We start from the raw sequence: 144,179 nt of genomic DNA, 5'->3' as shown, positions 1-144,179 counted from the left end.
CTTTGGGATCGGAAGCCAATCTTGGGTATACTTATTGAAGTTCACTGGGGATTTTAATTCTCAGCCAGGACTTGGAACCTCTGCTCTACATATATACACCCCTACCCCTCCAGATTCATCTGGCACACAGGGCCACCTCGACTCTGCACTCCGGCCACACTGCCCAGCTGTCAGTCTCTCGGCCTGGAACGTTTTTCCTTTCATCCAGCCCACCCCCTTTCACCTAGAGAGTGACAATTCATCCTTCCGATTACAGGTAACTAATTGTCACTTTCCTGCCCCCTTCCCACGTACACTTTAAATCAGATTCTTCCTAGCAGTCATCCAATCGTACATTTGCATTTATTTCAGTGGTTATTTGATTACTGTCCATATTCACCACTAAACTGTCAGCTCCGTGTCTGTCATTCACTGCTGAATCCTTACTAGCTAGCACAGTGCCCAGCACAATTTAATGGCTCAAGAAATATTTGATGATTGAATGAATGGGAGGTAAGATGAGGTATATGAAACCATATGAACTAATTATGTCCTTTGATCACAATCTGAATTCCTAATCTAGGTCATGGATGGAACCCTACAGTTGGGCCCAGTATGGAATCAATATCCTTGACTACAGCCTAAGTCCCTCTTCGCAGCTACTTCCACAAGTGGCTCTCAGTCCCGGCTGCCCAGAGAGAGGGAATAGAAAATAATGATCACATATTTAACAAATATGAAAAAATACAACAAAAAAAATCCTGGCTGCCCATTATAATCACTGGAGAAACTTAATTCAAAAAAAAAAAAAAAAGGCTGGCCTCACCCCAGACCATTTAAATCAGAATATCTAGGGGTGGGGCCTGGCCTAATTTGTTTTTTTCCCCCAGCTTTATTGAGGTATGATTGACACCTTAAAATTGTGTATAGTTTGGTTGTACAATATGATGTTTTCTTAAAGGTGTGCATCACAATGATTTGATATATGTATACATTGCAAAATGATTACACAATGGAGTTGACAAATCCATCGCTTCACATAGTTACCTTTTTTTGTGTGGCGAGAACACTTACGATTCCTCTCTTAGCAAACTTCAAGCGTTTTGGGCTCCTCAGGTGATTTTAATGTGCAGCTGCAGTTGAGAGCAATGCTGTACCCCTTGCTCCCCCCGGTGTGGTCCAGGGCAGCAGCTGCATCACCCCGGAGCTTGTTAGGAATGCAGAACCTCAGGCCCCACCCAGCTTTTCTAGATCAGAATCTGCACTTTAACGAGGACCCCAAGTGATATGTCCAAGTGATAATGTCTGAAAAGCAATGTCAAGGAGCCAGGCAGGACAGTGTGGACTTCCGGATGCCCCCAGTTTCCAGGGGAATGTGTGACTGTTTGGGTGGCAGCACATCTCCACTCCTCCACAAGTCCACTTAATGGCTGCCTGACCGTTTTGCCGGGCTGCTGGGTCGACATCCTAGTGTAATACTGTAAATAAGGTCTTAGCATGGACAAAAAACCCATCCTGGATAACGACGGCAAAGCAGAGCTCTCCATTTCGTGGGGAAAGCTGGGACTAGCAGACTACGTTTGCTAGGAGCCCTTTCTGATGAGTGGGAACAATAGAATAAAGGACCATCCCTCCCGGTCCCGTCACGTCCCTGCACCCAACTAACTGCGGGGCTGGGCCTAGCGACGACTGCTAGCGTTGCTTGCGCGGGGGAATGGCTCTCGAAGAGACAGCTGCCTGCAACTCTCCCCCAGCCCCCGCCCCGCCCCAAAGCGATCAAATGGGTTCTGAATGTCCGCTCTGTTTTGGCCAGGAGCCCCGATTCTCGGGATGGGCCGGGTGGGTGGAGCCGGGACCCCCTCGTCGCGGGGCTCCGGGCTTCGGGCGTCGGGGGCGGGACCCAGGGTTACGCTGCCCACGCCCACGCCCCCGCCCGGCGTGGGAGACTTGGGCCCGGAGCTCCGGCTGCAGCGCGGGGAACCGATCCCCGGCCCGGCGCGCCACGAGGGGAGGCTGCAGGCCCGAGGGCGCCGGCGGGCGCTGCCCTGGCCCCCGGGGACGGAGCGCGTGGCTTCCCCGGGCTGGCTGGCACTGCTTGCGCCGCCGCCACCCGCCCGCCTGTCCGGGTGCCCAGCCAGGAAATGTCTTCTTACTGGAAAGACCGCTGCTGTCTGCTGCAGCGGGTGGCAGAGTCTGCAACCAATTTACACATGCACCTGGTGACAAAAAACTTTGTGTTCGTTTTGGGGAGTGTTCCGCTAGAACCAGCGTTTAAAAAAGCCACCTGTCGGGTCCCTGTTCGTAAATGAGCCCCCCCGCAACCTCACCGGAGGAGGATGAGAGTGGAGGAAGCATGTCCACGGTGAGGCTTAAACATCACTGGAGGCGCCGAGTCTCAGCGCCCAGGACGCAGCCCCTCCAAAGCCAGCTGTTTGCTGTGTAACTCAGAGCCCGAGTCCTCTGAGTACACTGGGGCCATTGGGTAAACACTCTGCTTGTCTCTCCAGCAGCTGGGGGAAGCCAGGGCACCCAGCTCTTGCCCAGCCAAAGAGCCAAAGTGCCTCCTTCCAAAAGCCACAGGCACTGGGTCCTTTCCTGGAGGACACATAGCTTCTGAGAAAAGCAGACTGTGGCCCCTTTAGGGGGAAAACATATGGATAAAATCCTGTGCCTGGGTGCTCAACACTGGCTTTGGGGCCTGTACCCACCCGCCTCCATCTTGGCAGTGGTTCCCTGGGCACGGGCATGGTCTCCACTGAGAAACTGGCTCTCTTGTCAGCCCACTCCCACCCTCTGCCATTCATAAAAGGTCACATAGTATACGATTCCATTTATATGAAATGTATGGAAGAGGCAAATCCATAGAGATGTAAGTAGATTAGTGGTTGCCAGGGGATGGAGGCAGGGGTGAACTGACTGCTTATATTGTTTTGGGAGAAAAGTTCGTTCGCGTTTTTCTGTAACATCTTACGGAGATGTTAAGATGTTACAGAAAAACCCGAACGAACTTTTCGCCCAACCCAATAGATACGGAGTTTCTTTTTAGGGTGGTGGAAATGTTCTGGAATTAGATAGTGGTGATGGTTGCACAACTTAGTGAATGTACTAACAATCACTGAGTTGTACACTGTAAAATGGTGAATTTTACGTTATGTGAATTATATCCCAGTTTTTATTAAAAAAACTTTTTTTTAAGTTATTTTTTTGGCCAGGCCGTGCAGCTTGCAGGATCTTAATTACCCGACCAGGGATTGAACCTGGGCCCCGGCAGTGAAAGCGCAGAGTCCTAACCAATGGACCACCAGGGAATTCCCTATCCCAATTTTTAAAATGGAATAGAGTTGAATAGATATTTCTACAAAGAAGATGTATAAAAGGTCAGTCAATAAGCACATTAAAAGATGCTCATTATCAGTAGTCATTAGGGAAGTCAAATCAAAAGCACAATGAGATATCACTTTACATCGCTAGGATGGCTCAAATAAAAAACGACGTAGAATAAGATGGCAAGATGAGGAAAAGTAGGAGCGCCGTGCCCTGCTGGTGGGTTTGTACAATGGGACAGGTGCTTTGGAAAATAGTTTGGTAGTTCCTCAAAAGGTTAAATATAGTTACCGTATGAAGGTAGAAGCTCATAGGCATACCCAGAGAATTGAAGACATACATATATGCAAAAATTTGTACATGAGTGTTCATAGCAGCATTTTTCACAATAGCCAGAAAGCAGAAACAACCTACTGATACACATGACACTATTAATGCATACAACAACATAAGTGAATCTCAGAATAATTCTGCCGAGTGAAAGAAACCAGCAAAAAAAAATGCAGACTGTGTTATTCCATTTATATAAAATTCTAGAAAATGCAAACTATACGGTAACAGAAAGCAGTTCAGTGGTTGCCTGGGGACGGGGGACTGGGGAGGGGATGGAGTGAGCAGTTACAGTGGGGCAGAATGAAGTTTTAGGGAGTGATGGAAACATGAGAGTGGTGATGGTTTCATGGAGGTATATGTATGTCGAAACAGCAAATTGCACACTTTTTGTATGCATGCAAATGTGCAGGTTACTGTATGTCGATTATATCTCAAAAAAGCTATAAACAAAAAAAGAAGCAGGTTTTTGAACAGATGAACTGCAAGGTCCTTTCCAGCTCTGGTTCTGTGACACCTATTAGAGGGATTTATCCCAAAGCCTTGTACCAAAATGGTGCTTTGTAATAGGATACCCGAATCATTGAGATAAAACAGGATTTTGCCTGAATTATTGAGAGACAGGCCTTGTTCTTTACCTTTCTGGGACTGTGTAGACAGAGCCTCAAAGCCCAGCGGAACGACGGGGCAGGGAAGCGCACCATCCAGCCAGTGGGAAGACATCCAGGTCAGAGGAGGAAACTGGGGAAACGACAGCCTAATGAGCTCTGCTCTTTCCAATTTCTTTAAGTCTATGATTCAGAGGATCGGCTCGCCATGGACATTCCAGACCCGTGAGGCATCTCAGGGCCATGAATGCATAGACATCCCAGGGGAAAAAACAATGGAAGACAAGATGGAAATGAGAAATGGCCTTTTTAGGTCTCTTGACCCAAATGCAAAGAGCTGAGAGGATATGGAGGAAGAGGTGGAAGTGTCCCTTCCCTGCAGGAAAGGAGATTATGACTTGACAGGGTCTGGGGAAATCAAATGCAAGACACCGAAGAGCTGGAATGTTAGGCCTCCAGGGATGCCTTCTAGATGGACGTGCCAGAGGAGGAGGAGGAAGGAGGTGATCCCCTCCCCGCCTGTTGGCAGTGAAAGCCAAGAAGGCAAGGAAGGGAAAGAATGAAAAGCTAAGAGGCACGCTTCAAAGTCATTTGTCAGCTGGTCAGCGCCTTAAGCCAGTGCCACGGCTGATGGATCACCTCGTGGAAAGCACCTGCGGAGATGGACCCAGCCCAGAAGGCTGTCACCTTCTCCTCAGCCTGCACCTGGAGCAGATGCTTTAAAAGAAGACAAACAAAACCCTAAGTGCCCTGGGTGACTTGGGGCAATATTTATACTTGAGGAGAGTGGCATTTTCTTTTGATCCAGAGGGTGATAAGTTAGGAGCTTCAAGTCTGAAGCAGAGGAATTGAGTGTGCTTGTAATCTTATCCTACACAGCAGAGTTCCTACAGGAGTTTCTTATCCGGAGGAATGTTGACCTCAAGGATCCTTTCTCACCTCCACCCTTGCTTCTCCTGCTGCCCCAGGCCCTCGGCAGTGTACTTTCCTGGCTCTCAAAAGGCTGATGACATCGATCAGTATCATCATGATTCCTTAAATTAGTAAGCCATCTCATGGTTTATAAAGCTCCTTCCCCTCCATGATCTCATTTTGATTATTATTATTATTATTTTTTGCGGCATGCGGGCCTCTCACTGTTGTGGCCTCTCCCGTTGCGGAGCACAGGCTCCGGACGCGCAGGCTCAGCGGCCATGGCTCACGGGCCCAGCCGCTCCGCGGCATGTGGGATCTTCCCAGACCGGGGCACGAACCCGTGTCCCCTGCATCGGCAGGCGGACTCTCAACCCCTGCGCCACCAGGGAAGCCCTCATTTTGATTATTATTCAACCCTGTGAGATAGGCATTGCTTCTCTCATTTTTAGGAGAGGAACATGAGTGATCAGAACACAGATGTTTGGATTAATTAACTAATTAATTCATTCATTCATATAGTCATTCAAATAATGATTGAACACCTACTATGTGTCAGACACTGCTTAGGTGCTGAGGATACAGTGATGAAACCAGACAGCCACAGGCCTTGCCCTTCTGGAGCTTAGTCTAATGGGATTGGGGGACAGGTAGGTGGGGAGAGGCGTTAATACAATGCAAATGTAATTGCAACCTATGAGGGATGTTATTACTGGGGAATCTCAGCTGGCCTGGGGGCGAGGGAAAGCATCCCTTGAGGAAGTGTCATTTGACCTTAGAGCTGAGCTGATGTATGATGGGTGTTAGCTGAGAAGATGGAGTGGGGTAGAGAGTTCTCCAAGAGGAGGGAAGAGTATTGAGGAGGCATTGTGGCAGGAAGCGACTTGGCCTTGCAGAGAGAAAGAGGGAGAGAGGCAAGAGAGGAGACTGGCGAGGTGGGTGGGGCCTTGCGGGCCACGGCCAAGAGTTGGGTCTTGACCCTCAGAGCCGCAGGGAGCCACAGAAGGCTTGCAAGCAGAGCGGGGCCGGCCTAATCATTCTGGCTGCTTTGGAGAATGATGTGTGAGGAATGACGGGTCTTGAATGAGGATGGGGCAGCAGAAACATAGAGAAGTGTACATATTTGGGAGATATTTGGAGGCAAAATGGACAGAAAGTTCAGGCTCTTACGATTCCAGCATGCTGGGGGTGCGAATGGATGTAGTGCGGTGCAGTGGGTCGAATGGGAGTGCCCAAAAGATGTGGCTGTGTCTTAACCCCTAGAACCAGTGAATGTAACCTTATTTGGAAAAAGGTCTTTGCGGATGTAATGAAGTTACGGATCCCAAGATGAGATCATCCTGGATTATTCAGGTGATCCCTAAATCCAATGACAATTGTCCTTACAAGAGAGGGAGGCAGAGGGAGGTCACACAGACAGAAGGGAAGGCCATGTGAAAACGATGCAGCCCCAAGCCAAGGGATGCCTGCAGCCATCAGAAGCTGAAAGAGTCAAGGAAGGATTCCCCCTTACAGCCTTCTGGATTTCGGACTTCTAGCCTCCAGCGCGGTAAGAAAATACGTTTCTGTTGTTTTAAGCCAGCAAGTTTGTGGTAGTTTGTTACAGAGGCCTTGGGAAACTAATCTGTGGGATTTTGCTGTAAAGTGGCTACTTTTCTTTTACTTCTTTTTTTCTTTTTTCAAAAGTGTTACCTTTTTAAGGTTAGTACATTACTGGGCTCTCTCTTTATGTGTTCAGGAAATGTATGAAAAATGAAGAAGTGAGAAGCCAAGAAGATCTCAGTCTGTGGTCAGGGTTAAGACCCATGTGGTGATGGTGCCAATCTCTGATCAACGTAGGGGTACAAACTTGGATCTGGGATGGAGCAGAGCTGACCAAGGTGATCTCTCTGACTTAACGTCATTATCTCAGAGCTCTAAGCTCACAGCCAGACTGGCAATAGACTCAACACCTGGTCCCCGCCAGTCTTTGCTCTGTCTCAGCACACAAAGGAACCAGATTTGAGATCATATAATATCCCACCTGATGTAAGGCCAGATTAGATTCGCCAGCAAAGCAAGAAGAAAAAAGGTTCAATGGTCCACTGGACCTTGGAGATAAACCTGCTCATTAGGGAGTGGCCATCCTAGTTCACAGGGCTTTGCTGCCTGAGGAAGGAATTCACAGCCCTCTCCTGGGGGACCAGTGTATTTATAGACCCTAGAGGAGAGGAAGGATGAAGACTCCTGGGAGACGTCATAGAGGATGTTCAGAGGAAATGAAACTGCTCTGAAAGACCAACGGGAGGAACGGGGACCTGCGTGGCTCTGGGCGAGGCCAAAGGATCAGAAAGAAACGGGCAGGATGCAGGGAAAAGGGGACAACTCTGTGGGGCTGGGGTGGCGGCGGGGGCTCCGCCTTCTTGGAGGAGCCCTCTTAGGACCGATCCCTCTAGTGAACAGTCAACCCATCAAAAACATTTGAAATATGGCTGGTTATCTGAATTCCATCGCCATAATAACTTTCAGGGACGTAGTTATGTGTCAAGTGAGGTGTATCTGTGAGGGAACCCCAGATCTCTTAAATATATAAGAGAAGCTGAGACTGTATGTAGTTTGCAAAGAAGTTGGAAGAAATGTATAAGTAGAATAAACATTTCCGGGACATTTGGAACCCATTTGGGAGTGGCCGAAATATGCCCTGTGGAAGGATTTAACACGCTGGGGGACTGGGGTATGGTATTCAATGCCAGAGATGTGAATAGAAGTAGTGTGGTTATGTTGCAAAATGGCTACTTCTCTAAGTTTTGCAAAAGTGATACCTTATAATGGTTAGTATTTGACTTTGCATGCTTGGGGAAAGGGCAGGTGTGAGAGGCAAGATCTTAGTATGTGGCCAGGGTTAGGCTCCAGTTGGTGATAACGATTGGCAGGCAATGGACACCAAAGCGAGGGGAGAATCATACAGCTAGCTGAAGAAGAAACCCTAACAATGTCCCCAGATCCCGACGACCAGGTTTTTCCCTCCAAATGGTCATTAGGGTCTTTTGATTTATAGAGTAAGTTTCAGGCTAGTTTCCATGTAATTAACATCATGGTCTCACACTCAAAGTGGGGAAGTTGATCCCTGAGGATGTCTTAAGCATCTACTCTATGGCAAACATTGTGCTGGCTGCTCTGGGGCATATAGATGAGTTAGAAAGCTCAATTCTAGCCAATGGAATTAGAGAGACAAATAGTAATGAGACAGTGAAAATTCATGTTCTCTGCTCGTGCTTAGCCAACCAAAGATCATTTGTCAAGGAGCTAGTTAGTGAGGCATCAACCAGCAGCTGGCCTTTTCTGCTGTTTTTCAAGTTCCTGTTAAGTAGCTCCAGAGACAGGGCAAGCTTTGAGGCTCTTCCTAAAGACTTTTCACCAAGGTCGCTGCTACTGAACTTTTTGATCATTAATTTAGCTTATGTCTTAGGGAACAAATTGGATGAGTGATATTGGGAAGGTTCATTATTATGATGTGATCCAGCAGGCCTGATCGTGGAGAGAGTCTATGCCTAACCACAGCCATCTTGAGTGCCTTCACAGTCAGCTGGGGCACTGCTCAGCAGTGACACCTTTATGCCGAAAGGCACTGAGGGAAACACAGGAGACAGGAGTTAATGAAACCTAGCTCTCTGTCCTGACTTTGCCACTCGCTTTCTGTGTAACCTTGGGCAAGTCACTATTCCTTTCTGGGCCTCAGTTTCTCCATCTGCATAATGAGGCGGTTGGGACTCTTTCTGTTATGAGATTTCTGTCATTACCGACCAGGCTCATCATTCTCCGGATGTCCGCTCCCCATTCTACTTTTTCTTTTCTTTTTTTTTTTGCGGTACGCGGGCCTCTCACTGTTATGGCCTCCCCCCTTGTGGAGCACAGGCTCCGGACGCACAGGCTCAGTGGCCATGGCTCACGGGCCCAGCCGCTCCGCGGCATGTGGGATCCTTCCGGACCGGGGCACGAACCCGTGTCCCCTGCATCGGCAGGCGGACTCTCAACCACTGCGCCACCAGGGAAGCCCCCCATTCTACTTTTTATATTACTCCAGTCAAAACAGCCACTACCAACTGGGAGCAGGGGAGTTCCCATCTTTGTGTTATTTCTGCTAACTCTTGGTGTTGACCCATCTGAGCACCTGTTGGACAAGCTGTGATAATTTTACCCAAATAAGGATACTTGATATGTATCATAAACCCAGACTGATTATTAACATGACTATACAATTCCTTTCTGCATTCAATGAATATTTATTGAGTATTTGCTTTGGGCATTAGCACTGCTGGTGAGAACACAAAAATGAGCAAGACATAGCTTTACTATCTCATAGTATTGGTAAGACATACACAAGTACCTATGAGAATATATAACACTTATACAATGCTTGCCTTACTAGGAGAGCCAAGCACTGTACCAAGTACTTCCTAGGTATTGATTGGTTTAATCCTTCCAATAACCCAGTGAGCTAAGCCCCCTCTTTTTTTTCAGATGAGGAATCTAAGGCTCAGAAATCTTAAATAATTTGCCCATTTATCTATTTAGTAAGTGACAGAGCGGCCTTATTCCAGAACCCATGTGCTTAACCACTGTGCTTCACTGCTTCCTAATTTGATTCAAGACAGTTTGAGTTCAGTATTAGAAGTGCAAATAAAGTGGTATATGGGCTCAAACAAGTGAGAATTTGCTTCTCAAAGTTCAGTGAGGGAAGTGTGTGGGCTTTCAGGTTAGGCAGAGCTGGGAAAATTACTTAACTTCTGTTAGCCTCAGTTGCCTCATCTGTAAAATGGGGATGATAAGGAGTAGGACTACTTCATAGGTGTGAGGATTAAATGAGTTAATGCATGTGAAGCATTTAGAGCAGTGTTTGACACGCAGCACATGCTCAATAAATTTTAACGACATCCTCCTCCTCCTCCTCTGTGGGGACAGGAAGAGAGGAATGGGCTGCAACAGGATTGCACTTTGAGTCTTCAGTGGCTGAACCTGCAGGCTGAAAGTTGGGTTTTAATGAAAACACTAATTCTAAGAGTTATGTGCACCCCACTGTCCATAGCAGCACTATTTACAAATGCCAAGATATGGAAGCAACCTAAGTGTCCATCAACAGATGAACAAAGAAGCTGTGATATATATATAGACAATGGAATACTACTCAGCCATAAAAAGGAATGAAATCTTGCCATTTGCAACAACAGGGATGGTCCTGGAGGGTGTTACACTTAGTGAAATAAGACAGGGAAAGACAAATACTGTATGATATCACTTATGTGTGAAATCTAAAAAATAAATGAATATATGTAGCAAACAGAAACAGACTCACAGATATAAAGAACAAACTAGCGGTTACCAGTGGGGAGAGGGTGGGGGGAGGGGCGAGATGGGGTAGGGAATTAAGAGGCACCAACTACTGGGTATAAAATAAATAAACTACAAGGATATATTGTACAGCACAGGGAATATAGCCAATATTTTATAAGTTTAAATGGAGTATAACCTATAAAAATGTTGAATCACTATGTTGTACACCTGAAACTAATATAATATTGTAAATTAGCTATACCTCAACAAAAAAATTTTAAAAAAAGAAGTTTCAGTTGTAAATTGCCAGAGGGGATCCCTTTTCGAGTTGACTTTGAAGCAAGTTGAGCTCTATGTAGAGCAGCCAAATGAAAGTCACTAAAATATCTCCTTGCTTGAAAGGGCGGAGCTTGCTATTACTTTGGGGAATAGGACATACCTCATAGGACTACTATCATAATACCATACCTGGGAGGCAAAACCTCAAAGTACTATCATGCATTAACTCCCTGGATCAAGTGCGTTCATCAGATTAGCCCCAGCAGAGATTGGTGCTTTGGGGGAATAAGATAGTGAACAGTTCTGATGGCTACTAAGAAGACAGGTGTGGGTGGAACAGGGCAAAGACAGAGCCGTTCCTTCCTGATCAGTTCCAAGAGGTCAGAGGCCAGAGCCGAAAGGTGGGTGGGTGGGGGAACATATCAGGAAGAGGAGAAAACTAACACTGAATGAGCAACTACCGTGGGCTGGGACCTGTGCTAAGTACTTTACGTGCATTATTTTGTTTAATCTCCCAACATAATAAGGTAGGTACTATTATTACCCTCACTTAGTAACTGAAGAAACTTAGGCTCAGAGAGGTTAGATAACTTGCCCAAAGTCACACAGCTGAGGACTGAGATTGAGGGGCAGGATTTGAATTCAGTCATTTGAAATTCCAAAAGTTGAGTTCTTTCTAATACACCACACTGCTCATTCAAACCCAGAGGACAGGGAGCCAGACGAGTCAACCAAGCAGCAGTGGCTGGTGGTGATGACATACATAGGACACTAAGCAGAACTGAATAGCTTGTGCGCAGCGCAAACGAGGGCAACAAGTCACAGGCTGGCTTCACATAGGTCAGCTATCTCATCTCTGTCCCCAACAGTACACTGAATTCTACCCCTTGTCCCCAGAATTGCCCCTGAGCTTGACTGGAAACTGAGTCTTGCCCCTCACCACAGGCCTGAGCCCCAAGCGCAGCAATGCACTTTACAGACACTGCTGCCTCAGGGCAGGAAGGTGCGGATGGCTTCCTGCCCCTCCTCCCCACTCTTGGAGACCCACCTTTAAACGTTGATTCTGCTGATATTAACTCAATGGTGTCATCTTCCTGAAAAAAGCACACAGTTCTACCAGCAGTTACTCATCTCTTCAACAAGCAGTCTCCAAGTGCCAACTTTGTGCCAGGCACTGTGCGAGTTGCTATCATTCCTGTGACCTTCAAGTCTATAGCGGGTGGAGACAAGTATAAAAACCGGTCATTTGAATATGCTATTGAGATATACGGGAGCCCACAGGGATTTCAGAGTGACCAATCAGAGTTGCATCCCTTGCCTCACAGGCCTTGGTTCCGGAATGGGTACCCTGGTGGTGGACCCTCTCTACGGGCCCACAGAACATGGCGTGCAGATACACAGGTGCAGGCCAGAATCACTGCCAATGAAAGTTACAGCCATAGCTGTTATGAGGAAGACAGTCACCATGGGCAAGAGCAGCCTGAGAAAGGAGAAAGATGAGATCTTGGATCTAGGACTGGAACAATGGATGCAGTTTGGTTAAATGGAGAGAAGGATTAGATTAAAACATAATTCTCCCACATGGTCAGCTCTTTAAATCTTGTTTTAAATACATGCCTTCTGTTTACTAAGAGTTGCTTGCCTTAGGGGCTTCCCTGGTGGCGCAGTGGTTGGGAGTCCGCCTGCCGATGCAGGGGACACAGGTTCATGCCCCGGTCCGGGAGGATCCCACATGCCGCGGAGCGGCTGGGCCCGTGAGCCATGGCCACTGAGCCTGCGCGTCCGGAGCCTGTGCTCCACAACGGGAGAGGCTGCAACAGTGAGAGCCCCGCGTACCACAAAAAAACAAAAAAGAGTTGCTTGTCTTAAATTTGTATTGGGTTTGCCTTTGTATGTTGTTCCCTTGCACATTTTGAAAACTAAGCAAGGTGGGAAAAAGAATTACAGAAAAAAGAATGACTGGGGTGCTCTCCCCCAGCATTGTCCAATAGAACTTAGTGCAATAATTGAAAGGTTCTATTCTGTGCTGTCCAATTCAGTGGCCCCTAGCTGCAGGTGGCTACTGAGCAATTGATATATGGCCAGTGCAGCAGAGGAAATGAAGTTTTCATTTTATTTTAAATGTTGTTAGTATCAGTCATACTGGAAAGGGCAGCCCTTAAACCACTTAGCAAATAGCCTATACACAGCCTGGTAAAGGAGCGATTAAATATGAACGCTTCTAGGAACCTACTTATGGGGGCGCTCATTTGCAAATGTATGGGCTTGTTCAGTCAGGGAGTGGAGGATCATGGTTCCTAAAAACCACCCCTCAAGGGTTGATACCTTATTTACACAGTGCCTTCAGATACATTATCTCATTCAATCCCATAACAACCCTGGAGGGGGTAGCACAGAGATCATCATGCCCAGGAGATGCAGCAAACTTAGGTGACAACAGCAAGGCCCTGAGGCAGGTGAGGGTGGAGACTAGAGGTCCGGTGTTTCTCCTCCTGGGTGGAAGACTCCTTCCAGGGAGCAGCAGAGGGGGAATGATCTCATGCTACTAATGCCCACTGCTCACCGCCTGGGCCTCACGGATGAAGAGAGATGCTCTGCCTTCCATGCCACTGCCTTTTTCCTACTGGACTGGGGCTAATGCGGACATAGGCTATGAACAAGAACCCTATCTTATCCCCTTCCCACTACCTTGATGTAGGCAATAGGAATGGTTTTGAAAATTGCATTTATATATTCAGAATTATGTCGGGAGCACCAACCATGCCCCAGACATTCCTCTAGTTCTGGGGATACAGCTGTGAACAAAGCAGAGATCCCTGCTATGGAGACTGATAAAAAATTGTGCATATGCTGGATTGCTGTAACATTTCAAAAACATGTTAAGTCTACTGTGGGCTCTCACATCTTTAATGGTACACACACACTGTCCAATGTAAAATTTTTTGTGTAAATCTGGACTCGCACTTCAAGCAAACTGCCTGGCTGGCTGAAATGTGGAAACACCTTTCAATTCAGTCTTTTAACATGTGTTGAGTGCCACCTATGTGCAGAGCCCGATATTGGGGACTTTGGAGAGAGGCAGAAGAATGAGAGACAAGGTCCTATCTTAGGGGCTTCCCCGTGCGGTGAAAGAGGCAGCTCCTTCTCTTGGGAGCTCCCAGGCTGTAGGAGCTGACAGCCTAGTCTGGGAAGGCAAACAACTTCAGGACCCACTTTCAGAGGGGAATCCCAAGTACATGCAAAAATGAATCCAGCCTAGACTGTTTGGAGTTGGGTAAATGGTCCCTTGTCGTGATGATGGGGAACAAGAGAGGGGATGCTATAGGAGCTGCTGCATGTCCCGACAGCGAGGAGGAACCCAGGAGCAGCCTCTCCTGGATTATTGTTATCCTGGCAAGTCTTCTGGATGAGATGGGATTGGAGGTGCTGCTGTAAGAATGAAGAGGTCTGTGGAAGGATGGGGTGGGGTGGGGGCATTCCAAGTAGAGGGTGCCTCCTGGGGGATGGTAGGAGAAATGGGGGCGCTGGGCACAGTTCAAACCCAGCTGAAGATGCAGAGGAGAGAGGAGGGCCAATGTGTGAGGGTCTCGGCTAAGTCCTTGCGGCTGCGGAGTGGCGGTGGGGAAGGACCGGGTCAGACGTAGCGGGGGTGAGTGGGGGCAGCGCCCAGGTTTCTTGACAGCTGTTAAGGAAGCGTGGCGACAAAGGGTTAAGTGTGCCCCTCCACCGCCCCAAATGCTTCCTGTGTTTGAAATCCTTCAGGTCTCCAAAACCCTCTGGCCCCCGGCCAGGCGGGCATTGTCCGGGGAGCGCTTGTGGGCTGTCAGAGTGGCCTCGCAGCCTTTGTTGTGGGACCACCTCGAGGTTCCCTCTCGCGCCCTGGCTGCGGCTGCCCAGTGCGTGCCGGGAGGGGGGCGGTGCGGGAGGCTTGCTCCCTCTCCCTCTTCCCGGCCCCCCTCCAGCCCTCCCGATGACCACATGACCAAGTGGGCTCGCGGCCAAGCCACAGGCTACAAAATGCAGCCCCTGGAGTGAGCGGGGCGCATTCCCGCTGGCAGTCTGAGCCACGGGCCGTTGGAGCCGCAGCCGAGCCGCCAGCCACTTGGAACGAGCTCGCCGCCGCCCCCGGAGCCGCCGAGGCCAGCTGGGCGGCGCTGCCCCGCGGCGGGAGAGAGGAGGCTGCAGGAGAGAGGAGGCGGCGGCCGGCCAGCCCGCGGCGCGGCTCGGGGCTTACCGTCTCGCGGCCCGGGAGCCACGCGAGCTTCGCGCCCGCACGCACGAGCCGCGACTCGCGCCTCCCTCGGCCTCCGGCCTCTCCGCCCCCACCCCCGCCCCCGCCCCCTGGCCAGGGCCGCGCGGCGGCGGCGGCGGCGGCCAGAGGAGCAGCATGAATCTGCGGCTCTGCGTGCAGGCGCTCCTGCTGCTCTGGCTCTCCTTGAGCGCGGTGTGTGGAGGTGAGTGCGCGCCCTCCCGCTCGCCCGCGGCCCCCTCGCCGCTCTCCAGGGCTGCAGCCCGCGCGCTCCCCGCCCTCCGCCCCGAAGATCGCGCTCTCTCCGCCTCCCGGGAGCCGGGCGCGAGCCGTGCAGAAGCCGCCACGCGCCGGGCCGCCGACGGACAGGGCGCCCGGGGCCAGGGACCCGCCGGCCGCGGGCATCGCTCCCTGCGGGGTGCTCGGCTCGGCTCGGCCTGGGGCATCACCTTCCGGCGCCTGGCCCCTCCCGGCCGCCCCTCGCAGTCCGAGGAGCTCAGGGCCGCAGGCGTGCGCTCCGTGTCCCGCGCCCCGCTCCCCACGTGGTGGAGGGTATGGGGGGGCACGTCCCGCTCCCCTCGTGGATCCTTGGAGGGAACTGACCTGAGGCCAGTGGGTTGGGCTCCTGCGTGGAAAGTTAGGGGCCGCCGGCCGGTCCGGGGGCGCGGGCCACTGGGGGATGATGATGTGCCAAGATGCAGACGTGACACTTGTTGCATAGGCAGGAGCGCGCCGCGGGGGAGGCGGCGTGGAGCCCAGCTGTGGTTCCTTTCAGCCTGCAAGTGAGCAGAGGCAGCCTCCCCCGGGCTGGGCCGGGTAGGGCCAGGTCAGGCTGGCCTCCTCCCTCACCCCCAAGTCCTGTCTGGTCTGCTCTCCTGCTCCCACACAGAAGGCTCTCCCAGAGGCCTGCGCCCCACCCCAGGGACTTGGTTCTTTGAGATCCTGGCTCCGGTCCCCCCTCTGACCCAGGCATGGTCATGCTTCACCTCAGTCCCCTTGTCTCCAGGCATCAAACCAGGAAACAGCGCCTGACCCGATACCTCCATGCAGCTGGCCCTCACCTGCACCACACCCCCACCTGGCATACTTGGCACTGACTGGTGCTCCCTTGCCCTCCCCAAGCCTGGTCCCCACCCACATCCCAGCAGTCCCAGTCCGGGCTCCCTGTCCTCTGTGCGTCAGTGTCTCCTGTGGCTGCCAGCTCCCACCTCCAGCTGCCACAGTCCTGTGATCTGACTGTCACTGCTGCCGGCCTGGCAACACAGAATAGGAAGGCCAAGACCAGGTGGGCTAATGCCAGTGCCAGGCTTGGACTTATGGGGAGGTGGGAGCAGGGGAAAGGAGAGAGCAGGGCAGCAAGTGTCCTAGAGGAAGGGCCCAAGGCCGTACTTTGTTCCAGACCCTCCAGAACAGGATGCAGCCCGGGAGCCTCTGAGGAGCCTGGTGGGGCTTCCACCTCGCTTTGTAGGTCACCTCCTTTCTCCGCTCTTGCCTTTGGCACTGCCCTGGCCCGGGGAGCCCTGCCCGGCTTCTTGGGAAGGCGCACTGGCTGGGTCTGGCACTACCTGCCTTTAGCTAGCTGTCCAGTGATCTCTCTCTTCAGGCCCGAGTCCTGGCTCAGCCACCTCACTGGTAAGAAGCAAGCAGGCTTTTTCCTCAGAAACTCCTGTCAGGCAGGCAATGGCAGAAAGAGAGCCAAAGATAGGAATGAAGGACACCACACGGGCCTGCCCTCCTGGAGCCTGCCATCCAGGGCAGTTGGCGAGATAAGACACCCACGGGACACCACCACTGGCAAACAGTGGTGCAGAGAGGGCATCCCAGAGGAAGCTGGGCCTACCTGATCTGCGCACTTGCGGCTCCCCCAGAGCCTACGGGGAGACCTTTTCAGGGTCCAGCTGTTGGGGCATTACGGGTAAAGGGGGAGCCGGTTTCAAGGGGAGGGGACGCCGCATCTGGATCAGACCCTACCGCGCCCTGCTTCATTCACCCTTTGCATTGGGTCACCTAGCTCCACAGCCGGATCTGGGTAAATTCGTTGCCCTCACATTTATGCTTAAGCCTAGCACTGGAAACTTCCAAAGCTCCCCCTGCCTCTCCACCTCCCCCTGCCACGTCCCCCCACCCCACCCCCGTCCTGTCCTGGGGCCAAGGGGGCTACCTCTGTGGGTCTGGGGACACATGTCCTGCTCCTCCTGCCTCCTGTCCTGGCTCAGAACAAGGGACCTTTTCGGAACCACCTTGCCCTTGGCCCGGACTTGCATGCTCTCCCCAGCCAGAGTCCCCGGTCAGCTCCAGGCCTGAAATCCGTGCTTCCTCATGACGCGCCGTGTCCTGACTTGGAATGCTCTCCCGCCACCACACACAGACCCCTCCACTGCCTCCTGACCTGGGATACACTTTGCTCTTGAGTCTGAGAGCTGCTGGACCAGGGCCAAGTAGCCCTTGGTCTTTGTCTGAGCACCTCTGTGTCCTTCCTTGTCCCCCTCCTGCCCTTCCCCGGCCCCAGCTGAGGCCTGCAGCCACAATGACAGCGTGAGGACAGCTTCCTGGACCCCTCCCACTCAGGGAGGGGGCATCTCCACTCCATCCCCAATGCCTCAGAACTAAGCACCCAGGTAACCTGAGTCAGGCCTCTCAGCGGCAAAGGACTAATGCAGGTGAAGCGGATGACCAGGCTGCCAGGGCGTGATGTGTCCACAGCAGCACGGCTGGCGTGGGAAGACGGCTCAGGGCACTGGGCTGGGCAGACAAAGGAGGGGCGCTTCATCCTGGAGACACATGCAGGACCCCAGAGCAGTGGAGGGGACATGGCCAGTGCCACCAGGGCACTTGTATGGGCTTTTAAAGCAATCACAAGACAGGCCGGATGGCAAGAGGGAAGAAAAAAAGATGTTTCATTCCTAGTGAGGATGCCGTGTTCCTGAGAAGCGGCACGCACCTCTTTGTGAACGGGCAGGGCTGGCGTTTAGATTGTGTGAAAAGCAAGCCCTGTTTACCCCTGACTGCGCTTCACGGTGGAGATGCTGTGGCTTCACTGCTGATGGCGCTTCGGTCCCTCTAGGCTCGCGACTCTTTGCGGGATTGCCCCAGCCTTCCCGTAAGTAGCAGATGCGTTAGAGAAAATATTTAAGTACACTGGGGATGGCCCGTTTCTACAGGGGAATTCTTTTGTATCACTGCCGGGACCTCTGCAGTGATGAGAATCAAAAGCCTCTGATTTGTCCCTTTGGACAGGACAAAGCCAGGGTTTCAGGTGTCAGCTTATCTTAGGGTGAACCAGACTCAGAATCAAAAGTAGGAAACAGGTGGATGATGGAATCAGGGTGGGGGAGGAACTGCAGACTTCCGGCTACAAGGAGGAGAGTGAGCCCCCCCATCCAGTGGGATGCAAGGTGCCAGGGGCTTCTGGGTGACTGCTCTCCAGGGCCTGGCTGAGAGCTCGGTCAGCTTAGGTAGCTCTTCTCTGCAGCCCTAGAGTCCAGACGTCTCGCCGGCCAGAGTCTGAGCCCACCAGCCGTGTTCCTCATCCTGGCTCTGGGCCTCCCCTGTCTCTTAGGGACCCCTCCCCCCAACAGCCCGCCCTCCCTGACTGCCACCACCACTCACAGTCCTGGGTCTCAGCATTTGCAGAGGATACCCTCCCCATCTGGGCACTGTGCCTCTCTTCTCATGCCTGCTGTTACCCCTGGGGCCATAGCCTGTGCCATTGGCCATCCCTGCAACACAAGAACCAAGACCTCACTGACACCTTCAAGGCCCTTAGGGGCCTTCCTTTTGCCTGGCCACACCCGCAGCACAGTCCTTTTCGTCCTGAGAGTTTCTCTGGTACCAACTTCTCATCAGTATCATTCCTGTCCTCTTGAAAGGGCAGAACAGCCTTGAGGGGCCTCCAAAACACAAGGCAGAAGCTGAAGCAGCTGCGGTGGGGAGCTTAGTGAAGGGGCTTCCCTCCTCTCCCTCCCCGGCGCAGCCCCTTTGCAGATAGCACTCAGAGGGTAGCCCTATGACAGGCGAAAGCAGCCTCCTTGCCCCTGTCCGTACCTACTGCCCCAAAGTGCAAACACAACTCGTGTTTTAATTTACATTAGGTGATGGGTTTAGGGGAGGAACTGACACAGTAACCCACCCCCGACCAGAAGAAGCATGAAGGGTGGCTGGTAAACAGAGGGGTCCTAATGGGCCTGTGACGTTCTCTCTGGGAGGGAGGGTGGAGGGCTAGAGAGTGTGTGCGCGCGTGTCTGGGCGAGAGAGCGTGGACAGCAGCAGGCGCCAGGGGCCTGGGCAGGGAGGGCCCTAAGGACAATCCTTGCCTGAGTTTGGCCCAAGAGGAGGATAAATGCCTGGAAACTGTGTGCAAGTGGAGGAGGAATCACAAGAGTCAAACAGCCAAGGAAGGAACCGGAGCGTGGGGATGCTGGAGGCAGGGAGGAAGGAAAGGAAGAGCCGCCAGGGGTATGGTTGGGGGGCGAGCAGCCAATGGGTTGTTATATGGAAACTGTGAGCTAGTGGTGGAGACTCCTGGATGGATGGAAACAGGTTTCGAGAGACAGGGATATAGCTGGAGGCAAACCCAATGGTGTGGGGAGAGGGAGGCTGGGATTCATGATCACTGGCCTCAGAAGCTGTATTTCTGCAGACCAGCCCCATCCCGGGCATCGCACAAGCACTCTGCCTGTCTGCCTCCTGCCCAGCACCATCGCATCTCCCTGCTCTGCTTGCCTCCGGCGGCTGGCTTGTCTGTGAAGCGCCAGCTCGCCTGACCTGGCTGGACTGCAGCCTCCATGAGAGGTGGCTGAGAGCTCGGTCAGCTTAGGTAGCTCTTCTCTGCAGCCCTAGAGTCCAGACGTCTCGCCGGCCAGAGTCTGAGCCCACCAGCCGTGTTCCTCATCCTGGCTCTGGGCCTCCCCTGTCTCTTAGGGACCCCTCCCCCCAACAGCCCGCCCTCCCTGACTGCCACCACCACTCACAGTCCTGGGTCTCAGCATTTGCAGAGGATACCCTCCCCATCTGGGCACTGTGCCTCTCTTCTCATGCCTGCTGTACCGCTGGGGCCTCATCGTGTGTCTTTCCCTCATCGCACCCAGGAACACCCAGCGCCACTTGGATTCTATTGGCAGGGCCTGGTCTGGCATCAGGAGGCTTCTCCTCTAAGCCAGATGTGGACAGATGTAGAGAAGAGCCCCCTAGAGCAGAAAAGGAGCCAGCTGGGATTGGAATGGAAGGAATTTGCATGAGGCACGGGATGAGGGTATGATCTAGAGGTGAAAGGAGTAGGGCAACGGGGGGGCAATACTGGCAGCCCACCCCCTTCCCGATGCACTTGCTGCTTCAGGTGGCGCTCACTCACTTGTTTACTCATTCATTTGTGCAATATTTCTTGGCCTCTGAATCTGGTCACGGGCTGACTAGATCCCAGCATAAGGCACAGAGTCAGAGATTCGCCCCCACGCCCCGCAAACAGTCCCCCAGCCACACTCACAGGGAGGCCACAGGAACAAGTGAGCCCCAAGATGGCCAAACACTGATGAGATGCCCAGGGGTGAGCTATGAGAGCTCTAGTACTCAAAAGTGGGTCACCTGCGTATCAAAGGATGTACAATGACATCATGTTCCAGATTTGCTTTAAAATATCTCTGCAAAGAAAGAAACAGGAGAACCAAAGCATATGTAACTCCATCTGGATAACTGTCGAATCTGGGTGATAGGCACGTGACGGGGGGAGTTGTTTTCATTGAAATATTGTGTGTTTGAAATGTTTTAAGTGTATCAGTCACAAGGGTGCAGTGGGAAGTTATTGTCTGCTGTGCCCCAGCCTGAGTGCAGGCATGATACCCCAAGCTGCACCCCCCGATGATGTTCTGAGCACAGAACATGTTTGTGCCCATCAGAAACATGATAGGACTGTCAAAAGGACATCTAGTCAGGTGTATAATTTGTAAATGTGAGTAGTGGGCTCTGTTTGCCCCAGGACAGTGTAAACATTGCAAGTGGTTCATCGGTTCACTGATTGGAAGAGGAAAAACAAAAGCTCTGAGAGCGCCACCTCATGAAGAGGCTGCCCCTCCTCTGGGGCCCTGGCCCATCTGCATCAGCCTTTGGGATGACAGGCTTTCTCCTTCCTGCAGGGCCCCTGCTGCAGACTTCTGACGGGAAGGGGATGGAGGAAGGCACCATCCGCCACCTGGTGCAGCCCAGAGGGCCGAGGAGCGGCCCAGGGCCCTGGCAGGGAGGTCGGAGGAAGTTCCGCCGCCAGCGGCCGCGCCTCTCCCATAAGGGCCCCATGCCTTTCTGAAGCAGGTACTTGAGCCTCTGGTCAGTGGGCGGCACAGAAAGGGCAGGGGAGGAACAGCCTGGAAGCCGGGTGGCCCTGCTGCTTACCGCTGGCCAGACACCTGCACCAGGCAGTGCCGGCCCCATGCATAACACCGGGGCTTACAGAGCACCTTCAGTTTAGACAGGAGACCAAGGCCGGAGAGGGGCTTGACGCTCCCCAGGAGTTAGGTGCTGGCTCCCCTCCACGCTGCTGCCTAGGGTTGGGCTGGCTGGCCCAGCTGGAGTGTTCTGGAGGGCCTTGACGAGCTGGGGAGAGGTGCCCCAGGGTATCTGTGCAGGTGTGCAGTGTGGACCCTCACCGGGGCGGGAGGGAAGGCAGGGATCCTTGGGGGTAGCCGCTAGCAGAGAACGGGAAGAGAGCTGCCGGGAGATGTGGGAAGGAGAGAGCAGGGCCTGAGCCTGCCCCTGAGGCCTGGCCTGCTGTCCTTCCCCCTGTCGCCGGGACAGGGTGGCACCGACTCAGTAGCCTGGGGCTTTAGGTTCAGGCTTGTGGGGAGGGCGGGTGAAGGCCGTCTCCTCTCCTGTCCCAGGCGGTTCCTTTGACCTAGGACACGTCAATGACCCCTCTCTGGTCATTTTTCCTCTTTAGGACTGAAGGGGCCACCACGTGTCCGCCCCCCGTGATTCTCTCTACCCCTCCGTCGATCGGCCTGCTTCTCTGGAGCCCTCCCATCCGTTTGCCTCATCTGGCCCCTGTTCTAGCTGCTGACGGTCCGGCTCTTCTCCCCCACCAGCCTCCCCGAATGGATTGGCGTGCTCCTGCCCCTAGCAAGGACCCATTCAGTGCCCCCTCGTGACTTGGGAGACCCTGCACTGGAAGGCCGTCCTTCCTCTCCGCAGCCCTCCCTCTGCTCTAGTCCCTACCTCTTGTGTCCAATACCCTAACATCGAACCCTTCTCTCGGCCCTTCCTGCCTCAGGTATGCCCTGGGGGCTGGGTGGAACCCGCCCTTCTTTAATGGGCTCCAGCAGATTCCACGGTTTCGCATCAGCACTTCCCCCCCAGGCCTCCAGAGGGGCATAGAGAGCGGAGCAATGAGAGACTCCAGTGAGAGGGACGGGGTCATTGGGATGCAGACAGGGTGCCTTGGGGGCATGGGAACGGGGGATTGGCGATCTGGCGAAGGGGGAGTGAAGCAGCGGAGAAGAGGAGGAATAGCTACTGTGGCCTCTTCCTCATCCCCATGTTTGGCCCGGTTGAGGAAGAGGTGAAGGAGAGGGGCCGCGAAGTACTTTGTCACTTCTCTCGCCTCACTGTGCTGCCTAGCAGTCCCTCCCACTCACTCCCGCCCCCGCCCCCCCCCAGTTGGTTCAAGCTCCAACTCAGGAGGGGAGGGTATGCGCCTCAGGTGGCTCTGTACCCTCCCAGGAGCAAAAGCCAACTAGGATGATTGGTTTTGCCAAGAATCACAGATGATCAGAGCCAAAAGGAACTTGGAGTTCACTTAGCGCCACCTCCTTATGCAAACTCCTGCAGAAACGGAGGCTCGGAGAGGGATGGTGACCTGCCCAGTGCCACTGCAGAGCCAGCACGAGGGCCCAGGTCTCCGAACTCCCACGTGATGATGCCCTCTTCTTGACGATGTCTTCCAAACCCATTAAGTGCCTTTTCCCGGGGTTGGGGCTGGGGGTGGCCAGGAAGGGAGAGGGGGCCGGCTGTGAACTGCCCCATGGTGGGACGGAGCTGTTCCCTCCTCCCTGGCCTGCCCCTTCTGGTCCATTCCCCAACCCGGCCTGGAAAGTTCCGTGACTGGCCAGCTGCCCCAATTCCTTGCAGCACTCCCAGACCCTGGGTATTTTCATAGGGGCAGCTCGGGCACCGAGACTACCAGGAATCAGGAGGTGGCCTTAACCAATTGGACTCAATGGCTTTCCCTTCACGTTGACTGGACCTTCTTCTCCCAGTGGCCTTTCCCTGAGGAGGCAGGGAGTGGGGAGAGGAAGAAGGAAACAAAGAAGGAAGGAAGGGAGGGGGGAAGGAAGGAAGGAAAGATGGGAGGAAGTGTAGATCTCAGCAGGCTTTCTTCTCAAAGGCCTCGTGGGAGGGAGAAAAGGGAAGACAGGAGCCTGATGGCCACCTATGTACGTGTGGGGCAGGGGGAGTCACGGCCCCCGGAGTCCCAGAGCAACCCCAACGTTTGCCTACCCGCCCCTCCCCCTTCCCTCCACTGCTGCTAACGCTGCTGCTACTGCTGCTTTAAGGCCACCCTGGGGAGCCAGGCTGGGCACCTGCCACCCCCCCAAACGCCCCTCAGCCCAGAGTGGGGTCTGGCCAGTGTCCAGAAAGCCTCTTCTGCCACCGATGTCCCCACTGGGGCTGGGCCTTCTTCCCCCTCTTCCTTTCTGCATCTCCTGTCGCATCGGTTGCCCGGCCCAGGGGGAAGGGCGTGGGTGGGCTGTGGGCAGTGGGAGAAGGACGGCTGGGAAAGTCTGGAGACGCAGGGCAGTGGAGGTGCTGATGGGCCGTCTTATTTAAAGTGGTTGTGTATGATTCTTCTACTAATTTATACAAAGTTATTAAGGCGCTTTTCATTAAGAAATCGTCCCTTTCCCCTAATTGTGTTCACTGTGTTTGTAAAGATTGTTCAGTGTAAATATGTCTTTATAATAAAGAGTTAAAAGCTGACAATTCGCCCTTACTCTTGGAGGTCACGTTCAGGAAGGGCACACGTCTCTGCTGAGATCCATGGCCGGCCGCCCCCCCCCGCCCCCCCCCCGCCCCATGCCCATGAACTTCATGTGCAGGGAGGGAAGTGTCTGCCTCCTAAATCGGTTCCAGGTCCAATGGCTTCAAACTAATTTGCCGCAAACTCACAAAAGGAATCCCTGTGCTTAATGACCAGTTCACATAAAATGCAGTCCACTTTTAAGTGTTTTGGCATCTGAGTGTCCTAATTTTGGTTTTTTTTGCAGTGTCCTTTGAAGGATCTTTAAAAAAATTTATTTAAGAACATTCTGATTAAAGGTGGGATTTCTACTAAAAATTGTTTTATATCTTTGGTGTGTGTCTTCTTCTATTTTTATCTACTTTTGAACACTCTCGGGACTTTGTAGCCAGTTACCGTTCTTGAGAAATGTTCTGTTTCCTGCAATAAATACATTTGGTAATGACTTCGTATGTGTTTCACAAAGTAGAGTTGCTTGATGCATGAGATAGCCTGAGAAATAAAATGCAAGGAGTTCGATGCAGTTCTGCCCCATCTGTCTCACCTCTTCACGCTTGTCAAAATGCCAACATCTTGGAGAACAGGAAGGAATGTTGCGTACATGCTAATTTGGTTAATCAACTCATTAGGTGCACACAGGTATACACGGTTCAGAGTATAACCCAGCAGAAAGGAGACAGGAGTGATCCAAAAGGTGCATTCGCTAAGTCTTGTGGGAAATTCTACAGATCTGACGAGTATTCAGTTCTAGAAATATACGATTTGAAGACAGGGTCTTCAGACACTTGCTAAAAAGTCATGAAACTGCTCAATGAAAGATAAAATAGAAAATGCCGCCCACAAGCTACACAACAATCTTATCATTGACAAAATGTTGCAGATTGTGACATAGTGATTTAAAAATATGACATTGTGTTGGAAGTGCCTCTTAGGAAAATTGGTACAAAAATGCCTTCTTTCAAAATTACTACTTTGACTTTTAGGCAAACTGGTTGTCAGAGGAACTGGTTTTAGGCAAGGAGGTTTTGGGTGGGCTGGCTTTATGCTGATTGGTCCGTTATGGCCCTAATCACCCCCAAAGCTCTAATTTCACAAGAAACCAAGGAGAAGGGGGCGGAGGCAGGGCAGGGCAACTTAATACCGATCCGTGAGTGTGTAGCCCTTTAACAGTTTACAGAGCTCTTTTAAAAAAATATCAACTCATTTTATTATCCTAACAACTGAGCGACACAGATCCCCATTTTACAAATGAGAAAACAGGCTAAGAGAGTTGAAGCAACTTGCCCAAAGGCTCACAGCCAGTGAGTGAATCTAAAATCTGGACTTTGAATTCTAGAACGTAAACTCTTTCTATGGTACTATGGAAGGTCCCCTAATTAGAGAGAAGACTTAAATACAAAATGTACTTAAATCCCAGTAAGTGCACTGGAAATAGATGGTGTGGTGTGGACTGGTGGGATCAGAGAAAGGCTCACAGAGACACCAGCTTTACACCGGCCCCAGAAGACCCGGTTGCCTTTGGTTAAGTTGGCAGGAGGATGGTGCACAGTAGATGTGGGGACAAGGAAGGGGAGTTGCCACCAGGGTTCTCCAGGCACCTGTAGTCACGGTATGCAAGTGGGTAGAGGCAAGTCTGACCTCCTTGGGGCAGAGGATGAGGGGAAGGAAAGCTGGTGGCTTTCTGTAAAGATAATTAGACATCAAACCAAAAGAAGGCAGGACATATGGGTTGCCACCATCTGGAGATATCTTGACCAAATAAATACAATAGAATCAGAGTAGGGGGCTGTGGTTTTTTTTGTTGTTGTTTTTGTTTTGCGGTACGCGGGCCTCTCACTGTTGTGGCCTCTCCCGTTGCGGAGCACAAGCTCCGGACGTGCAGGCTCAGCGGCCATGGCTCACGGGCCCAGCCGCTCCGCGGCATGTGGGATCTTCCCGGACCGGGGCACGAACCCGTGTCCCCTGCATCGGCAGGCGGACTCTCAACCACTGCGCGACCAGGGAAGCCCCCTAGGGGGCTGTTTTTGAAAATACAGAGGGAAAAAAGAAAAAGGAGTTCACTTTTTGTTCACTGATTACTTCTGGACCAAGACCTGGAAGGGTTAGGGGGTGGGGTGGGCAGATGAACCTGAAAAACAACAGTGCTTCAAATCCACCTAGAAATTAGGCAGCCCCTGAAATGAAAGAGATAAGGGAGGCAAACAGACTCAGGCCACACACAAGGCTTTTTCAGGACCCCAGGCCTGGTATAAAATGAGCCATAGCTACTTAGATGCCTAACGTTTCAGATTCTCCCACAAGTCCTGGCTGACCCAAGCAGCCATTCTGAGGTGCTTATAGAATTCTATTTTTCAGGACTGAAGGTTATTCAGCTGAAATTTCTCAACCCCAGATTTCTGACCAGAGTGGGCCTGTACCAGCTGACTGCCAAAGGGAATGGCAGAGAAGACTTACCATCTTCTTTTCTGGTCCTAGAAGGGGCTACTGACTCAGCCAGCGTTTCTCTGGAACCCCCGCCCCCCCCACCAAATGGAAGATGTCTCCAGGGTTCCTTTGAAAAACCAGTTTTCCTACATACTGACCAGTGCTCAGAGAGGGACTCCCCTGGCTTGCTGCCTTGGACTTCAAAAGCCGGAGCTGCATCTAGGACATTTCCTTGCATGCTTCAAATCAGGGATCAGCAAGCTTTTTCTGTAAATCGACTTTGCAGGCTGTGAGGTCTCTGTCCTAAGTACTCAAGTCAGCCATTGTCTTGCAAAAGTGGCCTTAGACAAAATGTAAATGAACACTGTGGCTGTGTTTATAAAAACAGATGGCGGGCCACAGAACCCTGTCTCATGCGAAGCATCGGCAAGCCCTTCAGCTGAGTCCTTGAACCCTTGCCTGGGGCCCGAGGAGAAGACTTCCTTTCTGCAGCAAGGTCTAGAATTAAGAGAATTTAGTAAACTGCTTATGAGCTGCCTTCTATGCCATGCTATCTGACAGTAATTATACTAATAGAGGGCTTTCCGTGGAGGGGGAAGTCTGGAGTCAGATCAGGGTTCAACTCCCAGCACCACCGTTTACTTCTCTGTGAGGCCTGAAAGCCGGTGTCTCCATGAGCCCCATTTCCGCAGCGGGCAGGATACGCTGGCTGCTTCTGAGCGCTGCGGTCAGGACCAAATGCGATGATGCAGGTCAAGTGTTGGGCACGGTGCCTGGCCCATGGTGCGCGCTCCCTGGTGGGAGGTAATATTATCCCCACTAAGCCACACTCTAACCCTGAAAGGTGGACAGGGAAGTCATCATTGTTCCCAATTTATAGATGGAACGACCGGCTCAGGGAGGTCAAGTCACTTGTTCAGATTCACAGAGCCACTAACTGGCTAGCGAAGCCTCAAAGCCGGCTCCATCCTCAGCTCAGGTTAGCTGCCCCGCTCCCGCTAGGAGTCTGCTTCCCCAATCCGAGTGTGCCTGGGGCACTGGAAATTTCCAGTCTCCTAGACAGCCCACAGGGCCTCCCCAGGGACAGATGGCCCTCAGCACTCTCCCCCGTGGCAGCGTTAGCTTGGGCAGCACCCAATCCTGGATTTTGGGGCCAGGCACTTGCTCCAGGAGACCGGCCTGGCCCTCAGGTTCCTTTCCACCCGAGGCCAGGTGCCCAGAAAGCTGAGTTCAGTCCTGACTCTGCTTCTGCCCAGGGCTGGCCGTGGAGGGGCCCCTTGGCCCCTTCTGGGTCTCAACCTCCTCACCTGCCTGGCCGCCTGGAAGGAGTGGGTGGGTGGGAAGCAGCTGCTTGTGCACAGGGCTTTGCTGCGGTTCCAGCAAACAGTGAGACTGCTTCAGGCCACTCTCCAGAGGGAATCAGTGCTCTGGGAGAAGAAACAGAAGAAACGGTGGGAAACGGGACCCTTGGCCAGTGAGGAAAGCCACCACTGGGTTACGTGGGTCTGCCCAAGCTTCTCCTGGCCCCAGAGGCTGCTGGGACCTCCATTTCATACTTCCCCCATAACCAGATGCTTTCTGACCTTCCCTGGGTGTGAAAGAATTGGCAGGCTGCATAGCCCAGTGGCCTGAAGCTAGTGGCTCAGCACTCGGGATCCTAAACCCAGCTTGGCCTGTAACTGGCTGTGTGACCCTAGGCAGGTCAGTTCATCTTTTGGGGGTTCCAGTCCCCCCTCATCTATTTTCATAGGACAACAATCTCTGCTTTCCCTACCTCAGACTTACAGAATCCTAGAAGGGCAGAGCTGGCAGGCTCCTGGGAGGCCATTCAGTCTCCCGAGCCCCTTAATTTTTACAGACCTTTTACAGAAGAAAGTCGGGCTCAGAAAGGGAAAGTGACCCACTTAAAGGGACATAGCTAGACGAAACTGGCAGACACGACACGACAGGTAGGGAGCAAGTGCTTCCTGTGTGCCAAGCACTGTTCTGAGCACATCGCCTGTCCTGGCTGAATTAGTCCCCATCGCAAACCCATTTTATAGCTGAGGAAACTGAGACACAGAGAGGCTAAGTTCATCTGAGGATCTTCTGTGGAATGTAATGGAACGAGGGGACCAAGGTGACATTGCTTTAAAGCAAGGTGAAGGCAGTACTGAAGCGCCAAGCTGTCACTCAAGGGCTGCTGTCCCCTCCCCGCTACGGCAAGGGCTTCACTCTGGCGCCCTCAGTCTCAGGGCAGCAAAAATGCTTGTATCTGTGAGACCTGGGAGGCCGGCGTGGCCGGAAAGAAGCCTTCTTTCCATCTAGGCAGGGGTGTCTCTGGCTCCCTCCCCAGCAAGTGTGGGGATAGGAGCCGGTGACCCTGGCATAGTTTCATCCCCCTGTCTCTAGACCCCCAAATTTCTTCACAGCCTAGAGTCCTCTCACCTCCTTGGGAACTCCTAAGCCCTCAGGTGTGAGGGGTGTGAAAAGATAAAGGAAGGTAAAGTGGGAGGGGAGAGAGCACACAGGGATTGGGGGGAGGAGGTGTCTCAGGAGGGAGGGCTCACCTCTTGGTCCCTTCCACCTCCATCACCTCAGAGATCTCAGACGCTGCTTTTCCCAGGAGTTTCAATCTCAGTTTCCTCCTACCCCACCCCAAGGCGACTCTGGGCTAGCCCCCAGCCCAGCTCCATAGCCCTCTCCACCCCCACCCCTGCTCCCACATTGCCTGTCAAGTTTCAGATCCCATGCCTTAATGCAAGTTTCAGAAGTAGCTCCGCCTCCCCTCAACCTAGGCTAACATTTTCAGAACCCAAGCACAAGAAAAGGGCGTTCTGCCTGCACAAAGACCGATTCAAAAGAATCACTCACCTGGACCATAAGCTAAAAAAAAAAGCACCTACTTTTTGTAGGACAGTAAGTGAGAGACAGCAGAGAAGACTCGCTCCTCACCTTGCCTCTGGGAGGCTCAAGGGACGGGTGCGTGGCGAGGGTATGACAGCCCTTGCTGCCTGGTGCCCTCTATACCGGTCCTGGCTGCTGCCCTGGCCCCAGCAGGAGTGTGAGGGGTGAGCATCATACGTATCTTTCAGGAAGCAGAGGCTGGGAAAGCCTCAGCCCAAGTCACCAAAACCCCATTTCCCAGTGCACCTCTAGTATCCTCAGCCTTCCCTTCCCTGGTTCTCTGCCTCCCCTAATTCCCCCAGTCTTTCAAGTGCCAGCTAAGGCCGCCTCCGCCATGAAGCCTTACAGGATACTCCTCCAGCTCTGAAGGTCACAGGCAGGTGATGCCCAGATGGGAACCCAGGCTTGTTCCCCCACCAAAGCCAATGTCCTTGCCAAGCATACACCTTGCCAGACTGAGCATGGCCTTCACCACAATGGGGGTGACGATGCCCAAAGTGATGACTGACGGGGGAATCTAATGATCACAGCTTCCGGCCAGGGATCTGGAGGCTTAACAATCCTGGCTCCTCCAAGTACTAAGCCTGGGTCACACTTCCCCTTTCTGGGCTTCAGTTTTAGTGTTTGTAAAATGGAAATAATAATCCTTAGCTTTCTCACAGTCTGGTTGTGAGGCTGAAGTGAAGTTTCTGAAGTGAAAAGGTTTGGTACAGTAAAGAAGTGATGCAGGTGTGAACAATGTCGACCTCAGAGGGTGCCCGGTTTGCATGTGAAAGTGCTTTGTCATCTGCAAAGGGCCATAGAAATTCATTTCTCAACATTCAACAAACGCCTTTGATCACCCACTCTGTGCCACATTGCTTACAACCTGGTGAGGGAGATCCGATGTCATTGAAAAGCCACAAAGGCTGGTCTGACCAGGACTGTGGTCAGGGCTCTGGGGACAAGCACAGGACTCTAGGAAGTTTATCGCGGGGAGAGTGCAGGATCCACATGGGGAGGAGAATCAGAGAAGCTTCCCTGAGGAGGCGTGTGTGGCGGGAGATGTCAGGGTGAATAGAGGTAAAGCAGAAGAAGGGAAGTCTTAGGAGACGGAGCACATGGCTAGGGTCCAAAGGCCAAGGAGGGAGTAGTGAGCATGTGTGATTTCTTCTTCTTCTTCTTCTTCTTTTTAATGGAGATATACATATCTCCTTTGTTTTGCTTTGTTTGTTTGTTTTTTTGGCCAGATCTCAGTTCCCCTACCAGGGATTGAACCCGGGCCACGGCAGTGAAAGCACCGAGTTCTAACCATTGGACCACCAGGGAACTGCCCATGTTCTTTTTTTTAAAAAAATACATTTATTTATTTTTGGTTGCATTGGGTCTTCGTTGCGGTGTGTGGGCTTCTCACTGCGGTGGCTTCTCTTGTTGCAGAGCACGGGCTCTAGGCACGTGGGCTTCAGTAGTTGTGGCTCCCGGGCTCTAGAGCGTAGGCTCAGTAGTTGTGGCACACGGGCTTAGCTTCATTCGCGGCATGTGGGATCTTCCCAGTCCAGGGCTCAAACCCGTGTCCCCTGCATTGGCAGGCGGATTCTTAACCACTGAGCCACCAGGGAAGTCCCCCATGATTTATTCTTAAACCCATTTCACAGACAAGAAGTGGGGCCTGAGAGTGGCTATGACTCGCAAAATGAGAGATTCCATTCAACTCCTGTGTGCTGGCTGATTCCCTTCTGAGCTCTCGGCTGGGCAGAGAGACAGCCCAGCCCTGCTATGATAACTAAAACATCCTCTCCTGGTAACTTGCCCAAAGCTCTATCGATTTCATCAGCTGGGCAGGAGGGGTTGAGGCCCCACACCCACGGGACTGGGTGGCTGGGTGCGCCTGGGCCAGCTCACAGGCTGGCTGGACACTGTACAACTTCTTAGATGTTCCACTTTCCTTGGGCTCCGCCTCCCTGTCTCCAGGCCCCTTAGTCTTCCGGTGAAATTCAGTGTGGCGTGAGAGGCTTCCCCCTGCTGGCTGAGCCTGGGAATGGCAGGGACTTCTCACGGGCCACCTCAGCTGTCCTGTTCCCCAGGAGGTGTGAGGAAGGGCAAAGACCAAGGTGTGTGTGGAGGGGCAACCGACTGGAGTTAGTCAAAGCTGACTCTTTTAGTTGCTTGTGCTTCAGGACTCTGAGTCTGGGTGTGAGTGTGGATGTCCCATGACTTGAGAGGGTGTCTATAGGTCATGGGCACATGTGGGCTCTGTGTGTGAACACTGACTGGGCACGTATGTGCATTTGCTCCACGACGTGCGCTGTGTTTACAGCCTGTGTGCATGCTACCTGCTGTGCCTGGTAAGTGGCTGGGGGAGGAAGAGAAATCGCCACCCAATGTGCCGGGGTGAAATTCTCCAACTTGTGGCTGCAAAGGGCAGCAGCCAGCTCTCTGAGTCCAGGCCAGGCCCTGTTGGCATCCTTACAAGACTTTCCTAGGCTGTCTGGCTCTCAGGCTGTCCCAAAGAGCATTTCCTTCCGTTCTGCCACTTTTCCTCCTAGCAGGTACTCCCCGACACCCCCGCAGCTACTGGGGGAATCTCCTATAGCCTCTGGAGGCAACAGCAAACCTGATTTCTGCATGTGCTCCCGGGAGAGGCCCAAAGGAGCACCCCGACGCTTGCCAAGGCCCGCTCCACGGCTGCTCTTTTCCTGTGTGTGCCAGTGCAGACTTCCTGGGTGTTTCTGAACAGTCTGATCAGTTGGCGCCCATGCCATGCTGGTTATTAAAGATTTTCAATCACCCCTGTCTATTTCCTACACTCCAGGTTATATATATATATATTTTTTAACCTGGAGCTTCAGGAGACCATGAGTTAGGGTATTACTCTTGTTCTCCAGCCTAACAGAAAGGTTTTTTTTTTTTTAAACAGTCCTCTTGTTCGTCGCCTCTCCAAATGGCATGAAAACACTAGTCCACCTTACTAGTCTCAGCAAGCAAAATCCCTTGGTCAGGCCATCAGCCATCAGTGAAATACTTGTGCCATTAGGTTGAGAACAGAAATGTCAGATCAGAGTCTAATGACTCCCTTGGACTTTGCCCAAACGCCCAGCTTTCTGAGTGAGATCAAAGGGATGGGAGCTCTGGAGGAGTCAAGCTGAGGTTCCAGTAAGTACTCACGAGCAGGCCTAGCCTTGTCCTTTGCCCATGGGGAGTGAGCAGCAGCCACACCCACGGCATTTCTAGGAAACACCCTCTTCTGCTCCCTGGGCTTTGGCCTCAGCTCCTCCTGGGAGAAAGGCAAACAGTGGGGAGCTGCTCTCCACAAGTTACTGCCGGGCAGGGCTCCTCCTCTGCCCGCCCCATGACTCGCCCCTTCCAACTGCCATCCTCCCCACATGGCGGCCCTGGGGACCCCCAGGCAGTGTGATAGAGGGGAAGTTCCACCCCAGTTCCGCCACTTGGTAGCTGTGTCACTCGCCCGCTCTGAGCTTCGCCTCCCTTATCTATAGCGTGCGGAGGGTCATTGCACCTCTTGAGTTGTCTTGAGGCTCAACTGAGACACTGATTCCAAAAGCACTTTGAGACAGAAACCATTGCTAGAAGCATGTAAGGGGTGAGTGTTTCCCTCAGCCAGCTCCCCAGCCAGGCAGTCTCACCCCTGGCAGAATCCCTTTTTTATCCCCAGGGTGCTCAGGAAGATTTGTAACCAACAGTCATATAGAATCTTGGGGTTTTCAGGGACCTTATTTGAGCCATCAGTAGATAATATAAGCTACTATTTATTGAACACTTAGTATATACTAGGTACTGTTCTAAGTGCTTTACATATATTATACTCATTTAATCCCAACCACCCCACAAGGTAGAAACTCTTATCATTCCCATTTTATAGACACGGAAACCAAGGCTCAATAAGCTTAAGAAAATTGCCCAAAGTCACATAGTTAGTCAATTGGGCCAAGATTTGAAGCCTGGCAGCCAGCCTCCAGAACCTGTGCTCTTAATCATTGTGCTCTACAGTCTATATACAATCGTCACGGAGCAGTTGTTTTGCTTCTGCTTGCATACCTCCAGTGATGGGGAGCTCATTACTTCCCAAGGTAGCCTATTCTGACTTCACACGGCTGTGGCTGCTAGAATCTTCTTGCGTGTCTGGCCAAGCATTTGGTGAGCCAGTCCATACAAAGATCCCGATTTCCTGAAGACTCCAGCAGGGTGTAGGTTAAAAACAGGAGACTACAGAAAGCATATATTCTCCCTGTACCCCCGGACACACACAGACCCTCTGATTCCATTCCCTTTCGCATGCCAATACCTTCTCCTTAAATGGAGACTGAAGCAGGAAGTAGGATAGTTACCCCCATCTCATTAGTCCTCTTTCAAATGGGGTGAGCGAGTGAGCAGATGGTCCTATAGTTAGAGGCCAGGACCTACACAGAACTCATTGTATTAACAGGTAGTCAATAGATGGTGAATGAATGAATGAATGGACAAGTGAATGAGGCTCACAGCCTCCTTTCCCGCCAGCCTCAATCTCCTGGAAGAGTTAGTTTTGCATTGTGCTTTGAGATCCTTAAAAAGCACCATTTCCATGGTAACAAAGCATCTAGATCTGCCACTCTGCAGGGCCAAATTCTTTCCTGTCACACTGACTCTGCGCTTGCCCCAGAAAAGATCCTAAACTACCTTCAGTGCCCATGGAGTGGGTCACTGTCAACTGGGAGGCCTGAGGAGTGGGCCTGCCATGGGCGGATCCCCCAGCGCACATCTCCTCGGGGAAGTTCCTGGGCTGATCGACCTTGCTGGGGTTTCCATGGTAACAACACTAGGCTAATGGGTTGCCAGGGTGATGGTGCGATACTGCTAAGATTGCACGGGACCGGACCACACAGGGCCACCGAGTTGAAAAGATGCTAATAACACCTTTCTGAGTCTCCATGGCAACAACACTCAAGCACCGGGTAGGCTTTGTCCCAAATGCAGATGAGGCCCCCACCCACCACACTCCGCAAGAACACCCTGGGAGGCAGGCCACTGGCCCAGTGTCCTGGGGCTTGGCTCCTGCTGTTTCCCCCCAAGGGGAAGAGTCAGCTGGCCAGGGCTTGTTCCCCCTCAGAGGCCCCCTCTCTGCCCCAGGGCCCTTCACCATACTGCTTTGGGATGTCTGGCTGAAGCAGCCAGTATTTGGGCCATTGGGACTGTCAGGGAGAAGGGCCAGGGCAGGAAGAGGGCTTGGGCTGGTTTTGCATGGGAGAAAATGGAGTTTGGGGCACCTTTGGGGTTGGGGACATCTGCTGGTGTGGCTGCTGCCACCCTCTGGGGCTGAGGAAGCAGCCAAGGTGCCATGGCCCCCAGCAAATCCAGGAGCGTGAGCCCAGAGTTTTCAAACTACTTTTAAAGTTGTGGCACATATGAATTCCATCAAAGTAGGATTGGGGGGGGGTGTCCCCTATTCAGTCTTATCCCTCTCCTTACCACAGTGTCCCCTGAGGCACCTAAGCTTCTGTGGAACATAATCTGAAAAACCTCTGGCTTAGGCCAGCCCAGATGGAAAGACTAACTGGGGACCAGAGAGGGCAGGTGACTTGCCTGAGGCCCCGCAGGGCCTTAGGGCAGGCCCCAGTCATTAGCCGGGGCTAAAACCCAGGACTCTCCTGCCGGTAAGTCCACTCTCAATAAACCAGTGTGTTATGAACCTCTAGTGACCTCTAACTTGGGCTCTTCGAATTCTCAAGGACCGCTGGGGCTTCTGTCTTTCTACCTATTCATGGAGGTTATAATAAGGATCTGTGGGGACAGGCAAAAATGCTTAGAATGGATCCTCCAAATTTGACATTTCTGAGCACCGACTGTGTGCTAGGCATTTTGCTAGAACATGTTTTCTGTGCTAGATGTCATCTTATTTCTTTATAACAAACTATTTAGACAGGCATAATTCTCTTCGTTTAGCAGATGAGAAAACGGAAGCTTTGGGGTTAACTGAAGATTGGGTCTATTAAACCTGGAGCATCTCTTCAGCAGGGACGCCGCCTTACTAGCTCCAGCAGGGGATTCTGGGATGAATGCTGACCACAGTCTATCTCTGGTGACGTTGAGCTGAGGCAGGCGGATGCATTCAGAGCATTAGAGACCCCTTATCACCTGCCCCCCCCAACTAAAACCACATCTAACTCTGCTGCATCAGGGATGACTGGACAGCAAAACCAGTCTCAAAGGCCAGGCTGTGTTATTCTCCACAACCAGACACAGCTGCTGGCCACAACAGGCAGAACATCTTGTGAGTTGGGATGGGGGTGGTGGTGATTCCTAGTTGCTATGGAAACTCAGGGGGAGGTGTCGTGAGCACCGTGTCCATCACGTGGAAGGTCTGGGCAGCAAGCAGATGGAGTTACCTCCCCAGCTGGTGGCCAGGTGGGTGTGGCCCCCCTTTGTCTGCCCCCAGGAACTGTCTGAGTGTGCGGGCTGCAGCCAGAGGCCTTCCAGGGCTTCACTGGGGCTCAAGGGGCACTGAGCTCTCTCAGGGGACACCCGTCTCCCTGGCCATCCTTACCCTCCTTTGGACTCCGTCTCCTGGAGGATCCCTTTCCCTCCGACTCCGCCTGCCTCACACCTCTCCTCCATGGCACAACTTCCCTCCTTCACTGGAGCTTGTCTGCATTTGCTCTTGCTGCAGTGGGAGCCTGGGGGTCTGAGCCCTGACTCTGGGTCCCAGCTCTCTGACTCACCGACTGTGTGTTCCCGGGCGAGTCAGCTGACCTCTCTGGGCCTCAGTTGCCCTCTCTGTAAACCAGACTGTGGCAAGAATCAAACAAGGTCTCAGCTGAAAGAGTCAAGTTCTCGGGGAGACCTTCCCTGGCACGCTAGACCGGGGCTTGAACTAGATCTAGGTTTGGCCACTCTTTGGTGCCCCCATGGCCCCCTTACTGCTGCCCTGCTGGCCCCTGTCCCACAGTGGTGTCACTCCTGGCTAGCTGTTCTCCCTCTCTAGGCTGGGAGCTCTGTGACTGCAGGGACAGGCCTCTCTGGCCCATGGCAGTAACCCCTGCCTCATGCACAGTCACGTCGTAGGCGCTTCATAAGTGTTAAAGAAATGAAGATAATGACAAACAGCCCTGTGCATCCTACTTCCTCTCCTTTTCACACTTTCCCACCCTGGCACCATCTCCTTAGGGCGCTGCTGTACCTACAGCCAGAGGCTGTGTAGTCTAGCCCTTAGGGGTGCAGGCATTGAAACCAGATGGTCACTATCAGCTGTGAGACTCTGGGCGAGGTCCTGAACCTCTCACGGCCAGTTTCCTGATCTGTAACATGGAGGTGTTGATAGTGTGTGTGTGTGTGTGTGTGTGTGTGTGTGTGTGTTTCTAATACTGCTCGGCACCGAGCAAGTGCTCAATAAAAATTAAAGGGAAAGCAAGGAGGGAGCTCTCCGCCCCAGTTAAGGGTGGGCATCCCTCCCTGTAAACCCCCCATCCTATCGTCCCTGCCCCAGTTTCTAGTCAGAGTTGTGTCCCATGGGAAGAAAGCCCAGCCAGGCTATTCGAGTCCCACTGATGTGAACCCAGCAAGACTCAGAGCAGGGCTGAGGATTAAACCCCTATGGCCTGGTCCTTCCCCTGCCCCTGCAGCAAGAGTCACTCATTTATTTACCATGCATTTGTTTTTGTTTTTGTTTTTGTTTTTTGCGGTACGCAGGCCTCTCACTGTCGTGGCCTCTCCCGTTGCGGAGCACAGCCTCTGGACGCGCAGGCTCAGCGGCCATGGCTCACGGGCCCAGCCGCTCCGCAGCATGTGGGATCTTCCCAGACCGGGGCACGAACCCGTGTCCCCTGCATTGGCAGGCGGACTCTCAACCACTGCACCACCAGGGAAGCCCGTGGGTTTGCAATTTTAAATACAGTGAGTAGGTAAGGTTGACCAAGAAGATGACATTTGAGCAAATACTGAAGGATGTGAAGGAGTAGAACACGCTGATATCCGGAAGAACATGCTGGGACAAGGGAGGAGTGAGTGCAAAGGCCCTGTGGCAGGAATATGCCTGGAGTAAGCAAAGACTAACAAAGAAGCCAGTGTATTTGGAGTGGAGGGCTGGAAGGAGGAGCAGTAGGAGGTGAGGCTGGAGACTTAATGGAGGCCAGATCCTGAGGGCCTTATTTGCCATTGTAATGAGGTAGATGAGAGCTACTGGAGGGTTCTGAGCAGAGGCCTGGCATAATCTGATGTAGACTGTAAAAGGATTATTCCAGCTGCTGTGTTGAGAACAGAATGTAGGGGGACCAGGGCAGAGGCAGGGAGACCAGTTAGGAGCCTCTCGAAATAAGCCAGGTGAAAGGCGATGGTGTGGCCGCAGTGATAAGTGTTAAAGGGAGGCCACCGTCTCCCCAGTGAGTTTCCAAATGTAGCCAAAGTCTGGAGAGTCAGCTGCGTTGAGTGGCTGAGGGAGGAACTCACGGGGACAAGCCCTCCACAGGGAGAGTCAGCTTGGGGGTCCTTGCTTGGCCCACGTTGACTCAGCAGCTCCCCTCCACACACTGCCTCACTGGGCCTAATCAGAGGCATAGATCTCACAAGGCCACTCTGCAGGGTCTTCCCCAGTCCACACTCACACCCCCAAGGTGCCCAATTTGAGTGACAGCCCCCTTGACAGTCAAGGAATTCTTATTCCTTTCCATCTGTAGCTCATCCTGCCTTAACTGAAACTGTAGTCCTTTATTCAGTCCCCTTGGGGTGAGGAGAGCTCCTCAACTTCACAGGCACAAGGGAGCCAAGGCTGGCCCTTGAGCAGTGGAACAGCAGGCTGAGAGTGTTGGGACCCAGTGAGGAAGCAGTACCAGACTTGAAACATTCGGAGATGGTATACCTGAATTCTAGCCCTGGCTCAGACATCCCCTCTCCGCACCTGTTTCCTCATGGGTAAAATGGGGGTGATGCTATAACGTGCTCTGCCAACCTCGCTGGGTTGCTCTGAGGATCAAATAAGAACATACATGCAAAAGCACCTGTAGCCTACAGTGCGCCGTGTAAATGCTCTGTGTGCGGTGACAAGGTGCCCTTCCTCCTGTCCTAGGGGTCTGGCTCTACACTGTCCCCTTCCCCTCCACCATGTGCAACATTCACCTTTCCACGGGCTCCTTCACCTTGGCCTTCAAATGTGCTAGGAACTTCCCTGTCCCTCCGCTGACATGCACTTCACTCTCACTGCCAAATCCGAGATAAATGGTCCCTGCCAGGTGCCTTCATTGGCTCAGCCCAGAGGCCGTCCTCCAAACTCCAGCTCTCTGGCTCCGCCCCCCCCCGCCCCCCTTGGTGTCTCTGCAGGCATTTGGTCCCATTGACCCCGCTCTCACCAAAGCCCTCTGGGTTTCCGTGGTAGGCAGCCTCTCTGGTGGTCCCCAGGATCCCCGCCTCCTGAGATTCCCGCCCTTGTCTAGTCCTTCCCCTGGCATGTGGCCTGGACCTAGCGACTCAATCCTCACAAATAGAATATGGCAAAGGTGATGGACTGTCATGTCCAAGGTTAGATGATAAGACTGTGACTCCTGTCTTTCTTGCACTCTCTCATCATCTCTCACTTGCTGGAGCTGTGGAAGCCAGCTGCCATGTTGTGAGCTGCCCTATGGAGAGTTCCACATGGCAAGGAACTGAGGGTGGCAGGCAGTCAGCAAGAAACAGAGGCTCTCAATTTAAGAGCTAGTGAGTGCCTGAAGGCCCCTCCAACAGCCTCATAAGAGAGCGGGAAGTGGTCCTTCTCCAGTCGAGCCTTTAGGTCCTTGCACCTGGCCAACACCTCGACTGCAGCCTGTGAGAGACCCCAAGATGGAGGGTCCAGCTAAGCTGGACCCCATTCCTGACGCACACAAACCATGAGATAAAAATGCTTGTTGTCTGCAGCTGTGAAGTTTTGGGGTAACTTAAAAAGTTCAAATCATTGCTGTTACTTTCCAGCACTTTGTACAACACGGCTAACCAAATATCATCAGGGAGAAACCTGGCTGCGCCCAGCTTAGTGAACAGGGTGCAGTGATATGGTTTATTTCCTAATGCCTGGGAATTAATGATGCCAGACACACAGATGGAGGTAAACAGAAATAGTCAATCATTTAGTATCTGTGTGCCCAGCGCCAGAAAGCATTGCATCACACTCCGTGGAATCAGAAAAAATATCTAGAAATTCAAACAACCTAAGTCCATGAATAGGGGAATGGGTCCATAAGTTGGGGCATAACTGTACAATGAAATATTATAGAGTTAAATTGAAAGAACTGTATGTTTCAACATGGTAAATCTCAAATAGGTACATGGTGTCATTTATATAAAGTTTGAACACTCATAAAGCAATCCTAGAAGTTGTTTATACACACAATGCATCATAAAAACATAAAAAATGTGCACGGGAAAGGCATAGGTTCCTCTCCTGAGCTCCAGATTCATGTACCCAACTGCCTACACGCCCTCCCCATTTGGACGTCTAATAGACTTCTCAAACCGAATATGGCCACAGCCAAGTGCCTGATTCTCCCTCAACCCCCAAACCTGCTCCCCGTGTAGTACATGGCAACTCCAAAGTGGGTCAGGTGGAAATTTTTTGAGTCATCCTTGATTCTTTTCTTTCTTTCACCTCCCACCCCTCCCGTCTTATCCAGTGGCAAATCCTGTCGACTCTACCTTCAGGATAAATCTAGATTCTGCCACGTCGCACCCACTGTTATCACTGCGGCCACACCATCGCCTTTCACCTGGCTTATTTCAAGAGGCTCCTAACTGGTCTCCCTGCCTCTGCCCTGGTCCCCCTACATTCTGTTCTCAACACAGCAGCTGGAATAATCCTTTTACGGTCTACATCAGATTATGCCAGGCCTCTGCTCAGAACCCTCCAGTAGCTCTCATCTACCTCATTACAATGGCAAATAAGGCCCTCAGGATCTGGCCTCCATTAAGTCTCCAGCCTCACCTCCTACTGCTCCTCCTTCCAGCCCTCCACTCCAAATACACTGGCTTCTTTTTACTCCAGGCATATTCCTGCCACAGGGCCTTTGCACTCAATCCTCCCTTGTCCCAGCATGTTCTTCCGGATATCAGCGTGTTCTACTCCTTCACATCCTTCAGTATTTGCTCAAATGTCATCTTCTTGGTCAAACTTACCTACTCACTGTATTTAAAATTGCAAACCCACGGGCTTCCCTGGTGGCGCAGTGGTTGAGAGTCCGCCTGCTGATGCAGGGGACACGGGTTCGTGCCCTGGTCCAAGAAGATCCCACACGCCGCGGAGCGGCTGGGCCCGTGAGCCATGGCCGCTGAGCCTGCGCGTCCGGAGCCTGTACTCCGCAACGGGAGAGGCCAAAACAGTGAGAGGCCCACACACCGCAAAAAAAACAAAACAAACAAACAAACAAAACAACAATTGCAAACCCTCTACTAGTCACTATTCCTCTTTCTTCTTTTATTTTTTATGCAATAGCACTTAGCATCACGTGTCATATTATCCATTTTACTTGTTTGTTTGTTGTTCTCCCCCTCCTCCCACTAGAACGTAAACTCTAAAAGGGTCAGGGCTTCGTTCTGGTGTGTTCTGTACCGTATTCCCAGTGTCTATGAGCCTGGCACACGGTAGGTGGGCTTTGGGGTAGCTTGCACCCAGGAAGGTGTGCCTATCGTCCGGGAAGGCTTCCGAAAGGGCCTTGAGTCACATCCACAGCAAGAGTAGCTTCTGGCCCTGCCACACCAGACGGCTTCCTGGGAGGAATGGGTTGGGCAGGGCTGTGTGTACAAGAGTGTGTGCAGAACTGTGTGGAAATGGTAGGACTGGGAATCAGGGCCGTGGCTGTGTGTGGTAACTGTGGGGTGATTGTGTGCTGAGGGAGAGAGGGGCCTTTAGGGTCAGCCCAAGAAGCAGAGACCTAGTTAGCGCCTCAGATTCGTCCTTGGCCTCCAGCAGGTGTACTTGTGGTGCGGCCAGCCTGGCCAGACCCTCCCCGCAGTGTCCTTTGAGGGGCCGAGAATGGTAGTGACTATTTGGTCAAGCATCTCTGAGGAGGTGCAGGGGAAGCTTCAGGCATTTCCCCTTCTGAGCCAAAGGAATGCCGGAGAAGCCCCGAGAACAATGGGGAGCCGACAGCCCCTAGGCGGCCCTGTGACGTGGGCCTCGAGGGGGATGCGCAGCTGCCAGCCAGAACCTGGGGATACGGAGGAGCCTCGGAATCCGTGAAGGAGGAAGCCGGAAGCAGCTGGGGATGACACCGATAGGCATTTCCCGCCACAGGATGCCCTCCTGCTTTCTTCACTGCCGCTGCAGCTGCAAAAGCAAAGATGCAGCTTCCCTCTGGCCCCAAATGGCCGTCCTAGAGGTTGGGAGCTGTCGGGTCCCACTCCCGGCCTCCCTCCCTGTCCCTGAGGAGAGCACGCAGCTCCCTCAACCCACAGCAGGGCGCCCCGTAGACCTAAAGGAAAATTGGGCTGGTTTGAGGTGATTGTCTAGCTCTTTCCACGCCTGACCGCAGGCTTATGCTGCCTTTGCCAAAAGAGGGGCTGCTTCTGAGGGCTTTGGGGCCTCTCGTGCTTGCCCTGGGCATTGCTGGCCTCCCCGTCTTCACCTCATGTCAGTGCCTCAGTGAACAGCGCTAGGTCGCAGGCAGATGCAAGCGTCTCACTCTGGACAGCCTATCCCACCTGGGTTCCCGGTTCCAGGACTTCTCAATCTTTTTTGCACCGCAAGTCACTCTAAGCATGCTCCCATCGACATACTTGAGTTGTGATAACAACCCCCCGACACACAGAAATATGTAGTGATCATGGCCACACCTGTCCATGATCCTCAGTGGTGGCTCAAGCGCGGGAAGACAGGCTAGGGGTCATGCGCGATTCCCAGCACAGAAGTTATAACCCCATCCTTTCTCTCCCATTTAAGAAGGCCTGGGACTTCCCTGGTGGCACAGTGGTTAAGAATCCGCCTGCCAATGCAGGGGACATGGGCTCGAGCCCTGGTCCAGGAAGATCCCACATGCCGCGGAGCAGCTAAGCCCATGCGCCACAACTACTGAGCCTGCACTCTAGAGCCCGCGAGCCACAACTACTGAGCCCACGTGCCACAACTACTGAAGCCCGCACGCCTAGAGCCTGTGCTCCGCAACAAGAGAAGCCACCACAATGAGAAGCCCACGCACCACAGTGAAGAGTAGCCCCTGCTCACCACAACTAGAGAAAGCCCGCGCACAGCAAAGAAGGCCCAACGCAGCCAAAAATAAACAAATAAATAAATAAATTTATAAAGAAGGCCCGCCAGTGTGAAAGTGACCTTGTTCTAGGAGTAACTCTGACTCCATTCTTATTTTAAAAAGGATAATCCTGAATCCAATCTCGTTTATCATAAAAAGGATACTCATCTGCAAATTTTGGTGCTTTATTATTAGTCACACCTCACAGCTGACCTGCCTTAACTCCGTTATTCACGGAAATGGCCCCATCCAGAGCCTTGCTCTGGAATTTTATTGCGTAAGAGTGGGTTCGATGAGTGGCCCTCCTCTGGATGTCTCAGCCAGGGTGGGGGTGACCATGAGTCCAGATGGCGGGCTGCAGCAGGGCACCAGCGCTCGGGCTGTGCACACGGCAGCGACAGCTTGGTTCAAGCCATGTTGAACACTGGAAATAAAAAAAGAGTGAGAAAAGAAAAAAAGAGCACTGCGAAACAGCCTGCTCGCCACCTCCCAGGCAAGCGCCACAAACCTGGAGCCCATTCAGAGATGGCCAACTAAACGGTCCATCCAGGCACAGAGTGCTGTAGAACCTGAAGACCAAACATGAGGGTGTGCGTCAGGAGCTGCCTGGAAGAGATACAGACACAGGGAGCCCTTCAATGAGAGAGAGGAAAGGGTGCAGAGAGATCACATAGATCTCTGCTGTCCAAAACAGTCACCAGCAGGCACATGTCACTATGGAACACTTGAAATGTAGCTGGTGCGAAACAAGACGCCTCATCAGTGTAAAACACACTGGAATTTGGTGGGGAGGGATAAATTAGGAGTTTGGGATTAACAGATACACACTACTATACATAAAATAGATAAACAACAAGGACCTACTATATAGCACAGGGAACTCTACTCAATATCTTGTAATAACCTATAATGGAAAAGAATCTGAAAAAGGGGCTTCCCTGGTGGCACAGTGGTTGAGAGTCCGCCTGCCGATGTAGGGGACATGGGTTCGTGCTCCGGTCCGGGAAGATCCTAGATGCCGCGGAGCGGCTGGGCCCGTGAGCCATGGCTGCTGAGCCTGCGCGTCTGGAGCCTGTGCTCCGCAACGGGAGAGGCCACAACAGTGAGAGGCCCGCGTACCGAAAAAAAAAAGAATCTGAAAAAGAACATTTTATATATATATATATATATAAAATCGCATCACTTTCCTGTACACCTGAAACTAAGACAACATTCTAAATCAACTATACTTCAATTTAAAAAAAAAGAGAAAAAAACCACACTGGAATTTGAAAACTTTGTATTAAAAAAAAAAAGTCAGATACCTTATTAAAATTTTTCATATTGAATACATGTAAAAAGGACTATTTTGGGTAAATTGAGTTAAATAAATATACTATTAAACATATATAATTACAAAGGGGCACGAGGACACTTGATGGTTTCACAGGTGTACACATATGTCAAATCTTAAACCCTACACCTTAAACATGTGCAGTTTATTATATGGCAATTATACCTCAGTAATGCTGTTAAAAAATTCTTTAGTAGCTCCCCCATTGCTACCTGAGAAGATAAACAAGAACTAATTTCACCTGTTTATTTTTTTTAATGTGGCTATTTGAAATTTTAAAATTACATATAGGTCTTGCACTATACTTCTGTTGGACAGGGCTGACCTAGTGATTGTATGCCATTTCACAGATCAGGAGACTGAGGCCTAGAGAGGGAAAGAAGCTTGATCGTGTAATGAGGTGCAGCAAATTTTATTACTTAATGCCAAGAATCCACAGGGCAAGAACTACCTATGTTGGTAAAGACTTGATAAGTTCTTGCGGGTAGAAGGTGATACACTCCCTGACCTTCATTCACACCCTTAATGGGTACCAAAGGCTTCAGAATTTGGAGCAACCTTAGAAATCCTGGAGGGAAAGAGTACGGAGCAGAGAGGAAGAGGGACAGAGGAGGCAGGGAGCTGTGTGTAATGTGACTCCTTCCCCAGGATTCCATCAGCCAAAGACCTTCAGTAAATTTTACTCTCATTTTCTTGGTGGGAAGGGTCTACGTTTCCTCTCTTGGTCAATATGGTGAAAGCACAGATGATGCCCAAAGCTCCAGGAACCTGGGCGGCACACGAGACCATGAGAATATAAATCTTCCCTATTCCTCCACCCCAAGAAATTCACAAATATCTTGGACCGGGCTCTTGACTTGCCTGGGTCATGGCACAGGGGCGGGGGTGGGAGGACTCAAAGCAACGTCATTCAGATCTCAAGGACCTGATAACTCAGGGACCCACTAGTATGGTCAGAATTTTAAAAGTTAAGAAGAATATGATCAGAGTGACTGGAGCTTTATTTCCCTCCTCCCACCCCTTAATTCAGCATTTGAAGCAAAAACGGATTAAGGAAGCCTGTACTACGTGCAAGGCCAACCTTCACTCCCACCATGCTAGGTGCTGTGAAGTGTACAGAAAAGCCATGGTTGCTTGAAGGCCACAGAGAAGTCATTTCAGCAAGAGGTGGCACAGGCAATGAACAAAAGTCCGAGTAGAGTAGTTAAAGGTATATGAGGGTGCTTGAGGCCACCAAGAAAACAGCTCAGCTCCCTGGTAGGGCCCAAGTCCAGCCCCAATGGATGATGGACCTGAGTCAAGGAGGTGTAAATGTGTCCATAATTGCTGGCCAGGAGGGAAAAGAGGGAGGGAGAGTGGGTAGCATCTGGAGCCCAAGGTCAGCAGGAACTGGGTCAATCATGCAGGAAAGGGAGCAGTGGGTTGCATTTTGGGGGGAAGAAAATGTGTGGGACTTGGCTCTGAGATCCTGATCAATCTGGCTGTACTGTAGACTGAGAGTCCCAGGATTAGAGGGCGCGTAAAGCAGCCCAGATGTGGTCCAGGGTGCCTCAGCACTACTGTCAGGGCCCAGCATGGTGGAGGCTGCTGGGAGTATCCCTCCACTGTGTCTGCCGTCCACCGTGCCCCAGCCTCACCACTGCTCACCAGGAGCACCTGATCAAGGAGTAGCGGTGGATCCACGTGAGCCGGCCCCAACCATCGAACACACAACTCCCTGGTGACGGATCCTTCACCTTCCCATGGGGACGCTGGACAGGGCTGAGGAGCAGCTGTGATCTCCCCCTGGGTCCCATTATCACCCCTTCTCAACTTTATTCAATCATTCACCAAGGACCCATTGAGCACATCCTGGGTGTAAGGCCCTGTGGAAATTACAGGAGGGGTCCCAGCCCTCAGGTAACGGGGACCTGTGATACCAAGTAGTTCCCCAGGACAGATCCAGCTAAAAGGCTATGGGAAGTTAGAGGAGGGAGAGAGTATTTCCACTTGGGTGGATCAGGAAGACTTCATGGAGGAGGTGGCATTTGAGCTGAACTTTGAAAGGGAGTAGGATTTGCATATTGATTCCTAACCCTTTGTATAGTGCTTATGATATACCAAACACTCTTCTATGTGTTCTACAAAGAGTAACTCATTTAGGGCTAATCACAATCCTAGGAATAAGAGCCATTATTGACCCCATTTAATGGAGATGAAAATGGAAGCACAGAGGCCACACAGATGGTAAGCAATGGAGCCCAGAATCAAACGTAAACAGAGTCCATGCTCGTCAATACTAGGCCATAATGTCTCTTGGATGGGCAGAAGTGGGGTGGGGGCAGAGTGGTCCAAGAAACAGAATAAGCAGACAGTCAGGGATGCAAGAAAAGATGGCTCTCTCCTGGAAAAAAGAGATGAGTCTGTTATGACTGGAGTGTTTGGGGCATGAAGGGAGAAGTCCAAGATGGGACAGAAAACGAAGGTGGTTTCAAGCTAAGTGGTCAGGCATCTGAGGGCAATGGGTCTCATGGCGCTTTGAGGGATGCAGTAGCACTCATCTTAGATCCGACTCAAGAGAGGAGGCACACCCCTCTGAAGCCATGCTCAGGTGACACAGTGCTGTCCATTTCTCGGGGGGCCTTGCAGAGGGCCCCTGCCATCCACTAAGCCCTAAGGCGGGTGTTCATTCGGGGACAAGAATGGAAAATCCGTCATGCTCAAGGAAGGAAATTCCACAGTGAAGGCCCCTTGAGCTGCATCACCGCAGCAAGAGCCGTTGCTCATGCGAGGCAGATCCCGTTCCTGTTTTGTTTGTTTGGGGACTGAAGGTTGTTTTTCCCCTGCTCTGCTTGTGTTTATGTTGGGAGACATTTACCATCAAAAAGCAAAGTCCAGGCAGCGCTCCCGCCAATGCAGCGACCACAGAGCCCTTCACTCCGGCATTTCCGGCTCGCTCCCACCTGATGTATTTCTCAGTTGAACAACATCAAAGATCTCCTTTACTGGCTTCCCTCTCATATTAAAGGGACTGTTGCTGAGAGGAAGCCATTTGACTCTGGAAGAAAAGCAATTTCCAGACTTGGCATCCTCGCCCGTCTCCAGCCTGGGTGAGAAGTGAAACAGGCTTGTTCCACAGCCCGCAGCAAGGAAGCAGGAGCGGGGAACCCAAGGTCTGGGTGCTTGTGCCCCACATCCAGCCCGGGGAGCAACTGCAGCCCTAAGGCAGCAGCGCTTATTGAATCAGATTTCAGAACGGGCAGAATGGAAAGCAGCAGAGGTGACACCACGGGTCTCCGACCTCCAGCGTGAATAGCTTTATTTGGCAGATGAAATAACTGAGAAGAAAAGGACGAGGATGAGACCCAGAGGAGTGAGAGAGAGTAGGGGGGCAGGCAGAAGATAAAGGCTACAAAGAGAACAGAATGAGGGGTGGAGAGAAAGGGCGACCCCCATGGCCTCTGCAGCCATCTGGCCAAAGGTCCCTCTGCGCCTTTCTGCTGTCCCCACCTCTGGCCCCCACCTAGCTGCTCTATCCCTGGCCTGTGCCTGACCCACACCTCCTTCATTCTTCACCACCCAGCTGGTGCCTCCTACCAGCCCTCAGATAGACAACTGCATCCCAACCAGGCCTGCATTGAGCCCACCCGCCCCATCCCAATCCCTTGTCTCCTTCAAGGTCCAGCCCTAGCCCCACTCCCTGTGCGAAAGCCCCCCGTGCTCTCCCCACTTCTTCCATGGCATAAAGTACAGGCTGCAAAATTTCACACGGGGCTACGGACAGAATGCCCGTTGGGTTTCCTCCCGCCCTCCCGTGTGAGGTGACACACTCCATCATCAGCCAGGATGGAGACCAAGTCCTCTACTTTTTTCTCGCTTCCCCCTTGCCCTCCTTTTCCCTCCCCTCCCCTCCTTTCCTCTCCCTTCCCCTCCTTTCCTCTTGCCAACAGCACCCAACAACGGGCCACGCTCTGGTGCCTGGTTACACATATTGATATGATCCCATGAGCCTCCCCAGCGACAAGAGGGATCCACTGACCACTGAGCCTAGTGGTGGCTAAGCATGGGGGTTGGGGAGTGGGAGATTGGGGATGGGCAGGTGGCAAAAAGAAAAGGGCACAACAGATAACAGGAAGTCTCGGACAAGGAGAGGAAGCCATGTCCCAAGAAAAGGTAGAAAGTGATAGCATGTTGCCTGTGCCCAAGAGGCTGAGGAGAGGAACAGAGAAACGGTGACCTAGTTACATGGTCCCCGTGCTGGCGCACCACCCTGTCCCATGCACAGCTGGAAACATGTGCCGGCTCCACCTCCACGAGGGAGCAGCTCCCCGCGCCCCAGCTGCAGCTCCAGCAACGGTGGGAGGGTGGGCGATGCGGGTGTGGGTGTGCACTGATCCGGTGACTCTCTCTGGCCTGGACTCTGTGCGAGTCCAAGTGCAAGGTCTCCTGGCTGGATCTGGGGCCGGGTGAGGAATAGAGCCAGGTTGGCCCTTGTCGGACTAATCTCTGAATCCCTCCTCATCCTGTCCCCCACTCAGCACACAGCCCGGCATACTGCGCGCGCCCAGCAAGGCCTTGCCAATGAACGGTAAGAAGAGCTGCCATTTCTGGAACACCTGCTATGTACCTGGCACTGTGCCTCACAAGGCTTATCTCATTTAACCTGGACAATGCGATGAGGAAAGCGCTGTTTTTTCGCCCCATTTTACAAATGAGAAAATGCGCGCTCGGAGAGGTTACAAGCGACTTGTCTGAGGTCATAACACGAGCACACAGTTGGACTAGTATTTAAGGTCAAGTCTGTCTGATGTTAGGGTCAGGCTCATCACCCCATATTACACTGTGGAATGAAGGAAAGAAGCTGCAATCACCGCTTCGACCTCAGCAGTCCTGTGCTTGAAGCACAACACGTGGATTGATTAGGTGTGAGGGTCTGAGATACATCCCCCTTTCCAACGCACACACGTGTACACACACACACACGGGCACACACGCACACACACACACTCCAGGCTTTGGGAACTCACTTTAGTGCAAATGTTGCAATCCCCAGCAGCCAAGATCAGTTACTGCAATCGGCACTCTTTTTTTTTTTTTTTTTACATCTTTATTGGAGTATAATTGCTTTACAATGGTGTGTTAGTTTCTGCTTTATAACAAAGTGAATCATATAAGGAAGGGCCTCACTGAGGTTCAAAGCTATTCATTCACATACAAAATCAATGAGAAAATTCAGGAGCGCTCTGGGCGCACACAGGTCTCCTCCTGAATTGTTGTTTACCACAACTACCAGCACACAGGACCTAAACTGCAGTAGGAGCTGATGCAGCACTTCCTAAGCAACCTAGGTCAACAATGACCACAACAGAAACAGGGGAATTCCCTGGCTAGTAACTAATAATGGCTCATTTCATACTCACTGGCTGGGCAGCCTCAAGCAACTTACTTGACCTCTCTGAGCCTCAGTATTCTTGTTTGTAAAAATGAGAATGATAATAGTGCCTCCCTCATAGGGTCACTGTAGGGCTTAAAATGAATGAATAGATGTAAGGTGCTTGGAACAAAGCATGGTGCGTAATAAGCACAATATAAATGTCACTTATTATTTGTATAATGTTGATGATGATGTTGTGTCTTCCGTAGGAACCACAAGCTCTATGAAGGCAGGCAGGGGTCAGGACTGCCTACAGCTCTAGAACACAGTAAGCACTAAACATACACGGTAGGTGCTCCCTTGAATCTCATGTGTGACTTTCACCCAGGGCTTTGGGAACTCTCACACTATGTTAGGGCTCAGATATTCTTATACATGAGTCAGCAGTGCCCTTCCCTCCCATAGGGGACACAAAGGATAGAGACACCGCAGTCTCTGCTTTCCTGGGGAAACTCAGTCCAGTAGATCGAGCCCTGAGAAATCACTTGCAAGCCATTCAGAAGGAAGTAATCAAACAGGTAGGCACAGATTGTGATCATTGTTACCGAAGAAATAAACGGGCTGATGATGAAGAGCATCTGTCTATATGGTGACCGGGGGAGCAGGGGAGACCTCATGGCTTTATATGAGTGGTCAGACCTCTATGCGGTGGTGGCATTTGAACTTAGGCTTGAAAGATGAAAAGGAAGCAGACTGCAAAGATCTGGAAAAAGAACATTCCAGGCAGAGGGAACAGCAAACACATGTCCCAGAGCAGCCAAGGGTTTGGGGTCTCTTGGAACAGAATGGTGGCCAGTGTGCCTGGGTCGTTAGGCAGAGGGATGAGGCTGGAGAGGCAGGCGCGGGCCCTGTAAGCCTCCGTGAGGGAAGCCATGGCCGAGAGCTTCCCCTCAAACAAGCTGTCAGAACGTATTGCTCAAATATCTAGTGGTTAAAGCAGGTTCCTGAAGAGCCCTCTTTAGCAGCCCTTTGTTAGCTCTCTTCCTATTGATATGTAGTGGAAAATGAGTTATCAGAAACTAAGAAACAGCTTCGGGGAGAGAAATATGCAATATGTCAATTAAAAAATAAATGAATCCAAAGTGTGGTCTCTGCCTAATTCATCTGAATTTCCTGAGTCCCTATTGACATATCTGTGAGGAAACATTGGTGTCCACATCCTGGGCAGGAGACATAGTAAACCTCAAAATATCCCAACCACAGGGACAAGGTTCCTACCCTCCCACCCCCAATCCCAAGAATCCTATTCAGAATCAGGTTCCAGGTCTTGGCTCCTTGAACCTGCCTGGAAGACAGTCTAAGGAGTGTGTGTTTCCTACCTTATATCTCAGCGCTGTTGTTCTGACCCTCAAGACGTTTCTTCTTCAGCAGGCTCGGCCCAGAAGATCGTGTGTGGCAAAGATCACGCTCAGCAGATATCCACTTGCTCCCATACATTTCCCAGCCTCCCCTGCAGTTGTTTGGGCCACGTAACAAATTCTGACCAAGGGAGAGTGACGTGCATCATTTTGGGGGCTGAGGTGCTTAAGAGCTGTCATGTGCTGTGACTGAGTGGTGCCCGCGCCCTCTCAATTCATATTTCAAGGCCCTGACTCTCAGCGTGGCTGAACTAGGGTTAAGGAAGGATTAATTAAATGAATGAAATGAAGTCATGAGCGTGGGACCCTGATCTGATAGGATTGGTACCCTTCTAAGAGGAGACACCAGAGAGCTCGCAGTGAGAAGGCGGCCATCAGCAAACCAGGGAGAGAGCTTTCACCAGGAACCAAATCGGTTGGCACCTTGATCTTGACCTTCTCAGCCTCCAGAACTGTGAGAAATAAATTTCTGTTGTTTCAGCCACCCAGTCTGTGGTAGTTTGTCATGGCAGCGTCAGATGACTAAGACACGTGCTTCCCCATCTCTCTCCCCGTGCTGTGGAGATCTTGGAGGCCACATGTTCCAGACAGCCCAGCTACCTGTTGTCTAATCCTCATCAGACTTTGTGTGAACAAGAAATAAGCCTTTCCTGTATTAAACCACTGAGATTTCAGGGTTTCTGTGTAACTTCAGCAAACCTAGCCTACCTTGAGCAATGCACAGAGAGCAATGCAGAGCAATGCAGAGAAAAGGACACGGTACGTACCATGTTTGTCCAAACAAGAGCAGAAGCAGAGGAGCTCCACTAGCGCTTCTCCCTCTGGCCCAGCTTGCCCCCCATGACTTTGTGTGGACCCAGTGAGCCCTGGATATTCAGACAGATGCGAACTCTGCTTTCTGGGTCCTGGGATTCAGCCAACAGTGAAGATGTAAACTGCTCAAGGAATCCCACTGAGGCCTCAAGTGAGAAAACAAGAGCTCCGGCTGCTAAAAAGTTGGGAAACCCTGGGAGATAAGGCATTGTCTCCAAACAGCCCCCATTGAAATGCAGACCAGTTTCCTGGAAGGGGTCACTCATTTATCCACTGACAACCAGGAGGTACTTTCTTAGGGATCGATTTCTCAGGGGAGGGCTGGAGGGACAGGCCCAGTGTCTCAGACCCGGGGTCACAAATTACAGGCAGACCACACAGCTTGGCCCAGGGTTACACCTCCTCTACCAATGGGGAGGTTTGAATTTTCATCAGGACCATGACTGTGCCCCTGTGACTTCTCACTGGTATGCCCCTCTTGGGCCAGGTCACCTGCATGACCCTCTCTCTAAACCATCCATGAGAGAGGATGGAAGTGAACCTTGGGGCTTTGTTTTTATTCATTCATTCAAATGCTTGGCAAGACTTACCTACAAGCATCTTCTTCATCTGACCGTCCAAATTCTTCTCCTCTTTTAAAGCCAAGCTCAACCCTAATCTCCCCTAAGAAGCCTTCCCTTACTCCCCCTTCCCTTTGTAATGTCTGCTGATCTCCTAAGAACCAACATTTATCGTATACCACTATGTACCAAGCCCTCCACAAGCTCATACTTCCTGTATGCCATCTCATCTGACCCTCTGGATCCTGAGGGAGGTGTGATCACCCCTACTTTAAATCTGAGGAAACAAGTTCAGAGAGGGAAAGTGACTTATCCAAAGTCACACAGCAGGCTGTCCAGTGGTTAGGACTCTGCGCTTTTACTGCCACTACCGAGGGTGCAGTTTCAATCCCTGGTCAGGGAATTAAGATCCTGCAAGTGTTGCACGGCCAAAAAAAAAAAAAAAAAAAAAAGCCAACAAAGAAAGTCGCACAGCAAAGCCTATCAGATTCCAGGCCTATCAGATTCCAAGACCCCTACGATAACCACCACTCTGTCTTGACCCCCCAGAGCTCAGTCTCCGTTATCGTCTGTTTCGAATTGCTCCCCAATCCCTGCAAGCTCGTTGAGGGTAGGGACAGCTTCTTTTAACTGGTTAATAATTAGCCCTTCTCCTTGGAGCAAAGACCTTGTGGTCAGTGCGGGCGGCAGGTGTGGGAAAGTGTGGGTGAAAATGTGGGCGTGGGGGAGTCAGCTGGAAGAATTAATGGCCGAAGGGCTTCTCCCACCTCAGGAGCTCTGCACCCAACTGAGCTGAGACTCCACAATGAACCAGTTACACGGTGCAAAACACCGACCCCGAAAACCTGCCACCCGTCTGAGCTTTCTTCAAAGAGCTCTCGCGGCCCTGGTCTCCTCGTGGGCCCTCTGGGGTGAGGCTGAGCCAGCAGCTGGAGGGAGGGAGAACAGGGTCTGGGGCTGGCACAGCAACCGACCCTGACTCAGATGGGCAGGCCCAGAACAGACTTTCCCCAGGGGGAGTCTGGATGACGCCTGCGGCTAAGTTGCCGGGAAGAGCATCCCCCCCACCCCGACCCACCCCAAAAGAGCCAAGCAAAGTTTTGTGACTGCGACAGAGGTAAGAACGCTGGAAAGGAAGGCTGGAGACCTGTGTCCAAGTCCCAGCACTCCCACTGAGTGACCCAGCTAGATGACAACCTCTCTGGGCGTGTCCTCAGGTGTAAGATGATGGCGGAGCCTCCCTCGCAGGGCAGCAGGACAAGGCAATGGGATCCTGTCGGCTAAGCTGGGGGCTCCGGGCCTCCTTGCGCCATTCACTTGCTGTGGAACTTGGAGTAGGTCTCCTAACTTCTCTATGATTGATCTGTAAGAAACCGAAGAATGTTTTTAACTACCTGAAAGCAGGTATTATTAAATGGAAATAGAAAGAGTTTTTTAACTGAAAGCAGAGGGCTGGTCTGTATGTTCTCTCAGGGTCCCTTCCTGTTCTGTGTTTCCATGATTTAAAAACAAAACAAGGCACCAACAAAAACTTGGAACTGGAGAAGGGAGCCGAATGCCAGGGAGGCCGCTTTCTGAGCCACTCCCTCAACAAGTCAAACAAAACTGAGGTTATTCCGCCCCCTGGTGGACCCCTCTACCACTGCAGTCACTGCCAGCGCCGGCTAGGTTTCAGGAGATCTAGAATCACTTACGGCCATTCACCCATTCACTCGTGCCTCACACATGAATTGAGGGTACCGCTCTGGGCCAAGTTCTACGCTGTACACTGGGGGTACAAAGGTGAATGACACTAGGACCCCTCCTTGAAGGGGACTTGTTATGATGTGATTCCTACTCATCTTCTGTGAAACGCATAGGATCTAAGTTATGTTCAGCTATGTTAAGTAGTTTAAATGGAGTCACAGTGGCCAATGTGAACTTCTATATTAGTGGTTTTGAAACATCTGGTATAGGACTTCTAGTGTTTTAGAGTGTCTTAAATCAAAGAGTGTTACTTTAGATATGAAGTTTGTTTGGCAACGTCCACAAAAAGACTTCATTGGAACAGGAGCAACTGATAGAGACAAGACCCCCTGGTACATAACTGTCACACCCTACTGATGGACTCCTTACAAAGGGACCACTGAGCCGAGGGACTTGAAGGCTTCCTGATAGAGGACCAGCTCCACACTGCTGGGAGATGTTCAGAGGGTCGCGACCCAAGGCCCTGTTGGAGCAGAGGGTGACTCCCACTCATGCTTGTCCTGAGACCCATGTCTGGACCAGAGATTGTTGCTTGTGCAGAGATGTCTCCTTCCTGGACTCCTCTTTGGAGTGCTTCCTTACCTCCCCTTTCTATTTTCCCTACCCTGACCAACCTGTGTTGCGTGCTAACTGGGTGCAGTAAACTGAGTGATTCGTGAATTAAATATTGGCTGTGTTTCCTAGATCTCCAGTCCTGTGGTTCTTACTTGGCCTCACCGCTGGGCCTTGGTTACAGGGCTGCAGTCTAGCAGGACAGACAGACACACAGAGAGATCATTTTGATACAGCTAAATAAGGGCTCTGTTAAAGGTATGTATGGCTTGGGGAGAGGCAGGGGACATGTCAGGAAGAGCTTGGCAAGAAGAGGTGGTGGTTGAGTTTGATGACTGACTTGGCGTTCTTTAAGGGCCTTCTGGACAGAGATGGGTGTGTGAAGGCACAGGGCATATGTAAGGGACAACAGAATGTTTCATACGCTGGGGCCACAGTGTGGGTTGGGGGCACAGGGGGAGATGAATCTGAGAGCTGGCTGGTGGTCAGGGTGTAGGGGTTCTTGTGTGCCACGTGGATGGCTTGGATCCCATCCCTGGGTGATTGGGAATCCTTGAAGGGCTTTGAGCAGGGTACTGACATGGTTAGATGTGAATTTCTGTGAGTTCATTCTGGCTGCTTTGTAGAGAATGGGCTGTAGGACTGTAAGGCTGGTAAAGCTCTTGGGAGGGTTGCCAGATTTAAAAACAAATCAAAAGAAAAAAAAATAAACCAGGATGCCTGCTGAAATTGACATTTTAGATAGAGAACAATTTTTAGTATAATTCTATCCCAAATATTGTACGGGATATACAACAAATTATTGTTCGTGTATCTGAAATTCAAATTTAACTGGGCATCACATATTTTATCTGGAAGCCGTATCTCAGAGTCATCAAGGAGAGATGATGGAGGCTTGGACTAGGGTGGAGGCAGTAGAATTGGATAGAAGTGGAAAATTCAAGAAGTATTCTGAGATAGAAGTGGAAGAACTTGGGGACGACATGGATGAGGGAAAATGAGAGGGACATATCAAACATCACACCCAGTCTCAGTTTGGGCCGTTTGCTCTGTGCCGGGTCCTCTAACCGTACCCCATCCCAACCACCACACACATCGAGGTCAAGGGTCCTTGCTAAAACCTCCCTGAGAACCCCTGACCCCAGGAGCCAAGACATCCTGCAGCCCCCCGTCTGCAGCTCCTTCGCTTCCATACCTGCTTGGCTCTGCATTTTGGTCTCACCCCTTGTTCGGTCCGGCTAATCAGCCACGGGCTGATGCCTGGAGTCCAGCCAGGGCCACTTTAGGCCTCTGTTTTTTGCCTCTCTCTGCTCCACGCTTCACAACGGCTGGCATGGGGTGCCCAGCCCAGGCCTCCATGGCTGACCAGGACAGATCTTTCCTGTCAGGGAGGAAAATCCCAAACATTTCCGGAAGGCCGCACGTTTCCCTAGCGGCTTTCTCACCCGCAGAAGACTGGGACTGGAATGGTGGCCTGGCTTCTCAGAGTTTCTTGTGAGCCGACGGTGCCTCCCAGTGGCCACACAGCATAGTGCAGGCTGAGATGAGATGGGACACTGGTGTTTGGACGGGTTTCCAGGGAGATCTTTACACTCCCGACCTCTCCCCTGGCAGGGCACAGGGGTCCTGCCCCTGCTGGTGGCCACCCCTCAGCTCTCATGGATTTAAACAACGCATCTGTTTGGTGGAGCTGCTGGTAGACAGGTGGCCCAAGGTGACATCCGAAGGATTGAACAACTAGGCCCTGAGGTCTCTGTTCCTGGCAGGACTCAGGAAGACGCTCCGAGTCGAACGGGTGAGAGTCCCTTAAATCCCCAGCCTTCCATATCTGATAGAAACCACCCTACAAATCAAGGTAGCTGTGCTTCAGGATCCCCTTCCCCATACCTGCCTGTGGAGGGTAGGCAGGTCTCACAGATGGGTTCCCTACGGTGCACATGCTGCCGGCCGGACAGTGGGCCTGGCTGCCGTAGAGGGTGGCTGCCCAGCTCTCCAGCACGCCACTGCCTTCTCTGGGGTCACAGCCAGTCAGAAAGAAACTAGCAAACGTCCCACCCACTCTCTCTTCCACACCAGAGCCTGTGAGTATGTGGCTAGAGCCAAGGTTCTGGGCCCCAAGCAGAGGAGGTGAGAGACATGGGGCCTCAGATGACCTCGCGGGCTGGCGTGCAAGGCTGGTATGGAGGAATTGAAAACGTCTTCTGAGGAGCCCGGCTCCAGAAATGCAGCTCCTCCCTTGCCCTCTGTCTCCAGGCACTTGCCTGGGGGCCTGGGAACACCCCAGGCTGTGGCGCGGAGGGTGAAGTAACCACGGGCCCAGCGCTATCTGGCTGGAGATGGTGAACTACCCCCTAGGAATGGCACACCCTCTGCTTTCTAGCAGGTTTGGGCCATCAGCCTCTGCCGTGGCCTCTGGGGGCCCTGGTCTCTATTTTCCAGGGCCCAGGACTTTGGAGAAATATGCAACTTATGTGCCTCATGTGTAAAATGGGAATAACGGTAATATTCACCTCAAAGCTACATGAGTTAGTCCATGTTTCGTTGTTTTTATTAAGGTGAATACTTCTTAGAGTCTGAGATTGAGTCTCTGCAAGGATCTAGACACCAGCTCGGGTCTAAAGTGCCTCAAGGTCTCTCCCTTTCCCTTCCTCGCTGGGTCCTCCAGTTGTCCACTTGAAAAATGAAACAGGAATCGTCCCATCTTTTCCATGGGCTGTGAGTCTCTCAGAGTGAGGCTCTCTGGAGGTTCTGTGGATCGGAGCGGGTTGTGGGGGGAGACCACGGTCATGGTCATTGAGTTGTGCAGCATCCCAGTTGTCTTCCAGTAAATAATGAACAGCAGTTTGCCTGACCTCCGGGGCTGAGGGGCTGTGGTCTGCCTGCGACATCAAGATATGCTCCGGAGGCTTCACCTTATGTCAGCCACCAGCCTACTCTATCCTAGACAGTTGCTTTAGTCCCACTTCCTGGTCGGCACTGAGAGATATGAATGTGGGAGGCCCAAGGTGGCCACCTTCTCTTCAGGCAAAGGGTCCATCTGCTGCAGACTAGCTCCGTCAATGTGAATTCCTTGCCATCACTGGGTTTCACAAGGCATCAGTCACCATTCGTGTCTCTGACCTGACCACCTGGCCAATGACCTCCTCAGGCAGGGGAAGAATTTCTCAGTCTCTCATGAGAAGCATTTGTCTTGGTTCAGGTGTGAAGTATGGATCTGGCTGTATGGTGTCCCAACATGGCTGATCAAAGCCTAAACACTAGAATCGCGCTCAACATGAGGGAGATGCTCATGCAGAGGGAAGCACGTGGGCACTGAGATTGAGGGAACGGCAGACTCATGACTCCCATGTATGTCACGCTCATCCGAGCAATGTGCTCATTGAGTGGTAGGGGGTGAAATCGCTTCACAAAACAGTGATTTTCATCTCTCTTTCTGGTCTGAGCACTTTTATGTTAATTCCTGCAAGTTAAACGCCATGTGATATGTACTTACCATCAGGGCCAACCTCCAGGTTTGTGGGTGCTTTGCTAACGGGCCCCAGCCTCCAGAGGTGGTGGGCTCAGATCACCACAGTCTAGAGCACGGGTCAGCAAATTTTTTCTGTAAAGGGTCAGATTTACATATTTTAGACTTTGTGGGCCATATGGTCTCTGTTGGCAGCCACAAAGCAGCCATAGACACCACGTAAAGAAGTGAGCATAACTGTGTTCCAATAGAACTTTATTTGCAAAAACAGATGATGGGCTGGATTTGGTCCTTGGGCTATGTAGTTTGCCAACCCTGGAGCTCAAATGAGACATAATTCTATAAGACTTCTCCAGAGGTGAATTACGAATCAGTCGCACAGGAGAGTGCCCTATGAAATATAGGGTCATCGAGGGTCTTCGTGGACATCTTAAATGGGCCTGTGTAGCTGGGTAGGTGGGCAGGGCATCTGGCTTCGGTCCCTCAACGGTATGGTATGTCCTGTGCCCATCCTCACAGAGCAGGCCATCTTGGCATTCTGGGTCTCCTAGACTGTGGTTGGATTAAGTCTAAATCTCAACCAGGTATGGGGATATATGTACACATATAGCTGATTCACTTTGTTATACAGCAGAAACTAACACATCATTGTAAAGCAATTATACTCCAATAAAGATGTTAAAAAAAAATCTCAACCAGGACCATTGCACATAGGTAACTGCCCCTTGACTGTGCCAGACTGTTTGTGTTAGCTCACTGGCTGATGCTAAGCACACCACTAGCCAACCCTGGGCCACCCCTCGCCCCGCCTGTCTAAGGAGAGAAGGGACGTGAGGATTGCCAGGGTGGGACGGTGCTGCCATTCATGGAAGGCATAGGAAGAGGAGGTTTATGTGGTATGATGAGTTTGGTTTGGGGTGTATTGATTTTAAGACGGCTGTGGAACATCCCAGTGGACGTATCCAGCAGGTAGTTTCCTACAAGCATTCATATACCTAAATTCAACTCTGCTCACGCTGCTAAAGAAGAGACAAAATGACAATGGAAAGTATTCTAGGGATTCTACCTCCCCTTCGGCCAAGCAAACGTGTTCTGGAATGCATGTGAGACGAAGAGGTGGGTTTGGTGGGTCTGCTGTTTCTTCAGCGGGTCTCAGTTCTCCCATGCCTGTCATGGTAGGACCATTTCCCTGGGCTGAGGATGGGCTGTGCATTTAAAGATGCCATTGTACATGGTGTGTGTGTGTGTGTGTGTGTGTGCGGGTGTGCACGCGCGTGTGTGTACGTACACACGCATGAGCATGCCATGCTTTCTGGGAACATTATTTCACTTTGGGGGTATTTTTATGGGTATATTCAATTTTTGCCTAAAATTGACTGTAGAATGTAGACCTGAATGGACTGTGACACCACTGTAAATAGAAGTAGAAGGTGGCGGGGAACAACACTGCTTCAGAGAGTCTGGGGATTCACTGGCTCGTAGGTGGCAGATGGAGGAGTGAGTGGGGTTTGCAGAGCGAGGCTAGAGAGTAAGGATGTGCTGTCATTTATCAGCGGGGCAGGGAGGATGCCGAACCTGCAATGGAGCCTGAGACCGAGCGGTGGGTGAGTTGGAAGGGAGTATTCCAGGAGAAGGGGTGGAATGCTGCTGAGAGGTGGGAGAAGGTGAGGACTGAGAAATGACCTTCGGCTTTGGCGACACAGAGGCTGCTGGTGACCTTGGTAAGAGCAGTGTCAGAGGGAGGGGCCAGGAAGCGGGGAGGGGTGAGTGAAGGTGAGAAAGTGGGCACAGAGGGTGAAGAGGACTCTTTCAAGAAGTGTGGCTGTCGGGGGCAGGGGGACAGATTGGTAAAGCAGAAAGGTTTCCATCCTTCAGCTGCAACTCCTTTGTATCATGTCATCTAGTTGGGGTGGGTGAGATTAGGAATTCTGTCCATTTCTGCCAGCATCTCATTTGCCTCCAAGACCCTTGCTCGAAAGAGCCTAGTTTGCTAGGGCTGCCCTAAAAAAGGACCCCAGACTGGGTGGTTAATTGTCTCATAGTCCTGGAGGCTGGAAGTCTGAGATCAAGGCTCCAGCAGGGTTGCTTCCTGCCGAGGCTGTGAGGGAGCATCTATTCCAGGCTCTCCCCCAGCTTCCGGTCATCTGCTGGCCATCTTCGGCTTTCCGGGGCTTGTCGATGCATCACCTGGATCTCCACTTTCATTTTCACATGGCGTTCTCCCTGTGTGTGTGTCTCTGTGTCCAAATTTCTCCCTTTTGTAAGGACATCGTTATGTGGGAGGAAGGCCCACCCTACTCCAGTGTGACCTCATCTTACCTAATTACATTTGCAATGACCCTATTTCCAAATAAGGTCACATTCACAGGTACCTGGGATTAGGACTCTAAAATATGAATTTGTTGGGGGGAGGTGCACAATTCAACTGAAAACCAGCCTTTTGGTCTCCTTTCTTTCCACTTCCTCTCCAATTTTCTGGCCAGAGATCATCCTGTTCCTCGCCATTCATGTCTCTGCATCCCCCTCCTCCGGCTGCCTCACCACCTCCATCCCTCCTTCCCAGATGACCCCTCTGCAGATAAGATCTAACTCCTCAGCTTGCAGTGACCAATTTACCTCCCCACTCTTGGGACCTTAACACCTCACTTACACCAATGGACAGATCATCCAAACAGAAAATTAACAAGGAAACACAAGCTTTAAATGACACAATAGGCCAGATAGATTTAATTGATATTTATAGGACATTCCATCCAAAAATAGCAGATTACACTTTCTTCTCAAGTGCGCACGGAACATTCTCCAGGATAGATCACATCTTGGGTCACAAATCAAGCCTCAGTAAATTTAAGAAAACTGAAATCATATCAAGCGTCTTTTCTGACCACAATGCTATGAGATTAGAAATCACTTACGGGGAAAAAACGTAAAAAACACAAACACATGGAGGTTAAAGAATACGTTACTAAATAACCAAGAGATCACTGAAGAAATCAAAAAAAATACCTAGAGACAAGTGACGATGAAAACATGACGATCCAAAACCTATGGGATGCAGCAAAAGCAGTTCTAAGAGGGAAGATTATAGCTATACAAGTCTACCTCAAGAAAAAACAAACATCTCAAATAAACAATCTAACCTTACACCTAAAGGAACTAGAGAAAGAAGATCAAACAAAACCCAAAGTTAGCAGAAGGAAAGAAATCATAAAGATCACAGCAGAAATAAATGAAATAGAAACAAAGAAAACAATAGCAAAGATCAATAAAACTAAAAGATGGTTCTTTGAGAAGATAAGGTTGATAAACCATTAGCCAGGCTCATCAAGAAAAAAAGGGGGAAGACTCAAATCAATAAAATTAGAAATGAAAAAGGAGAAGTTACAACAGACACCGCAGAAATACAAAGCATCCTAAAAGACTACTACAAGCAACTCTATGCCAAGAAAATGGACAACCTGGAAGAAATGGACAAATTCTTAGAAAGGTATAACCTTCCAAGACTGAACCAGGAAGAAATAGAAAATATGAACAGACCAATCACAAGTAATGAAATTGAAACTGTGATTAAAAATCTTCCAACAAACAAAAGTCCAGGACCAGGTGGTTTCACAGGTGAATTCTATCAAATATTTAAAGAAGAGCTAACACCCATCCTTCTGAAACTCTTACAAAAAATTGCAGAGGAAGGAACACTCCCAAACTCATTCTACGAGGCCACCATCACCCTGATACCAAAACCAGACAAAGATCCTACAAAAAAAGAAAATTACAGACCAATATCACTGCTGAATATAGATGCAAAAATCCTCAACAAAATACTAGCAAACAGAATCCAACAACACATTAAAAGGATCATACACCATGATCAAATGGGATTTATCCCAGGGATGCAAGGATTCTTCAATATATGCAAATCAATCAATGTGATACACCATATTAACAAACTGAAGAATAAAAACCATATGATCATCTCAATAGATGCAGAAAAAGCTTTTAACAAAATTCAACACCCATTTATGATAAAAACTCTCCAGAAAATGGGCATAGAGGGAAACTACCTAAACATAATAAAGGCCATATACAACAAACCCACAGCAAACATCATTCTCAATGGTGAAAAACTGAAAGTATTTCCTCTAAGATCAGGAACAAGACAAGGATGCCCACTCTTGGCACTATTATTCAACATAGTTTTGGAAGTCCTAGCCATGGCAATCAGAGAAGAAAAAGAAATAAAAGGAATACAAATTGGAAAAGAAGAAGTAAAACTGTCACTGTTTGCAGATGACATGATACTATACACAGAGAATCCTAAAGATGCCACCAGAAAACTACTAGAGCTAATCAATGAATTTGGTAAAGTTGCAGGATACAAAATTAATGCGCAGAAATCTCTTGCATTCCTATACACTAATGATGAAAAATCTGAAAGAGAAATTAAGGAAACACTTCCATTTACCATTGCAGCAAAAAGAATAAAATACCTAGAAGTAAACCTACCTAGGGAGACAAAAGACCTGTATGCAGAAAACTATAAGACACTGTTTAAAGAAATTAAAGATGATACCAACAGATAGAGAGATAAAGCATGTTCTTGGATTGGAAGAATCAATATTGTGAAAATGACTATATTACCCAAAGCAATCTACAAATTCAATGTAATCCCTATCAAATTACCAATGGCATTTTTTACAAAACTAGAACAAAAAATCTTAAAATTTGTATGGAGGCACAGAAGACCCCGAATAGCCAAAGCAGTCTTGAGGGAAAAAAACGGAGCTGGAGGAATCAGACAGCCTGACTTCAGACTATACTACAAAGCTACAGTAATCAAGACAATATGGTACTGGCACAAAAACAGAAATATAGATCAATGGAACAGGATAGAAAGCCCAGAGATAAACCCACGCACCTGTGGTCAACTAATCTATGACAAAGGAGGCAAGGGTATACAATGGAGAAAAGACAGTCTCTTCAATAAGTGGTGCTGGGAAAACTGGATAGGTACATGTGAAAGAATGAAAGTAGAACACTCCCTATCACCATACACAAAAATAAACTCAAAATGGATTAGAGACCTAAATGTAAGTCCGGACACTATAAAACTCTTAGAGGAAAACATAGGAAGAATATTCTTTGACATAAATGACAGCAAGATCGTTTTTGATCCACCCCCTAGAGTAATGGAAGTAAAAACAAAAATAAACAAATGGGACCTAATGAAACTTCAAAGCTTTTGCAAAGCAAAGGAAACTAAAAACAAGACGAAAAGACAACCCTCAGAATGGGAAAAAATATTCACAAATGAATCAACGGACAAAGAATTAATCTCTAAAATATATAAACAGCTCATGCAGCTCAATAACAGAAAAAGAAACAACCCAATTCAAAAATGGGCAGAAGACCTAAATAGACATTTCTCCAAAGAAGACATACAGATGGCCAAGAAGCACATGAAAAGCTGCTCAACATCACTAATTATTAGAGAAATGCAAATCAAAACTAGAATGAGGTATCACCTCACAGCAGTTAGAATGGGCATCATCAGAAAATCTACAAACAACAAGTGCTGGAAAGAGTATGGAGAAAAGGGCACCCTCTTGCACTGTTGGTGGGAATGTAAATTGATACAGCCACTATGGAGAACAGTATGGAGGTTCCTTAAAAAACTAAAAATAGAATTACCATATGACCCAGCAATCCCACTACTGGGCATATACCCAGAGAAAACCATAATTCAAAAAGACACATGCACTCCAATGTTCGCTGCTGTGCTATTTACAATAGCCAGGTCATGGAAGCAACCTAAATGCCCATCGACAGACAAATGGATAAAGAAGATGTGGTACATATATACAATGGAATATTACTCAGCCATAAAAAGGAACGAAATTGGGTCATTTGTAGAGATGTGGATGGATCTAGAGACTGTCATATGGAGTGAAGTAAGTCAGAAAGAGAAAAACAAATATCGTATATTAATGAATAGATGTGGAACCTAGAAAAGTGGTACAGATGAACCGGTTTGCAGGGCAGAAAGAGAGACACAGATGTAGAGAACAAATGTATGGACACCAAGGGGGGAAAGCAGTGGGGGATGGGGGTGGTGGTCGGATGAATTGGGGGATTGGGATTGACATGTATACACTGATGTGTATAAAATGGATGACTAATAAGAACCTGCTGTATATAAAAAAAATTATCTCCCCACTCTCAATTAAAATTTCTAAATAACTGGGAAGAGGGACGGGGAAGGAGGCAAGAGAGGAAAAATGCTATTTAATTCCATCTGATTTTCAGCCAAAGGGAGGGCTGACACCTTCATGGACTTTAGATGATTACAATCCAGTCTTGAAAAGATGTTTTGGACTTCCCTGGTGGTGCAGTGGTTAAGAATCCGCCTGCCAATACAGGGGACACGGGTTCGAGCCCTGATCTGGGAAGATCCTGCATGCCGTGGAGCAACTAAGCCCGTGAGCCACAACTACTGAGTCTGAGCTCTAGAGCCCACGAGCCACAACTACTGATCCGACGTGCCACAACTACTGAAGCCCGTGCGCTCTAGAGCCCGTGCTCTCCAATAGGCGAGGCCACCGCAATGAAATCTTGCATGCAGCAATGAAGACCCAATGCAGCCAAAAAAGAGAAAAAAGAAAAAAGATGTTTTTGTTGATTTTTCATGCCATAAGTAAGAGCTTATAAGAATAGTCAATCAAACTCCTGAAAATAGAAAGAAATGATCAGGAAACGAGAAAAGTCACTGTAGCTTTAAATACCTGTTTTACAACTGTGAACAGTCATTCTCTGCCATCTACTGGCCACAGCTACAATCGGTAAATGATCCTTGCTCTTTGGAGCCAGGGCCCCCGTTAGAGGTAGAGGAGTGGCCCTGGATCACTGAATGGTCCTCGCAAGTGTCTTTGTGTGTGGACATGGCTTAGAGCGACATGTCTCGTGGAGCACCAAGGCCCACAGCCAAGATGGGACCCTGGCCGGCCAGGGAGCCCCACAGCTGCCTGGTGGTGTTCTGGTCTGAAGTGCCAGAAGCCAGAGGAGAGAAGGCTGCAGATTCGAAGGACAGAGCAGACCTGGGATGCGAGGGAACAGCGAGGCCCTCTCCAGCCGCCTACAGTGTGCCTGAACAGGACACTGTGTCCGTTCATCCGACATACAGACCTGTCTTTCTTTTATGAAATAATGTTTTCTTTAATCTTTCTCTGATATAAAAAGTAATGCATGCTCATTATAAAACATTTACATGTACCAAACAAGTACAAAAGTAAGGTTGGCACCAGAGGGTGACCTGGGGGGGCTTTACCGTAATCTCCATCAGCGCCCGAAAACTCACTGCAAATACATATGCAGTTTAAGGAAAAACTCTGCTCGCTGTGCAGAGCAGCTTGCAGTTCAAGAGAAAGTCCCTGGCCTTTCTTTCAATGGCTTCTAAAGCTTCCTTTATAGACTTCCTGGAGGGTCTGCTGCCTGCAGTGCTACCACCTAGGAGTGACTGCTGTCTACCATTTTTGTGCCTGTGTGTTACCTTTTTAAAATTTATTTTTTATTGAGATACAATTAACATATGACAGTATTAGTTTCAGGTGTACAACATAATGATTCGAGGTTTGTATATATTGTGAAATGATCACCACAATAAGTTAACATCCATTGCTGCACACGAGACTTCCCTGGCGGTCCAGTGGTTAAGATTCTGCACTTCCACTGCAGGGGGCCACAGTTCGACCCCTGGTTGGGAAACTAAGATCCCACAAGCCACGGCCTAAAAAAAAAAGTCCATCGCCGTACAGAGTTGCATTTTTTTGTGTGTGTGATAAGAACTTTTAAGACCTAGTCTCTTAGCAACTTTCAAATATACAATACAGTATTGCTAGCTATAGTCATCATGCTGTACATTACATGTCTTATCTTTATGTATTATCTTTAAATCTGATTTTTTAAATTTAGGACATTCGGTACATACCTGCTTATATCTCGTTTTCCACTCAATGTTACATCTTTGCATTTTTCCATGTCACCATTCCTCTGCAACATTATTTGTAAAGGCTGCATAGTATTTTATCCATAAAAATCTGCAATGTGTTGACCTACCTTCCAGTTAGGAAGGCTATGTAGCTTGTTTCCAGTTTTTTGCCCTAATGGAGTATGCTGGGATGAACCTCTGTGGACTTCCGCCTCTGTGCTCCTCTAGGATCATTTCCAAAGATCGGAATTACTACTATGAATGCTTCCAGGCTCTTGATACACATTGCCATATTGCCCCTAGCAAGGTGATGTTCATTTACCCTTTGACAAGCAGCAGACATGCTTGTTTTCCCTCGCCTTTGCCAGCACTGGAGTTATAAATGACATACGCTACTGGATGCCAGGCAGTAGACTACGTGCTAGAAACACCATAGCAAGGAAAGTTAAAAAAAGAACGTGGTCTCTGCCTCCACAGAGTTCCTGACGTGGTGGGAGAGAGCGACCTTGATCAAATAATGAATGTATAATTACAAACTGGGATGAGTGCTCTGGGGGAGAGGAAAGGGTGTGAGGAGAGCTTAGCACAGGAGGAGTTGGCTTTGGCTTGAGAGCGGGCAGAGAGAAGTCAAGGACAGAAGTCCCATGTGGCTGAAGCCAAGAGAATGGGGGCGGCAGGACGTGGGAGGGGGCTAGAGTCAGTGACAGTCAGACCCACTGGGCCTTGTAGGTCCCGGGAAGAATTCCGGAGAGCCACTAAAAGTTTTAAACAGAAGGGTGGTGGTGTGGTCAAATTTGCCTTTTGAGAATCACTTTTTCATTTGTTTTTGGCTGTGCCGCGTGGCATGTGGGGTCTTAGTTCCCCGACCAGGGATGGAACCCGCGCCCCCTGCAGTGGAAGCGTGGAGTCTTAACCACCGGATCGCCAGGGAAGTCCTGAGAATCACTTTTTTTAAATTAAAAAATGTTTACATTGTGGTAAAAAAAACTAACAGAAAATTTATCACTGTTGCTTAATTTTTTTTCCTGTCCTTTTCTCCCTCCCCTCAGCCCCTGGCCGCTACCATTGTACTTTCCGTGTCTATAAATCTGACTACTCTAGGTGCCTCATATAAGTGTAATTACGCAGGTTTGTCTTTTTGAGACTGGCTTACTTCCTCAAGCTTAATTCATATTGTACCATGTGTCAGAATTTCCTTCCTTTTAAAAGCTGAATAATATTCCACTGCATGTATATACCACGTCTTTTTTCTTCATTCATCTGTCAGTGCATCCTTGGGTTGCTTCTGTGTTTTGGCTCTTGTGAATAATGGGGGTACAAATATCCCTTTAACTCCTCGTTTTCAATTCTTTTGGGTCTATTCCCAGAAATGGGATTGCTGGATCATATGGTAGCTCTATTTTTAAATTTTTGAGTAACTTTCAGATTCGCTTTTAGGAAGCAAATTCAGCAAGGCTGATTCTGTTGCCTACAAAGCAATAAAAAATAGTACTGTGTAGCTGCTGAAAGCTATTATCTTCTTGGACTAAATTAATATAATTTACTAGGTACATACACACACGTGAACTCCTCCAAAGGTAAAAGAGCTCAGTATGAATAATTAAATGTATACACATTTCGGGAACACCCATTTTATACAGACTTGTGTCTTTAAGTGCTTTGAGGGACAATATTTGTTAACCAAATATCGTTGAGCACTTGGTGTCTGTGAGGCATTGTGGGAAAACGCAAAAGCTTCTAGTGGCAACAACACCCTTTGTTGTGTGGCATTTTAAAAATAGTGGTACCAAGGGAAGGTTCTAAGTATTCAGGGGAGGCATGAGTCGTGGGGAAAGGCTACCAGGAGGAGGTGACATTTGGGTGTGATAGGGTTTGGGCAGGTGGAGTGGTAGGGGCTGGACCAGGCGGCTGGCACAAGCATGAGAAGGTCAAGAGAGGGACATTCTGGGGGAGAGGTGGGCGGAAGAGATTGAGAGCTTTAATGCCAGGCTGAATTGGTACTTCTGTGGTAAGCGGGGGTGAGGGGTCTGGAGTGGGTATGATTAGGGGAATGACATCAAAGCAGTGCATTGGAAAGGTAAGTCTGGCAGTGATGTGTGTAGGATAGACTGAAAGGGAGAAGTACTGGCAGCTGAGAAATTAGTTAGAAAGGGATTAGGAGGGCTACCCCAGGACTGAAGTAATGAGGGTTTGAATTCAGTGGCAAGGAGGGGCCGGATGGAGGGGACTGAACGACTTGATCTTGGCCTCTCTTCTGTGGATGTCCCATAACACCTTTTCTCCCTTCCCCTCCCCTCTCCTCCTTCCCTCTTTCCTTTCTCCCTCTCTCCTTCTTTTCAAAAAAATATTACATATCTCTTATGATGACCAGTCTTACTCATTTTGGTTTCCTTCCGAACCTTGCATACTGGCGTACACTTAGCAGGTGGTTGATTAATATTTGTTGTTTGTCGTTGGTGACTGATTAGAAGTAGGGCAGGTGCCAAAAATAACCAAGGATTCAAACCTGGGTGATGGAAGACGGCAGGATGCCAGGGGAAGTTGGGCAGGGTCAATGTCAGGGTCAATCTGAGCTATTGGCAGGTTAGGCAGCTGACTTGAAATCTTGGGATGTAGCTAGAAGAGAGAGAAATTTTAAGGAGAATCCCCACCTTCACCCCCACTCCAGCTGGGGCATGCCATGCGGCTGCTTCCCACTAGCTCTCTATTTTGCACCCTAATTCTTTCTTAACTTTCTCCGTTCTATTTTGTTTTCGTTTTCTGGACTTCCTTTAGTTAGATGTAGTACATCCTGGAACGAACCCCTAGTTTTTGTCTTTTTGCTCCCAGCTTTCTACCTCCTGTTTGGCTCTATTTTCTAGAAGATGGTCTCGACTGTATCTTCCAATACTTGTAAGGAAGTTTTGACCTATGACCTCACGTTGCTGCCCCTTATCATGCAGACACTCAGTAGGGAGGAAGGAGAGGAATGATACTGGATGTGGAGCCAGCCTGGCGGGCCGCACTTTTGTATCTTTGTTTATATCCCACATCTCATTCCTAGTGTTATTCGCGCCTTCTTTTCCTTGATGAAATCTTTAAAAAAAATAAATAAATCATTTGCGGGGCCTGAATCGGCAGATTGCGATGGACATATACACACTTCTATATATAAAACAGGCAACTAATAAAGACCTACTGTATAGCACAGGGCCCTCTACTCCATACTCTGTCATGGCCTATATGGGAAAGGAATCTAAAAAGGAGTGGATATATATATATATATATATATATATATATATATATATATAACTGACTCACTTTGCTGTACCCCTGAAAATAACACAATATTGTACATCAACTATAGTCCAATAAAAATGGTTTGAAACTCATTTTGGCTTCCTTGATTCTTTGTCTTTATTTCTACTGTGCTTATTATTCTTTCCTTGTAATTCCTTTATCTTTGCTTATTATGAAATCTTTTTGTTGATTTCCTTATTTTTTCTCCATACGTCAAGCACAGAAATTTCTGAAAACATAGACAAAAATAAAGAGTTAACAAAAGGCATAAAGGCCAGTCATATTTTAGCATAAGCATAATTTTGGTGCAAGCACTCTTCTGTGCATATACACGCCCAACGCACACACAGACATGTCTTTTTGGAAGAAAAAGTCTAATATTAAATATAGTTTCGTAGTTGTCTTTTACCTTTCATTTGATATTCTGTTGTGAACCGTCTGTCGTGTCAAATGCAGAGCTCTGACGTTTTCTTAAGCAGTCAAGAAAAACCTTTACCCCAAAGAAATCACACTCAGAGCCTCGAGGAGCAGAAGACATGTAGTCAGGGTCCCGGGTAGACGCCCACTGGAAGCGGGCTTCGGCCCACGTTGGGCGTGAATCTTGGGGGCGGGGACTCAGCGTTCATTTGCATAACCAGAATGAAATGCGATATATGTTCAAGTGAAAGCCATAGTTTTCCTTTAAAGCTATTATTTCAAAGAATGAGACTTCAGTCACTTCACTGGAAAGAAGTTTTGCAAGCTCTTGACCCGAGCTTACGTTCACCCTCAGTACAAATGGGGTCAATCTCCCTGGCATTGTCTCCCGAGGCCGCCCACCATAAACGCTCTCACGCTTTCTCCTCTGCAGGCAGGAATCTTCCGTGGTTTTCGGAAGATTCCCGCCTGCTGAGGATGAAAGCAGAACCAAGCTTCCTAATTTTTGGAGGCCTTGCGGAAACAAGCAGGGCTGATGTGTGTGTGGAAAAATAGATCTACCACAAAGCTTGTCGTTTGGCCAACTCGTCAGCCCTGCCACTCTCGGTGCACAGACTCAGGATTCATTCTGGTTTCGTTTGGTTTTGTTACCTTACGAAGGTATTTCTGCGTGGGTCTACCGTCTAGGAAGCAAGGGATTCGTTGGCTGCCCGGAAGCACTCTGCGAGCCGCAACCGCGACCCGGTGAAACTGGAATTAAGGGAAAGCCTGAGGAGAAGTTGTCAGCGACTCAGGCGTTACCATGACGCCTTTGTGCTGGAAGCGCCGCGGGCTTCACCTAGGCTCCGGGAGCTGCATTTCTCGCGGTGGTAGTACTGCTTTTCGTGCTTTTCAATCTCCCGAGTCCGATTCTCCGTGTAACGTCGTTTTCTGCACGTGGAAGGTTATGTAGATGGGTGAATTCCTTCTTTGGTTTCCTGTTGTCTTCCGCAAGATGTAATGTTTGCGAACCCTGCAGATGTTCTCGCGTTACTGTGGGTGCTGCTGTTCGGTGTGCCTCTCGGCTCATCACGGACTGTTGTATTTCCGTTTTCTGTTGATAGACGTTCGGCTTGAGTGCAGCCTCAGGCCCTCTCAACACTATGAGAGATGTTCTTGCACGTCCCACCTAGTGGTACGACGGACATGGCCTTCGATTTAGCTTCCATTTTACTAAGTAGTGGTGATTTTCTTCCTAAGTAGTCATACCATTTCAGACTTCCTGTGAGAGAAATTGATCAAAGTGTGTATTTCACTTTTCATTTCTCTAATGCCAATTTTTGCTTTTTCGTCCAAAGAGATTGTAGCAGGGTACCCTCGCCAGCACTATATCAACATTACGTTGTTTTTCACATGCTGAGCAACTCCTGCTGTTTTCAGGCTTTTACAAATTTTAAAACAAATAAATTTATTTATTTCTGGCTGCACTGGGTCTTCGTTGCGGTGCGCGGTCTTCTCCTTCTGGTGGCTTCCCTTGTGGCGGAGCTGGGGCTCTCGGTTCTCCTTCTGGTGGCTTCTCTTGTTGCAGAGCTGTGGCTCTTGGCGCGCGGGCTTCAGTAGTGGTGGCTCGTGGGCTCTAGAGCGCAGGCTCAGTAGTTGTGGCGCACAGGCTTAGCTGCTCGGGGGCATGTGGGATCTTCCCAGACCAGGGCACGAACCTGTGCCCCTTGCATTGGCAGGTGCATTCTTAAGCACTGCGCCACCAGGGAAGTCCCTCAGGCTTTCACAACTTTTGACCATCTGGTAGGTATCAAATCCATCGTTTAAAGCGTCGGCATAGAATTGCACTGTGTGGATGAGCCATCACTTGTTCTAATCAAGGCATGTAGATAGTTTCCAATTTTTCTATTTTATAATCAAAGCAGCGGTTGTCCAATTACTTCCTTAGAATAAATTCCAGGAGTGGAAATGCTGGACTGAATGTTCCACACATGAAAATTTTTGATCCGTATTACCGAGCTGCCATTCGGCAAGCTTGTACAAGTTTATATTGCCATCTGCAGTATTTGCGTGCCTTTCCCCCCGTACCCGTTTCAAAAGCAGCTTTAAAAAAAAAATCTAAGTGATGTATATACCTAATTTTAAAGGTCAAATGACGCAAGGCTTTCAGGAGAGCAAAACCCCAAACTGCTTTTCCCCATCCCAATTCCCACTTCCCAGAAACCACCAGTTTACATCCTTAGCCGTTTCATCTGTCTGCTTCTCTGTCTCATAATACGCTTCTACTGCTCTTTCTTCATTTTGTTTTAAACTGTGGCTGACTCAGCTAGTTGCCCACCCTGATACCAATTTCTTCCTCAGCCTTCAAAGGTAGGTCAGAATTCCTGAGCCTTTCCAGGGTTCTGAAGTATTAAAATCGCCTGGTCACCACCTGGCTGCTGTTAGCTGCTCTCCTGAATTTTTTTCAAATAAATTTTATCTATCTATCTATCTATCTATCTATCTACCTATTTTTGCCTGAATTGGGTCTTCATTGCTGTGCGTGGGCTTTCTCTAATTGCGGTGAGTGGGGGCTACACTTTGCTGCGGCGTGTGGGCTTCTCATCGCAGTGGCTTCTCTTTTTGTGTGCAGAGCATAGGCTGTAGGCGCGCGGGCTTCAGTATTTGTGGCTCGCAGGCTCTGGAGCACAAGTTCAGTAGTTATGGCGCATGGGCTTAGTTGCTCCGGGGCCTGTGGGATCATCCCGGACCAGGGCTGGAACCTGTGTTCCCTGCGTTGGCAGGCGGATTTTTTTTTTTTTTTTTTTTTTTTTTTTTCTGTACGTGGGCCTCTCACTGTTGTGGCCTCTCCCGTTGCGGAGCACAGGCTCCGGACGCGCAGGCTCAGCGGCCATGACTCACTAGCCTAGCCGCTCCGTGGCATGTGGGATCTTCCCGGACCAGGGCACGAACCCGTGTCCCCTGCATCGGCAGGCGGAGTCTCAACCACTGCGCCACCAGGGAAGTCCTGGCAGGCGGATTCTTAACCACTGCACCACCAGGGAAGCCCTGCTCTCCCCCTTTTGTCAGTATGAATTTATCATTTTTCTTTTTATTCCTTTACTGTCATTTAGTGGGGTTTTGTGGATGGCGTGGAGATAAATGGATGTATTTAATCTACCATTTTCCACCTGAATTCTCAAGATCCTGTAGATTTTATTTTTTATTTTTTTATTGTGATTTTTTATTTTGGCTGCGCCACACAGCTTGCGGGATCTCAGTTCCCCGATGAGGGATGGAACCCGTGCCCCCTGAAGTGGAAGCTCAGAGTCCCAACCACCGGACGGCCAGAGAATTCCCGATAATGTAGATTTTAGAAAAATGAAAAGAAACCCTTTGAAAACGATTCCAATAGTATCTGTTTTACTAAGGCCCCTCTGAAAATAGGATAACACTGGGGACACGGGATGGACCTTAAACCACATGCAATCCCACCCTTTTCTTTTTCGAAGGACGCAGCCGAGCGCCCCCTCGTGGAGTATGTTGCCCAAGCCAGTCTGACTTGTCCCTCGGGCCTCTTTGCCCTGGGCCCAGAGCTTCACCATCCTGGCGGGCCACCAAGGGACTCGGGGAGTTTCTAAAAATTCCATGCCCAGGACTCCACCCTGAGCCAATTAAATGATTCTCTCAGGGTGTGGGGATTGGGTATCAGCGTTGTTTAAGCTCTCAAGTGGTTCTCAAGTGCAGGATCACTGTCCTAGGCCAAGAAACTCACTGATTTAGCCCACCGGTAACAGCACGGTAATATCTGGGCAATAAGACATCCAGCCCGTGCCCTTGTTATGCAATTACTTTTGTGTGTTGTCCAGATTCGGAATGGTGTCTATTTTCATGCCTTAATTTCACAAGCCTGTATTCTGTTAATTTGATTAACAAAGAACACTTTATGCTAACTTTGCTGGCGGCATTAATATCGCACTCCCCTGTGCCACACTCCTTTAGCAGAGGCATACGATTTAGCTTAGTCCTCACATCACATTTACACCCTCCAGTAAGTCTTCATGAGAGAGTGAAAACTGTCGAGTGATGCGGCCACTTTTCTCTCTCTGGATTTTTGCATCGTCGGAGTGCAGCAATGGCAGAGAATTTTATGCACTTAATGGCTATTATTGTGATTCAAATGTGGACACTTCAGTCGTAGTCACCAGAATCCGCCATTATGATGAACTGATCTAATATCTCTATTTATTAAGTCACAGGCTGGGTTCCATCCTCCCCCACCCCACCCCACCTCCAGCGTGACTGAGAACAGGCTTAATTCCTAGAGGGGCTCGTCAGCCTCGCTGAGTTTTAGTTCTGGCCTGCAGATAGCATAGTCATCACTCATTATGGTTATCAGAGGAAACCAAGATGGATCGATATATATCATGACTACTGGAGGAGGGGAAACTCCAACAGGTTTAGAGTAAAGGATGTGCTGAAGGGATTCCCTGACGGTCCAGTGGTTAGGACTCCTCGCTTTCACTGCAAGGGGCATGGGTTCGATCCCTGGTCGGGGAACTAAGATCCCACATGCCAAGCGGCATGGCCGAACAATAAAAATGAATAAATCCTGCAGAAACATAAAAAATAAAAAAGATGAAATCTTGCCATTTGCGACAACGTGGATGAACCTTGAGAGTGTTATACTCAGTGAAATAAGTCAGACAGAGACAATACCGTTTGATTTTACTCATATATGGAAGATAAGAAACAAACAAACAAAACAAGAGAAATGGACAGACCAATACAAAGAAAAACAAATGCGTGGATACAGAGAACAGAGCAGTGGTTACCAGAGGGCAAGTAGGAGGAGGGCCAAATAGGGAAAGGGGATCAACTGTATGGTGATGAATGGAAACTAACGTTTTGGTGCTGAGCACGCTGTAGTGTGTACAGAAGTTGAAATGTAATGTTGTACACGTGAAACTTATAATGTTATAAACCAGTGTTATCTCAATGAAAATAAACTACAAGAACCCCTGTAGGGAGCCGAGGACTGGCAGGAGCCTGAGTCCCTGGCTGCTTCCTGGAGCGCGCGCCTTGCTCACCTTCCTCTGGACTTGATCGACGTGGAACAGAATAAGGACCCAGTTTAGACCGCTGTAATTTTGCGTTTTCTGTCACATGGCATCAAACTTATTCCTAAATCATAGACATTATATATACCTTTGCTTCTAGGGAAGAAGAGGGTCTGATGGTCTGGTGCTTTTTCACCCGCCCTCCCACACCACAGGGACAAAAGGAGAATCCTAAAAGCTTCCAGAGAGAACAGACAGGTCACACACCAAGACTCAAGAATCAGAATTGCATTAGTTTCCCAACAGCGACACTAAAAGGTAGAAGGCAATACAGCAATGCATTCAAAATGCTGAAGGAAAACTTTCTCCAAACCAGAATTTTATACACAACCAAAGTTTAGATATGGAACGAACTTAAGAGTGGCTACGTGACCTGCTTTGGTCATTGGAATGTGGGCAGAAGAGACACGTGTCACTTCGGAGCAGCAGCGTGAGGGTCATCTCTGGTTAGCCGCATCCTCTTGTCCTCTGGCTTGACACTGGTGATGCTCCAGACAAAAGCTGCTCCATCCCCTGGGTCCGGGGACAAAGATGAGGCGCAGCACAGAGCTCCAGGCAACCCATGAGGGACATGTAACACGCCGGAGGAGACATGTTTCTTGTTGGAAGCCAGCGAGGTGTTGGGGCCGTATGTTACCACATCATAACTTAACCTCGGGTGACATACAAAGGGGTGACCTAGAAAAGAGAAAGATATGAGATAAAGGAAAAGGGACCCACCAGAGGAAAAAGAAGGAAGATCGCGGCACAAGAGGACAGATGGTCCATATTGGAGCAGGAGGGCATAGGATTCCTGCAGGGATGTTTCATGAAGTAGATAAAATGACTCAATTACCTGAGGTGCTGGAATATATTGAGAGTAGAGTAACATTTCTAGCAGAGACTCTGGAAAAGAAATGGGTAATAGGTGTATAGAAAATCAAGCAAATGAGGACCAAGACAATTATCAACTCAGAGACAAAAGAAGAGTTGGAGCGAAGTAATGTATTCATAGGACACTGGATGGCTAGGTTGTGAAAAATATTCTCATGGAAATAATGTAAAAATAGATTAAATTAACAAAATTAAAACAACTATATCAGGGGAAATGCTTCCGTGTGTGTGTGTGTGTGTGTGTGTGTGTGTGTGTGTGTGTGTGTGCTGGAAAAATTTCTGTAATTTTTTTAAACGTCTTTATTGGAGTATAATTGCTTTACAATGGTGTGTTAGTTTCTACTTTATAACAAAGTGAATCAGCTATATGTACACATATATCCCCATATCGCCTCCCTCTTGCATCTCCCTCCCTCCCACCCTCCCTATCCCACCCCTCTAGGTGGTCACAAAGCACCAAGCTGATCTCCCTGGGCTATGCGGCTGCTTCTCACTAACTCTCTATTTTGCACCCCAATTCTTTCTTAACTTTCTCCGTTCCATTTTGTTTTCGCTTTCTGGACTTCCTTTAGTTAGATGTAGTACATCCTGGAACGAACCCCTAGTTTTTGTCTTTTTGCTCCCAGCTTTCTACCTCCTGTTTGGCTCTATTTTCTAGAAGATGGTCTCGACTGTATCTTCCAATACTTGTAAGGAAGTTTTGACCTATGACCTCACGTTGCTGCCCCTTATCATACAGACACTCAGTAGGGAGGAAGGAGAGGAATGATACTGGATGTGGAGCCAGCCTGGCGGGCCGCACTTTTGTATCTTTGTTTATATCCCATATCTCATCCCTAGTGTTATTCGCGCCTTCTTCTTTTCCTTGATGAAATCTTAAAACAAATAAATCATTTGCGGGGGCTGAATTGGCAGATTGCGATGGACATATACACACTTCTATATATAAAACAGGCAACTAATAAAGACCTAATGTATAGCACAGGGCCCTCTACTCCATACTCTGTCATGGCCTATATGGGAAAGGAATCTAAAAAGGAGTGGATATATATATATATATATATATATATATATATATATATATATATAACTGACTCACTTTGCTGTACCCCTGAAACTAACACAATATTGTACATCAACTATAGTCCAATAAAAATGGTTTGAAACTCATTTTGGCTTCCTTGATTCTTTGTCTTTATTTCTACTGTGCTTATTATTCTTTCCTTGTAATTCCTTTATCTTTGCTTATTATGAAATCTTTTTGTTGATTTCCTTATTTTTTCTCCATACGTCAAGCACAGAAATTTCTGAAAACATAGACAAAAATAAAGAGTTAACAAAAGGCATAACGGCCAGTCATATTTTAGCGTAAGCATAATTTTGGTGTAAGCACTCTTCTGTGCATGTACATGCCCAACGCACACACAGACATGTCTTTTTGGAAGAAAAAGTCTAATATTAAATATAGTTTCGTAGTTGTCTTTTACCTTTCATTTAATATTCTGTTGTGAACCGTCTCTCGTGTCAAATGCAGAGTTCCGACGTTTTCTTAAGCAGTCAAGAAACATCTTTACCCCAAAGAAATCACACTCAGAGCCTCGAGGAGCAGAAGACATGTAGTCAGGGTCCCAGGTAGACGCCCACTGGAAGCGGGCTTCGGCCCACGTTGGGCGTGAATCTCGGGGGCGGGGACTCAGCGTTCATTTGCATAACCAGAATGAAATGCGATATATGTTCAAGTGAAAGCCATAGTTTTCCTTTAAAGCAATTATTTCAAAGAATGAGACTTAAGTCACTTAAACGGAAAGAAGTTTTGCAAGCTCTTGACCCGAGCTTACGTTCACCCTCAGTACAAATGGGGTCAATCTCCCTGGCATTGTCTCCCGAGGCCGCCCGCCATAGACCTCCTCATGCTTACTCCTCAGCACGTGTGAATCTTCTGTTCAGAAGATTCGCCTGCTGAGGACTAAAGCAAGACAGAGACCTTAATTTTTGGAGGCCTTGCAGAAATAAGCAGGGCTGATGTGTGTGAAAAAAAATAGACCTAACGAGAAAGCTTGCTGTTTGGCTAACTCGTCAGCCTTGCCACTCTCGGTGCACAGACTCAGGGTTTACTCTGGTTTCGTTTTGGCTTTCTTACGAAAGTATTTCTGCGTGGGTCTACCGCCTGGGAAGCAACGGACTCGTTGGCCGCCCGGAAGCACTCTGCGAGCCGCCACCGTGACCGGGTGAAACTGGAATTAAGGGAAAGCCTGAGGAGAAGTTGTCAGCGACTCAGGCGTTATCATGACGCCTTTGTGCTGGAAGCGCCGCGGGCTTCACCTAGGCTCCGGGAGCTGCATTTCTCGCGGTGGTAGTACTGCTTTTCGTGCTTTTCAATCTCCCGAGTCCGATTCTCCGTGTAACGTCGTTTTCTGCACGTGGAAGGTTATGTAGATGGGTGAATTCCTTCTTTGGTTTCCTGTTGTCTTCCGCAAGATGTAATGTTTGCGAACCCTGCAGATGTTCTCGCGTTACTGTGGGTGCTGCTGTTCGGTGTGCCTCTCGGCTCATCACGGACTGTTGTATTTCCGTTTTCTGTTGATAGACGTTCGGCTTGAGTGCAGCCTCAGGCCCTCTCAACACTATGAGAGATGTTCTTGCACGTCCCACCTAGTGGTACGACGGACATGGCCTTCGATTTAGCTTCCATTTTACTAAGTAGTGGTGATTTTCTTCCTAAGTAGTCATACCATTTCAGACTTCCTGTGAGAGAAATTGATCAAAGTGTGTATTTCACTTTTCATTTCTCTAATGCCAATTTTTGCTTTTTCGTCCAAAGAGATTGTAGCAGGGTACCCTCGCCAGCACTATATCAACATTACGTTGTTTTTCACATGCTGAGCAACTCCTGCTGTTTTCAGGCTTTTACAAATTTTTTTTAAAAAACAAACTTATTTATTTCTGGCTGCATTGGGTCTTCGTTGCGGTGCGCGGTCTTCTCCTTCTGGTGGCTTCCCTTGTGGCGGAGCTGGGGCTCTCGGTTCTCCTTCTGGTGGCTTCTCTTGTTGCAGAGCTGTGGCTCTTGGCGCGCGGGCTTCAGTAGTGGTGGCTCGTGGGCTCTAGAGCGCAGGCTCAGTAGTTGTGGCGCACAGGCTTAGCTGCTCGGGGGCATGTGGGATCTTCCCAGACCAGGGCACGAACCTGTGCCCCTTGCATTGGCAGGTGCATTCTTAAGCACTGCGCCACCAGGGAAGTCCCTCAGGCTTTCACAAGTTTTGACCATCTGGTAGGTATCAAATCCATCGTTTAAAGCGTCGGCATAGAATTGCACTGTGTGGATGAGCCATCACTTGTTCTAATCAAGGCATGTAGATAGTTTCCAATTTTTCTATTTTATAATCAAAGCAGCGGTTGTCCAATTACTTCCTTAGAATAAATTCCAGGAGTGGAAATGCTGGACTGAATGTTCCACACATGAAAATTTTTGATCCGTATTACCGAGCTGCCATTCGGCAAGCTTGTACAAGTTTATATTGCCATCTGCAGTATTTGCGTGCCTTTCCCCCCGTACCCGTTTCAAAAGCAGCTTTAAAAAAAAAATCTAAGTGATGTATATACCTAATTTTAAAGGTCAAATGACGCAAGGCTTTCAGGAGAGCAAAACCCCAAACTGCTTTTCCCCATCCCAATTCCCACTTCCCAGAAACCACCATTTTACATCCTTAGCCGTTTCATCTGTCTGCTTCTCTATCTCATAATACGCTTCTACTGCTCTTGCTTCATTTTGCTTTAAACTGTGGCTGACTCAGCCAGTTGCCCACCCTGACACCAATTTCTTCCTCGGCCTTCAGAGGTAGCTTAGAATTCCTGAGCCTTTCCAGTGTTCTGAAGCATTAAAATCTCCTGGTCACCACCTGGCTGCTGTTAGCTGTTCTGCTGTTTTTGGTTGTATTTGTTAAATACATTTTGTTTATTTATGTATTTGTCTATCTATTTATTTTTGGATGCAATGGGTCTTCCTTGCTGTGCACGGGCTTTCTCTAGTTTCGGTTAGCGGGGGCTACTCTTCGTTGTGGCACGCAGTCTTCTCATTCCAGTGGCTTCTCTTGTTGCGTGAAGAATACAGGCTGTAGGCGCGCGGGCTTCAGTAGTTGTAGCACGCGGGCTCAGTAGTTGTGGCTTGCGGGCTCTAGAGCACAGGCTCAGTAGTTGTGGCACATGGGCTTACTTGCTCCAGGGCCTGTGGGATCTTCCCGGACGAGGGCTGGAACCTGTGTTCCCTGCGTTGGCAGACAGATTCTGAACCACTGCCCCACCAGGGAAGGCCTGCTCTTCCACTTTTGTCAATATGAATTTATCATTTTTCTTTTCATTCCTTTACTGTCATTTAGTGGGGTTTTGTGGATGGCATGGAGATAAATGGGTGTGTTTAATCTACAATTTTCAACCTGAAATCCCAAGATCCTGTAGATTTTATTTCATATTTTATTATTATGATTTTTTTTTTTTGGCCGCACCGCACAGCTTGCTGGATCTCAGTTTTCTGACAAGGGATGGAACCCGTGCCCCCTGAAGTGGAAGCTCAGAATCCCAACCACCGGACCTCCAGGGAATTCCTGATAGTGTACATTTTAGAAAATTGAAAAGAAACCCTTTGAAAACGATTAGAATATTATCCATTTCACAAAGGCTCTTCTGAAAACAGGATAACAGTTGGGACACAGGATGCACCTTAAACAACATGCAATCCCACCCTTTTCTTTTTCGAAGGACGCAGCCGAGCGCCCCCTCGTGGAGTATGTTGCCCAAACCAGTCTGACTTGTCCCTCGGGCCTCTTTGCCCTGGGCCCAGAGCTTCACCATCCTGGCGGGCCACCAAGGGACTCGGGGAGTTTCTAAAAATCCCATGCCCAGGACTCCACCCTGGGCCAATTAAATGATTCTCTCAGGGTGTGGGGATTGGGTATCAGCGTTGTTTAAGCTCTCAAGTGGTTCTCAAGTGCAGGATCACTGTCCTAGGCCAAGAAACTCACTGATTTAGCCCACCGGTAACAGCACGGTAATATTTGGGCAATAAGACGTCCAGCCCGTGCTCTTGTTATGCAATTACTTTTGTGTGTTGTCCAGATTCGGAATGGTGTCTATTTTCATGCCTTAATTTCACAAGCCTGTATTCTGTTAATTTGATTAACAAAGAACACTTTATGCTAACTTTGCTGGCGGCATTAATATCGCACTCCCCTGTGCCACACTCCTTTAGCAGAGGCATACGATTTAGCTTAGTCCTCACATCACATTTACACCCTCCAGTAAGTCTTCATGAGAGAGTGAAAACTGTCGAGTGATGCGGCCACTTTTCTCTCTCTGGATTTTTGCATCGTCGGAGTGCAGCAATGGCAGAGAATTTTATGCACTTAATGGCTATTATTGTGATTCAAATGTGGACACTTCAGTCGTAGTCACCAGAATCCGCCATTATGATGAACTGATCTAATATCTCTATTTATTAAGTCACAGGCTGGGTTCCATCCCCCCCACCCCACCTCCAGCGTGATTGAGAACAGGCTTAATTCCTAGAGGGGTTCGTCAGCCTTGCTGCATTTTAGCTCTGGCCTGCAGATAGCATAGTTATCACTCATCATGGTTATTAGAGGAAAATAAGATGGATTAGTATATATCATCAGTAGTGGAGGAGGGGAAAATCCAACAGGTTTATAGTAAAGGATGTGCTGAGGGGACTTCCTCATGGTCACGCCCCAGTGGCTGTGTTTCAGAACACAAATTTTGGTCTGTGGTCATATTCTGGTCTGCCACTAGCCAAATACCAAGTTAGGTAGTGTCTCTGAGCCTGTTTTTTTTCACCTGTGGAAGTGGGATAACGTAGTACCCTATACGGTGGTTTTCAAGGCTAAAGGTGAGGTTAAGTGTATTCGTACAGCACCTGGGATGAATGATAGCTATAGTTATTTGTTATTATTACTATTATTAAGATTTGGAGAGGGAGCATAAATCATATGACGCCCGAATAAAGCCGTCATGCCTTCCTGCTGCACAGCGAATAAAAGGCAGCCTCCTTCCCTGGGCTCTGTACGTGATCAGGTCCCTGCCTGCCTCTTGTCCAGCACGCCTCCTACCCCAAACTGTGTTTTGCCTGGCTGTTCCCTGAACTCGGCAAGCTCCTTTGCTGCCTTAGGGCCTTTGCATTTGCTGTTTCCTTTTTTTGGAAGGTTTTTTGCCAGATCTTGTGCAGCTAGGTTTTTTGTGGGAAAGGTGGGTGTATATACTGTGTATTCTTCATTCAAATCAAGGTACGGGATCTTTTGCCTTCCTGAGATTTAGGTCTCAGCTCAAACATCACCACCTGAAAGCAACCATCGCTGACGAAGTCCCCTTGCCGTGCCCTCTGGCACATCACCCTGCTTTATTTTCTCCAGAGCTCTCATCATGATCTCCAGTTACCTTGTGCACGGTTTATTTTTATGTCTGTCTACCCCCATCCCGCCCCACCCTCCTAGAGAAAGCACTGAGAGAGCAGCCACTTTACTGTGTTTAATTCTATATCCTCAGTACCTTGAACAGCATCTGGTGCACAGGAGACACTCAACAAATACTTGAATGAATAGTTGATGTAGAAGATGCAAAAGGAGGGGTGATGGTGACAGAAGCATGGCCAATGAGGGTGGGAGGAGGTGGGGAGGAGGACCACTTACTTCCAAGACAGGCGGGAAGGGGAGGGATGAGGGGAAGCTGGAGACTTTTTTATATGCAGCGCAGGGCTTCGAGAGGGCTGCTTCGGCTGACCGCTTAGACATTTTCACAAACGAAAGGGTGCAGTTACCTGCTGGGGGCTGAAGGGCAGCGGAAGAGGGGTCTGGCTTTTGAGGCTAGTAGAGGGTTTTGGAATAATTATACTAGCTGCCATTTAGTTAGCAGTTATGCACCAGGCACTGTTCCAAGCCCTTTAAACATATTAGCTCATTTCATCTCTTGACAATTCTATGAGGAAAGGAACTATCATTACTTCCATTTTAAGATCTGGAAATTGAGGTCCAGAGAAGTCAATTAACTTTTTCCCAAGGTCAGACATCTAAGATGTAGCAGAGCTGGGATTTGAACCCAGGCTCTCTGGCTGGTGGAGCCTGTGTGAAGAACCACTACAATTCCCTGCCTCCCTGGTCCCTGAGGTGCGGGTCTATGAAGGGTCAGCTAGAGATGAAGAGGAGGACTGTGGAATGAATGGTACATGGCAGGCCCAGGGGCAGCCAGCCAGCCAGCATGCTGTGCCAGGAACCCAGGAATGGGAGCAAAGAGAGTGAATGGGTCGGGAGACGTGGGTGGTTGTGACTCAGGATTAAGCATGGCAAAGACGGAGGCTGAGGCATTCTGAAGTGCGTGAGGGAAGGGGTTTCTGGGGAGAGAAAACAGCATGTGCAAAGGCCCTGAGGTGGGAAAGAGCTTAGCTCATTGGGAGGAGTGAAAGGACAGTGTCAGAGTACAGCCGCAGGAGGCGGGGGAGGGTGACTGGTAGGCATTCAAACAGTCCAAGGTGGAGCCTAGGCATTGGTATTGTGTAAAGTACCCCAGGTTATGCAGCCAGAGTTGAGAACCACGGATTTAGACCTATTTCCAGGTGATACTAGTTTGGGGCTCACACTTTGAGAAACATGCTCTAGATGATTCTAATGAGTAGCCAAGGTTGAGAACCATTCACTGAACAGCACAGAGCCATGGCTTCAAAGTGTGACTGAGGAACAGGCAAGGCCCTGGCCTCCTCTCAGGGAACCGGGGCATGGGAGTAGCTTCCACAGGACCGAGGCGAGGGAGAAGGGAGCATTGGTTGGGAAAGAATGAACTTGGGTGAGGAGCAGCAAAGGTGGAAACTAAAGGGGGGCTTTATCCAAGGGGCAGGCAGAGGAAGAAGGGCTAGAAACCTGGCACTGAGGCCAGGGCACCGTGGTGCAGGAAGGAGCAGAAGGAGGCTGATGGGGAGAGGCGGGGACGGGCAGAACTGCAGGTGGGGCTCCCGAGGTTCAAGGCTCACACCAGACAGCTGTTCCATGCTGGTGACGGCAGCTCATTATTCATCGTTTAGTTTACACTTCACCCCCCCTCTCCAAAAGATGGGTGGCGAACTCTGAAATACGGAAGTATGGAAGGTGACGCGATGGTGTGTGGTGGGGGAAGGGGGACAGGCTGAGCACGGGGTTAGAATTTACTGAGCTGACAAGGTTGTCAACATCAAGTGAGGTCCCAAAAGCCTAGGGCAGTGCGGCAGAGCCAGGGTCATATACTGTATGGTGCGGAGCTGGGGGGAGCGGGGACTGGTTAACATCTACCCAGCACCCACTACGTGCCAGATAGCGTGCTTGCACTTCCTTTCTTTCTCATTTAATAATGCAAGGCCTGGTGGGCCATGGGAAAGTTTGGATTTTCTTCTTAAATGCGCTGGGAAGTCACTGGAGGGTTTTTAAGAGGGAAGTGATGAGAGTGATGTAGTTAAGTCATATAAGATCAGTACTATGCCCACTCCATTTGATAGGCCAGGAAACTAGAAGTTAACTAGTCCAGGATCATGCGTAAGGAGGCGGTGGCAGAACCCAGATTGAAACCACGCCCCCTCTAAGATAAAGCAATTCGGGCAAAATGTTAACAGTTGGTGAGCACAGGTAGGGGTCTAGGGTGTTCACTGTTCCCTTCTTTCAACTTTTCTATATGTTTGAAAAATTTTGTAAAAAAAATAGAAAAAAGAACCAGGTCTAACTCCAAAGCTGAAGCTCTTTTTTTCCCACTATGCCATGCCATGTCACTAACCTAAATGACATTAAGTCACTCATTGTCCCCTCTGAGCCTGACTTTGCCCATCAGAACGAGATTGGATCAGATCACCACCAGGGTTCTCTCCCTAACATTTCATGGTGATCTCGCCATGGCAGCATGTAGCTTTAGATCATTAGGCTACACTAAGAGCCAGGTCTTCAACCTGCCCTGCGGTCAGGAAAGCCCTCACGGGTCTCCTGTAACAGCAGCCAGGGACGTGGTTTCTAACCTCTGGGAAGGCAGTCACTGAGGCTGCTCTGCCACACCGCCCGCTGCTGTGTACAAACTGCTGGCCATCAGTCTCCGTCCACTGGGGGGAATCACTCGCAAAAGGAAACACCTTCTTCTGCCAAGGCTTCGGGTGGGGCTAGAAAAACCGTTCATGACAACACTGAATCAGCACAAGCACCAGGGTCAAGTTCACAGTCAAAGGGGCTGTAAGAGGCCCTAGTTGTCAAGCAGCCTCCAGCCGAGGCCTCTTCGGTCTCGAAGGGAAAGGAATCAGAACGCCCAAATCCATACTAGAGATCGGCGGTGGCAGGGGAATAAGCACCTGCTCCAATTAGGGATCTCCTCTTAAAGTCTCAGAGTTCAGATTAGAGCCAAAAAAGAAAAAACACAATTAAATTTATGGACTTTGTCACCCCAAGAGGTAATATAAGTTCAAAACTGATTTTTCAAAAGTTGCAAAATGAATTACGTGAAAACGGGCTCTTTGGGAGGCATGTCTACACTACTGAGGCTATGTTGCCAAGGCCAACTGGGTTCTCCCAAAATGTGGACAGCGAAGTTTGTCAGATTCCTGGGGCTGGCGCGATCACGGATCTGACCCAGTGTGACATTTATGGGCATATTAAGAATCAACATCTTTTCTCCTAACAGTGTTATTTTGTTGCCTGAATCCCTAGGGTCAAAACAAGAATCCTAGGCTGGCCTCTGAAAGCACTGTGACTGCTTTATTAACCTCTGAAAATATGTGGCTGCTTCTCCTCTCCAAGGGCAAATATACTGAGAATTCTTACGATATTTCCCTGTAAGACAGGAAATGACAGTCCAGGCGTAGCGGTGGGGACTGCAGCAGTCAAGTGGGACCCAGTGACATAAGTCTCCCTCCTCAGTTCTTCCTAAGATCACACTTTGGTTTTTCACACAACATATATTTATTCAGAAAAAAAATTTGCAATAAATTATAATAAAAAAGATGACATGAAATACAGAATCCCACTAGCAGCTTTGCCTAGTGACCAAGACATTTGGGGGAAATACAACAAACAATTACAGAATAAGAATCAGGAAACAGTGAAAGGGAGACTAATAGCAACATCACCACGTGGGGTTGAACTGCTTTTTCCCTAAAAACGATAGATTCAGAGTCCTTCCCTACCAGCTGGATCTAAACTCCTTACTTCAGAGGCGCTAGGAAATAGTACATGAGAGGTACTCAGGAGTTAGAGGGTGGGGCTGGAGTAGGCACAGCAGGGAAGCAGATCTCTTATGTCTGCTCTATTTCTTGTCCCCCCTCCCTAGAGATTGTCTAAAACCCTCAACCCTGTGTACATCCCAGGACCAGAGCTGGAAGGAAGGTTGAGGCAGTAAAGCAACTGAGTGCATCTGCCTTCTGAAGAGTGAGCCGGATGCCGCACACAGCCCCACTAACCACATCCCTGACCACCTGAAGGCCCCAGGTGGCAGTAGACTGGGAAATGTGTCTAGGACAGGCATTTCCCTTTGTGTTACGACCCTGCCCCAGCTTCTATCATCTGCCTCTCCAGCGATCCCTTTCTGTACTAGTGGAGATGACAACACTGTTCTTCTGCTCAGTCTGCCATTAACTAAATTCAACACCCAGCCCCTGGCCTAACAGATCTGCAGCTATTTGGCAACCAGTAACTTGACTCCTACTTCTGTAATTCCCAATCAGGAGAGGCTTTAGCCAGAATATCACAGGATACATACCTTTTCTTCCCCCAAAGGACTCAACACATAAGAGATGGGGGAATTGGAGAACCACTCATGGCGGTGCTTCTGCAGTTCTCTCCTTTGATGCTGTAGAAGAGTCAATGCCCAAGACCACACACAGAGCCTATACACGAGGCTCCTGGGATTTCATGTGAACATGTGACAATGAGTCAACTCAGGGTGGTTTTAATGAAAGAAAACCAGGAGGAAGCTAACTGCATCAGGCAGTTTTACAGTCAGTGGCTGGTGGCTGGTTTGCCAACCAACATAGATTACTTTTTTTAAAAAAGGGCTGCCCCGCAGAAGCTTGAGTAAATGACAAGCTCAGAAGGTTGTCTTGGGCGGGAGAGAAGGTGCTTGGTTCATCCTACTGCACAGTCTCTTTTACACAGCACTGGAGAAGGTTACTGGGAGCTAAGGGCAGCTGGTTGTAGAGCCCAGAATCAGTCCTGATGAGGGAGTGGGTGACATCTGCCCCTGGTACTTCAGAAGACCGGAGGGGGGGTTCTAAGGGTTATCCTCAATGCCCCTGCTGGGGGAAGGAGCAGTTTCTACAGAGAGGCCCACTTGAGGTGCAGCCTCCCTTTTTGACTGTGGTACAAGTGTCGCTCTGGAGGTGGATTTCTAAGTGGGGGATGGGCCCCACAGACACCCAGGATTGGTTCACATGTAAAATTTGAATAAGAACCAAAATGGATGGTAGGAAGCAGGACCTGTTGAGCATGAATATTCTCACTCTTGAAACACTCAAAGTGCTTCCACTCTGACTGTGATTCTCTCACATCAATGAGATGTCATCTCCAACAGTCCCTAACATTCTGCTACTAAGTGTGGTCTGAGACAAGAGAATATGGTTCCACCCACTGCAGATGCATAATAGGCCAATGTTAGAGCAATGTACAGATGCCACTGTAGTAGAGATGCACAAATGCATGTAACAGCCACATGGAGATGGTTAACTCACTTTTGGAGACACCCAAGGAGTCACTAAGCTTCACCCAGACTTCTTTTGACATGATAGTGTTAGCAGAGTAGAGAGCAAAGGGGGTGATACGGGGAGGGGGTAGGGCCAAAGTGCTTTAGACGAAGGACTACAGACAAGTCTGAGCTACAGCAAGTAGTGCTTGTAGGCCTAGAATGGGAACATCTCAGAGTTTAGGCCTCAGGTGCTAAGGACAATCATGACAGCTGGGCAGGAGGGCAACAAACACATCCCCAGGTAAAGAAGTGTAAATACAGATTTCTTTGCCTTACAAAGAGAGAACAGAAAAACACCAAAATATGGTAACTTTGGCTTGGCAATATAAGTCTAAAAGTATCTTGCTGCGTAGGGTATGGTAAGGGAGGGATTAGGAAACTCGCTTCCTTTCGCACTAGAAACAGAACTTTTTCATGCCAACAGCCTCAAAATTCTGCAACAGACCCTTCCTGTGGCATATCTTTTCAAATCATTCTGAAATACTTGGTGCTCAAGATCTTCCGCCTCTAGAATCTTGTAGAGTAGTAAGAGGAAAAGGCTTATTATTAGTCTTCATCACTCCCAAGCAGAAAACTCAGAAGGAACTGGGTAGCACGCTGGCGGTCACTTGGAGTCTGTCTTGCCATAAGGTTGGGTGGAGGCCTTAGAAGGAGGCTAGTGAAGAGAGTAGCTAGAGGGCGAGAGAAAGAAAAGGAGAAAACCCTTGGTCAGACACAACCTAAGCGAAGCCTCAGGGATGGGGGCTGGGGGGGCCAGGGGATGAGGGCAGTGGGAGGAAGTGACTGCCGCAGGCCTGGACACTAGGGAGGGAATACACGTGTGCACCGTACACGGACCGTCCTGACCAACGCCCCCGTGTGGCCATTCTTAGGAAGTGCTCTTACCGATCATGTTGGCGCTGACGTTGTTGTACTCAGTGAATTTTAACAGTTCTCGAAGGAATGCCATCAAGTAACGAAAAACATTTCTATGGCATCCTGGAAGCTGGGAAATCACCTGTTTTTTAAAAAAGGGGGTGGGCAGTGAGGATAACAGGTGGAGGAAGGGAGTAAGAAGAACTCACAGCTGCCATAAAAGTAGTTTATAATCCAACCCTTACAGGACTCCTCCTTTATCTACTCATGACCAATATAGTACCTGTCAAATGATAACTCCCGAGGCAGAATGCTCATCCTGTTTGGCCCCTGTCCACTCAATAAGCAGGTCACGCAGTTATCACACATTCGCATGCACGCCCTGCCTCAGGAGCAGACGGGTATTAGCCTGGTCTTTTCCCATCTCCCTAGGCAGGTGGCTGTGGTTTTCTCTGCAATGCCATTTAGCATGGGTGGCAGCACCTCCCGATACTCACTAGTCTGATTCAGAGGTATTCTCAGCTATTGTGCATCAAAATCATTTCAAGATTAAAAACAAACACCAAGAAGACAAAAAGAAAGGCTCACAAGTGTCACCCACCCTCCCTGGTCATGTCATCCAGAATCCCATGTACGATCTGTTTCACTAATCTTACCCCAGAGTAGAGGTATCCACCCTACTCAATAGGTCAACTGGAAAAGGGTGGCAAATATAATAGGAAATAACACAACCTAAAATTTAAGGGTCCCAACTCTCAATGCTGCTGCCCTGCCATGAACAACAGATCCAGACCCATCCTACCCATAGCTGGATGCCCAGCTGGTTTGGTAAAAATCAATGATTTCTCTGTGGGGGAACATGCCTCAAACGCACTCTCAGAGCAATAAAATTCACCTGTCGGCAGATCCGGGGATCCTGAGCAGAGTCGAGGCATCGCTGATAGAGCTCATAACAGATGACAGGCTCTGGCAGGGCTTCCAGGAAAATGAGCAGCGCCTCAGCCACTGAGTGATTACTGCCAGCTGGATTGACTCCCGTCAAGGGAAAGAGGCTCCAAGGAAAAAGCCACACTTAGACCCGATTTTCTCCCTTCCTCAAGCTCCCTCAGGGATGGTTTCCTTCCTCTTATTCAGAGCACCCTGATCCTAATTGGGGTTTGATATTTTATTGGTCCAGGTATGCTGCAGCTGAGTTGTTACAGAATTGATCAAAGACTCTTGGGAGGTTTGGCCCAACTTGAAAGTCAAGGGAATGTGGCCTGTAGAATGACAGTTCACACTGGAAACTAGTCACCACCGTTTCCCATCCTCCTCCCTGTCCTGGTGACAGGAGTGATCATTGGCTTAAAGCAGAACAGCCCCATGGCTGTGGGTCCTATGTCCCATGCCAATTAAAAGTCGCCATTATCTAACCCTTGATTCCTTTTAGTAAGAGTCTGATAAGGAGAGAGGTCGAAAGTTCCTTAGAGGAATTAACTGTATAGTCAATGATTACCTTATAATAAAAGACAGCTACAAAGAAAATAAAGATGGAAAACAAAATCAAATGTAGGTGGGAAGAAGAGTTTGGGCAAGTACACATCCAGCTTCCTAAGCCTTTGTCGAAAAGGATACGGATTGTCTTGGGAATGCTGGTATCCAGACAATCAATGATCTGCTGTAACTCCTCCTGCATTCCAGGGGTTTGGAACAGGTCCTCCTACCAAAGAGGTCACAATGAATGGAACACAGCATCAGCACTAAGGTTCTGACGATCACGCAGGGATCAGGAGAGCAGCAGGAAGCAAAGGGCAGGGTGAGGTGCATATTCGTGATTAGGAACACGAATATGTTCCTAATATATAAAAGGTGTGACAATGGCCCCTTTTCCCTTTATCATCTCTATCATCTGTCTGAAATTTTATTTCAAACTAGAAAATTATCTTCAAAGGTTTCAGCCTGTACCTGATATGGCAGGGGACCAGAGGACTCCATGGGGAGACCAGGTGTTCCCACTTCTAGCCTCCTGACAAGTAGAAGGCAGAATCCAAACATGGAACCACATTCAAAGACTGAGACACAGAATGCTAGGGTAGGACTAAAAGGGCATGTCCATACCAAACCTTGCCTTCAAGTTCTTCACTTTTCCATAGGTGAGACAACATTATCTTTCAATTTAATCCCAAGAAAGTTTTCTTTTTTGGAAGAATGGGTTAGGGGTGGCAGGTATTTTAGATAGGATTGAAAAGTGAGGACCAAATTAAAGAAATGGGCTTGAAGTTTGCTTTGGACTTTGAAATCTGCAATGCTTCCATGACAGCTAAAACAGGCGTCACAGATTCAGGTGCTCAGCAGTCCAGGGGAAAGCATGTGTAGCCAGGAGACAGGGGAGGAGTTCGGCCCTGCTCCGCCATTACTCTTACGCCGTGGTCTTAGGTAAATCACCTAGCTTGCATGCTTCAGTTCTCACATCTGTAAACGGGGATACTTCCATCTGCCCAGGCAATCTGATATGACAGTGCTGCTCTGCGGAGGTGGCTTGGGAAAGTTAAAAGCACTGTATATACTGACGTGAGGTATTATCATTTCCCACTGGACTCACACACCTTCCAAAGTTGCAGGGCAGGCCCACTCTCACTCACCTGGTGACAGGCGTGTCTGAATAAGTGATCTACCAGGAGCCAGATCTCCTTGGGGACCTTAAGAGGTTTCTCACTGGCACCTTCATCCAAGGGAACCATCTGCAGCAGGGATTTCTCCTAATAGATAAAAAGGGGTGAGAATCAAAAGGGTCTCAATGAAAATTTCTATGTGTAACCATCTCCCTCAAATTCTGCTTATGTGGGTATAATCTGATCTTCACCTCTTAAGACTTTTCATTTTTTCTCACTGGGACACTCCTGGTCAGAAGGCACTCGATACGGATTCCCACAGTTAAATGATCTCCTTTTCTAGATGCTTCACTTAACCGTTAAGCATTCCACTTGGGTTTATTATGTTTATCACGTGGATGCACTGTGTGCTGTAAATCCTTTCAAGGGTGACACTGAGAACCAGCAATACAGTCACGGTAGAGCCCACACACCACCGGAGACTCATGGACCATTAAATTACAACTAACTGTCAACAGAGCACTTTGAGAGAGCAGCATCTACTTAGGTTTTTGCTGACTTTTTGTTGTTGTTGTTGACTTTTAACTTATTCTTCTTTCAGATCTTACCACAAATATCACAGCTTGCATTGTTGATTTAAATGACGTTCTCTGGTCCTCAGGAATGAAAGACAATTCACATTAGACCTACATATATGAATATTTCAGGCTTGATAGAAGGTCTAATTTTTTTTTTTTTTTTGCAGTACGCAGGCCTCTCACCGCTGCGGCCTCTCCCGTTGCGGAGCACAGGCTCCGGACGCACAGGCTCAGTGGCCATGGCTCACAGGCCCAGCCACTACGCGGCATGTGGGATCTTCCCGGACCGGGGCACGAACCCGTGTCCCCTGCATCGGCAGGCGGACTCTCAACCACTGCGCCACCAGGGAAGCCCAGAAGGTCTAATCTTAAGGCACTAAAACTCAAAGTCTTAAGATACAAAAATAGTAAACTGAATACAGCATACCAAGAGCCAGAAATACCATGAAAAGTCTAGGCTCTGAGTCCAGAAGTTATTCTTTATAGTAATAGCTCAGCAAAGAATTCTTGGGGCTTTGACGCCTTTCACCTAACTTTCTACTCTATGTTAGATTCTCCTGAAAGAATCTCAGAGGAAAACCCAGAAGTGACCTAAATTAGATCAGTAACTAAATCTGAACTTGAAAATGGGGAATAAATTCAATTACCTTATGTTTATATAGTCAAATATAAATTATACCGAAAAGATATCTTAAATAGCTTAAAAGGCATCTGAAGGCAGCCTTCATAAAAAATCTAGTGGAGAAAATGGTGACCAATTTTTGGCATCTTCCCCCTCCTACACCTCCGGCTTAAGGTCATATATATGTTCAAATTTAGGAAATGCTGTAAATTTGATCCACAACCCTTATTTAGCCATGTCACTTTAAGGGAAAGAAGAGAAGCATTTCATTACTTCCAGATAGTGTGTACACTAGAACAGAGCAGAGGGTTCTTCTTGACGTTCTGTTCTTCAATACGCACTGGTGACCTTTTAAAGCCACTGTGCGCCTTTCTAAGGGAATAAGGAAGAGAAGGCAGCATGACAGTTGGTTATCATTTAAAATCTATCTTCTTCACATTCGTTTTGCTTCCTTTCTTTCTTTCCCTGGGAATCTATCATTTGATATTCACGTTTCCTATAGTTGCCAGACCTTCTATCAGTGGCTCACCCACTAACTTCTTTCCAGTTGCAAGTATTAAATCCAGGCATCTAGATGATATCTGAGCCAAAACACTGTCCATAATGCACTCTGCTCACTTTCTGGACCAAGTGCAACACAAGTACAGATTCCTTAGCAGACACCTTCAAACTTACCATATATAAATTATTCAGCACTGATTCATGTACTTTTAAAAAAATCTGACATCCAATTAGCACTCTTCCTGTACTAAGGCATTAAGGCAACACAAGGCACTGTTCAAGATGAAAAGACTCATGGCCTGCTATTAACAGGGAAGGGCTGGGAAGCAGAGCCATCTCAATCCTTAGTGGTTTCAAAAGGTTAATAAAATGCCAGTAGGTTATATACACCATCCACTATCCATTTTCAAATTCATGTGTGATAATATGAAATGTCATACTTGTATCTCTGAAGTCTCGAGAAAGATTATGCACAAGAAACAATACTTTTTTTAAAAAGTCCACAAATTATCCTGAACTCTAATTTTCAAAGGGAAACCAGGCATGCTTTGTCTTCTTCTTTCAATGGGACACATTTAGTGCCTGATAAGCTCACACTCTGTAACGTTAGTGCTATTAACTGAAGCACAAAAACAGTACACCATCTCCACCAACAAACTGCATTAAACTCCACCAAATGGGGAGGTCACGTTAGATACTGTGTGAAAGTACTTTAAGAATGTTTTTCAAGCCCACGTTTCTCTACCGGATGGCCCTGTGTGGAGCCAGGCACCCTCCAGCTTGAAGATGGGGAGGTGGCAAAGCACCGCAGAAGGAGCGTTCACTCGGTTCCTTCACTGGGTATTCAGAAGACCCAGGTTCTAGTTCCCTCTGCCCCATACCCCTGATGTCAGGAGCAGTATAACTTCAGCGAGGTTTTTAACCTTCTTGGGCCTTGGTTGTCTATTAGAATGGAGAAGACACCTTACCCTGTCTGAAGGCAGGGAGCTCTACCAGACGATCCCTTATGATCTCATTCAGCTCTAGGATTCTAGTCTATGATCTGTTTCTTGATCGTACCTGTGTATTCTTTCAGTAATTAATCACTATTATCACTTCCCCCAAATCACTCTTAATGCAACAGAAATTCATTTCTGCTTTTACTATCATTGGAAATGGAAAATGGCAAACGGTACCCTCCTCCATCTCACAAGCTTTCACATACATCAAGACAGCTCTTTAGTTACTTCTTATTTCAAGAATACAAATCTGAAACCTTGAGTCCTATTGCTTTTACGTACTGGGTCTCAATGACTTGACTGGTGCAGTAAAATAAATATCTTTCCTGTACTTCAGACACGCTTAAAGACAGCTGGCAGGACTTTGGGGGATTCTCATGCAGTCAGAGGTGTCTGATATGGGAAAGCCTCGGGATAAATTCCAGGGACCATGGCTAAATGTTAATCAAGCACAGGGAAACACATAACCGCCAATGGATTGCATTACCTTTTCTAGGAAGCTGTCTTCTTCCTGAGAGCAGAGCAGGAAAAGAAAGTCATTGACAGATAGAAAATGATTAGAATTAATTTACAGAATTAGAAACAGATCAGTATTATTAGAATGCACTACCTCACTAGATACATTTTAAATTCTTCAAATAAATCATGATTGTTGAAAATGGAACACATTCTCATATGCAAAGTTCTCTATCATGCGTATTCAAATTTTGTGCAGTATATTGAGACTATCGGTCAAGAAACATACATGTCCAGTCCTAGACTTTTGTGTCTTTTGGCAGCTGCCAGCTGAGCCAGCCAGACACCCACTGATACTTCCTTTTCCCGTGCTGCCTGGAGGCAGGCCCTGCCGCTATGCTGTGTGGCATCTCGCTCACCCTGACGCCACTTCAGTGGAAGAATTTGGCTGTGAGCCCGACAGCGGCCATTCAGGAGATGGTAAGCTTCTCTCCTCTCCACTGCCATGCCTCTCACCACCATAGCTAGCCTCCCAAGCAGTATCTCACACTCCTTTCCATCGCCCGGTACCCTCTCCCCTCCTCAAGGGCCCCTAAAGTCCTCAAATATGGAAGTCCCTCTGAAATGCAAATTCATTTCATTTCAGACCTTTGTGGACCATAAGATCCATCATTATCCCCTACTGGGTTTTCCTACAGAGTATAAGAGAAAAAAGAGAAGCAGGGGAGAGGGAAAAAGGTACCTTTTTAATCGCCTCTGTCTTTTGTGCTATTATTACAATGTAACAATGACAACAGCGACAGTAACTACTGCCACCACTTAGGAGGCATCTGCCATGTAGCAGTAACTGCAATGGGCTCTTATACAATGTCATTTAGTCTGCACATATGCACAAAGTAGATATTATTCCCGTTTTACAGATGAGGAAACTGAGGCTCTGGGAGATTAAATCATTTGCCCACAGTCACACTATTAGGTATTAAGTGGCAGAATCAGGATTAGAACTCAGGTCTGACTGACTCCACAGTCATTACCACTATGCTCCCTTAGATAACTTGAAAAGGATAAACTGACTGCTTCTTAGACAAAGAGGCAGGGGAAAGCTTGGAGAATGTATTCTACTCCCAGCAGGCTAAAGACAGTTATAAGGCAGCAGGGTTAGTGGAAAGAGTACAGGCATGGGTGTCAGACAGTCCTGGGTACAAATCTTCATGCTACCTCTTATTATTTTGTACAGACTGCAGGCAAGTTAGTAAACTTCATAGAGCCCCAGTTCCTTCATCTCTATAACAGGGATAATAACATGTACCTCACAGGGACACAGAAGCAGTCTAAAACACAGCGGGTGTGGGGCAGTGGTGACACAGTATGCCAGCAGCAGGCCTGGTCTCTCAAAGTTCCCTGCACTCCCCAGCAACTTCCAACCCTGCCATGGGCCACCAAGAACTTGGATATAAATCCCACGTCTCGGTCTGAGAGTAAAAGGAAAAATCCTGATCTTACCTTCACAGATGCGCAGGAGGTTGGAGGTGGGGAAATATGTGTTCCCTGATACTCCAAGTAGTAATGCTGAATGTATTTGTCCCAAATGACTGTTATATATGCTGGGTAGGGGTTTTAGTATTACTAGGTACATTATGAATTAAACATGCTCTTGTAGGTTTACCTAGACTTTTAAATACCATATATAGAATGAAATAAAAATAATCAGAGTAACAGTGCTTTAAAAAGTATACAATATTCATAGTATTGTAATTATAACACTTCTTAATGTGGAAGTTAATTCTGAGTGCCAAACATCTAATTTAACTAAATTTTGGAGCATAACCTTTTTAAAAATTTAGAACCACTTATTAACAAAGAGAGAATCTGCTTGTCTGACAGACTTCTCTATTTTCCCTCCTATGAATATGTGCCACATGATATGATGAGTAAAACCAGGCAGAGTTTTTATATACTAACCTGTCAAACCAAGCCCTCCAAAAGGTTTTCTTCAGGCATTGACTACCTACCAGTGCAAGGCAGTGAGCTAAATGTCTTTGAGGGGTAGGGGGGGTATGAAAAGTGAGGCTACAGAGAGGGGAAAGACACGGTCCCTGACTCGGGTTTACAACTGAATTGGGGTAAGGATTCCCAGAACTTATGGCCTGGCACTACTGTAATTCACCAATATGAGTTCTCAATAAATGGTTAAAACAAACAAACAAAAAACCAGGGGTTCAAAGGAAAGAGAGATGGCTTTCAACTGGGGCTGTCAGGGGACTTTTTCACAATGGTGATGTAACCTAACTAGCCCTTGAAAGATTCAGAAATGGGGTGGGGACATTACAAGTGGGAGGGGACAGAAATAAACAAAGTTGCAGAGAAGGTAAATCACAAGGTGAGATTAGGGAAGAGTTAGTAATCTGGTTCGTGGGGAGCAGGAGGGGATAATAAGAAAAATAGTAGGAAATAAATCTAAGAAGGTGTGTTGAAGTCAGACTTTGCTGGACCTTGAATGACAGGTAAAGCAATTTGGATCGTATTCAGCAGGCATGGGGGAGCCGCATGCCTAACTTTAAGCAAGGAAGTGATAGGCCCCAAAGCTGTATTACAGAAAGATCAGTCTGACAGCCCTGAAGAGGGAAAAGAGAAGGCTAGAGAAATAGAGGTGAAGGGAATTGTTAAAAGGCTATTGAGGTAGGTCAAGCAGGAGAGAGCAAGCACCTCAACTAATAATGGGAACATAATATTTTTTAAAAAATGAATGGGGGGCTTCCCTGATGGCGCAGTGGTTGAGAGTCTGCCTGCCGATGCAGGGGACATGGGTTCGTGCCCCGGTTAGGGAAGATCCCACATGCCGCGGAGCGGGCTCGCTGAGCCTATGCTCTGCAATGGGAGAGGCCACAACAGTGAGAGGCCCACGTACTGCAAAAAAAAAAAAAAAACAACAAAAATGAATGGGGCTTCCCTGGTGGCGCAGTGGTTAAGAATCTGCCTGTCAATGCAGGAGAGACACAGGTTCGAGCCCTGGTCCAGGAAGATCCCACATGCCGCAGAGCAACTAAGCCCTCAACTAAGTTGTGCACCACAACTACTGAGCCTGCACTCTAGAGCCTGCGAGCCACAACTACTGAAGCCTGCATGCCTAGGGCCTATGCTCCGCAGCAAGAGAAGCCACCGCAATGAGAAGCTCGTGCACTGCAATGAAGAGTAGCCCCCTGCTTGCTGCAACTAGAGGAAGCCCACGTGCAGCAATGAAGACCCAACGCAGACAAAAATAAAATAAATACAATTAAAAATAATATGATAAAAAATTATTTTAAAAAATGAATGGATACAAGAGAAAACTCTGAAATCAAAAGGACTTTGATACTGGTGGAGGGGCAACAGATTTACACTGAGAGTTTATTTCTCTGACTTCAGGCATAAAGTAGGTGTAAATTATATTTATTTCAAGTCTAGGTTCAACTCTGAAAATAGAAACACCACTTAGCTCTCACTAATAAAGAGCATTCTCTTAAGGTAGTCCTAAGGTTGCTGCTAATCACTTAGTTCAACGGACTTGCCCACTTTCCGCAAAAGGCTACGTGTTGATCACATTAAAAAAGGGAAAAGCGTTCAGGAGTCCCCAGCGGGGCAACACTGGCATATTACAAATGCACTGCAAATCATTCTTCATCCCAGCATTCACCCTTAGAGGAATTTTCCCAGTAGTAAATGCAGCTAAAATCATGCAAAAAGAGTCATTTAGAGGCAGATTCAAATTTAAAAATAAAAAGCAGAAAACAGAATGGATACTGAAGTTCTAGAAAGGACTCATTCATGTGAAATATAAAAAGAAACACAAACCATACACTTAACAGGATAAGAAATGTGTTGTTAGATCAGTAAGACAAAGTAAACACCTACTTGGAGAGATCACTGGGAACAAATTAATCACCAAGTTGTTATTCGTGTTATTTCAAATTTTTGATATTGTTCTCCTAATAGACATGTCCCCAAGCAAATACAGTTGGTTCCCCCATCCCTCAACTTTTTTCACCTCTGTATTTACAAGCCAAACCTTTAACTGGTGGGTTCAAGCCTGGCCTCCTCTCCACTAGTCCAGTCTACATGCAAACCAGAATGTTCCTCCAAATATGTCCATTTACAGCCACATACAACTCATTAAAGACTTCCGGTGGATCTAGATGCCCTCTGGCTCCAGTATAAACTCATCTGTTGACTTCAAGACTCTCTATCCCCCGGGACTTCCCTGGTGATCCAGTGGGTAAGACTCCACACTCCCAATGCAGGGGACCTAGGTTCGATCCCTGGACAGGGAATTAGATCCCGCCTGCATGCCACAACTAAGAAGCCCACATGCCGCAAGTGAAGATCCCACATGCCACAACTAAGACCTGGTGCAGCCAAAATAAATAAATAAATAATAAATACTAAAAAAAAAAGAGCAAAAGTGTTAATTTAAAAAGAAAAAAAGGGACTTTCCTGGTGGCGCAGTGGTTAAGAATCCACCTGCCAACGCAGGGGACATGGGTTCGATCCCTGGTCCAGGAAGATCCCATATGCCACGGAGCAACTAAGCCCATGTGCCACAACTACAGAGCCTGTGCTCTAAAGCTCACGAGCCACAACTACTGGGCCTGTGCGGCACAACTACTGAAGCCTGCACACCCTACAGTCCGCACACCGCAACTACTGAGTCCATGCACCGCGACTACTGAAGTCCACACGCCTAGAGCCCGTGCTCCACAAGAGAAGCCACTGCAGTGAGAAGCCCATGCACTGCAACGAAGAGTAGCCCCTGGTCACCACAACTAGAGAAAGCCCGTGTGCAGCAATGAAGACCCAATGCAGCCAAAAATAAAATATAATAAAATGAGTTTAAAAAATAACATAAAACTGGGCTTCCCTGGTGGCGCAGTGGTTGAGAGTCCGCCTGCCGATGCAGGGGAGACGGGTTCGTGCCCCTGTCCGGGAAGATCCCACATGCTGCGGAGTGGCTGGGCCCGTGAGCCATGGCCGCTGAGCCTGCGCGTCCGGAGCCTGTGCTCCGCAACGGGAGAGGCCACAACAGTGAGAGGCCCATGTACCGCAAAAAAAAAAAAAAAAAAAAAAACCAAACAAACAAAAAACCAAAAACATAAAACAGAGTAATAACATGTAAATATTTAAAAAAAAGACTCTATCCACTGCTCCCACCCTACTTAACCAGCTTCACCCACCAAAACAGGCTGAATCTGAGACTGATTTTCACAGAGATTAGCTGGTCAATCAATAAGCTTTTATAGCATATAAGGGCTTGAGTAAACAGCACAGGAAAGGAATCTATTGTTGATACAAATTACAAGCTCCACAACTCTCATTCTAAGTGACTTTCCAAAATATTGACTTACTAAACACACTGGACATGAGCCAATAAAAGTAGTTAATGTTTAGATTATCTGTAACCAAACTCCCTACTAACCTCGATTTAGAATTTAGCCGTATTGTGCATACAGGTAAACTTTCTTAAATTATAAGAACCCACATAAACTCCATAATATTTTGCATCCAATGTATAATGAATAAATATTGACGATTTTATGCTACTTAATATGCTAATTAATAAACCAGAAAAATCTATCTTGATTCTGGAAAAGAATAAAGATAATTACAAACAGATTCTCCTCTGTTTGCCACCTGTGCTAATCCCAACAGTTCTAGTAGCGGCAAAGTCACTATCAGGAAGAATGAAAAGGACTTATGCCAGTTACTTTATTCTGCATTTGGGGGGAAGAGCATGTGGCACAAGAATCTTTGTGAAAACAGTACAGGGAGAGTCAACACAGGCACTGAACTCATTTTTGGTTTCACTCAAATTTTAGAGTAAATAATACAAAAAAGGACAACAGGTATCATTATTAATAGCCTTGTCTCACGGGATTTGAAATATCATCTTGGGTCTTGGAACAAGCATGAATAAACAAACCTAAGAAAGCATTTCAGAAGGTCAAAATCAAGCCAAAACACAGTGGGAAGGTATTACAAATGGGGAACAGATAATCTTAGATTTCTTGTTTACTGCCCCACACTAATATGGATAATTTCCTCATCAATGAGATCCAGGAATTTATTAAATGCAACAGGCTGTGAAAAGAATCAGAACCCTAAATCCTACAAAATAAACGCTTTAACAGAATAAATGGTGACCACACACATACAATTTAAGAAGAACTCAGCAATTTTGTAATGAAAAATGATCTGGGTTCTATTTTTTAAAACTTTGAATCATGTGTGCACAAGAAGAAGAAAAAAGGCTTCCTATAGAGCCATTAACTCCACTAAAGATTTTGACTACTTCCTATTCATGGTCAAATGTGGTTGAATTACTTGATAATATTTTAAATAAAATAAACATTTTTAATGCTGGTTGAGTCTCCTTCTTGTCACTTTAATTAATATGGGACAATTGCAGTAAAGGGTAGTATAATGCGTCTGCCAACTCTGACCAAATAGTTCCAGTTTATAGGAAATAAGGTGGGAGGAGGGAGTACAAAAAGACAGGTTTAAAAATTACCAAGAGGAAACAATCAGACAAATTTAAGAAATGTCAGACCCCTGACTGGACAATTGCCCTGGACTCTTAAAAGGCAAAGTCGTTAAAGGAAAAAGGAAAGAACTGTTCTACTCTAAAAGAGACTGCAGAGACCTCACCAAATGTACTGCATGAACCCAGATCTGATCTTGGCTTTACAAAAGCTATGAAAGAAATTATTGGGGGACTTCCCTGGTGGTGCAGCGGTTGGGAGTCCGCCTGCCAATGCAGGGGACGCGGGTTCGGTCCCTGGTCCGGGGGGATCCCGCGTGCCGTGGAGCGGCTGGGCCCGTGCGCCACAGCTGTTGAGTCTGTGCTCTGGAGCCCGCGAGCCACAACTGCTGAGGCCCGCACGCCTGGAGCCTGTGCTCCGCGGCGAGAGGCCACCGCAGTGAGAGGCCTGCATACCGCAACGGAGGGTGGCCCCCGCTCTCTGCAGCTAGAGAGGGCCCACACAGCAGCGGGGACCCAATGCAGCCAAAAATAAATAATAAATTTATAAAAAAAAAAAAAAAAGAAAGAAATTATTGGGACAACTGGAGAAATCTGAATACCGAGTATCTAGTTTTCTTAGGTGTCATAATGGCACTGTGCTGATACAGAAGTTGTTCTTTTTCTTAAGAGAGGCAGGCCAAAGTGTTCACTGGTGAAGTGACACATCACCACTTAATTTCAAATGGTATAGCAAAAAAAAAAGTATATGTCAGTATATGTGTATAAGGCATGTGGGTGTTGTTCACTGTACTGTTCTTTCAATTCTTCTGCACATTTGCCATTTTCATAATAAAAGTTGGGAAAAAGAAAGCTGGGAAATGGTGTCTGGGATGGAGGCAAGGGGTAGGGAAAAGAAAGGGAGACTACTTCATTTAGAACATATTCTAAAAGGTGAAATAATACATTCAAAAGATAGGAATATGGTGGTAGAAGAAAAAATAAGTATCATGAAAAATAACAGAATGTCAGGATATGAATTTCTGAAAAAAAAAATGGTTGTCTCTCAACCAGGGCTAATACACTCAGTCATGAGGGCTCTAGGGAAACAAGCATAATTCCAAGAAAGAATGCTGGGACTGAACTCAAGGGTTTTAATCTGCCATCTGAGTCATCACTAAAACAATTCCATGGCAACAGAACAGATCACACTCTGACAAGCCAGCAGCCTGCCCGCCGGTCTAGCCCTCCCCGCTAGATGATACAATCACTGCTCCGGCTAGGCCAAAAGGATCAATGTGAATACTAATGGTAATGATAACATAGGGCTGTCATGCCATCTAATTTTCTTTGGTAAAAGACCAAGAGTATACTTTCATAGCCTGAAGAGGTCTGCACACAAATCCAACAATATTTTCACTTAGAAGAAAGGTTCTTAACAGAATGAACTTGTTACTAAATTAATTTTCGTTCCTGAAGATAATAAGCATTTCCTCCATAAGGACATTGATATTATAGCTTGGTGTCGGAGAAGAGAAATCCTCCTCCTTTCTTTTCTTGAGTGAGTCACATTAAACTTGTATCAAACTTCAGTGCATATTATAATCATCCAGGATGCTGATAAAATGCAGATCTCCAGGCCTTGCACCCTGAGATTCTGATTCCGTTGCCAGAGGTGAGTGGGGGAAAGGGCCTGCACTTGTGTAAGGATCCCTGGGGGTTCTGAGGCAGGTACTCTGAGGTTCACTTATGGCCGGGGCTCCAACAAGCAGCTGAGTCTGACTTGGATTAGATATGATGATATAGTGAGGGGCTCTGGACTGGAAATCAGAAAATCTGGGTGACAGATTTGTCACTAATTTATTCCACTTTGGGCAAGTTATTGTCTCTGTGCCTCAGTTTTCTCATATATTTAATGAGGATAATACCACACCCCCCCCCGCCCTGTTACTGGACCTCACATACATGCTAATTTATACAAAAATGACTTGAAAGTATGAAGAGCATAACAAGTAAGCATATCTTTATATCTCAAAGTTATAAATCTTTGAGAAAGGAGGCTTTAATCTAATTCAGTGAACTTCGTATTATCTCATATTCCTGACAACAGCCAATTACATATTACCTTCTCCTCTTTCCTTTTAGGCTTAATCCAATGAAAGGCGTGTTAAAGTGACATTCTTATTCTTATTTATCACTTGCCATCCACCCCCCAGTTCCCCTGACAGCCCTGACAAAAGAGGAAGCACAGAGAGAAGGAGGACATCAGTTAAGCACTGCGAAAATTCTATCTAAAGGAGATGCATGTCTTAGGATGCCTCTTACCAAGTCTATGAGTTTGGTAACAGGAACTTCTCGGATTGGTCTTTTCATTCGGCACAAAGCCTCTAAGGATGTACCAAAACAACTTGGGAAGTAATTTCCACTGATGGTCAAGAAGTAATCTTTGCCTCGATCCAGGTGAAGGACAAGAATATCTTCAATCTTATCTTCCCCTGAGTTCAGGATGGTCACAGAGTCTTTGCTGACATACACATCAAGGGAAATGTCCACAGTCTCATCTGAAATGTAAGAGATGGTACATGATAACAGAAACTTCCAGTGGAAAAGCAAAAAGGGGATGAGAACCAACAGAAGAAGTGTCCTCTAAAAAAATCATTAAGTGATGACGGAGAGATGGGACACACGGAAGAGGGAGGAGCCCCAATACAACGACAGTGGAGGTGAGAGACGTATGGTTAGAAAACAAGAAGTTAATCAAAGGGAGGGAATGGCAGTCATGAGGGGATGGTACATCGCGAGCAGAGACAATGGTAAAGGGAAAACTCACTTGGCTCCAAGTAGCCCTCACAAGGTTCAGCCCGAAGCCATGGCTTGCAGTACTGGCTGTCATTAAGCTTAGGGATGAAAGAAAAATGGCAGGGAACCTGTCCATTGTTGCTGATCTGGAACTTCTCCTTTTGTAGTTGCCGAAACTTCACATTCTCAAACACAAACTGGGGAATAACAGACAGACACAAACATGCATCACTAGTAGGGGAAGAAAGTCAGTTGGATTATTCCATAGAGAATATGAATAAAGAATGAGGTCATTATTAACCATTATTAACTGCCGGATGCACTCGCCAAGCGAGCCAGCTACCCACTGTCCCCTCTCACAACAGCAGAGAAGGAGCCAGGCAGCTCTTGCTACTTCTCTAGGCTACTCTGATTGTTCCTGGGATCCTAAGAGTATAACCCCACCTGGGGTCAGGGCATGCATCCCATGACCAGGTCCTGGTTCCTGAGATATGAATTGGCCAGCAACTCTGAAATATTAAATAAGAGCAGCTGACATCTGAGGGCTTACTTTGTGCCCGGCGCTGTTTTAAGGGCTTTGCATGTATTAACTCGGGTAATCCTCACAACCTCCTCTTTATCCAAAAAAGGAAACTGTGGCTCTGAGAGGGTAAGACACTCGCCCACGGCCACACGTCTACTAGATGGCAGTGCTGGGACCAAAGTGGAGGCAGTCTGCCTTCAGCTCACACAGTCTTCATGACTTTGCAGTGTTGCCTTCTCCTAGTTACATGGTTTCCCCTGTGCGACCACGATGGGCAGCAGATGGGCAGCCGTGTGTGCTTCCTCACCTCCCTCCGGCTGAGTTCTAAGGAAGGAAGGAAGTCATTTTCCATTCTGTCCATGATGCGTACAATATCTTCAAACACTTTCCGGTACCTCCGTTCATCCACAACCTTCACCTGAAAGAAAATGAACCCTCTTTTCAGTCTTACATGCGTGTAGCTCATCTTCCTTTAAGATTACCTAACAGTTTAAAACCGGTCATTATAGCAACCATTTCAAATAAACTGTGGTGCAAAGAACATCCTCAAACACTTTCTGAAATCTCGCTCCATCCACAACTTTTACCTGAGAAAAACAGACAGATCCTTATTTTAGTCTTTTGTACTCTCAACTTATATATCTCTAAGAGTCTAACGATCTTTAAAAAGGCCACTAAAACAAACATAAATTATGGGATCACACACCGTAAGGTAAAGGTAAGGTTAATTGGTTAACTTCTTGGAAAAGTTAAACCTCTGTGCTACGAAGCTTGGCAATAATAAATATTTGGGAAGAATATTTTCTTGCTCCATTGTTAAGTAATTTGGTGGTGGAGAAAATGTGACGATTGTGCTAAAACTTATTTCCTGCACTATACAAACTGATAGTGTCAAAACATACCTATCACATTTTCTAACAATGATCATAAAGTGCTAAAACAGCAGAAAAAATGACTAACGCATTTAACTCTATTAGCTGTTATGCACGATGCCAAGAATCATAATACCAATATAATACCAATGCTCAGATTATATGATGATAAAAGTATGTTAGTAAATAGACCCTATGGCCGTTTTAGAAAACGGCCGACACAAAATGTCCCAGATCAGAGTAAAAGCATGACGATAAACAAATCATCTTGCCTAATAGATCGAAAAAACTCCCATCTGACACAGCACTTTCGGCTTCCTGACACAGCTGTGCTTTTTTTTTTTTACTATTAAAACTTTATACAAATCGATGCCCAAAACAAACATAATTAACATACCATTTTCACTTATTAAGGCCCCAGTTTCTTTTTAGAATAGAAAACTTCACAAACTCAATTTTTAAAAAAAGATTGATGTATGCAGTAGAGGCTGTAAAGAAAGTGTGGAAAATAAGAACATCAAAGCTGAGTCTCAAAGACTGTGGAGGTTTTTACATATCTGAACCATAATGATTAGAGAACTTAGGAGTAAGCAATCACTAGCGTCACCAGGGTGCCCACTACAGTGTTACATTAAGAGGAATTTTATACTTTTTAAATTCTTTTTCAACATTTTGCAACTTTAAAAAAAATTTATTAATTTATTTTGGCCGTACCGCACAGCATGTGGGATCTTAGTTCCCCGACCAGGGATCGAACCCGCACCCCTGCATTGGAGGCGTGGCATATTAACCACTGGACCACCAGGTAAGTCCCTTTGCAACTTTTTATTTCAAAAAGTATTTTACATATGTCATCTTATTTTCACAACAACCTGTGAGGCTACCAAAGCAAGGATTATTCTTCTCACAGTTGAGAATATCAAGATACAAAAAGATCAACTAAGTTGCTCACTGCCACAGTTAATAGCAGAGGTGATATCTGCACCTCTAGCATAAGACCCTTTCCAAAATACTGGATATGTGACAGGACCAACTTGGGTATGTCTTTTTTTTGAGGCGGGGGTAGGTCTTAAAAACACAAATGCCTCAGCTCACTGATAGCAATCTCCAGGGGGCGGGGTCCATGCTTTTGAAGCTCTTTAGGCAATTCTGATGTCCACCAAAGTCTAAGAACCAATGCAACAGATCCCATTGCCAAGTGCAGGGGTGGGAACCCCATCTCAGCTTAATCTCAGCCAGCCCACAGCAAGTCTTCTGAAATTAATTGGCCCCTGAGTACTTGGTCCCTTTGTTAACAGTCACTGACGTGAATGGTGGTAAGAAATACAATGTGGTTCTTAAAGCCTCTAATCATAGTGTGCCCAAGAGTCCAAAGTATGGGGTGGTTACCCAATAAAATCAAAGCTCTTCTCAGTGGGTTATCATGATCATAACCCTTAATGTTCAGTAAGGATAATGAAGGGGAAAATGTTACCACAGAATGTCACCACTTGATACATCCACTTTAGAAAAGGAGATTACCAATAAAATTAGGAATTAAGAAATATGTACAATGAGCTAGATCTTTATGTAATAACACGGATAGCTCTCCAAGATACACCACTGAATTAAAAAAAAAAGTTGCAGACCAACACATACAGTATGAGACCATTTATGATATATACACACCAACAAACAAAACACCACCATATTGTGTATGGGTAAACAGAAAAGGTCTAGAACTGTGCTATCCAATATTATAGCCAGTAGCCACATAAGGACATTTAAATTTAAATTACTTCAAATTAAATAAAATTGAAAGTTCATTTCTCTCAGTCACACTTCAAGTGATCAATAGTTGCCTGCAGGTAATAGCTACTGGATGGGACAGGACAGATCTAGAACATTTCCATCATCACAGAAAATCTATTGGACAGTGCTGGTCTAGAAAGAAATAAATTCATAAGGGTAGTTGGCCGGGCTAGGGAGTGGGGTTTAGCGCAAAAGTGGAAGTGGGGGATAGAAGAGGCACTGAAGACCTTCAGCCTTATCTGTGAATTTTGCTTACTTCTATTTTTATTTTAAAGAGAAAACACATTTTAATTCCTGTGTGATTTAAAAAGTATTAAAAACTAGAAAGGTAGAGCTTTATTAAAGATACACAAAAATACACAGAAAGCATGGAAAAATTGTAAATATCCTGCTGGGAGCTCTGAATTAATATGTATGGAGTATTACAAATATTCTGAGGTTCTGAAAAGAAATACAAACAGAAAAGCTAAGCATAGCTGATGAAACAAAAACGGTTAGTGTCTGGGGGAAAGACATCCTTTTAAAAATGGATTAAGAGAACTCAAATGAAGAAAACAGGGCAGTCCACAAGCACAAGCTAGAAATTAGGTGGGTTAAAAGTAGTATCTGGGTTTCCCTGGTGGCGCAGTGGTTGAGAGTCCACCTGTCAATGCAGGGGACATGGGCTCGTGCCCCGGTCTGGGAAGATCCCACATGCCGCGGAGCGGCTGGGCCCGTAAGCCACGGCCGCTGAGCCTGCGCGTCCGGAGCCTGTGGCTCCGCAACCGGAGAGGCCACAACAGTGAGAGGCCCGCGTACCGCACAAAAAAAAAAAAAAAGAAAAAAAAGAAAAAAGTAGTATCTGAAGGTATATCTAGTCAGTAAGTTCTCTGGAACTCTGCAGGCATTGTGGGGGTAGGAGAAAGAACATCTATAAGTTTGGGAATTAAACAGGCTTAAGAGACTTGAATCTCAGCTCTCCTTCTAACTGCATGCTCTTAAAGAAGTTTATTTAAACTCACTGGTTCTCCACTTGCTCATCTGTTAAATGAGAAATATTTAACTCAAAGCACTGCTGTGAGGAGTAAATGAGATGGGTGTAAATTGCCTAGTACAGTCTCTGGCACGTACTAGCTACTTTTTGAGGAACACATACTATTATTATTCATTATTATTTTAAAATTTCAAAGTGGATAAAGTCAAGTCATGATTGCCTCAATAAAATTTAGAATCTATTCTAAGATGAAGAACAAATTTTGTACATAAAGGAAATGCCCCAAAGTCATTCCCCTTTAAGACAGGAGCAGGATAAGACATATTGGTGAGAACCTATCTCAGAAGCCAAAATAATCAACATACACCCAGAGGAAAGAAATCTACCCTACTGTGCTCTTCGCATGTCTTACCTCATTAATCCTCTTAAGTAGGTACCATTGTTATTCCCATTTTATAGAGGAGGAAACTGAGGCAGAGGGATGTTACATAAATTTTCCATTGTTACAGTTAGAAAGTGGTTGAGCTGGGAGGCAAATTTAAGTAGTCTAGCTATAACGTCCATTCTATCAAGCACTGCCCAATATAGATTCTGCCAGATTACATGACTGTAGGTCTGGAAAAACTGCAAGAAATAATCTAAATGTACTAGCTGTAATAAAGTAAGTCAACAAGATCCCAAGATATAACTTGCATACTAATAACACACAGCTAGAAAACAAAAACTTTACTCACAACAGAGACAAAAAATTAAACAACTGGCCATTAATCCAGCCCAGGATGCAATAGAGTTAAAGAGAAATTTCAAACCTGTGCTCCTGGATGGGAAGACTTCACTATCTTAGTTAGTAGAACTAACAATATGCCTCTTAACATTATATACAGATTATGTTGTATTCTGACCGGTCTGTGCCTTTGTTCCTGCTGTCCCCAGCCCTCTACCTGGAACCTCTCTCCTGGTGCTTCCACTCCTTACTATTTTATCTGATGAGGACCTACTCATCCTTTAAAACCTAGCTTTGAACTCTTCTTTATGTATAATGACTTTAGGAGGTGAAGGGTGCTACCCAGCCATTATGCAGCATGAGAAACACTTGTGTCACTAAACGGCCATGTGGACAGCATTTAGGAGGGTCAAGGGCACTAACTTCTCAATGTTGCAAATGATTATTTGGTTATGAAAACATTATGGCTCACTGAATTACTGACCCGTTCTGAGTCTAAATAACGCTCTAAGAATAGATACTTAACACACAAACGACTGCATGAACAAACAAGTGTTTACCCCAATGTGGAAGAGGGCGCTAACAGGCTTGTGGTCACTGGTTTTCAGTTCCATGTGACTCCGGTAATGAAGCTGATTAACGTTAATTCCTCTCCAGAGAATTCGGTCACACCAGGCTGGAACCCGACATTTCCCACTGCAAAAAAAGTAAGGAATTAGAATAACATACCACACAAGAACGGAATACCTACCACACTGGTTCAGACCTGAGTTAGGCCCTCTTGTTATCTGCTTCTCCTTCCCTAACGACTCCAGCTATTATCTTCCCTACTATATTGCAAGCTCTGTGAAGGGACTGTGTCTGCTTGTTTGTCACTGCATTCTCAGCCCCTAGCACAGTATCTGATGTAAAGTAGGTGCTCAATGAATAGTTATCTAATGAATGAATAAACGGTGCTCCTAAGATTAGGATTATATCTTCAATATTGTTGCCCCAGGGGAAAACAGAATAGCACCTTCTTAAAATACGCTCAGAAGGACAGGATTATATTCAGAACACTTCCTCTTCATTTGCTCTATCAACAGCAATGATGCTTCACAACAGATAGACAACTAATAAAATCTAAAAATCCAATCCTATATTCCTAGACTGGGCTTAATCACTGGAGATGGGTAATAGTAGAGATTTCTTTAAACCTGTACTTTTATGGATAAGTCGAGCTTCTTCTAATAAAGATGAACTAACACCTAAGCATGCAAGTCTGAACAAATAACAGCCCATAAGAATACCAAGGGGAGGGAAAAAGCCTATTCATCATTCTATTAAAATAAGCAACACCTGTACACCTGATCCAGACGGTGACACAAATAAAGTTCTTATCAGTAGCTCTTCAGTTGACTCTCAAGTCAGGTGAGTGGAATAAACAAGGCAATGTGCACAAGATCTCTCAGAGTCACTTTTCACTTGCTGAGCAGCTCCCTCGGAGGATGGGACAGGCTCCTCCCCACCCCACCCTGGCGCTCTCTGAGTCTAAAGAAGCTGACTATGCCCAGGCATTCTTTTCTTCTTTCAAACTTCTGGGCTCAGCCAGGTAGGAAACCATAGGAAACGAAGAAATAGTAGGTAGAAGACAAACAGTCACCAGGCACATACTGACAGGGGCACTTTACTAGGGGTGATCGAGAAATCAACAGGCCCCCTAGACAGTGATTCTCAGCTTTCTGCAGCAGTTGTGGAGGTCAGGCCCAGGCACCGGTATTTTTAAAAGTCCAGCAAAAGAGTCTAATGTGAACTCAGGATCGAGAACCACTGTTCTGGAAGAACCTTTCATGGCTCTTTGTTTTCACCTCTGGTATCCTGAGTTAAAGAGTTGAAAAAGAGTTTGGGAAAAGAGCCAGAACAGGGCAACAGGTAAGGAAATAGGGGTAAGATCAGAAGGGCAAAAATCTAAGAAGCAAGTCTGCTGAGGTGAGAGAAATAAGGCATCACAGGCAGCTCGTAAAACTTCAACAGCCTGACAGAGCAGTCCACACTCTCCTAAGGTGAGCTCACCTGTGAGCACACACAAACTGAAACCTCTTCTGTAATAGCACTGAGCCATTAGGTTTTTCTATCTGTTTCTGGCAAGAACTAAAAATTTCCCAGCCCTTCATCAATTCAGAGAGACAGAAATAAGATCAGGGCTTAACCTATTCCATGAGGAGGTTCTTGTTTTTTTACCTGGAATCCCATCGGTCTGTTTTAGAATCATACTTATACGTGGGGATAAACTTGATTTCCCCTTCCATGAAGTCAGCAAAAGCTTTTTTCTGTGTGCGCTGAATATTTAGCTAGAGATAGAAAAACGTATCATATAAGCAGGGTAACACCATCTTAACAGAAGTGATAATTGGGTTGATCAGCCATTTCTAAGTATCTAAGTTCCGTATCTTTTGCAACTGTCGGAGCACATACATAAAATTTCTGTGCCTTATGAATTAAATTTTGACATTCCAACAGCATCTAAGCTCACCGACAGACAGGATGCTCATATGAGCATGTCACTAATTTTTTATTGCTAATGGTGGTCAAGGTAAAATGGAAAAATGAAACTTGAATAATCATAAGTTCCCTGATGTTAGCACAGATTTTTTTAAATTTATTAAAGTATAGTTGATTTACAATGTTGTGTTAATTTCTGCTGTACAGCAAAGTGACTCAATTATACATATATATATATTCTTTTCCCTATTCTTTTCCATTATGGCTTATCACAGGATACTGAATGGAGTTCTTTGTGCTATACAGTAGGACCTTGTTGTTTATCCATCCTATATATATAATAGTTTGGGCACAGTTTTAATTTTTTAAAAAAGCACACAAATTTTGATTGGATAATTCCAAAAGCCAAATTCAGTGAATAGTTATATTGGGTTGGCCAGAAAGTTCATTCAGGTTTTTCTGTAACATCTTGTGGAAAACCCAAACAAACTTTTCGGCCAAGCCAATAGATCATTTTGAAAGTTACCCTCACTCAAATATTTTACCAGAACTACATAAGATTCAGAACTTATTCCAATTGTACCCCCTTTGGAGGCAGGACAGAGGAAGAAATGCAAAGTTAGCCAGCCAACCTCAATGTGAAGATAGACACAGCCAAGAAAGGCTCACTGTAAAAACCATTCTGCTGCAAAACACCGGAATTTTGACTATGACTGAAGGTCAAAAGTCTCACGTTAGGATTTAAAGACATTCAAATCAAGTTGAAACATTTTCTTCCCTCAATAAGAAGCATTCACTTTTAGCAGCCAGAATCCATATGCTAAAGTAAAAATTCAAGTCCTGTGCCAGGCTCCAAGGCAAATTTACAGAAAACTAGGTTCCTCAATATCGTTTTATATAAATGTTACCATATCAGTGCTTCTCACACAGGTTTTAACATCTATAAACTAGCAAGCCCCAACTTCTCAATCAGTTCCCATTAGACCACAGTCTGCTATTTTTCCCAAACTTCTCTTCTGTGCCTCCCAATCCCCTCACAGGGCCTCCCTCTTTTACCTCCAAGCTGTTGCTGAGCCTGCCAAGTAATCATAGAGCAGCTTTCCCTGTTTCATCTGCCAAACCACATCAACATAGCTGAAGGCCCACTTCCTCCAGGAAGTGTTCTCCAATTAACCCCACCCATTCTCCAACTCATTTATACAAATCTCTGAAATCCCTTCTTGATAAAGACTTAATGAATAAATGTTATATTGACTTTTTATCACTAACGTTATCTCTTCTCCTCCCATCCAAGCACTTAATAAAAGCACTACAAACCTTGTGTGTACTCACTGCATCACTAGTCACAATGTTTTCCCCAGACAGTGATACCTTTCCATCTACTTCTAGAGTAAGACACAACTCCCATGGGTCTAACTCATAAACCTAACAATTTTATCTGCTGTCTAGGAAAGTACCTTTTAAAATAAAATTTTATTACCTGGTCCAATTTCAAGAGTCTCTGAAGGTCATTCTTATTAATAAGACTCTTCACTTCATTGGCATCAGGCATGCAAAGTCTGTAGTTCAAATCTCCCAACCAGATGACAACACTGAGGATAAAGAAATACATGAACAGAAATAGCAGCAATGAGCATAAAAATCAATCAGAGGAGAATGGAGAGAAGGAAAATGGGGAGATTATTGATAAGCATTCATTTATCACTATCTGACTAGGGGTTTAAGATATAACTATCCTTTGGGGGCGAGTACTATCAACACCTGAGAGGGGCGAGGGATTACAAAATAGGCAGGAGGACGGGCCTGCACACATGAGGAACAAAGACAGGGAAATACGGTGTATATGTGGGACTCAGAAACCAAGGAGTTAACTCCTTGAGAGAAGCATGTAGTTTATTTGCTGGACTAGCTTCAAAATTTCACCTGGCTACTTGCCAGGTCTCTAGGGGAAGAGAATCTGAACGTTTTCTGCCTCTCTGAGCCCTGATGTTCTGCAGGCTCTCCACTAGGGTCTGCATGGTCTGAATGACAGCTCTCTTGGGCAGGGCCCACTAGCAAATGTAGGTCCAGGGCTTTCTGCTGCAGCCACTCTGTCTACCCTTGCCCCAGAACCGCAGTCCAAGTCCCAGGCAGGAAGGAAAATGGCAGGTCATGGGAGCCTCAGGCTCCCAATCACAGCAACAGACCCCCAGGTGTGCTGAGAGCCGCCCAGGGGAGACCCTGAAATTCCCACACCAAAATGGGTTCTCTTGTGAGCTATCTCAAGTTCCAAATGGATCTCTTTGCCAATCTTTAAGGTCCCGGGTAAATAAATTTATGGAATTTCGGGGCAATTTTATGATTACTGATGTCAAGGCCTTGTTTTACCACTGTGAAACAGAATTCTATATGATCCTAATTGTTGAGACAATATGGAAAGAGGCCAACATCACTACCTTTCCCTACTCTTTCCTCAATTACCCCACTCTCTACTGATCCTAATACCCACAAATTATCTTTTGTTTTCCTACTAATTCACATCTCAAACCACTATTCCAAATCTCATTACCCTCTCAGAATTTCAATTACTACTATTAATTTCCCTACAAATAACCATTTTCTACTAACAATCCATTCCTCAACTGATTTTTGTTTCTATCCTTATTAAGTCCCATTCTTCACTAACCTTTCACATTATCCATTGGTGTCTTTAAATCTCCACAGCCCCTTTTCTTAATGATTCACAGCCAGTAAAAAGAATAATGTAGATCTCTATTTACTGGCTTGGAAAGAGATTCACAATAAATAGGATAATACAGTCCTATATAATGAGTATGTGTGTGTTTGTGTGTGCATAGAGAAAAGTCTATAACAGCACTATTCAGAACAGATAGGGACTTCCCTGGTGGGGCAGTGGTTAAGAATCTGCCTGCCAATGGAGGGGACTCGGGTTCGATCCCTGGTCCGGGAAGATCCCACATGCCGCGGAGCAACTAAGCCTGTGCGCCACAACTACTGAGCCTGCGCTCTAGAGCCTGCAAGCCACAACTACTGAGCCCACGTGCCACAACTACTGAAGCCTGTGTGCCTAAAGCCCATGCTCTGCAACAAGAGAAGCCACCGCAATGAGAAGCCCGCGCACCACAATGAAGAGTAGCCCCTGCTCGCCGCAACTAGAGAAAGCCTGCACGCAGCAACGAAGACCCAACACAGCCAAAAATAAAACTAAATTAAATAATTAATTTAAAAAAAAAACAGAAGACATAGGACGCACATAAGAAATGTAATTTTCAATTGCCTAGTAGCTGAATATAAAAAGTAAAAGAAACAAGTGAAAATAACTTTAACAACAAATTCCAGGGCTTCCCTGGTGGCACAGTGGTTTAGAATCCACCTGCCAATGAAGGGGACACGGGTTCAAGCCCTGGTCCAGGAAGATCCCATATGCTGCAGAGCAACTAAGCCCATGTGTCACAACTACTGAGCCTGCGCTCTAGAGCCTGTGATCCACAACTACTGAGCCCGTGTGCCACAACTACTGAGGCTCGCACGCCTAGAGCCCGTGCTCCGCAACAAGAGAAGCCACCACAATGAGAAGCCCATGCGCCGCAACGAAGAGTAGCCCCCGCTCGTCGCAACTAGAGAAAGCCCGTGCACAGCAACGAAGACCCAACTCAGCCAAAAATAAATAAAACAAAACAAAACAAAAAAAACCCAATGCCTTCTTTAAAAAAAACCAAATCCCATTTAACTCAATATATGCAAACTTTTGTTATTTCAACATGTAATCAATACTTAAAAAGTTGAGATATTTTACATTTTTTCCCTACTAAATTCAGTGTATATGCTCACAGCACATCTCAGTTTGGACTAGCTACTTTCAAGTGCCCAACAGCCACCTATGGCTACTGGCTGTCATAACGGACAGCACAGATCTGGAAGGATACACACTGAATTGTCCAGTGTTTTTCTTCGGAAGGAGGGACTGGCCGGGGAGAACAGAGGTAAGAAATGAGGGATTTTTTACTTTTACCTTTTATTACTTTTCTATTTTATAATAAAAAATAATAAAAACTGATGTCAATTGACAGACCCCCCTCTACCATTACTCTAGATGCCCACTAAGAGAACTAACCTTTCCTCTGATAGCAAATCTAATTCCTCTGACTAAAATCTAATTCATCTGCTATTCCTCAAACCCGCCCCCTTCTTCGTGACCCCAATCCCTAAACAATAATCTCTTCACTCTTCACATTTCTATAGCTTCTCACCACGTTTAGTCTCTTCTCACCACCACTATTCAAAGGCTAAGGAAGACTTAACCACTCACTCATGTTTCATGATGTTCAGCTGTGGGAGGGTCTGATTTGGGACCACAAAACTCATTCGTGCGCAGATGTCCTTATAATCCTGATTCCTTCTCTCAAAGTCCTCCACGTGGGCAGCCAAGTGGGAATTGACAACACAAAAGGTAGTGTTGTGAAATACAAATCTCACAGCTACCCCACCTTTGTTTCCCTGTTAGCAAGAGTAATGATCCACAGTTAGTACAAAGATGCAACTAGCACCTGAACTTCACATGGACATAAATCATAATTGAGCTCATTTCCGAAGTAACTCACCATCTTCCCCATGATTCCAGTCCCAACTGTTTCTGTAGCAACATCACGGATATATCGCCACTGATCCTTTCTGGCAAATATCAGGAGCATCATCCCAACGAGGCGGACCAGTTGAACCTATGAGTCGCAGGGAATTAGAAGAGGTTCATGTTAATACCACTCTTTGCCACATATCGAATTCCCACAACTAATTTTCCACCAAGAAGATATAACCATGCCCTAATCTGAATCCAAATCCTCTAATTTCCCAGTGGGCCTCATAAAGAGAAAACAAAACTTCTCTGGGAAAGCTTTAATCTGGCTCTGACCAGTAGGAGTTAAAAGTCTTTGGAGACAACGAGTACACTCAGCTCTAGATTCATTATTTTAATCACTTTTTAGCCTACCGTGAGTAGGCAGCATAAAAAATTCGAATAATAATGACAAAGCCTCTATCCCAGCTTGTTCCTTTTGCCTCTTCTTCCTAGTTTCTGATTTACAATTTCCTAAGAAATTAAAATGTATAAAATAACACTCCTTTTTACTTTTAAGTCTGTGAACTAGAAATATGTCTGAAATGTGTATTAGTCTATATGAGAGGAATAACATCTTCAGGAGTCTTATCACCTATATCAGCTGCTAGAAGATGCAGATGAAAATTACTTAAGACAAATGACTCCTTTTAAAGGGCTTGGTATGGTAGCCCCATAATTAAAATAACTCTTCTGGTAGCCTCTACCACGTGCCTTCTAGAGACCAACAAATTGGGCCACCTTGCTAAAGTCAACTCTATTCTTGACTTACAACCAAGTTTCGAGCTCATTGAAATTCCACAACACTCCTGTTCTTGCTCCAATTCCAAAGCTTGCCCTATGCACCTACATGCTTCAAACTGCTTTTCTGTAAAGCATCCAGTTCTGACCATGTCAGCGAACAATTTCAATCTTAAACTCTCATTGCAAAAATCACTTACCTTATGTGTCAGCATTTGAGTTAATTACTGCTATGAGGACAATAAAATTCTTCTTTTCTCCTAAAAACTACCTAAGCAATGAAACTATAAGATCGGGAAACTTAGGGAATTCTTTTTCTAGGAAATAGGAATAAAAAGGATTAGTCTGCCCTATTCCAGTATTACACATGGGGAAGAATTCAATTAAACCACTCTTTTGGAACAAGCTATAGATAACAGAGTAACTTCTAGTGAGTTCTACTTAGTTGTATACTAAAAAAGATAATTCAGTGCGGCTTACTTTCTTATACTTGGCTTTGGAATGCAAACCCCTCTCCACAGCCAAGGACCACTCTTGTTCCTTCACAGATTCAAAGTAGAAAAAGGCTTCTGTGCTCAAGTCCAGCTCTTGGAATCTGAGAAAACAAGAGGATGTCGGATCTACACACATCCCATAATTATCTCTGACTACCTCCTGTCCCATTTTCTGAGACATTAGATGAAACAATGCGGAAAAGATAAATTTTAGAGAACTGCTCTATTGACTCAGGTGATCAGTAAGGACAAGTAGTTTTCTTTTCAAAAGACTCCGCGCCACAGGTATATGCACAGGCTATGCAAAACACAAACAAAAAAACCTCCATAAGGGATAACTGTAGAGCTTTGTTTATATATCCTAGAAATAGTCACTGTTAGAATTAACCTCAAATCTCAGTTTCTATGAAGTATATAGTTTTCTATGGGTTTTGAGAGGATTAGATGCTTCCTTACACCAATTCAGGTATCTGTTCCTTTATGATCTCACAAATTTGACCCACAAGTTAACTCTCACATATAGTCTACAGTAGGTTTTTACAAATGGTGGGGAAAAAAGCGCAAAATGTCACGTAAACTAACACCAAACATACAGCCAAAATGAACTTCCAGACGCCATTTTACCCAATGCAGTAGATATCAGGAGGATTCGGATCACAGTTCAGCCAAGGTTCTAGCCCACTGTCTGGAGACTGGCCATTCACGTTCCATGTTCCAACAAAGAACCTAATACATGATTCCAAAACATAATTTAAAAACAAAGGTCAAGTGTGGATGGTCACAATAAGCAACATAATTTCTCAAACTGTTTTGCCACACACACACACAAAACCCTCTTGCCTGTAGAAGACAAAGGCAGTGGGCTTATTCTCTCCAAAGTTTACATCAGGTAAACCTACAGAAAGGAACCAAGTCTCTATTTAAAAAACACAAGTTTAATTGCTCTACCACATTTCCTTCCTATTACATTCCATCCAAACTCATATCTGAAGGGAGAGCTTGTGGATGGGAAAGAGGTATCTTCATGCTATAAGGATGTCTAACATGGATAACTATTCCATAAGGAGTTGTAGTTAAATCCAAAAACTCACTTCCCGAAGGATTACAAGGACATCTGTGTAGGAAATTCTGTTGAGACAGATATAGTATTAAGGGGGAAAGCAGAAGGGAAAACTCATGACTGTCTTAACTGTTTACATACAAATATAAGCATCACGGGAAATCTGAAGATCTGGAGGTTTCAGCATAGGGATATAGTCATGACTGAATTAGAATAAATGAGGCATAATGGGATAGCAGATGGGACTGGAATCTTGGACTAAAAGGGTACATGCTGTTCGAAAATAACAAAGGAAAGCGTTGCTGCTTTGAACATCGGGATACACGACACACACCACACGTAGTGAGTCCAGAAAAGAGGATATCACCAAGATGAAATGAAAAATATAATAGAGGAAAGAATCGAAGATAGACCTCCCAATCAAGATGCTTGGGTGAAACTTCCTTCAGTTAACTTCCCAAAGTAGGTAAATTAAAGTCTAGTGGTAATGGCGGACTTAATTTTCCAATATTGGCAAGAAGAAATTCAGCAGGTCAGATAGATAAACACACTTGCTTATGGAATGTACTAGGAGACAATTCTCTAGTACTTGTGAGCTTGACTTGGTTCTCTAAGAGTGGATAGAAAGGTTAGTAGAGGTGGTATCATTAGTAATTAGAAAATCCAAGGGAAATTGTAGCACTGGCATTATTTTGGATATGTATGTTATTGACCAGCATAAAGACAGGGGCTTGAATCAGCTCACCATTCTCTTCTTTATGCTTTTATTCTGAATTAAGCTAATTAAACTAATACCTTAAATACCCAAAGACCATTTTTTCCTATATGTACTAACGTTTAGCCTCAGTAAGTAGAAGAGAGACTAACCTGAAAGTCTGAATGTTGACATATTCTTTCTCTCGCTTTGCCAGGATGTGTTTGATGAGACCCTCCCGCTGCCCAGACTGGGTGTTTGGTACAAAGAGCTTCCGCATGGTATTGGTCACTTTGGGCTGTTCCTTGTTAGAAGCTTCCTTTTCACGTGGAAGCCTAGCAAATAAATGAGGAATTCAAAAGTGAAATTGCCTTAAACAATTCCCATGTGTGTCTCACACGTGGGAAATCTGTTTCAACATAGGACTTACATTCTATTCACTGAAGATGGTGGGGGTGGCGGTTCCCGATGAACCCCTGTAGGCTGATTCTGCAAATTTATTTTCTTGTCCAAATTCAAAGATGAAAAATTATCCTCAAATCCAAGAAGCCCTGAAGGACACAGAACCCAGAGTGCAAGGGGGGAAAAGATAACATCCAACTTATGCAGGATTGATAGGACTTTGCTTTGATCAGCGGTTTTGGTTTGATCACTATTTGCTCAGTGGCGTTACCAAACAGAAAGGTATAAGAGTAGTGATAACGTAGATTGGGGGAAGAAGCACATCTGTCCCTGAAGCACTGACATATTAACTAGAATGACAGTAAGTTACGTTAACTTGGAACGTGAATAATAAGAGCTAGTCTTTATAGAAGACTTTTAGCACAATGCCTGGTTGATAGTAAGGAGCTATATCATTATCTCACTTAATTGTCACAAAGACCTCATGAGGTAGGTGCTATTAAAAATCTTCCTATGTTACAGAAAAAGAAACAGAAGCTCAGAGTTGTCAAAGTAATTGGACCAAGGTCATATAACTAGTAAGTCAGAGAACGGGGATTCAAACCCAGGTAGTCTGGCTCCAGAGCCTGCACTTTTTACCCCTCTGCTAAGCTGGCACTGAAAGAGCTAATGTGCCACAGAAAGGATCAGGAGTGAACGTGAGTCAGTGGGTACGGACTTGATAAAACCACTCCATAGGAGAAGGTATCTGACACTGACATTAATCCACATTATCTTATCTGCCCAGATAAAATCTATTGACTCTGCAATAATCATAGCAACCAGGGAAAAAAAGAATCTTTTCAGTACCTGAAAAAACAGAAGAGTTGTCCTCAGTGTCTAATTTCTGGTACCAGCTGGATGAGTCCTTTTGCTCTGGAACAAGAAGTTGTGACTGCGCTGGAGAGATAAGGGTCATAGTCAGAATGGAATGACTATTCCATTGAATGGAATATACCATAACCAAAGGCCATTCACTCAGCACTCAAGTGCAGGGGCCAGCGCCATTCTTGAACACAAAGGGAGAGACTAAGAAAATGAGGGCAGCTCTGGGATCATCTGGGACCAAAGGAGGATTACAGTCTGCAGTAAGCTGTCCAAGGAATGAAACTGAAGATTCTGGAAATTGACTCAGTGTCCTTAAAGCTGAATAGACTTATTCCCTAACCTATCCCTGGGGCCATTCCTGAAGAAAAAAAAAAATCGCCTATCAAGGCTCTAGGGGTGAGGTACTTTGCTAATGGCCACTTGCCTCTGTACAGCATGTCCCATGCAAGTAGTAGAAAGAAAACTGCTGAGGCTTGAGTTACCTTCCTGAGCAGCAAGGACCTCTGAGAGGAACTTCAGACAGCGTTCCTCATCAGGGATTTCAAAGCGGCGCTCTCTGGTCCAGTCCCCCTGAATCCGAATTTTGCAGCCACCTAAAAAGAATGGAAATCCATGTACATATAGCTACGGAAAATAATGTTTTCTTGGGATATTTTCAACTTACCAATTTAATAGGAGAAGGTCCAGATTGCAAATATTCCAGACCTCTAACGTGTGAAGCATGCCTATAAGATCAAGGGACTGGGTGTGGTGGTGGTGCTGGGGGTGATGCACAGAGGAAAATCTAGTGAAGGCTGATAAACTGTGTAAATGAGCAGCCCGATAGAGTGATATGGTATGTACTGAAATCACAGTTTCCTACTTTCCGATATATTGCTCAAATGTCACTGTAGGAACCTCCAAAATCTAGCAGAAGATCAATTCCTCAACCACCCTCCTCCCATCTCCTAGCTGGAAATTCCTACCACTTCAAATCCAAATCATATAGTAAAAGTCTCTGAAGTGTGAAGGGAAAAAAGGAAATATGATGGTTTGTTCCTAGGTACAGACTGTACCCAGGCAATTGAATTTATAAGCTAATTAAAAAAAAAGCATAATGGGATTGGTTTGAATTATTCTGAAAAGAAGCATCTATACCTCATTTACCTCAAGTGAAAAATGTATGTCTTGAATAAACTCACAAAAACAATATAATGACCCATGTCCAGGAGTGGTCTGGTTCAAGTACAGTCAGTTGGAAAACAGTATAATTAGAAGCAAAGTTATCTGGGACTTTAGTTTCTTATGTATATAACATACTGTCTCCCCTTTTCTAATGCCCTCTATTTACCATCAACTGTCTCGATATGGTGACCCAGGAAACCCATGTCCTTGTTTACATTCTTATTTTAACTGATTTATTACATTTATTGTTTTCTCATGGCCCTGGAAACGATAAGCTCCTTCAGGGCAAGAGGCAGGCTGCACATACCGGTTATCCAACACAACACTCTCAATGGTCTCCCAGGGTTGTTTGGGACAGAGGGACTTCTCAGGACTCAAGACTTCCAAAGCTAAGACCGGGAAAGTCCCAGGCAAACCGGGCTCATCGGTCACTTTATTGATAACAATGACATCAGACTTCACAGACAGAAGGCATTTAATGACTCCCAAACTGGACTCTTTCACACTTGTAAATAACAAAGAGGTGAGAAAATAAAATGAAAATCCTAGTTTCTTATGGTAGAAATCCACTTCTGAACCTTTGACTCTCTCTTTCTTTGCATTTCTTTAAGTTTCTGTATTCACAGATATTTAGTGATCAGAATAAAAGAGATAAACATAGAGGAAAAAATGAAAAAGAAGGCACCCAAGAGGACCAGCAATAAGAAAATTAACGGGGGTGCCACTGTAAGGTGGAGAAAAAAAGAGGGAGCATGAATAAGGACTGTCAATTAGAGCAGCCTTGAAGATACGATGGGAAAACCTCCTTCAGGGCACAAGTAGTCCTCTCTTTCTCAGATAATTTATATTAAAAGTAGAAAAAAATTTAAAAAGAGCAGTTCCTACCTGATACAGACTTAGAACAAGAACACATATTCTCTCTGTCCCACAATCCTTGAAAGATATATTTTAGCAAATATAAAAAATAAACTGACCCATTTAACGGACAAAAGATTCCAGAAATTGCTTACAAAGTAACACTAGATGCTCTCTCACCACGTTGCATGGGAAAGAGGACAAATTACCCCCACCACGCAACCTTCTACTCTCCTCCCTTCCAGCCCCTCTGGCCTCTTTGTGATCAGCAAACACTCCTCTATCTTCAATTTCTCCTCTGAATACTCCCTGCATCTCTCAGTAGTTCTCAACTAAGCGTGCATTAGAATTACCAGAGGCGCTTTTAGGAAATACTGCCACTTGGGGCCCCATCCCAGGCCAAGAAAACAGAATCTCTGGGGGTGAAGCCCAGGCACTGGGAGTTTCTAAAACACTCCTCCAGGTGGTCTAGTGCATCCAGACTGAAAATCAGAGTCACCTGCAAACTGGCTGGGCCCTGAGACTAGCTCCCGCTGTGGCCCTCTGAACTAGAGGCTATTTATAGCCTTTCACACCCTATGTAATTTAAGACTGATGTCCTTATTTGTCCTAATGCCATCTCCAGACCATTCCCTCTCCTCCTCCCTCATGAAAAATCCCTTCTCCTTTGAGGCTCACCCACTGGGCTATGCCAGCTTCTTCCCTTCCCTCCTCCATGGAATCATGTACCAACTTCCCAGAAACTTCCAAATCCAGGCCTGATTAAGACTTCCTCTCCACTCACAGCCCTGCTTTAACTTTGCGTCCCTGAAAAATTAGCACAGAAAGCTCAGTCAACACCTTCAACTTCCTCATCCAATGACCTTGCCCCTCCACCTCAGCCACCTACTCCCTCAGTCCCTACTGGGGCTGCCTCAGTTCTACCCTGGACCTTTCATCACAGAAACACCATCACCTCATAAATCTCTAATTCAAATATCCCACTCTGAACTGTTACTCCTTCCAGCTTACCTGCTCTTATGGGAACCTCCAGCGCACTGATCCCTCCACTTTCTCAGTATCCATTCACTTCCTCCTGCTTTCACTTCCCTTTTTATCAAACAGATGCCATCGTTTCACTCTGTTGCAAAAACCCAGAACTGCCTTACCACTCTCACTCTGTTTTGGCTAACACCTATCTGGCTAACTCCCAACCCTCAGAAATCAAACTAACTGCCTTCTCTGTACTTACGTCTCAGGGAGTAAAACCACACACACACACACGCACACGCACACACACACGCGCACACACACGCGCACACACGCACACACACATACGTACACGCACACGCACACACACACATACACACACGCACACACATACATACACACGTGCGCGTACACACACACACACACACACACACACACACACACACACACACACACACACCATTATAAATTGACTGCTAACCTCAACGGGGCCCTATATGATAGGAAGCAATCTAAGTTTCCATAGTCCACTTGTCTCCCACTACTATTTGGAACCACTATTCACACCTTCTCATTTATCCTCAATCTTTGGATCCCCCTCTTCTCAAGCTCTCTTCTTCATACTTTATGAGCTTTACCTCATACCTCAGAGGAAACAGAAGCCATCACATGGAAACCTACCTGTATCTGTACTCATCTTCTCCTTTCTCTTCTGATGCACGAAGGAGGAGTCCTCCTATCAAAGGCCATCTTCTTTTTGAATTGCAACCCCTCAGGTTCTCTCAGGAATCTCACAGTCATTCTCTAGACACCTCCCCCACGTAGCTTTAACCTCTTCCTCACACAGGCTCCTTCTCATCAGCATTAAAATAAATCATGTTCTAAATCCTCCTCATTTAAAAAACAAAAAACCTTCCTGGACCCCATATCTTCCTCCAACTCCGGTCCACCTCTACATTCCCCCTTTGCAGTCAAGCTTTAAAAGACACACAGTTGCTACCTGCTCACCTGCCATTTCTCTCTTTAATCCACTCCAATATGACTTTGGCTCCTACCACCCCTCTGAAATTGCTTTGTTAAGGTCACCAATGATCTCCATAGTGCTAAATCCAATGGATACTCTTCAGTCATCTTATCAGACCTAGCAGCAGAAATCAACACTTGACCCCTCCTTGAAACAGTCTCTTCCAAAGGCTTCTATGACACCATGCTCATCTAGTTTATCTCTCTCTTTGGTCACTAATTTTAAGTGCCCTTTGAAGCATCTCCTCCTCTATCTGAACTTTAAAAAGTAGAGTGAGTTCAATCTTAAATCTTTTTCTCACTGTGTATCAGCACTGTCCAATAGGACTTTCTGTGATGATGGACATGTTCTTTAACTGCACTGTCCAATATGGTAGCCAATGACCCCATGTGGCTAAGGAGTACTTGAGGAGTGCTGAGGAACTGAGAAACTGATTTTCTAATTTCGTTCTAACTAATTTAAATAGGCACATATGACTAGTGGCTATGGTATCTGAGAGCACAGCTCTATATACAGTCACATCATCTCTCATGGTTTCAAATACCCTCTATGTGCTAGAGACCCAGACTTTACTTCTGAGCTTCAGATGCATACATTCAACTGCCAATTTATCACCTACACTCAGATGTCTCAAAGAAATCTCAAAGTAAACATAGCTAAAACTGAATTCGTGACCCCTACCCCAGGAAAACTCATTCCTCCTGCAACGTTCTTATTTCTGCAAATGGTACCACCATCCACATTCATGCCAGAAATCTCGGATTCATCCTTGACACTTCTGCTCACCCCCTGCACCCACACCAACCTCTGTTGATTTAACCTCCAAAAACATTTATCAGATCTGTCCACTTCTCTCCATTCTTACTCTCTAGCTTAAACTACTGAAGGAGGCTCCTAACTGGCACCCAAACATAGGCATAAAATCCTTCATATTCTTTCAATTTTTAGAAATCTGTAAATCCAGATTCCTTCTCATGGCTTACGAGACCCTACTGGATCTGGTCCTAGCCTGTCCTACCTTGTGCCTGAGCCTTCTTTCAGGCATCCTGGCCTTCTTTCATTTCAAAGAAAGTGTCAAACTACTTCCCAAATTGGGGCCTTTTCACATGCAGTTCCTTTTACCTGGAATACTCTTCCCCATTTTCACCTGTCTCTTACTTATCCCCTCTGGTCTCAATTTAAATGTCACTTCTTCAAAGAGGCCTTCCCTGAGTACCCTGCCTAATTTAGTTAGCACTCTTATAAACTCTCTGTATTTCTCCTTGATAGCATTTATCAAAACTGCAATTATGGGCAATTCCCTGGCAGTCCAGTGATTAGGATCCTGGGCTTCCACTGCAGAGGGCCTGGGTTTGATCCCTGGTCAGGAAACTGAAATCCCACAAACCACGCGGTGTGGCCCCCACCAAAACAAACCAAAAAACCCCCCTGCAATGATACGACTATACCTTATCAGTTTAAATTCTGTTTCCTTCACTAAGTTTCATGAAGTACCATGACTACATTGCTTTCTGCTATATCCCCAGAACACAGCGCCTGGCACATGAAAGGTATTCACGTGTTTATGGAATGCATTAATGGGTTATAGGCATCTACGTGACACTAGCATCAAACAGCACAGAAGCAAGAACCAAGGCTGGAGGAGCAACCTTACCTATGCTGTTCTCTACTGATTGTGCAGCACTTAGAATAGTGCCTGGCAAATAGAAGGCACTCGACAAATATTTGTTGAATAATGAATAAAAGAGGGTTTAATATTAGGGAATTAGTGTAATACAGTCCATCAATAGGTCAAATAAGGAAGAACAATATAACTATCTCTATAAATACAAAAGACGTTTGATAAAATTCAATATACATTCACCATTTTAAAAACCACACAAACTTGAAATAAATGCAGTTTCTTAACATGGTTTTAAAAAACCCTATCAAATCAACAGGCAACAACATCCTCAACAGTGAAGCACCACTTGAGGCATTCTCACTGAAACCAGGACCTAAACATAAATCATCATCATTATTTAACGTTGATCTCCAAATTCTTGTTGGTGTAATGAGACATGAAGCAAAACTAATAGTTATAGCTACTAGAAAGAGACAAAACTACTACTTGCAGATGACTAGGGCTGTCTATCAAAACCAAAAAAGAAAATAAACAGCCCCCCCAAAATAAAAATAAATTTCTGTAAAGTGGCTGGATAAAAGGTAAATATCTACTGATTCACTTTGTTATACAGAAGAAACTAACACACCATTGTAAAGCAATTATACTCCAATAAAGATGTTAAAAAAAAAGGTAAATATCTAAAATTCAACAGCTGCTCTGTATACTAGTAATAAGCAATTAGAAGATAAGAGAAAAAAGGTTCCACTGACAATAGCAGCAAACAAATAAAATCCATCAAAAAACAGTTAACCTACAAATGTATGATAGCTATGAAGAAACCACAAAATGTTACTGAGAGATATAAAGAGAAACTGAGTAAGTAGAGATAGATATACCATGTTCCTTGACAGTGACTTAATTTTATAAAGGAGTTAATTTAATAAAATTTGGTGCATATCTATGGTGAAATATTAGCCATTAAAAATCATGGTTTTGGAGGAAACAAGATGGCGGAGTAGAAGGACGAGCTCTCACTCTCTCTTGCGGGAACACCAGAATCACAACTAGCTGCCAGACAATCATCGACAGGAAGACACTGGAACTTACCAAAAAAGATACCCCACATCCAAAGACAAAGGAGAAGCCACAATGAGACGGTAGGAGGGGCACAATCACAGTAAAATCAAATCCCATAACTGGTGGGTGGGTGACTCACAGACTGGCGAACAATTATACCACAGAAGTCCACCCACCGGAGTGAAGGTTCTGAGCCCCACGTCAGGCTTCCCAACCTGGGGGTCCGGCAATGGGAGGAGGAATTCCTAGAGAATCAGACCTTGAAGCCTAGTGGGATTTGACTGCAGGACTTCGACAGGACTGGGGGAAACAGAGACTCCACTCTTGGAGGGCACACACAAAGTAGTGTGCGCATCGGGACCCAGGGGAAGGAGCAGTGACCCCGGGGGGGACTGAACCAGACCTACCTGCTAGTGTTGGAGGGTCTCCTGCAGAGGCGGGGGGTGGCTCTGTTTCACCGTGGGGACAAGGACACTGGAAGCAGAAGTACTAGGAAGTACTCGTTGGTGTGAGCCCTCCCAGAATCTGTCATTAGCCCCACCAAAGAGCCCAGGTAGGCTCCAGTGTTGGGTTGCCTCAGGCCAAACAACCAACAGGGAGGGAACCCAGCCCCACCCATCAACAGTCAAGTGGATTAAAGTTTTACTGAGCTCTGCCCACCAGAGCAACAGTCAGCTCTACCCACCACCACTCCCTCCCATCAAGCCTCTTAGATAGCCTCATCCACCAGACGGCAGACAGCAGAAGCAAGAAGAACTACAATCCTGCAGCCTGTGGAACAAAAACCACATTCACAGGAAGACAGACAAGATGAAAAGGCAGAGGGCTATATACCAGATGAAGGAACAATATAAAACCCCAGAAAAACAACTAAATGAAGTGGAGATAGGCAACCTTCCAGAAAAAGAATTCAGAATAATGATAGTGAAGATGATCCAGGACCTCGGAAAAAGAATGGAGGCAAAGATGGAGAAGATGCAAGAAACGTTTAACAAAGACTTAGAAGAATAAAAGAACAAACATCTAGAAGAATTAAAGACCAGAGATGAACACCACAATAACTGAGATGAAAGCTACACTAGAAGGAATCAATAGCAGAATAACTGAGGCAGAAGAACGGATAAGTGACCGGAAAGACAGAATGGTGGAATTCACTGCTGCGGAACAGACTAAAGAAAAAAGAATGAAAAGAAATGAAGACAGCCTAAGAGACCACTAAGACAACATGAGACGCAAGAACATTCGCATTATAGGGGTCCCAGAAGGAGAAGAGAGAGAGAAAGGACCCGAGAAAATATTTGAAGAGATTATAGCCGAAAACTTCCCTAACATGGGAAAGGAAATGGCCACCCAGGTCCAGGAAGTGCAGCGAGTCCAATACAGGATAAACCCAAAGAGAAACACACAGAAACACATAGTAATCAAATTGGCAAAAATTAAAGACAAAGAAAAATTAGTCAAAGCGCAAGGGAAAAACGACAAATAACATACAAGGGAACTCCCATAAGGTTAACGGCTGACTTCTCTGCAGGAACTCTACAAGCCAGAAGGGAGTGGCATGATATACTTAAAGTGATGAAAGGGAAGAACCTACAACCAAGATTACTCTACCCGGCAAGGATCTCATTCAGATTCGATGGAGAAATCAAAAGCTTTACAGACAAGCAAAAGCTAAGAGAATTCAGCACCACCAAACCAGCTCTACAACAAATGCTAAAGGAACTTCTCTAAGTGGGAAACACAAGAGAAGAAAGGGACCTACAAAAACAAACCCAAAACAATTAAGAAAATGGTCATAGGAACATACATATTGATAATTACCTTAAACGTGAATGGATTAAATGCTACAACCCAAAGACACAGACTCACTGAATGGATACAAAAACAAGACCCATATATATGCTGTCTATAAGAGACTCACTTCAGACCTAGAGAAACATACAGACTGAAAGTGAGGGGTTGGAAAAAGATATTCCATGCAAATGGAAATCAAAAGAAAGCTGGAGTAGCAATACTCATATCAGATAAAATAGACTTTAAAATAAAGAATGTTACAAGAGACAAGGAAGAACACTACATAATGGTCAAGGGATCAATCCAAGAAGAAGATATAACAATTATAAATATATATGCACCCAACACAGGAGCACCGCAATACATAAGGCAACTGCTAACAGCTATAAAAGAGGAAATTGACAGTAACACAATAATAGTGGGGGACTTGAACACCTCACTTACACCAATGGACAGATCATCCAAACAGAAAATTAATAACGAAACACAAGCTTTAAATGACACAAGAGACCAGATAGATTTAATTGATATTTATAGGACATTCCATCCAAAAACAGCAGATTACACTTTCTTCTCAAGTGCGCACGGAACATTCTCCTGGATAGATCACATCTTGGGTCACAAATCAAGCCTCAGTAAATTTAAGAAAATTGAAATCATATCAAGCATCTTTTCTGACCACAAAGCTATGAGACTAGAAATGAATTACAGGGGAAAAACCGTAAAAAACACAAACACATGGAGGCTAAACAATACGTTACTAAATAACCAAGAGATCACTGAAGAAATCAAAGAGGAAATCAAAACCTACCTAGAGACAAATGACAATGAAAACACGACAATCCAAAACCTATGGGATACAGCAAAAGCAGTTCTAAGAGGGAATTTTATAGCTATACAAGCCTACCTCAAGAAACAAGAAAAATCTCAAGTAAACAATCTAAACTCACACCTAAAGGAACTAGAGAAAGAAGAACAAACAAAACCCAAAGTTAGCAGAAGGAAAGAAATCATAAAGATCAGAGCAGAAATAAATGAAATAGAAACAAAGAAAACAATAGCAAAGATCAATAAAACTAAAAGCTGTTTCTTTGAGAAGATAAACAAACTTGATAAACCATTAGCCAGACTCATCAAGAAAAAGAGGGAGGACTCCAATCAATAAAATTAGAAAGGAAAAAGGAGAAGTTACAACAGACACCTCAGAAATACAAAGCGTCCTAAGAGACTACTACAAGCAACTCTATGCCAATAAAATGGACAACCTGGAAGAAATGGACAAATTCTTAGAAAGGTATAACCTTCCAAGACTGAACCAGGAAGAAACAGAAAATATGAGCAGACCAATCACAAGTAATGAAGTTGAAACTGTGATTAAAAATCTTCCAATAAACAAAAGTCCAGGACCAGATGGCTTCACAGGTGAATTCTATCAAACATTTAGAGAAGAGGTAACACCCATCCTTCTCAAACTCTTCCAAAAAACTGCAGAGGAAGGAACACTCCCAAACTCATTCTATGAGGCCACCATCACCCTGATACCAAAACCAGACAAAGATCCTACAAAAAAAGAAAATTACAGACCAATATCACTGCTGAATATAGATGCAAAAATCCTCAACAAAATACTAGCAAACAGAATCCAACAACACTTTAAAAGGATCATACACCACGATCAAGTGGGATTTATTCCAGGGATGCAAGGATTCTTCAATATATGCAAATCAATCAATGTGATACACCATACTAACAAACTGAAGAATAAAGACCATGATCATCTCAATAGATGCAGGAAAAGCTTTTGACAAAATTCAACACCCATTTATGATAAAAACTCTCCAGAAAGTGGGCATAGAGGGAACCTACCTCAACATAATAAAGCCCATATACGACAAACCCACAGCGAACATCATTCTCAATGGTGAAAAACTGAAAGCATTTCCTCTAAGATCAGGAACGAGACAAGGATGTCCACTCTCACCACTATTATTCAACATAGTTTTGGAAGTCCTAGCCACGGCAATCAGAGAAGAAAAAGAAATAAAAGGAATACAAATTGGAAAAGAAGTAAAACTGTCACTGGTTGCAGATGGCATGATACTATACATAGAGAATCCTAAAAATGCCACCAGAAAACTACTAGAGCTAATCAATGAATTTGGTAAAGTTGCAGGATACAAAATTAATGCACAGAAATCTCTTGCATTCCTATACACTAATGATGAAAAATCTGAAAGAGAAATTATGGCAACACTCCCATTTACCATTGCAACAAAAAGAATAAAACACCTAGGAATAAACCTACCTAGGGAGACAAAAGACCTGTATGCAGAAAACTATAAGACACTGATGAAAGAACTTAAAGATGATACCAACAGATGGAGAGATATACCATGTTCTTGGATTGGAAGAATCAATATTGTGAAAATGACTATACTACCCAAAGGAATCTACAGATTCAATGCAATCCCTATCAAATTACCAATGGCATTTTTTACGGAACTAAAACAAATCATCTTAAAATTTGTATGGAGACACAAAAGACCCTGAATAGCAAAAGTAGTCTTGAGGGAAAAAAACGGAGCTGGAGGAATCAGACTCCCTGACTTCAGACTATACTGCAAAGCTACAGTAATCAAGACAATATGGTACTGGCACAAAAACAGAAATATAGATCAATGGAACAGGATAGAAATCCCAGAGATAAATCCACACACCTATGGTCAACTAATCTATGACAAAGGAGGCAAAGATATACAATGGAGAAAAGACAGTCTCTTCACTAAGTGGTACTGGGAAAACATGACAGCTACATGTAAAAGAATGAAATTATAACACTCCCTAACACCATACACAAAAATAAACTCAAAATGGATTAGAGACCTAAATGTAAGAACAGACACTATAAAACTCTCAGAGGAAAACAGAGGAAGAACACTCTTTGACATAAATCACAGCAACATTTTTTTTGGTCCACCTCCTAGAGTAATGGAAATAAAAACAAAAATAAATAAATGGGACCTAATGAAACTTCAAAGCTACATTTGAAGTTTCCACAGCAAAGGAAACCATAAACAAGACTAAAAGATAACCCTCAGAATGGGAGAAAATATTTGCAAACGAATCAATGGACAAAGGATTAATCTCCAAAATATATAAACAGCTAATGCAGTTCAATAGTAAAAAAACAAACAACCCAATCCAAAATGGGCAGAAGACCTAAATAGACATTTCTCCAAAGGAGACATACAGATGGCCAAGAAGCACATGAAAAGCTGCTCAACATCACTAATTATTAGAGAAATGCAAATGAAAGCTACAATGAGGTATCACCTCACACCAGTTAGAATGGGCATCATCAGAAAATCTACAAACAACAAATGGTGGAGAGGGTGTGGAGAAAAGGGAACCCTCTTGCACTCTTGGTGGGAATGTAAATTGATACAGCCACTATGGAGAACAGTATGGAGGTTCCTTAAAAAACTAAAAATAGAATGACCATATGATCCAGCAATCCCACTACTGGGCATATACCCAGAGAAAACCATAATTCAAAAAGACACATGCACCGCAATGTTCATTGCAGCACTATTTACAATAGCCAGGTCATGGAAGCAACCTAAATGCCCATCGACAGACGAATGGATAAAGAAGTTGTTGTACATATATACAATGGACTATTACTCAGCCATAAAAAGGAACAAAATTGAGTCATTTGTTGAGACGTGGACGGATCTAGAGACTGTCATACAGGGTGAAGTAAGTCAGAAAGCAAAAAACAAATATCGTATATTAATGCATGTATGTGGAACCTAGAAACATGGTACAGATGAATCGATTTGCAAGGCAGAAGTTGAGATACAGATGTAGAGAATGGACGTATGGACACCAACGGGGGAAAACCGCGGTGGGGTGGGGATGGTGGTGTGCTGAATTGGGTGATTGGGCTTGACACTGATGTGTATAAAATTGATGACTAATAAGAACCTGCAGTATAAAAAACCAAACAAACAAATAAAATAACTAATACTAAAAAAAAAGAAAAAAAATCATGTTTTTAAATAATTTTAAATGACATGAGAAAAGGTCACAATATACTGTTAAATGAAAATGCAGGATAAAAACTACATATGAGGATTCCAACTATGTAAAAATATAAATAAAAGACTGGAAGGAGATACATAAAAATGTTAATTACAGTGGTGATCTCTAAGTCTCAGGAGCATAATTTTAATTTGATACTCCAAACTTTTCTGAATTTTCCAAATTGTACATAATGAGGATGTATTACCTGTAAAGGCACAGCTCAGTTTAACTTTTCAGCTTTGGATCAAATACCTATTTCCACACTAAGAACAGGACATTTAGGTATCTAATTTCAGCAGCAATGTCAGTCACTGCTGAACAAACTTTGCTCAAATTTTGCTTTATTAGTGCTGTTCTTGCCTTCTGCTTTTTCTGTACAATAAGACATAGCTATTAAGTTATTTGCTCTCTTGGATATCTGCAGTAGAAGCTAGAAGCTGGAAGTGCTCAGCCTTTCAGGATCAACCCTTAAGACTTCCAAAATCTATGACCAAAAGAAAGAATTAATAAACCCAAACCAGAAAAAGTCTATCTAAACTTCGCAATACAAAATAATAGTGCCAAGGACAGGGACTGTGTCTAAGCAAAATTATGTATAAACTGATAGTCCCAAGCTAAGGGCCAAGCCCCACTCATCCAAGGACTCAGCCAAGAGATAAGGTAACCCATTTGATTTAGATTCATGTGGTCATATACTCTTTCCCACAGCAAACACAGAGTAGATACAGTAGCTTTCAAGTGCCCATTTTCTCCTCCCTATGTTAACAGAGTACAATTTTAGATGATAAATGGAGAACAGCTTGCACAGAAAGTCAGTGATGATTTGCTTCAAACAGATAAAAATGAGAGAACAGAAACAGTGAGAGGGAAGACCATGTTCTCGCTGATAAAGAAATGCCTTGAGAGGATGGGCTTAAATAAAAGACCAAAATTATTTTAAGAAAAAAAAAAGGTATCCCTGGTACAAGAGGGACTCTGTAGTCTCCCCAAATAATATAACAAACAAAGGAAAACATTATGATTTAACATGCAAAAATAAAAAATGGATGGGGGGAGAAAAGCTTAAAACATAACAGCAGTTGAAAAAAACACTCATAAACCTTATGTGCTTTAAACACTTTCTGGCCCCTCCTACAATTTTCAATTCCACAGTAATGACTTAACTGATAGCAACAATACTGGTAGTTCAAAGAAGTTCAGCATTAGAAAAGCAGATCATATTTTCAACTTTTTAAAGATTCTTGCCAGCCACCTGCTTTTACTTAAGCTTAGGCTAAATGTTTTTGGGAGGTAATGCTAATTTGTATGGCTGCCTTAAGAAAATGGAGAATACAGGATAAAATGGTAAGATAAAAGTTGTGCAAAAAAGGTGTCTTAAATACAGTAGGTATTCAAGTAAATATTTGTTGAATGAAAATCAACTCCATTCAGAAAGATACTCACTGTTTGAAGCTATGTCAATCAAAAGAGTTTCTTCTGCTTCTGAAGGAAAAGAAGAAAGAACAGAATCAGGGATGAGAAAACCATTCATTTCAACCAAAAGAAGTATACACCTAACTAAATAACTACTTCTCTCAATCACCACTCCTAGGTTTTAGAACACATTATAAAAATCCTTTGCTTTTTTGTTTAGCATTTTTAAGGGGATTTTAACAGCACTACGTTCTAAAGACTATGAGCAATTCAACTAAAAGAAAAATTAACTGAACAAGTAACCACATGGAATGCCTCAAAGCAAATCAAGCAATGACAATAGTAGGGAATATAACATGTTAATCCAAGTGAAGGTGTTTAATTCCCCTCAACTATAACACACTAACTTAATATAATCTAACTGTATCATTTAGATAATTCTTATAAAAAGCCGAGAAAGTGACCCCAAAGGCCTAAAGGTGAATTACCTTAACTCAAATCTAGTCTCTGAAAATTTCCCAAGGACCTCATTACCTCCACCCCTGTCCCATACAGGAGCGGAGAATACTTGAAGTTCTTTATCTTCAGTCTACCATTAACACTTGTGGATCCAAGGCTTACCACACCCAACACGGAAGTATAAAATGGGCCAAAGAACAGTCTCCAAGTTCAGAGTCCTCTTTCCTCTCTATGGCTCACCTGGACTTCCTTCCTTACCTCTAGTGTCTAGACCCAACCCATCTCTTCCTCTCTGACTTCCCTGGATTTGGCCAACGGCATCTGCCCGACCCTCCTGGCTAGTTAAACTCTGGGTACTGACTCCTTGGGATTCGTTTGGATCTACCTTGGCCAAATGTAGTAGGCTCAGCCTTTTCTAGTTCCCTCACTAGCCTGGATTGTATATTTGGCTCCATTACTCAGGTGCAACAGAAGCAACTGATAATTACCTAAGTTGTCTAATATTAGAGAATAGTCTTGATACTTTTACTAGCATGATGAATGAAGCAAGGGACAACAGTGCATCAGGGCATAGGTATTACATGTTCACAACTGCTCTTTGATAACTTTAATTCTTTAAAATCGAAGTACTTAGAGACTTTTCAAAATAGATGTACAGGTTGGGAAACAAAGGATGTGAAAACTCAAGGAGGTAACCGTTCCTTTTGTCATGCGGAACTACTGTGTGTGTGCACACATATTTTCCTAGATTCCAATCTAGCAACCTGCCATCTATTTCTTATTAAAAATAAGACTAAGAGAAACAGGGTAAACAAGACTCTAGAAGTACTGATAGCACAAAAAGGTATAGAGTTAATAGGATACTAACGTCATGTTCTTTGGCTTTTCTCCTCCTTAAAGGGCTGAGCATGTAACAAAGGGTACTATACTATGAAAAGTGAGGTGACCACAGTAACTTACTATAGCATGCAGGTGCCTCGTTCAATATGTCTCTCTCACACAGGACAGGCTAAATGGCTAAATAAAAGACTTCATTCTTCTATACAATGTGTATTCTATTCACTGTGGGTATTTTTAATTCTTAATACATGCTCTCTTAAAAGGTCATGCCCACTTAGTATTTCTACTTACAGAGATAAATCCTAAGGAAATAAGAGACATGCAGGAAGATTCATTACTTATTTATACTAACAAAAAATAACCTGAATGTCAAACACCGGGAATAACTACAGTATAGGCCATTCATAAAATGGAATAGTATACAGCTATTAATAGCATGTAAAAGCACTTATAATATGATGGCATGTGGAACAGACAAAAATCTACATACAGAATGAGTCCAACCCACCCTAAAAGTTGCAGGTGTAGAAAAAAGGAAAATGTTAGGTGTTTATCTCTGAAGGATGTGAATTTACTTATTTCCTTTATAATTTTCTGTTCTTTCCAAACTTTTTACAGTATATATATATATTAGTTTGGTGATAAAAAAAAGTTGAATGTAGTTTAAGAAAGAAGCCATGCAAGGTAGGATTCAAGTTTTCCAAGAAGCTACAGCTGACACAGAATGCCTGTCTGATGAAGCCAATGAACCCACTGGAAACACAATGCATTTGTTCTCTAATAATCTATTTCCTTTCTAGAGCAATGTGAAATGACAGAAGCAACACCTCCTACACAAACCTCCCAATTTTTGAGTCTCATTGTAGCAGATGAAATAACAGATTTTCTGTTCTCTTTCCCCAAATTCGAAGGCAGGAAGCCAAATATTTCCTCCCCAGAGTCGATTTTCTTATGATTCACCAATGCAAAGGTTTGAGAATCAGCACAATTGAGTGTAAGGTATTACAATCTGGCAAGGCTTGTTGCCAAATGTTTTAATTTCAAATAGTGTGGGGAGAAAGTGCTGAACGCATGTGAATTCAAGTGACCTTGATACTTTACAATGAGCAGTGTATCAGTTAAACCCAAGAATGTGATTTAAATCCACATATAGGTTCATCAGCATAAAAGACTACCTACATAGGTAACAGACTACATATATCTCTAACCCCAGCCAGGGTAGCAGGTAAGAATATATATATTTCAATATAATCCTTCAGGGTTCTTAAACAAAGCATTTATCATCTTCTCAATGGTAGATGAATAATGTTATCTTTTTGCACAGAGTGTAATACATTTCATTTTATGTGCAGTGACAAATTTAAATATGTATGGTATTATACAAAGCAATAATGACCAAGGAAAAACATTATAAAACTAGCTAAGCAATTAAAGCTAGTACCTTGAACACATCTAAAGTGGCTATTTATAGGAATGATATCTTGAACATGCTGTTCCTTCTTGTGCAACCGGATTATTAGCCTAGGAAACAGAAGAATGCATCAACGAATAGCTACTGAAAAACTCAAACATTTAACGACAAAATACATTGCTGTGTTGTTATACAAATCTAGTCTGTATTTATTAGACTTGCTGTATCTTGTTCCCTGGATCTGAGTATCATGATGATATTGCTTTAGGTCTAAAAGCATATTAGTGGTGATCAGTATCTGAATACCCACAGTTCTATGCCATAGAGAACATAAAGTAGTCTATGTCCTAAAAACAGTTTACAAACTTAAGAGCATGAATTACAGTGCACACACCTTCAGATTACGCATACCAGAGACAAGAACTAATAGCTAGGTGTGAAGTCCATGAGGGCAGGGACTATGGCTGTCTTTTCACCATAGTATTTCTAGCACCTAGTACAGTACCTGGCACATAGTAGTCACTCAAGTTTGTTGAATAAATGTATTATAAATTTCATCAATTAGCTTTCTGGTTATATTCCCATGGCTTTTATCAAAGAATGATTCTATCTCTTCAAACAAATATACAGGTTCATGGAGAAGTAAGAGGAGGTGCCCAGCCAGCTGAATCAGTCAAAATAATCCCAGTGACCAATAAGGTAGCAGATATCACAACCAGATTGCCTTTACATCCCTTGTGTTTTTCCCATGGTTTCTAATTTTATGATAGTACTTCTGGTAAGCATGACTGAACTTGGCCCCCCAGTATGAAATGCAAGATTTCTAAATTCCTATGTACTCCTGAAATACTAATTTTCATTTACTACTTATTCTTAGTGGCCCACAGTCAAGGTATAACCTACTGGTAAATGGCCATTCTGAACATCTCCTACCTTCCCCCCAAATCACTCTTCAAGTGGTTCTTTTTGCCAGGAACTCTCTTCTTTTGTTCCTGAGACCTAGCTCAACTATCACCTCCTCTGTGAAACTTGGCCTCATGCCCTTTGCCTGCCGCTCAAATAGAGCACTTAACACACTCTGTTATAGTTACATTTATTTCCCTCAGATTTGAGCTCCTTGAAAGCAAAGACCCTATCATATTCAGTTTTGTCACCTACCTAATAGATGCTCAATAAATATTGGTTGAATAAACAAACATTTAATTAAGCTATAAACAGATGAATTTCTAAATACACCTTTTCAACATGTGATATTAGAAGGCATTGTTCTGAAAGGTTTGATTTCCATTTTGTTGTCTTTTGGGGAGGCTTATCGTTTTAGCTTTTTGAAATTTTTTTCAAACGTGTTAACTTTGAAGGAGTTAACTTGGGGAAAGGAACTGCTTAGACAGGACTAAGGGAAATAAAAGTGTTGATGCTGTCTTTCTGCTCTGATCCTGCTTGCCTAATTTGCAGGGGTTTAATATTTTAAGGTGACTACAAGAATATAGGGCAGACCCTTTTCAAACTGCAAAGTTCATGAGTCAAGCAGAGAATCCTATAAACCCAGATGGAGACCAGAAAGTAGATAAGATTGACAAAGCAAGGGTCAAGGAGGAAGAGCTTACTTTGAGGAAAATGAACACAAACCAATATAATTCCCAAGTAACATAGTATACAAATGGTGTTGAACATCAGCAGTAAAGATTCATCTGGATTGTATTGTTAAAAACCATCACAAAACAGACAATGACATGGATGGACCTTGAGGGCATTATGCTAAGTGAAATAAGTCAGACAGAGAAAGACAAATACCATATGATCTCACTTATGTGTGAAATCGAAAAACAAAAACCAAAATACTAAACTCACAGACACAGAGAACAGATTGGTGGTTGTCAGAGGCAGGTGGTGGTGGGGGGGATGAAATGGGTGAAGGGGGTCAAAAGGTACAAATTTCCAGTTATAAAATAGACAAGTCATGGGGATGTAATGTACAGCGTGATGACTATACTTAATAACAGTGTACTGTATATTTAAAAGTTTTTAAGAGAATAAATCTTATGGACCTAGTTGCAGGGCAGGAATAAAGAGGCAGACATAGAAAATGGACTTGAGGACACCGGGTGGGAGGGCGAAGCTAGGGCGAAGTGAGAGTAGCATCGACATACAATACACTACCGAATGTAAGATAACTGGACACTACCAAACATAAGGTAGATAGCTAGTGGGAAGCAGACGCATAGCACAGGGATATCAGCTCGGTGCTTTGTGACCGCCTGGAGGGGTGGGATAGGGAGGGTGGGAGGGAGGGAGATGCAAGAGGGAAGAGATATGGGAACATATGTATATGTATAACTGATTCACTTTGTTATAAAGCAGAAACTAACACACCATTGTAAAGCAATTATACCCCAATAAAGATGTTTAAAAAAAAAAAGATAATTGGCTGGTGGGAACCAGCAGCATAGCACAGGGATATCAGCTCCGGTGCTTTGCGATGACCTAGAGTGGTAGGATAGGGAGGGTGGGAGAGAGGCTCAACAGGGAGGGGCTATGGGGACATATGTATGCATATGGCTGATTCGCTTTGTTGTGCAACAGAAACTAACAGGGTATTGTGAAGCAATTATACTCCAATACAGATCTATTTTTAAAAAAGAGAGAGAGTAAATCTTAAAGGTTCTCATCACAACAGGGCTGCACTGGTGGCGCAGTGGTTAAGAATCCACCTTCCAATGCAGGGAACACAGGTTCGAGCCCTGGGCCAGGAAGATCCCACATGCCACGGAGCAACTAAGCCCGTGTGCCACAACTACTGAGCCCATGTGCCACAACTACTAAAGCCTGAGTGCCTAGAGCCCATGCTCTGCAACAAGAGAAGCCACCGCAATGAGAAGCCTGTGCACCGCAACGAAGAGTAGCCCCTGCTCGCCGCAACTAGAGAAAGCCTGTGCGCAGCAACGAAGACCCAATGCAGCCAAAAATAAAAATAAGTAAATAAATTTATAAAAAAAAAGTTCTCATCACAAGAAAAAAATTGTTGACTATGTGTGGTGATGAATGTTAGCAAGAATTATTGTGGTGATCATTTCATAATATATACAAGTATCAAGTAATTATGTTGTACACCTGAAACTAATACAATGTTATACATCAATTATTTCTCAATTTAAAAAAGAAATGCAACCCCCCAAAAAAATACCCATCACAAAACATAAACTGGGAATTTAAGTTAATTCCACAAATATTTATTTAATATCTACTACATGTTAGTCACTAAATAAATTGTAACAAGAGAGTAGGGCAAAGAATAAGAATAAAAATTCTACCTAAATCTAATCATTCCTTTCAACACAGAAAGGTGAAAAATAATAGGTATATGGCAAAAAAATGGAAATCAGAATTTGGTAGTTGGAAACAGAAAAGAGTAAAAAATTGTGAATGCAGACCCAGCATTATCCCTAGGAAATACTTTGATTTGTTCAAGAAAGGTTAAAGATGAAACAACAGGTGGCATCATAATCCATTTGCCTTGAAAAAATGAATGTTAGTGTTTGATTCCTTGTGTGCAAAAAAGCCTTACCTTTAATTGTAATTTTAGTCTCTCAAGTAAATTTCTCCCATGGTTGATAGCAGGAACTACAGAACTAAAGAATGCAATAGGCTTCAAGTTCTAGGATAAAAAGGCCCAAAGTAAAAAAGTTCTGGACACTCAAGTCAGAGAAGGCACCCAAGAGACCAGGATTTGAGGGATATATATATATATATATATATATATATATATATATATATATGGTTTGACAGTATCAGGTGTCTCCAATAAATGATTTCAAAAGAAACTTCTCAGACAATGTAATGACTCAGACAAATGACTTAACCTCTCTGCACCTCAATTTCTATATCTAGAAAAGGGGGATGATGATGATGATATTACAATTTCACAGTAACCCTCACATAAGGGTTAAATGAACTAATTCATGAAATGCTTAGAAGAGTACCTGATACACATCAAGCCATTGAGTGTTAGTTGTGCTATACCCTTAAGTTTTACAGAACTGGAATACAGAATTTGATTTCTCTATGGGGAGGACACAAATAATCAGGAGAGCTACCACTGCAAGGTTAAAAGTTCTTCCAGTACAAGAGACCAGACAGAATGAGGCATTTTACCTCAAGGCCAGCTGCTCACTCCCTTATCAGCTGAATAGAGTTCCAAACCTACCAAACCAAGGGACCAGATCCTGGGATGTGGTCATCTCAACAATGTAGCTATTTTATTTAATCCTTATAATTTTGTTTTTAAGAAGAGGAAACCGAGGCACAAAAAATTTACTGATTTGCCCAAGGCTTACATCTTCCCACCCTATTCTTGCCTTTGGAAGTGGCAGTGGTGTTCCACTTTTCAATTCACTTTTCTGTTGAATTTACTTTCATTAAACTGGTCTTCCAGGGTTTGATGAAATCTGGGAAAAATAAAATGAATTTATCACATCAACAGAACTGACCAAGCAGGATCTAGGGAAGAGCTACCTCCATAGAACCAGTTGACGTCCAGTTGAGAGTGGCACCAAGAGCCTCAGAAAAGGGCAGGCTAGGCCAGTGTGAATTTCTTCTCTGTAAAGTGGACAGCATAGATAAAGACTGAGTCTGGACAATCTAAAAGCAGGGACTGAGAAAAATTGTTTTTAAGCAGAATCCAATGTTGGGGGATGGCAGGATTTAAATGATCAACAATTTAAAAATTTTCAGCGCTCAACAATTCTTCACTGATGTCAAGAAACCAGTGAACAACCAGGGGAAGTGGCTTGGGCACACAGCGATAGGGACCTACCTATGATATGTGATGGTCATCAGGGATACTTTAGATGAGGCATTAGTGGCAAGGGAGATCAGCAGTATAGTGATGGCTTATCAAAATCTTTTGATCCATCAGTCAACAGTCTTTACTGAGCTCCTATGTGCAAGGCAGAGTGGAAGGTAACACACCCTGATGAAATGTCAAATGTTGTCTACATTTCTACACATTTCATTACTTTTTCTAACTGTCAAGTCAATAAGTGAGGCAGTTACTGGCCTACACAAAACCATTACTGAATTAATGAATATGCCTCCAAGCACATGGAATAAGGGGGTGGTGAGACTGGAGGAACCAGCTGAATGAGGTTAAGAAAAGGCACCTCTGTAAGGTTAACAATGAAGCGTTTCTACAGTACTTACACTTTTTGTAAACCACTTTCGCATTTATTCTCCCAGTTAAAACTCCAAAGGCTATAAATTAAAGCAGTTAATGTTTTTATTAAACTGATGAGGACACTAAGGCCCAGAAAGCTTTACTGACTAGCCCAGGATTACACAACCCATGTCAGTTGCAGGGGCAGGAACTAAGAACCCAGGCTTCCTGCTTCCCCGCCCATTGAGTCCTTCCACTGAGCCACAAGGACAGGAGCAATCAATCCACCGGCTTGGAAGTTGGGGACAAAGCTCGGTGGTTAGAGCAATGGCACGTCACACCTGGGCCCGAACCTGTTGCCTGCGCGGCCTCAGTGGGAGGAGGGTGGGTGGCTTGTCGCGGTTTGGGGTTGGGAGGTAATGGCAGGCTCCCCTTCTCTGTGGGTATCAGGTGGTTACTTACTCATACTGCCCGTTCCTCTGGACTAGGGTCAGGGCGCAGGGCTCCCGGACAGGACCCTTTATCTCCATACCCTCGATAGTATGCAGGCGCTAGTCAAGGGTCTCTTCTAGAAGCGCTGCCCGGAAGGGGACCCGCGGTGTGGGGTGGAGGGAAGCTCCCGCCCCTCAGCCCACCCTCCCTCCCCAGGGTCGGAGACAGCGCCTCCCGCGCTGGCCCCCCTCCCCCGCTCGGCTCGGCCTCGGGTCCTGACCGGCCCCTAGCCGCCCCTCTGCTGCGATCCGCAGTCCCGCGGACCCCCGCCTCCGCCCCGCGCGGCCTCCCCTCCCCCCTTCTCTCAGGCGGATACGGCAAGGGGCTGGACTCCAAGCGGGAGCGGCGGCTCCATCCCGGCAGCTTCCAGGCTCGGCGGGGCTGCGGACTGCGGGCGGATCCGACGACACTGCCTCCCGCGTCCTCACAACCCCTCGCTTCGGCTGCACGTCCTTAGAGAAACGGCTCCGTGCCGGGCACGGGGTGCCGGGCGCGAGGAGCCGGGAGCCGGGAGCCGGGAGCCTGACCCGAGAGAGAGCGGCGCCTCCCGCCCCCGCCAGTTTTCCAGGCCGCCGCAGATTCCGCCCCCTGCGGCCAACCTGCGGAACTGCAGGGAGAGACCCGTCGGACCGGGGGCGTCTTCCCCACATCCAGCAAGGGATACGCTTTCAATGCTGCCTGTGACAACAGACTTGTTCTGGTGACTTTGAAGATTGCCATAGAACCAAAGCACAGTCATACCAATGAGGGAACTCAAAGGTGTTGGGGCTACTAGGACCTACGTCATCCATTCAAAAAATCCTTGTTATGGTTAATAGAATGCACCGTACTGATTACCATACCTCTCAGATATCCCCCCCTACTTCTTCCTTCCACCACCTAACTAGGGAAAATCCCCAAAGCTCAGACCTTTGCTTTCTTTGGTCCCCCTCTAGGTCACCTCTAAGCAGGCAAAGACCAAATATATATCTCTGGCCCAAATCCCTTGCCTAATATAACCCATTGTTACCAAAGCATTGGATGAAAAAACTAACTCATCGTTATTTCACACAGTGACCCAGGCTTGAAATTTCAAAGCCATGTGCTTGCTTCCTCTCTCCTAATTGCTCTGTAGCCAATCAGCCAACAAATCTTGTTAATATGTTCTTTGGAATTACTTTTAGGTTCCTTGTTTTCTCACCATTCAAACTGCCATCACTTTAGCGTAAGCCCTTGTGATATCACCTTTGACCATTTTACTCTGTTGACAGTCATAAGAATATTCTTCCCAGAGTAATGTTTCAATTGTGTTATTCATTTGCTCAAGAATCTACCATGACCTATATTTCAAGACTGATTTAAACCGATAGTAATTAAGACAGTGTGGTATGGAGGTAGACAGACCAATGGAACCAAATACAGAGTCCCAAAACAGATCTACACATATATGGAAAGTTGTTATGCAGCATATTTGACATTTCAAATCAGTGAGGGAAAATGGATTATCCACTAAATGGTGCTGGAACTATTGATAATCGACATGGAAAATTATAAAATTAGATCCCTATCTCACACCACAGAGAAAAAAAATCAATATCTGGTGGAATAAAGATCTAAATGTGAAAAGCAAATCTTTACAACTTTCAGAAGAAAATAGAATATCATTATGACCTTGGAATAGGGAACGAGAATGATTACTTAAGACACTAAAAAGCACAAACAATAAAGGAATTGATTGACACATTTACATTAAATTTCAAAATGTATGCACTTCGAGATAACATAAACAACTTAAAAGACAAGCCACAGACTGGGAAAATATGTTTTCAATGCATATAACTAACAAAGGATAATCTATGAGGTTCTACACTCTAGCTGTCATCACCTCTCTGACTTCCTCTCCCACCACTCTCTCCAACTCACTCTGCTTAATCAAACACTGCTCCATGCTATTCCTAGGACTTGCCAGGCACACTCTTGCCTCAGGGCCTTTGCACTTGCTGTTCACTCTGCCTGCACTCTTACCTTCTCAGGTCTTCGCTCAAAACTCACTTTCTCAGTGAGGTCTTCCTAGAGAACTTTACTTAAAATTGCAGTTCAACAATTTCCTTTCCCACTCCCATACACACATGCTCCCTATCCCTCTTCCCTATTAATTTTTTCTCCAGAGGATTTATCATTATCCATTATTCTATCTATTTTACTTATCAATTGTGTTTATTGTTTAGCTTCCCCTACTAGAATGTAAGTTCCATGAGGGCAGGGATTTTTATCTGTTTGGATTATTCTTGCATTCCCAGTGCCTAGAACCGTTCCTGGAACAAAGTAGATGCTAGAAAAATATTGATTAAGTGTTTTGGTTTTTTGGCTGCAAGGCATGTGGGATCCTAGTTCCCTGACCAGGGATCGAACCCACACCCCCTGCATAGGAAAGTGAAGTCTTAAGCACTGGACCACCAGGGAAGTCCCATGATTAAATGAATGAATGAATTCGTATCTAGAATGTATAAGAACCCCTACAAATCAGTGAGAAAAATAGGAAAGAAACCTAGCAGAAAAACTGACAAGATATATGAATAAGCAATTCATAGTCAAGGAAATCCAAATGGGCCAAAAGGACATGAAAGGGTGCTTCACCTCATTACTACTCAG

The 144,179-nt window shown here is 46.3% G+C and overlaps 2 protein-coding genes across 8 annotated transcripts; one reads left to right on the top strand and one right to left on the bottom strand.

Annotated features, from left to right (window-relative positions):
- Positions 1-14,805: 14,805 nt before the first annotated feature.
- Positions 14,806-23,347, top strand: APLN (apelin). Its single transcript, XM_030844875.2, has 3 exons — positions 14,806-15,196; positions 21,120-21,291; positions 21,917-23,347. Exons 1-2 carry the CDS (start codon positions 15,130-15,132, stop codon positions 21,284-21,286), a joined length of 234 nt encoding a protein of 77 aa, XP_030700735.1. The 5' UTR covers positions 14,806-15,129; the 3' UTR covers positions 21,287-21,291; positions 21,917-23,347.
- Positions 23,348-85,292: 61,945 nt separating this feature from the next.
- On the bottom strand, positions 85,293-142,037 carry OCRL (OCRL inositol polyphosphate-5-phosphatase). Of its 7 annotated transcripts, none has more exons than XM_060292419.2 (25): positions 141,865-142,037; positions 141,519-141,598; positions 141,104-141,154; positions 135,935-136,014; positions 133,225-133,263; positions 119,689-119,799; positions 119,189-119,278; positions 118,368-118,488; positions 118,111-118,272; positions 116,808-116,909; positions 116,170-116,284; positions 114,938-115,054; positions 114,646-114,833; positions 111,817-111,928; positions 110,076-110,185; positions 108,416-108,551; positions 103,803-103,913; positions 103,004-103,169; positions 102,499-102,734; positions 93,715-93,738; positions 90,559-90,675; positions 89,552-89,636; positions 88,833-88,960; positions 87,968-88,079; positions 85,293-87,753 (listed from the first exon to the last, which is right to left on the bottom strand). In XM_060292419.2, exons 1-25 carry the CDS (start codon positions 141,901-141,903, stop codon positions 87,629-87,631), a joined length of 2,757 nt encoding a protein of 918 aa, XP_060148402.1. In that variant the 5' UTR covers positions 141,904-142,037; the 3' UTR covers positions 85,293-87,628. The 7 variants fall into 7 exon arrangements, with proteins under 7 accessions (XP_060148402.1, XP_060148403.1, XP_060148404.1 ...); XM_060292420.2 differs by having other exon boundaries at positions 141,519-141,589; XM_060292421.2 differs by lacking the exon at positions 93,715-93,738.
- Positions 142,038-144,179: the final 2,142 nt, after the last annotated feature.

The sequence above is a fragment of the Globicephala melas genome, chromosome X, assembly GCF_963455315.2.
Source record: "Globicephala melas chromosome X, mGloMel1.2, whole genome shotgun sequence".
Classification (NCBI taxonomy): domain Eukaryota; kingdom Metazoa; phylum Chordata; class Mammalia; order Artiodactyla; family Delphinidae; genus Globicephala; species Globicephala melas.
This window is presented reverse-complemented; position numbering and strand designations above follow the sequence as displayed.

Bases quoted from the DNA above. Each gene is read 5' to 3' on its own strand.
- APLN (XM_030844875.2), top strand. From the start codon at position 15,130: ATGAATCTGCGGCTCTGCGTGCAGGCGCTCCTGCTGCTCTGGCTCTCC. The intron at 15,197-21,119 runs GTGAGTGCGCGC...TCCTTCCTGCAG, and splicing joins CTTGAGCGCGGTGTGTGGAG to GGCCCCTGCTGCAGACTTCT.
- OCRL (XM_060292419.2), bottom strand. From the start codon at position 141,903: ATGGAGCCGCCGCTCCCGCTTGGAGTCCAGCCCCTTGCC. The intron at 119,279-119,688 runs GTAACTCAAGCC...TTATCTCTCCAG, and splicing joins GGTCCTTGCTGCTCAGGAAG to CGCAGTCACAACTTCTTGTT. The intron at 88,080-88,832 runs GTGAATTTTATT...TTTAAAAAACAG, and splicing joins ATCCCCGGATCTGCCGACAG to GTGATTTCCCAGCTTCCAGG.